Below are 144,179 nucleotides of genomic sequence, written 5' to 3' on the forward strand. Positions count from 1 at the left end.
TCCCAACTTTTCTATACCTCTTCTGCTTCTGCTCTTCATGCAGCAAGGATAAGGAGAAGGAAACATCCTGACACACAGCCAGCCAAGTAATGTGATTAATCATATTAACCTTCAAAGTCAAACTGAACTGTTTTTATTCCCCCCTCAGCTTTTTCCCAGATTGCACTATTTCCTTTGAGGTCTGGGTCAGCACAACTCTAGCATCAGCTCTTTCCTAAGTGCACAATCCTCATCAGCTCCCAAGGCATTGAGGCAATTCCTTTAGAAAGCTGGAGAAGGGAGGAGAGCAAATGTCGTCAAGGGGAAGGAAGGGTCCTTTTCACCTGAGTGTCCTGATACTGTGGAACATTCTTCTGTACTGGAAAGATGACTCTTCCTTTCACCATCAAAAAAAAATCCCATTCATCTGAGAGGGGAGCAGGGCTGCCAACCCCCTCAGCACCAGCTGTGAGTGTTCCCAGTCGAGCAGTCTGGGCTGGGAAAATGAGGCACTTTTATGAGTGGGTGCTGTGGCTACCACCAGCTGTAATTGTGAAAAGTGGTGTACTCATTGCTTGTGTCTTGTGGCAAGGAAATGAATCACCTTTCTGTTTCATAACTCTATAGTCTGCAAGACATCATTTTTAAGATGTTCCTAGTCAAATAACCAAAAATTATACAAATCTCCCATCTCAGCTGCAGCCACCTGCAGAGCTGCTTACAGACGTGTGTTCTGTGTCTCCTGTTCTGCATCATCACTCCTTGGGAGCCCCTCCTGACTCCTTCCAGTGGATGGGGATAGCCTTCCTTTGTTTCTTTATTGTCACTCTCTCCTTCCTCCTTGCTTTCTTGTGGAGCAAAGTGCTTCTCAGCTTCATTTTTCCTCCTGCAGTCAACCTCTCTCTCCAGTTCATCCAGTGACACTCACTGAGGTTTCCCTTATCATATCCCTCATGAGGGAGCCCTGAGTTAGGCAAGGGGGACAGAAAACCTCAAGATTCCTGTGTGTAGCTCCCTCTCTCTCCCACTGTACCTTTGCATTTTCATCTGAACTTCCCTAGCCATACCTCTAAATCCTATTTTCTGCTGAGCAGTGTTTCATACAGAAGCACTTCTATAAAATCTTTCTCATGAATAACAGATCCCTTTAAATTATTTATGTAGGTATTCCCAGCAGCTCTTCTCCTGTTGGGGTCAAGATGTCAAACTAAACAGAACATTGACTTGGTGTCTCAGTGTGCTTTTTATACTGCTTCTGTTTGGTTTTGGTTTCCTCACCAGTTTTAGTCTTCACAAAAAACATGGTTATGTTTGGTGCCCAAATACTACTGACAAAGCACAACATAGCTGCTTTTGTTTGTTGCCATTTTCTCTGCTTTATTTATATATCTAAAGAATATCACAACATTTTGATAACCTCCTGGTGATTATCTAGGTAAGAACTTTAGTTGATAATTAGGTGTTGTTCACAGATTATAAATATCCCCTTATAGATTTTCAACTCAAGTAGGTAAAGACACCAAATATATATGTGATTAAATTCAAGCAATTTTGGTTTACCAGTGTGGTAAATAACAACTAGAGGTTTATCAGAGATCAGATACTACCTGCTGAGCTGGCAGCAAAATGAAAGCAATTGCAATTCTGATACTTTTAAGAAGAGCATAGACTTTATCTCAAGTCTTCTTCTTCAGACTTACTGTAATCAAACATGTTTGACTTCTGAACCCCTACCTCACATTTCCTGCAGATCCTTAAAACAGCTCAGTACATATATCCTTCATTGAGCAGTCTTTTCCAAAGATGCTGGAAATACAAGGATGTTTGCAGCACAATGCAAGGTTTATGTTAACAGCACTGAAGAACAATTATTTAATCATGTGATTATTTTTCTTTTCAATATATATTTCAGGTCATTGAAATAAGCAAGTAGATTCACCACCAAAATTTCCTAGTATGAATTATTCTGAAAGATGATTAGAGTTTGAATGAAGGAACTATTTTTCTATTTTGCTGAGATCTGAAATAAATGGCAGCCAAAAAAAAAAAAAAAGCAAAACAAAGCATAAAGCATCCAGGACAATTTGTTTCCATTCATGTCAAAATGACAGAAATTTCTGACTATAGATAAATTACTGCAAACTTTTTTTAATTTTATCATGGAAGGAGGAAACCTGCATACCTTTCCCAGTTCAATTTTACCTAGTGTATCATCCTGGCAAGCTAAAAAAGTATAGAGACATTATTATTTTTAATGGTCTTACTTTCCCCCCAAAATTTCTTTAACATTTTAAAATGTGTTTAGAAAAATAATACTCCTGTTGTATGTGTCTTTTCAAATTCACTAAGTTCATACCCTTTACCAGAGCAAATACACAGAAAGCTTGCATAATATAAATACAGATACAGTAAGAATACTGAGATGGGATTTGGGAGACAGCTCTTCAATGAAGTATCAAACTGTTACCCGAGCAACCTTCCATCAGAAGCCTGGGTTTTTTAATATTCCCAAAGATGTATGATTTTGGGAGGGGATATAGAAAATGAACAAAGTCAGAAAACAGAAAGTATTTTGAGTAATTTTTCATATCGTGTTATTGATATTGTCAGTATCTCATCCCTTTTTATCCTAAGCGGAACAGTTTACCTGCCATGTGGCTCCCTCCTCAGCTGAAGGAGGAAAAGTCATGGCCATGGATGTGCCTGGAACTGTGCTCCACAATCAACTCACTGAATACTCCCATTCTGCCAGGGACACTCAAAGACACAAAAGGCCCAGCGACTTGAAGTTGCACTTGCACAATGAAGTATACACCAAACACACTTAGGAACAGCTCAGACAATATACTGGAAGTTAGTGATTATGATTGGTAATAACTCCTACATTTATTTGTGTAAAAATCTTTTTATTATGATTTTCAATCACTTGTAATCTGACAGGTCATAATTGCTGAGGCTGTATTCTTGTGCTTAAATTGTCTGAAAAGGGTTTATTGATAATTGTGTGAACTCTCTTAACACTTCTGTGATGACTTTCTTGTTTGGAAAAATCCAAGACTCAGAAGTTCCTTAAAGAATAAAGGTCCCTCAAATAATAGTTTTTTCTTGAGGAGTTAAAGAGGTGAAGTGATGGATTTGCATGGTACACTAAACTAAAATGTGTTGACTTAGGGTAAAGTCTAGATCTTTGACAAATGCTTGATGCTGTTCAATGTGAAGCATTTATATTGAATCAGATTCTTTTCTTTGGATGCACCCCTAAATTGGGCAGTGTATCACGGACACTGAAGAAGTGCACTCAGAAAAAAATACTTGTGTAGAAGTTCCTGGGTTTGGGAGAAAAGGGACAAGTCTCATTATCGCAAATTTAGAATTATACTTTAAAACAGTTCAGAACTCCCACTCTTTAGGGCCTTATAACATTGTCCTGGGAAGCACTCAGACTTTGTATGTCTCTGTTGTCAGGAAGACCTGGCTGGAGAGCTGGCTGCAACGTGCAAGGGGTCAGTCTGGCAGCCCAAACCTGCCCAAAGCTCCCTGCAGCCAGTCCTGTCCTTTTCCACACTCAGGCTGCCTGCAGGTTGTTTAAGCCATCATCCTTGATCTCGTCTCATTAGGTGCATGTGCATCACATCAGTCCTATTCTGTCTTTAGGCTTCACCTTATGCTCACACCTACATAGTTTTCTTGCAGTGTCCCCTGCATGTTTGCCAGATGCTGACAGGAGGTGTTTTTTTTCCCAGAGCTCCTTCACTATCCCCCTTGTATCCCTCAGTTAAATTACCTGAAAAACCTCTCAGTCAAGCAGCAGGGGATAAGAAACTCCAAATGATCCATGCAGTGTTTGCTGCCATGGTTATGCACATTGCTGGAGAAGTGATGGTGGAAAAGGGAGAGCTGAATCAGGTGCAAAAGACACAACAGTGGCATACAAATTTTGCAAGCAGATTTTGGTGCAGAAGAAAGTGCAATAAGAATGTCAGGCAATGCCCCTAATTATCTTCCTAGATTAATTATGATGGAAATTTCTATCTATGTAACCTTTAAAAAACAAAAAAAAAGCAAAACCAAAAAACAAATAAAACAACAACCAGAAAAACCACCCCAAAAACAAACACAAAAAAAAACCCAACTGCACTAAAACAGTAGAAACCTAAGTATTCCGAAGCTAAACTATTTATATTACATAAAGTCCATAAAGGACAGAATGCATGAAATGTGTTGGAAATTTTGTGGTACCTACACTGTAACTTAAAAGCCATTAATAAGGTTTAACTAAAGAACAATTCTTTAAAAGCTAGAGAAATGCCTTGAATTCCAGTTTCAGCACCACTAACATAACACCACTATGTGCATTTGGTGAGTCATCACTGCAAGCAGGAACAGCCTCTAAATAGAAATGCAGAGAAATCAGAGGGCTCAATCCAGCATACTGAAAAAATAACTGTTACTAGAGAGCACTAAATAATCAAATAAAAACTAATCTTGTTACATAACAACTGCAGGATCATGTACTTTCATTTCCATAACAAAAAAACCCAAAACAACCAAAACCAGGAGGAAGCTAAGTGCATTAGTGAAACAGAATCTGACAGATGACCCTGAAATTATTTGAACAGTCAGGTGACAACTGCAGCAACCAGTATGCAGAGAGAAAAAAAATGTATTAATATTAGCACTTGCTATTCTCCCTGATTACAAAATACATGGAAATGTAAAAATTCTTCCAACCTACTGACTTACTGCATTTTTGAACATCAGCCTTGATGAATCGAAGAGATCAAAACTGAAGCTTAGAAGGTGAAGTTAGAGATTTAGAACCATTGTCTACATGAAACAAACAAACAAACCCAATTTTCCTTATTGGATGCGTATAATGTTCCAAACTTAGATTATTTGTGTACACAACCTTCATAAAAGCACAATTGCAATATGGATAAATCACTTATAAGGCAACAACCACCAGCTGAACCTACCTTCTCCATAGGAGTGAGTACCTCCAATGATGCTGTTGAAATGAAAGGCAGATTCACTGCACATCCTTACCATTTGCCTGCTGGGAAACCTTTGAGCCTGCTCTGTGAGAATGCTTAATTACATTTGCAAAAACCTTGTCTTGGCTTGTGTGGGCTTGCACAAGGCTCCACCTTGGAAAGCATGACCACTCCTGGCCACATCTGCAGCAGTACTGCATGACCAACACTCAGCTGCCTCAGGGGCTCTTGCTGCCTTATTCTCACTCTGAATCTGTCCACCTTCCATTTCCAACATCTGTATCTTTGTATTATACAAATGGGTGAAGTATTATCAAAATGTCACTCCTCATACGACCGCAGATCAGCTTAACTGCCCATTTTCCTTGAACAGCAAAGGAACAGAAATCTCTTACCCAAGATTTTGTTTGAATTCATGACATAGGTCAAGAGTCCATTCCCTCCAGTCTTTAAGGCTGGACAACTGGGCATTGTCTAAGCAGCTACTTTGACTAATGATTCTGTTGCACCCTAAAGTTTTCATTTAAATGTGTTTGATGTCATATCAAATGATTTTTAGAAGTCAGTATATTACACTGATATTAACATAACAAGTCACATCCTCAAGAATATACCAAATTAGTTAATGCTAATTTGATTGCCATTATAAATTGTTCTTTTTATCTCCATTATTTAAGAGCCATTTATACTGGCCGCTGCATTGTTTTATTGGATATAACTGAAGAATTTATATCTGCCTTAGCATCATATTTATTCTATGAACTTCGGACATAGCAATAACTGGATTTCTTTCAAAGGCATTTTAAAATTAATATTTATGACTGAGAAGGTCCCCTACACAGCTCCCCCAATATTTTAGGCAGAAAGCACAGCTACCTAATTAAAGAATTAGTGAGCAACAAGCATTTAAGGAAGAAAATTAGGACAATAAGCAGGTTTTGATGGATAAACTTGTTTTTTTTTAGAGATGTATTTTCAGGAAAAAACTCCCACTTCCTCCTAAATCATGTATGTTGGTACATCATAATATCATTTTATGAGGAAATCCAGGGGAAAGAAAACGCAGAAAAAACACATGAAACATTTTTCCCCTGAGATATTTCCATAATAATTTTATGGCAAAAAGCTGTATGGGAGTGAGGTGATGTGCTTTGGAGCTGCTCTTTGAAGCTTTCAGCAGCAAGTGGCTTCCTCTCCAGCATGTGTTTTAAATGTTTTGCTGGATTACCGTCCACCTGCACAGAACTGTTCTGACCTTTTTACCCTTCCAATATTTTAAACATTTGACCTGCTTTCCTTCCTGCAGTTTTCCTTCCGAGAATACTCTTGAAATAATTATGTAAATGACATCTTAATGCATTTTCACTGCCACATGCATTTTTCAGCCCCCTTATGATGTTATCTTTGCATGATGCCAGAAAAACCTGAACCAGATGTGCTGAACACAAAATACAACAGCAGGGATTTCCCTCACAGCAATTGTGATATGCAGGTTCTTAGAAACTTCTCATGAAGTAATAGGGCTATTTTTAATGCAAGGATATAACACAGGTAATAGAGTTTGAAATGTACTAAAGATGTTTATACATATTTACTGTGTTGAGTAATGCTGGACTACAAGAAAACACGTCAATGTTGAAATAAAATCAAACACAAAATTTCCTTGTCATTCTAAAATGCCACTACCATTATGGATTTATTTAATATTCATGGGTAGTTGATTTTCTGCATTCATTTATTATATAAGTACAGCATAGAGGTGAATAGCACAAGCTGAGCTGCAGACTGTTGGCATCCCACATAATTGCATATTGACATTCATTAGTCAGTTGACTCTTGAAATTGTGCTAACAGACTAAACACTAGTTCTATATTTGATTGCTGAAGACCTTTGGCTTAGACCTCCTGGGTGAAAGCACAACCAAGTCTTTCAGTCAAAGTGTCTCTTGCTTGTGACAAATTGTTTATGTGTGTTGGACTCTTTCCTGAACAGCATCATCTCTTTGCAATCCCACTCCATAGTCAAAAGTGAGAATGGTTCTGGCTCCATTCTATTGCTCTTCAGCAAAGAAGCTTGTTACTATCAATCTTCTTTATTATTTGACTTGCTTCATATACTGACCAGTGCTGAGGAGCCAGACTGGAACTGAGGCTCTTAACCTATCCTGAAGTTCACAGAGTGAAGCAGGGCTCTGCAGACAGTCCTTTGCCAGGTACCCAAGTCTTTTGCCCAGTAACACTAATGGCAAGTGAACTGCCCCTTCTTCTGTATCAAATCCACAAATTCAATGAGAATATGAATGACAGCTGCAGAGTGACTAAGCTCCTACTAAAGTCACATTATATGGAATATGGCCTGTGATTTGACCTGATGAGTTATAAAGTGAGGCAGTGCTGGTGGCATCTATGCTTCCATGTAGGTCTCCTCAGTCACTCATCATTTGTAAAGAGGTCTTTCTCATGATTGCCTTTAACTTTAGGGGTTTTCAGAAATGGCACAAATACCGCGACTACAAAGAGGACAAAAAGGTGTAAAAATCTGTAAGGGGATTGCCAGCAAAAGTCAGTTTTATTCAATGTATTAAACTCTTAAAGGTATGATGTTAAAGCATTAATTTATAGATTTTTGCAGAGACATTGAGAGCTTCTGCTTAGTGGCTTCAGTGTACATTTTTCTCCTTTCACTTTTTAATTATGTTTATACTGGGTCTGAGCCTTGCCCCATAAAACCTGCCACAGACTTGGATGGTTATTCTATCTTTTGATGAAATGTTGGGGTTGGCCACGAGCTCCCACGCATCTGCCATTTGACCTCCATGAATTATAGCTGGATTAGGCATGCCATGTTTTATTTGTTTAATGGTAGCTGCCTTAGAGAAATCTGCACTCTAGTGCACAGATTTCTTTCGTTGTTCATGACTCAAACTCCGCTGAAACTTCTCAGGATTGCTCTTAGCACGAAGACTAAACTTTAAACAAAACTCACTGAAAGACTCTGCAATGGACAAGCCAGTCTGTAGTAGAGTATCCTCAGACCATAGTTTTCATATCTTCAACAGGATGAAATTTTCTAAGGCTGAAAGAACAATTTTAGCACATCTTAGAAATCTGCCATAACCATATGGATTTGTAACATATACATTTCTAATCTTAGTTCTGGTTATATGACTATAATAGAACCTAAACACATTTCTGAATTGGTGTTGGACATGTCTGATTTAAACTAAGGTAATGTTTATTGGCAATCTTTTCTTATGACAGAAAGACAAAAATCATTGCTGTGAACTATGAGTCAGTGACTAAACAATGCTGAGTTTTGATAGGGATTTGACATGGCTCTGAGAGACTGGCAAAATTTAGATAGATGATGCAGGGGTATAGTCTTGCAGTGCGAATGAAAAGGGAAGAGAAACGTGGGAATATGTCAAATTCTGATTCTTTGAAATGTAATTCCCACTGAATTAAATAGGACCAGAATTACATCCTATTTATGTGTATACTTTTTTTATGGGGGGTGCGGGGTGGGGGCGGGGGAGGAGGGGAGGTTATTAATTCTACAAATCAAGCTTATGGTAGTTGTGCAAATCAAAAGTCAGAATCCTGTGCAACCTCAGTACTGTTTCTTTATACAAACACCTTCTGATACAGTCCCTACTAACACTGCTACACAATATTATTTCCATGGTATCCCTGTCTGGTTCAAATTGAAGAGATTTACAGGCGCAGATTATAGTAATAACTACAAGACTTAAAAAACTATTTGTAGTAGAAACAGGTAGTCAGCTTAGATTCTAATTATAAGGACTGTTGGATAACATATTTTGTGACTCCATGTCACAAAAATGTTTTTCAGTTATCTTCACAAAACACCTCTGAAACCAAATCCACATTCCTACAAGTGTGGCTTGATTTCAAGCCTCAAGGCAACATTTTTAGCTCCTCTCTTCTGTTCCTTTTCTCCAACCCCTGACTTCACAGATAAATAACCTTAGAAGGGAACCTTAAGTAGAAGGTGAAAGTAGGCAAAGAGAAGCCTGTGGAACACAGAGAAGAGCTTGGTCTATGCAGAAAGGAAATTAAGCATTCCTTAAGCCGGTGTGGTTCTCCAAGCTCTTTCCTGTTGCCAGCACTGGGGCATCACCTGTGGCAGCCTCCACAGCCCCCACCTTGTGCTGCCAACAGTCTTGACAATCTTGTGTTCTGCTGGCCCACTTGGGCTGGCAATAACTTTTTGCCTTGTAAGCAAACAAGCTGTGTTTTCCTTCTTTCAAGATTTTCCTTCTTCCATTTGAAATAAATAGCATTTTAATTTTGAATACAAGTGAAACTTAACATAGAAAAATAAATGTGCTAAAGATGAAGAGAGATGCCCACCACTCTATTAACTTTTTTTGCACTTTCCCTGCAGAAGTTGTTTCTGTCAATTTATTTTCATTTCAGCTGAGCAAAATGGGAAGGAAAAAGCAGGTTGACACAGATGGTTGTCAGCCAAGTGATGACTGCAGCTGAGAATGACTGTACAAAAATATACAGCTTGCTAAACTGTGTATTGTTTGGCTTCCATGTGTATCAAATGTCAAAAGAAATACAAATTTGAGATTATATTTAGAACTCTTTTTTAAGACTTGTTAAATTATTGTTGTAAAGTGGAAGAGTGGTCATCTGTAAAGGAATAGAATTGAAGAAAATGGAAAATTGAATTAATCCTGCATCCAAAACATCTGAAAGCAGAACACAGAATAGCCTCTTAAATACAAAGATAAACCCCTAAATAAATGGTCTGGTTTGAGAGTTATTTGGGTCTTTTACAAGTGCTGAGTACCCCCAGTCCTATTGAGGTCACACAGGGAGGGGTATTTGAAAGTCAGATGAAGTTAAAGGTCTGGATGAAGATTTCTGAGCCCTACATTTAGACTTGTGTTTTTAAAGGATCACTTGGATTGCACAACTGACCACATTGTACTTTAATAGACCAAACAAACCTAGGGAGGAGAAAAATTTAAAATAAGCTAAAATAGTCTTCCCTAAAGTTTGTTAGAGTGCTGCCAGCTTCACGGTGGGGGCAGGCTTGGTCCACACAGGAAAGCTGCAGGATTTTAAAAACAATTGATCTTATTTTAACTTAGATCTATCTTGAACCAAGGCTAAGCCTAATGTAGGCACTCTCAAATCGATTGCAATGTTGCCTGTGTCATTAGCTAATTTAAATGTACATGCATTAGCAGATTGCATCAGTTCACCTAGATTGATCTTTAAATTGCCTTGTCTAAAGTTGGGCCTTTTCTAGGGAGCCAAGGCTCTCATTTGGAAGAGAGGGCTGCCAAGGCCACTTACCCTTCTCCTACCTGTCAGCTCTGCAGGGTACTACCCAAATCAGACAGTAAATATCTAAGTTATCAGTACAATCACTGATCAACTAGCACTAATCAACATGCCAACTAATACTCATAAAGCTGTGCAAGAGTTTTCCCAGGAGAAAAGCCATTGAGTTATACACATCACTACTAAAATTCTACTGAGATTAGTTAAATTTTACCAGGCATAACTTTGGACCATAACAGACAGAAATATTGTTAGCATATGTTTTGTAGTCAGAACTTAGGTAACTAAGTCAGTGATGACTTTTGAATATTTGAATTTTTTTTCTGTTCTTGAACTGCTGCCTCTGTGAGCTCCAAAGACTGTCAACCAAGCATAAACTAGTTTTAAATTATGTGCCCTTTCCCTACCAGCTTTCAGAGCAATGTAATCTCACCTTCATTCTAGCAGGGTAAAAATCAGGTACAGAGAATAAGTGTGAGATAATGAATTTCTCTTACTTTCCTTGATCATTAATAAATGAGGTTATTTACCTCATTGACTCCTGGAATTAGTTGTGACACAACACCTTTATACAATCAGTTTGTTCTGAAAACCTGATAATAGGAACCCATCTGCTTAGAGACATAAAGGAGAATTCATTATATGCCCAGTAATTACTTTCAATGCAACATAAAGAGATTGCATGCACAGCTTCTTAGAGTTAAACATGCTGCCAAAGGAACACCTTGATGTGTAGGAAGAAGAGGAGTTCAAAAATGTGAGAGCTAATAACAACATTTAAGGATTTTAGGAGGAAAAAAATTATATTGTGCCTAATTTTCCTTGTCCCTAACTGCAGAAAAACCAAAATCTTTTTGCAGGATTTCAAAAAAGCTGTTCCTGAGTGCCTCCACTAGACAACTTCTTTCTCCATCTACCTATATTATGACAGAAAATGACTTGTATAAAATGTACATTTCCCTATAAAAGAAGAAAGGACAAAATGTCATGTTTGATGCCTAATTCTTGTGGCTTTCCCCAAAGCTGGAAAAGCCTCCAAATGCTGCATCAGGATTTTTTATATGATTGCACATCAAATGTTAAGGCCACATGAGCAACACTATTGTCAGGCTCCAAGCAAGAATTTTCTGTTTCTTTACTAGGAGTACAAGACCAAAGCCTTGAAGGATGAAGTGAAATGAATTGGGTTAAGTGGTGAGAAGCAGGTGACTGGAACTTAATCTGTAGGGAGATGGAAAAAGAGAAAATACCAGTCCTTTGATCTTCCTGACATACTATCCAGATGGTCCTCACTAATTATATTTCCCCTTGTGGTTTTAGTTACCAAATATGTACAAATATTTACAGTGGACAAAAGTACATCTCTGTTTAAGTGTCACTTTTTAATTGTGTTTTATCCATGGAATAGTACAGCAATTTTCTGATCATATTTTCACTTTATGAGCTGAAGTCCTCCCATTTCTTTTCCCACTTGCATTCCATTCCTTTATATCTTTCATTCTAATGAAACATGGCATGCTAAGAGACTGTTATTCTTGGAAATCATGAGGGGTTTTAAACTGCCTAAATATTCCTTTCAGCCAGGAATAAAGTTGCAAAGACAATTAGCATGCTTGAGGTTAAAAATATAGTTAAGTGGTTTGTCAGATCAGGCTTTAAATACAAACTTATGCCAATAAATTTGGCTCTCTGCATCTAAGACTTTCATGCCCAGTAAAAACAAAGCTATTCTGAATACAGTGCTGCAAGGATTTGCTGAAGAATTCTGTAGCAGCTAGATTTTCTGAAAGATAATACCTCCTAAACATTATTAAATATCACTGTCCCAGAGGATTTACCTCTTAAGGACATGTTGAGTATAACTAGTCAGCCTTGACAGAACTCCCAGCCTAATGATATTTTCCCTTATTTTTTAATCATACAATAAAAGTTCTCACACTTGATGCAATTAAATATCCAATGACACTTTAAAAACAATAATGTTAATGATAGAATCTTGACAAAACTACAAGCATAATCCTGTCTTCACTGAGATCAATAGCAAAGCTTCCACTATCTTCCTTGAGGCCAGGATTTTGCTCATATCTAAGGTCATTACCTTCTGCCTGTATAAATTCCTCTTACATTCACAATTTTTATTGTCAAAGGGATGATCAAACACACACTAGGGCTAGTAGAAAGCCAACTCCTGTGTAAATTTGCCATGAGCAAATATATTACTTTTCCCAGTCCTTCTCTAAGGACTGCATATTTTCTACCCATCCTTTCTTGTTCATGACCAGGTCTAGCAGAAGCACACTGACAAATTTCCCTTGAAATTGAGAGAGGAAAAAGCATTCCCAAGACAGTACATCTGTGACAGGGGTGAGATGGAGGAAGGAACACCAATGAAAAGGTTTTACTATCATAGTTTTAGCTTCCACTGGATTTACATCCACACCCTAGCAGGTCTCCTGGGACAGGTGACTACCCTGGTCACAGGGACCCCAGGGACTGTAGGGGTAGTAAGATGCTGGAACAGAGAAGCCATGTATGCCCCATCATTAGAAGTGTTAAGGTCAGCCTGGATGATGCTTTGAGCAACCTGATCCAGTGAAAGTTGAGGTCCACTCCAACCTAAATCATTCTGTGCTCCTCTGCATCTATGACTTTTCAAAGGTTGCAAAATCCAGCAGATCCCTTCTGTGCTGATTCTGTGTGCTGCTCCCATCCCTGTCCCCATCAGACAACTTCTGCCCTTGCTGCCTCCTTCACCTGGTCCACAATTAATCCCCAAGTTTTCCTTGCCTGGAGGAAAAGTGCATGCAGAAGAGGTGCAGATGCCATCGTGCTTTGGGAGAGGAGATGTGTTACAGGCAGCTTGAAAAGTGTGGATCTAGCCTGTGCTGGAAGGCCTGCCTTACCCTGGAGTTTACAAGATTCCTGGATGTTTCCTGAAGTTCAGCTCAATTTTTTGCTTAGCATTAAATGTGATATAAATGATTATTTATAGCTACTAACACTAAACTCAGTAATGTTTTCAAATCCTTTAAAGAAATTCAGAAAGATGTGGTTGAAAACAACTTTGTACATTAATTGCTGCATTTTAATGCTGTTTGTTTTAAAATAAGCCTGTGAGTTTGTACACTCTCTTTTGGTGTAATATGCTCTGCAATTAAATACAATTGAAGAAAAAATATTAATAGATGAATGAGCTTCTAATATTAGCTAATATCAACTGTCTAGTCCGTTAATCAGAGAGAAGGATAGATGGTCACACGGGGATGTTGGAGATCTTGGATATGCAAGCTGTACTGTCATCTAGTATGACTGAGTTTTATCTTACATATTTCAGCATAAAAATTAGCCTTGGTCGTTTCCCTGTGTCAGATAAAAACCTTGAAGTATCACCCCTCTCTCCAGGAGGGCTTTTTTGCTTCTCTGTCACAGACAGTAAATAGGGTCCATCCAAACATTCTTCTACAATACTGCACTCTGAACCACAATAGTTGACAAAATCTAATAGATTGGCAACTGTCCTGCCATTGATCAAGGACGGCTAAAATAAAAATAGAAACCAAGGCAGTACCTAGCAGCTAGATTTGGCCATGTGGATGTTTGAAGGATGTCATAAGTATTAGATGTTTCACTCTCATTAAACCTCTGGTGCAATCTTTCTTCCTCTGTGATGGATATCACTATGAATGAAAGAAGAGGAGAAGGACATCAAATCTGGAAATCATTCTGAGTATTTATTACATGTATGATATTTCCAACTCAGAGAAAATTTCTAGTTCTAAAAAATGCTAATGATGCAGTAGAAGGAAAAATCCTTGGAGGATATTTGCCATTCACTGTCTGGGGAATTTAACCCCACGATTTAGCTAGAAAGAATCAATTATCTAAATCCACCTATGCCATTCTGAATATTTACCTCCTGAAGTTGGTTTACAGAGATAAAAAAACATGTGCAGCTTTTGTCTTTAAAAATAAATAAATAAAGTTTCCAATACCCAAAGGGCAAAATCCAGGCATATTTTAATCATTTAGGAGCAGAGCCAGGTTCATACCAATATGAGTGTGAGTTCCCTGTGCTCTCTTTCAAAGCCTTGCCTGCCAATTTATGAACTAAAAAACAAATCTCAACATAATTTTAAGAAATTAATTTGAGAATAGCATAGCAGTTAAATTTGTAAGAATTTATTCATCTAATTATTCAGGTCAAAAACATGTATATTGCTGTTTTGAAGAAGTATGATTGCAGACTACAATCTGTCTCCCAGAGGCAATAAAGGAAAGCCTTTCTTATATCTGGGTTGGATGAGTTTCTACCCCTTTCAACAAACAAATCAGATCCACTGGGAATACAGATCAGTGGATATGGTGTTTTATTCTAAGCTCATATAAACTTGACAGATAATCACAAGAAAGATGACATTTCAAAACCAAAGTGTCTGCAAATGAAGAAACCGCCCTATGAGGACTTTTTCCATTTCCCCCAAGCAGAGCTTACATTTGGAGAATAAACAGTTTTTCAGCTTGTAAGATGTCATGAAGTCTCCCTTCACAGTTCTGCCGGCCCTTTTGTGTGTTCAATTTTAATGTCTCAAGCAATTTTCCCCATTCAGGACCAGACCATCAAATACTTTTAGATAAGATGATTGTTATCTTCAGCCGTGACAGGAGGCTACAAAGTCATCACAGAATTAGATTTTATTTTATCTCATGTCATTGCATAACCTGACACGTCAACATGAGTTCTTTCAACTTAGTTTATCCTTCACTGGTTTGGAATGGCTATTAGCAGGAAGTCAATATATATTTTCCTATTATTGTCTTTAAACTCCTCAGTTCTGTGGTTCTGGTTCTGCCAGTTTGGAAATCTACAGCCCCTTTTAAATTTTTGATCATTTTCTAAAGCCTTTTTTGATTCTTGACAAAGAATCTGGACTTTTGGGCTTTGGCCCTTAAAATTTCATCAGATATTGGTATTGAAACTGTAATTATCTTTTCATTCCATGGAAAATTTCTCATGTGCAGCTGTACTGCTGCTAATCACCATGTATCAGGATCAATCCGAGAAAATCACCCTTGCATTTTGTTTTGTAGTAATGCAGTTATCAAAGAAGGCAACTTTACATAAGTCCTTACAATTCTCTGTAATCCTTCAAAAACAATTTCCAAATGTATTCACCAGACAAAAATAAGAAATAAAACACTTTGAGCCTGATACTGCCCTGACTATACATAGGCATCTCTCCCTTAGACTCAAGAGTTAGGTCCACTTGCATTGGATTTTCTTGCATATTTTTTCACTACCTAAAAAAAAAGAATATTGATGACAGAACTGATGTCATCATCAGGGCATGAGGTTTAATTTTCAAAGGGATCAATACTTTTTTCATCTCTATATAGACAAACACATGAAGAGTTTTTTCAGGTATATGTTCTGTGTTCAGTAGCACTATAGGAATAAATTTGCTATTACTCAGTTTATAAACCTACCTGCTGATTTTATAAAGTTAAATAAGGGATAATTTTAAACACCAGCAATTTCAAGCCAACCCTGTGAAATATCCAGAGTTTAAAGAACTGTATCATACACCAGTATATTTGATAGCAGTTTTGCTTTTTGTGGGGGATGAAGGGAAGGACAGAAAGGTCGAAGACTAAATCCCAGGGTTGCAGAGGGAGGTCAGTGGGGTCAGAGGGATTTGCTGCTTTCACAAAGGACACTACAATCAGTAATCTGCTGTCATGCTGCATGTACTGCTCTTTAAGCACATTTGACACTGATGCATGGAAAGCAATCTGAGTAGAGACCTAAAAAGGCATTTACTTCAAACATATGAATCGTGCACTGGAGTGATGATGTGAAAATAGATTTAAGACCAAAATAAACACCAAATCAAAAAAGAAGAAAACACTAATTACCACTATAGATGGCAAGCCACTTATACAAATGATGCTAGAGCAAGCTCACTTCAATTATAAAATTAGTATCATTAGTCTCACCACAATTTGAATAAAAAGTTGTAAAATCAAGGAGCTGCAGACATTGTCTGACTAGCATCAGACACTGCCTACCTGAATAAGCATCCACCCATTTCATTTGATTCATTAATCTAAAGATTCTGTCTCCTGCAAGCCACATCAACCCTAACAAAATTAGATATTTGGTTAGCAATGGTCTTTGAATAAGTAAATCAGAAAGGATATGAGAGCTCAGATTTGTAGCTAATCTGCAGAACTAAAAAATACTGTGTGTTTGTGTGGTTGATTTTCAAATGGACAATGTTAGATCAGTCACAAGGGCTCAGGCTTCCCCCAGCCCAGCACTAATTGCAGCCCTGCCATTAGGGTTTTAATTGAATGCCAGTGGTGGGGGAGGAGGAGTCAGTGTCCCAGGAGCACTCAAGCCTGGCTCATTCCTTGAGTCCCCATCCAGATGGATTTGTATCCTAATGCAGTAGCTTACTTCTTACCTCACAGACATAAATACTCACCTGAACTGAATTCATCTACCCAGATGAAGCCCATCATTTAAAAAAACAATCTATCTGGACATAAATGGGTTTATTCTGCATCCTTCTCTTATTTGTACCTCCATGAAGTATGAAATATTTCCACAGACATTTGCCCAGACACCCTGTTGACACATTGCTCTACCATGTGTCACACCAATATCTTGCTGTGCTGACATGACTGTTGTCAGAAGAGTGCCACGTCAAATACAGCTGAGAGACAAAAGTTGATCTGAAGAAATGTAGATTCACATCCTTTGAGAGGGGAGTCTGAGAGCATTTCCCTTTAATTTATAAAATGAAAAAAAAAAGAAAAAAAGAAAAAAAACTTTAAGAATGTACTCAGAATTCTGTGCTTATACATGAAAATATCACATGGGTTTTTTCAATGGAGTATTTATGGGGTTTTTTGTTCCCTTGTGAGAAGAGTAAACATGCCTGAAACCAGCCCAGAGCACAGGCTCAGACTGCTCAAGGTGCCCAAGGGTGAGTGGCTGGGAAAAGACCTGGGGAGCTGCCCCTGGGTGTGATTTCCCACAAGGAGTGTGAAGGATGAAGGCCTGACTCCCCAGGAGTCACTGCTTTTACTGGGGCTGAGGTTTTCTCCCTGATTTCTGCAACCAAAGTTACCTAGGGTTTTTTAAAATCCTTTTTCTAGTTTTTGACTGTAGTAAATCTCTGAACTTTCCAAGTCCTCCAGAGGTATACTCTATATATTCTATATATACTATATATAGTATAGACTAGGTTGCAAGCTTTAAAGACAGCCAAACCTGACCTCTATTTTACATTGGCAGAAGCACAGATGCCTTGTTTTTCAAGTCACTTTCATGGCTTAATGGTCCCAGTCAAAAGTGACACATCTCACTCTTTTGGTCACACAAACAGATTAAAAGAAAAAAAAAAAAGCTGAAAATTGCAGCAAAGATTTGGGAGGGGGAGGGTCACTCTCGATCCTGTTGCCTCTGCAAAGAGGGCATTTGTATTGATTCTGTCCTTAAGAGTAATTGAATTAAAATAATTTCACTCATCTCTATTCCCTCTCTTGTGAGCTCTATCAGATGAGATATTTGACTCTGAGAAATGCATTTTGCCTATTACTCAGCAGGGCTCAAAATGCCTAACAATGCCAGACTTTAGGTGGGTGAAATCTGAAACTGAATGTTTCAAGGGACCATTATTACTAATGGGCTTTTTTATTAGAAATCAAAAAAAAATGGTAGGAATTTAAAGTGCAAGGAAGAGAGGCACTGAAGTTTGTGAGTAATGTTTAAGAATAATATTACAGTTTTATGAGATACTTTTATCAGGTTACAGCTCATCACAGAATAGGCACTGAGAATTTTCAAAAACATCCAAGCATCTCAAAAACAGTGTAGACTTCCAAACTGAAATATGGCTTTAGCAGTCTAATTTAAAGGATCTGCTTAAAATACACTAACCCTCATGATGCACTCTTGCTGTTAAGTGACAGGAGAAAATGTCAGAGGCTGGGAACAGAATCCAGCGAGTCTGAGGCATCCCTTGAAAATATTTATCTGTCAATACCTACACAGCCCTCTGCTAAGGGATCCCATCTCAGGGCACAGCCTCACCCTTGAACACACTGCACAAACACTCATGAGGAACCAGCTCTCCTGCAGGGAGGCTGAGGCTGAGGCTGAGGCTGGCATCTGGACATGCACCATTCACTTTGAGCACCTAAAGAGTTTCAGATACATCGTGTGCCTGTAGTCCCAAATCCCTAAATACATTTTAGAATTTCATAACAAAAGGCAGGGATGCTTCACTGCGGTGCAAAACACAGAGCTGAAAGGCTGTTAGAGCTTCACACTGCTGCCACTCATGGAACTGTTAAGAACTAAATTGTACAGAAACCACTCTAAACCTCCCTAGTACAGATGAGTAAAATAATACTCTCTTCACTACAGCTGCTTGCATATTTCAGCAATACCAAGAAAAACAAGTTCTTTCCTGTCATTTGTGAAAATTTGTTGTGAATCCAGGCAGAAACTCACAGTGCACAGCAGGAGTATGTTTACCGGTACACTGTCATTGTTGCTTGGACAATATATGCAAAAGAAATTTCCAAAGAATTTACAAGCTTTATGTCACCATGCTGCTTATTTTTCTTTGAAAACAGGATGGAAAGCTCTACTGTATTATTACAGCTTCTCCTTCATAGGTGCAGGTATAATTATTGGAACCAAACTCCCATTTTCATGGCCATTCTGTAAATGCACATCTTCTCATCATTGTGAAGATATATGACATATATCAAGTTGTATTTTCTTCTTCCTGAAATTTAACATACCTACAAAAAACATCCCACTGCAAGGATGTGGGGAACTTGTGAAAGTAAATTAATCAGACCAATCCTGGTTGTTTAGAGACCCACGAACCATGATGGTACCTGGAGAAAATCCAGCAAGGGAAGGAATAGTGTGACCTTCTGCAATGTACTCTTAGTTTTAAGAGAAGGAACATTCAACTCATCTCTTAATTGGGAATCTCCAACACATAATCTAGGTATCTTTGGATCTTGATCGCCTGAATAGTCTTATCAACCTTAGAGATCTTAAAATCAGTGTACTTCATTTACCTAATCTTTGACTGGGGATAGTATGAAGTTTTTTGATAGCCTTGAATGTGCACACAGCCAATCTCATTTAAGTTTTCAATCAATCCTTTCAACCTATTCACATTATTCTGCTTACAATATATATCTTTGGAAAGAAATTAGAAACTGTGCCATGCTTAGACATTTTTAGATGTGAAAATAGCAATATGATGTCTAGTTACAGGAACATTATGTGATCACTAGGTGTAACCAAACAATTTCACTACTGAGAAAATATCATATTGATCATAAGGCTTTCTGCACTGGGAAGTGAATCTAACAATTCAGTGTTAAAATTAAAAAAAAAAAAAAAGGAGGAAAATAGCTACTGATTAAATAGTTGAAAATGTAAAAGGAAATACTGATTTGTCACTTCTAACATTTACATATGTTCCTATATAAACACCAACTCTGCTACTAAGTTTATTATCCATAAAAAGTCAGTTTTGTGGCTTGAGGAGATGAAAGCTAAAGTAATCCTGAATATATTTATCCTGCAGATTTTTCAGACATTCAGGTTTGTTTGTTTGCTTTCTCAGGGGGTGTTGCATTCACCTTCAGTAACTTGGGAACTCAGGAGGGAAAATCTGACACAGGCTACAACAATAAATGTTGAAGAGCGATGACATGCATCTGTTGGGCTGCCTGGGATGGCTCTGGACAGGATGATGCCAAGGGTGAAGGATAGCTCTGGCTGTGCTGAGGGACAGGCCACAGGAAGGGCTGCAGCAGATGAGCCACAGAGTCACCCGGGCTGGGGGTCTGCCTCTGCCAGCAGCAGGGAGCAACCAGGAAAATTCTGCTACACACAGCAAGGATGTAGCCCCTCAGCTTGCAGCAGCCAGTGTTTGAGGAACTGTGTTGTGCATGTTAGATTCAACAATTGCTGTAACCTGAAAGTGGTTTTGACCTCTGCAGGTCCCGTGGAAGAGTTGCATGGCATCCTTATGTCTGGTCAGTAAAAAAAAGTGTTTTCTTTAGTTGTCTCAAGAGCCACCATAGTTCTTTGAAAAAGAGTGAATTGTTGCTGCTTTTTAACTCTCTCTTCCTGCCATGTCATATTCCCTTTGCAGTTGCCTTTTCCCAAATCCTTCTTCTAGGACTCTCCCAATTCATGTAGGGACAGAGCCTGGTTTTTGTTTGCTCAACAAATATAATATCTTTTACACATACAGACATTAATTTTTCTTCTGTCATTTCACTGATCAGTATCTGTGCACTTCATTGCATGCTATTATCTTTCTGTTACTCTCTGAATCATCATCACATTTGATGTGTCTTGAGACTGCGATGACACTTTTTTATTAACAGCAAGCTTCATCATCTCACTGTTCATCCCCTCTGTAGAAAATAGGGAAATATGTGGAGAGAACACTCCTTCCATTTACAAGACTGGCTGTTTGATTTCAAGCCAATCTCCTAATATAACTGCTCTCCCACACTGAAATTTTTGGCAGTATAACCAGCAGAGAAATCAAATGTGAAGATCTGTCAGCGTTTTGTTTCTTGTAGCTATTCACTAGACAGCTAGGAGGCTTTTTGCTTCTACAAGGAAGGACTCCAGAAAGCCAAGGTCCTTTGGTTAACCTCTTGCAAGTGTAGAGATCATCTATTTCCAGCCATATTCAGTGAGAACAGAAGATGCTCATCAGTAACCAGAATATTTGATATCACCATTATATTCCCTGAAGTCAGCTGTCAAGTCTAAGCCAGTCATTTAGATGACCTCTTTCATCAGGAGAAGAATGGTTTCTTCAGAAGACAATTCATTTCACCCTTGGATAGACATCATGAATGATCCCATGGAAGGACATTCCTTATCCACCTTCTCTGAAATAAAGGAATCCAGACAATTTGAATAAACTGTAGACAGGTAGTGCAGTGAGTCTCACCATATATGCTTACAGTAGAAGAAATATCACTGGAGACAGATACAACAGCATCACCATAAAGCATAATTTGCAGTAAAAGGAAATTGTGTTAAGCGCAGCAGCTGTAATACAGGTGAGTGCTGCTCTGTGCCCTCATACATCTTCCTCCAGTGCCCTCTGAACTGCTCTCCCCCATCAGTCTTTCTGTCTCTTTTTCCCTGACTGCCTGAACTGCAGCCCACACCACACCCTCCACCACAATCCACACATTGACTGGTGGGTCAATATGAGTTGTCAGGTGACTGGCACAGTGTTTGATCATAAACTGATGTCTTTCTTTGTTAGAATTTGTTCTTTTTCCTCTACTCTACTGTAAAATTTTGTATACAGATAAAAATAGTAGGAACCCCTTGTTCCCTTTTAGATGCACCCAAAGTTATCTAATGGATTTCAGAGTTACAGACACAGTTGCATAAGCCTTATTTCACTGGGAAGTCAAGCAAAAAAAAGTACATCTCAAGTATAATAAACAATATATTTCCAACATTAGCTGTCATGTATTCTCCTTCCATCCTTTTCCTGTAGTGCCCCCTTTTCAGAAAGCCAAGATGGGTGATTGGCTAACAAGCCTGTAGAGAGTCTATGAAATACATCTCCAAACTGAGAAGCAAGGTCAAGTTTGATCTTGAGTTTTTCTGATAGAGACTGAATTATTAAAAGGCTATTGTCTGCTTTAGAGTGACATTCTGTCTGAACATATTGTACTTTGCACAGTTCATGAAGAAAATCAAATGTAATATAACTTAAATAAAAATAGCCTCATCTTTGAAGCTGCTAACTTTGTTCATTTGATAATATTTTATCCATACTCCATTTTACTGCTTTCAATACATAATTAGTCAGTCGATTCCCCAGGCTGTGTTTGTGTACATTTTATGTGGCAGCAGGGAAAATATTTAATATATACTTTAAAAAAAAGAAAAAAAAAAAGCCAATGACAGATCCAGTTGCAGTTAATGTAAACTGCATTTTATAAAAACAATTAGTTTGCAAATAGAAGAGGTCTTAAAGTTGTTTCCTTCTCTTTCCAACTTTTTAAAAGCTCTTCAAAACATAATTAGCCAGCATTATTCTCATAATTGCAAACTATAATATCTTAATAAGTCCTAATTCATACAGGTGCAGTGAAATCACATGTGTTACTTGGAAGATAAGTTGATTTCTCTCTCGGGAATTTTTTTATATACAAGGAGCTTTTTGTTTGTTTTCTTAGAGTGTCTGACATACTATTTTCACATACATTTAAATAGATTTCTCTGAAGGAGAAGTGAACAGGAAGAAAATATTAATCTGTAGAATTTTTCTCCCATGATGTAGTAGATGGGTTTTGTCCCTCATTAAATATTTTAGCATATACTTTATTTTTCACTTTACATTTTAAAGTTCATGCAATTTGGATTTCCTCATCAGAAAAGAAATTATTGCTGCCCTCTGTGTGTGTGTGTGCATAGTCTGTGACTAATTGGGGGGTTTTGTTTCATATTAAAAATCAGAACCAGATTATTTCTTGTTCTGAAATAAGATGTGTGTATGAGCAGTGAAATTCAGAGGTTAGGAGAATGTTTTCCTGAGTCTCAGAATGTCATGTTTGCAGTGCTTCTTGTGTGATTTCCTAAAATTCCCCATGGATAGTGGGATTTCATTTCTCCAATATATATGTGTTGTACTGGCACAGTGCTGTTCTGTCTCTGTGTTAAACACAAGGCAAAACACCCTGTCTGGCTGACCCTACTGCTGCTCCACTGCTGTTGTGCCATCCCAGGGCTTCCACACAGTTTCAGCACTGGCAAAGAGCTTTTGTCACTCCCTACATTGTCACCTGCTCCTGCATCCAGTGTCTGCAAACTGCAGGCAGTATGACTGATGTCTTCTGCAGAGTAAGGATCTCTTTGTCCAGGGAAAAGAAATGAAGGTTCAGAGATTCCTGGGGATATACTGTTGTTGCAAGGGCATTTTTGAAAGCACTCAACACTGGACTAGCTGCTTGACCTCAAAACTACTAATCCGATTTACAGTGCCAGTGCAGAAAAGTTTCAGATGTCCTCTCCAGGAAACTCCAGGATCACAAGGAATTATTAGATCATGTCTATATCACTACCCTCACATGTGAGTCACTGGAACAGGTCACTCGGAGCAGTGGTGGATGCCCCATCCCTGGAAGCATTCAAGGCCAGGTTGGATGAAGCAACCTGGTCTATTAGCAGGTTCCATGCCCATGGCAGGGGTTTTGGAACCTGATGATCTTCAGATCTCTTCCAACACAAACCATTCTATGATCCCATGACTATTACAAGAGACTGACCAGAATTTAGTCCCACAGCAGTAAAGAGAAGCAGACATAGATTCATGCTCCAGACCTGGTGGCATTTCAGGACCTCTACAAACAGAAAGGAAGTAAAACCTTAAAGCAGTGCAAAAGCCAAGGCTGACACAAGACATGTGGGGAGACCAGACACTGCCATGGACCCCCAGCCTCTTGAGAGCTTGGGCCTCCAGGTCTGTAGGTACCAGCACTAGCAGTTTGCAGAGGAGAACTGCTCACCTGAACTCTGTTCATTAGTCACAGTGTTTATTAAAAAAAAAAAAAAAAAAAAAAAAAAAAAAAAAGGTCCTGTTTGTTGTGAATTTCCCTCAGCTTTATTTATTTTTAAGTGCATGCTAGGTATCATTGCATCTGAGGAGTTGCCATTTCTGAGTTTCATGCCTGCTCCCATCTGGCAAAAATATAGACCACAGAGTGTGACTCTGTCCCAGATCAGGTTCCATGTGTGTATTTGAACATTCTCAGTCCTCCACCTGTCACAGCTCCCAGCCTGCCTTGTAATCCTTCCCTTTGAACACAGCCCAGTGACTACCTCAGCCTTTGCACACACATTCACATTAGAATACCTTATCATGAAAACATGCTGGGGAAAGAATGTTAAATTTGATAAAGGGCAGATATAGCTACTATCTGTCTCATAGTTTTGCCTTTTTTGGACACCACTGCTTTCAAGTAATTTTACTAATTGCCTTTAAAAGCATTCCACCTTCACATACATGGCATATTTTACAGTTGCCTTTACAAGAACTAAGCACAGGATTTCCATGCTGTTTTAATCTGCCTTTATGGACACAGAAGCTGGCTGAATGCCATTAGGAAATAAAGAGGTTGCATCATATCAGTAAGTCAGAAATATGAGATATTGTCTGCCTTTCAACTTGAGAACTTTGTGCATGTCTGCAGGGATAAAAGAAAATAGAATTTGAGCTCCAAGTGCCCCATGGGGGTGTTAGCATTCCAGCCCAGAGCTGCCATGCCACCCACGCTCCGCACACTCCCACGATGAAAGGGAGGGCAGTGGGAGCCCGAACCCAGCGTGTCCTGTGGGCTCACAGAATATTGTCACACCAGTCAAACCAGTAACCCTCAGCAAGGCACTGCAGCAGTGCTTTGGGGGATGTGATGTCAAGCAGCACATGAGGCAACACAAAAAAACATTTATCATCTTTATGGGTTCTCAGTGCTCCTAAGAATGACAGCTTGAAATTACTAGTGGAGAGGGCAGGGCACAGAGAGACAGATGAAGGACTGGAAAAAAACTCACAACTTTACTTGTGCTGCTGTGTCTTCAGTGTTGCAGGCACAGCTCTCCCATTGGAAGTTAAAAATGGTTTCTGAGAGCCCCTTTTCTTGCTCCAACCAAGGTGCTGTCTCATTATTAAACCACTCAAGCTTTCTGAAGGATAGTTAGACTTATACTTTTAAAAATCATTTGAAAGCTTTAAGGCAAAAAACTACATGTATTTTTAACAAAATACCCTAAAGTACAAGAGTTTGAAATTATAATTTCAAATTATTTCACTGTTGTCTTCATTTTCCTTTAGCCTTAACGTTGCTGCTAACATCTTCTTATTCATGATACCACTGAGCTAGAACTTCAGTTAAAAAATAGCTTTACCCAGTGGAAATATATTTTCTAAAAATTTCCCTAGACAAGCTTGACATAGTGAAAAACTTCAGGACTTCAGAACTCTGAAAAAGACTTCAACGATTTTTAAGATGTTGTATTTTTAGTAAGAAACCATACCACTTGAACTTTAAAATTCATCAGGAAAAGTTACATTAGTACTAAAAAGTATGGTATATTCCATGAGGAGACACATCATATGTTTAAATGATTGTATGAAATATTTCATTCATTTATTTTTTAGATTTTCTGTTAAAAACACATGAAAAGCTACACAAAACATAGAACACACACTGCACATAAAGTCACATTAAATATTTTTAAATTGTTTCCATTCACCCCAGTAGAAGGCATTTCTTACTTAGCAGCCATTCCAGAGCAAGTCTTCTGCAAATGTACAGCAGAGAAAAGGAGCCCTCTCCAGTCCTGCCCACTCCCACCTTTCTCACCCTTGCCTGGCTCTCACAGGTCTGCAGCCCAGGGGCCTCCACGGAGTCTCCTTGGCACACACGTAACAAACCCCTTGGCTGGTGTCAGGACCCTAAAAGACCAATTGGGAGACCCTCTCCATTTCCTTGGCAGATGGAGTGCTATGCACACTGTGCAGCTGCGAGATCTGAGCAGTATGAGATCTGAGGCCGATCTGCTCAGCAATCTCCACCTAGCCAGAGAACCTCACCGCTGGTTCTTTGATCTCCCCAAAGCACCAGTGTTTCTGCAGCTGCCCTGGCTTTAGTTACAGAGCTCATTTCTTTGTATCTGATTGTTCAGTGAAAGTTTTCACCCACCAAGAGAATTTCTTTTCTGAAATCCTACAAACTATTTTTAGCTACTTTAAGGTCACCCTGGACCAAAACCAGTCTGAAACTGAGCCAGAAAAATGGTTCATATTCCTTTAGGTTCTTTTCCTCTCCACTACTATTCTCACAGCAGGTCTGCTGCAGAGCGACTGGTGGCACTGCTTTGTCAAAAACTGCCCATTAATGGTGTTGGAATTACTTGCTTGCAAATACATGAACTGTAAGTGGTGGGAACTGAATCCTGAGAGCAGCCCAGGTCCTGATACCATCACTGCTCCGATCTGACCTCGGCATCTGCTCTGCAGCATACTGGGTGCAGTGACTGAAAACCAAGCACATAACACTGAGGCTGTTCCTGCAGTTTGGAAGCACTGACCAAGTTACCACAGAGCAGATGTCATCTGTACTCTACCAGCATCAGCAGCTTCAGAAGAAAAGGGTTATGTGGTCCCCAGCCCTTTATTGAAGAGAACATCTTGTTTTCTGTCCACTAACACTCAATGCTGTGGCAGCTGAAGAAATACAGGAAATAGCCATGGGCCAGGTACAGTCATAAAAAGAAAAATCTCCTTCCTATCATCACTAAAAAGAGATCATTAAGACATTTTTAATTTTCTTGGCAAAGGCAAAAGGTTGAGTCCTCTGACATTATATATCATTGGTACTGACCGATTTACAACACCTTAAGAGAAAGTATTTGGCCAGGTCAATAAAATTTATGTCTGTCAAAGATGTAAATTGGGAATTCATGGAGCCAGCACTGCTGTCAGGGAAGGTAGAGAGTGTGGGAAGTACTTGGCTGGCCAGCCTTTGATTTCCACACACAGTGAGCTCTGCCATCAACATGCCCTAATAATAAATAATGGTGTTTGTCGCTACACACAAGTAGAGCCTAAAAGTATAAATTCTGAAGTCATTAGGTGTTATTGTGTTACAGGGCACAGCAGAGTGCATACACTTCTGTATTTATATTTCTGTCTACAGTCAATAAATCAGAATCTGTCATACCTGCATTATCCAAGCCATCTGCTTTACCGCATTAAAAAAAATGAGTAGGTGGGAAAAAACTTATGATAGCTTCTTTTTTTTTCCTGTTCCTGTTGCTAGAGAAACCAATTCTTTAAAGTATTTTCTGATGTCTGAAAAGGAAGCTGTCATGTTCTCTTTCCCCCACAAAAAGCCTGAAATGGTCTGTGTTTTATGATAGTCCAATAGCTGCTAGAAGAAGGGGACAAGAAATCAGAAGCACTCATTTTTTCACCTCTTCAACTGACTTGTTGACTCACCTTGGGCAAATTGTTAGGGGCTCCTGCGAGTATAAGCTATATTAGGGAGTCATAACAAGTGGAGAGCATAACATTGGAAGCAATGATGCCCTTCAGAGGTTGACTGAAGTTGTAAAGCAGAGCATTTGTATGTTTTTAAAGTGCCCATGCTGTCTTCAGCTGCCGAGATGAGTGTTGCTATCTTTAGTGGGGTTGGTTCATCTCTGTTAAAATATTTTGGTCCAAACAAAATCAAAATAATGAGTGTTGAAGAAAAATAAATAAAGAAACAAAAAACAAAACAAAACACCATTTAAAAAAACCCTCAAAACAAACCCACACTTTCTTTTCTTCCTCCCCAGCCTGTGAAAGTGACAGGTAAGATTATTTATTCCCTTTGTCTGTTTTCACACAGACAAATAGAGCTAATAGGTGTACTAATGTTGCAGTGCTAGGAAAATAGTTAGTAACTGCTGGCAAGTCCTTGGAGGTCCATACATAAATGTGAATAATTGCAAAATAATACAATTGATAGTGTTTTCTTTGGAGTTTTTTGTCTATCTCCCCCATTAATTTGCAATGATTTTGTGCAAGATAGCAAGCTGCATTGCTCAGATGACCTGTAAAAGTAGTCACACAAACCCAATCAATATTTCCAGCTACTGACTACTGTAGCTTTTAAAACTTGCTATTCTTAAGTTTCTGCCAGTATTTTTCCCTCTTCCTATAACTGCAAAGACCATTTTAAAAATTATTAATCAAGTCCTGTCTGATCTTGTCATTAATCTGAGGTATGGTTCCCAAAGGATATCAATTTTGTGAAACCCTTTTTTTACTGTCTTCTTTACTCCTTTTAGGTTCATATTAAAAGAAAACAAACAAACAAACCAACAGAATAGACATTAGAAGAAAAAGAACAGTTTCAGACTATCCTTGTACAACAATTTACTCACTTATTTCAGGATCATGTGGAGGAAAGTTTCACACTTAAATTTGTTCTCTGTTTTGGGAGGCAAGATTAGAAACTGCACCACATTAACTTCACAACCTAAATAGGTGTCATATGGAGAACTGATTTTACCTTGTTAGGTCCAAGTGATACTCACTAGCTTTTCACCATGTGAGACTTCAGGATTTTTTGAATTCTAAGAATTCTTCACCAGCTTAACAACTCGTGATTTTCTTCTGGAAGCTGGGTTACATGGGTTTTTTGTTCCCAGGCCAGAGAGATCTTGGCCATATCATATTTTGGCAGAATTTCTAGCTGGACAAAAGTGAAAGATGATTAATTTGATAACCTTGTTATAGTCTTGCTGTACTTATAGCCTGCTATAAAGCACATGCAAGTGAAAGAAAACCGTAACAGAACACAGTGACCAAAGAAAAGAACATAGCAACACACAGTGTTTTAACGTATTTCATTACAGTTCATATTTCCTTTTTAATTTTTTTTTGTTGTTGTTGTTTTGTCTTAGAAAAAATTTTAGGGACTTTGTACTAGATGTGACATTTAGGGATCTGTGAGCATGAAAATGTGAAAGCTGAGGACTGATTTCTACTAACCTGAATGGCTGCAATGCCAGTTTATAGAACTGTCATGTAGCTGAAGTTTCTCTCTTTATGTCCCATAAATGGGTGAAGGTGCAGCAAACTTTATTCCAGGAACTTTATTCCCTGTGCCATTACTTATTTACATTAAAATTAAATGAAACATTTAAGCACATTCAGAATTCCATGTTGTGTTCATATGTGCACATGGGTATGTGAATATGTGTACATACCTCCAGTTTCTAACTGCCCAGACCCGACGTGAGAGAGATGGAAACATGCTGTTTTGCAGAGTTTTTGTTACACTTTAAGAATGAACCTACAGTAATTATACACCTTCTAAGTCATTTGCTATCTGAAAAATATTACGTTTTAATACATAGATTTTTAAATACTTAAAATATTTAACATATACTACCCCACATTTTAAAGTTCAGTCACGTATCCTAAGAACCAAGGCTGACTTCCACAATAAAAATATTATTGCTTTGGGAATTAAGGAGAAAAAATATCCTTGGTTCTCCCTGAATGTGCTTTGTACCACAGTTTAAGATCCTAAGGCCAAGTCTTCTTTCAATTACCCTGACACAACCTTATTAGAGTCTATGAATATGAAATAGCCTAAAGGGCTGCAGAATTTGCCCCTTAATGTATACACAAACCTCATTTATTAAGATTCCTCATTTTCACCAATATTGTCAACACACTAAGTGAAGTCTGTTAAAAAATGTTCCATATTCTCGCTACATAAAATGAAACTTTTTATTTCCAATTTTGCCCTGTTATAGACTGGGGGAAATATATTCAATATTGTTTGAAATTGGTGTTAATCAGAATGAAATTCAGCCTTTGTGGTGTGGATTAGATTTTCACCAAACCTCCCAATAAGAGAAGCACTATACATATTGCTGCACATGCATATAATGCACTTATAAAGTTACACCACCTGTTTGTTTGCAAATCCACTGTTGCTTTCTGAAACACTCCAGCTTGTGACTTCATAAATTAAGTTAAAGTTTTTAATTTCCGTTACATTTTCTAGAACACCTTACATCTGGAGGTGGCTGAGTGGTGGCATTACACTGAGCATCCATGACAGACTTAACCTTTTTTTCCTGTTAACTAGTCCCCAAGACAAGCGATATTTAAAAAAAATCTGTGTTTTTTCACAACTAATCACTGAATAATCCACACAATATTAATTTCAGATGCTGCATTGTGAATTATATTGTGTTCAACTGCCTGCACTGACATTGATTTACTGGTATAAATTTATTGCCACTATTTATTACAAGATTCCCCTGGGATATTTTTTGGTTTAATCCAGTGCTGAGGACCATACTCTTTTCCTAAAGACAGTGAAATCAATGAAAGTGAACATTTTCTTTCCTATGGAGCTGAGAAAATCTTTTCCCCTTTTGTAGAGGAACTGCATGCACGCGTGGCTAGGTGCAGGAATGACGCGTTCTAAATCACTTCCTGGTGCTCAGGAGGGGCAGGCTCAATTGCTCTGCTCACCACAACCTGCTGTGATCATGGGCAAGCCCTTATCCCACCATTCCTCCATTTGTCATCTGCTGGACAGGTTTTATGGCAACCAAAGGTTGTGAAGTGCTTGATAATCTTATAATTGCAGCCTCTCTGAATTCTTAAGATGGAAGGAGAACAAGAGTCCCTGACAGAGAGCTCAAAATTAGAAAGTACAGGAGCAGCACTGTATGGAAAGGCAAGGGCTGCTTCCCACTCCATCATCTGTTGAATACATGTGAATTCCACCGTGAGGAGTGATTTAGGGATACCTCTCCTTTGGCATAAGTGTCCAAAGAAAACAAGATAAATCTGGTGCTACTCACAGCAGTGACTCATTAGGATGGATGCCCCCGAATGCCCATCATCCCAGTAGCCTTTCACCTACAAGGTGGAGACACAGCAAGAGTCTCAAAAAAGCTCACATGTAAAGGAAAAATGAGTGAGTGAGTCATCTCTTCTCTTTTGACTTAGTTCATGAAATTAAACTGGTCTCTATGAAGAATTCTTGGAGCTTTTCTTAACTGCTTTTTGCTTCAAAATCTTCACGTTTTCTATTTGTAGCTAAAAATACATGAGTGTTTTCCACAAGTGGAAGTGGCTTTGCTTTTTAAGACATTTTAACATAGTTTAAATGTGCATTTCTTGTTTCACTCTTGCAAGTTCATCTAGAAAGTTCTTTTTTTACATTAAAGAAACATTGTCATACAAAACATACAAAGGATTTTTTCTGAATCTGGAAAATAATATCCATGTCCTTTAAATCTCTTTGCAAGATCTACTTTCCATTTTTAAAAATACTTAACTATTGAATTCAGAACCAGCTCCATTTTCCATCTTCAGTGAGGGAGAACTCCACAACTTTTCTCACAGAAGCAGCTCTGTCCCATCTTCACCAGCTTTGTTAGGGCAGGTTAGAGTAGAAACCATGGGCACTTCAGCTTAGCACAGACAGCAGGAAGCATCCTGCTGCCCTCCCATTTCTTGCAGTCTCAGTGTTTCCTACTCAGCTCTGGCTTCCCACTCCATGGGATGCTGCAGGTCAGATGTCTCAGGAACTCCACTTTCATCTGATCTCCCTCCTGCTGGGGCCTCGATAGAACATGTATCCCAAACTGTAGTAATTAACACTGAAGAGCAGACCACTGCTGTTTCCTAGGTCCCTAAATGCTGATGCCAATGTCTACATCTGATACCAGGGAAAGAGAAATATCTGCAGCAAGAAGAAGGAAAGGGATCTGCTTCTTGTTCTTTGAATCCAGATTCCTTTTCCTTCACCAATAAAGCAAGCAGTTTGCAAATGTTGAAATCCCTTGCAATCTTCCACTTATTGGAAAACTTTTAGGTGGTAAACCTTTCTTTAGCTACTTTTCCTATTAAATTATGCTAAATAAGCATGTCTATTGAAGTGTGAACAGATTCAGATTCACAGACACACACAATGTGTCAAAGTCTCAACTGATTCTACAGAATAAGCTTAAGCACTTCATTTTGCTCTATACCATGCAAAGCATCCTTTTGGGTATTGAGTTTTAGTGTGACAAGTCCAAGTCTCATAGCACCTCACATCGCTTTGAGCAGTGAGCACACTCAAATAGTTTTTCCAGCAGGAAGAAGCAAAAATGTAGGAAAGGGTATTTTCCTTCATGTCTCAGTCTGAGTTTTAATAGTATTTTTAATGCTAATAATAAAGAATATATTTTGGCACATGGCAGCTGCAGAGCCTGAGTGGCAGTTAATGAAAGATAAGGAGGATTCATTGCATGGAAAAAATTATTATTGAACAACTGAACCAATGCTTGTTACACCTTGGCCTTCCAGTCCTAATGTGAGCCAAATGTGACATCTCAATCCAAAAGGAATGCAGTATTTTACAGATGTCTAAGGAAATAAATTGTCATGTATATCAATTTTCTTGTGGCATTTGCTCTTAATAGCAATTGATCTGAAACCAAATGCATGTTACAGCAATTAAGCTGACAGAAACAATGTAAAATTCTGGTGCTTTCAGAGACTCCCATTCCTCCAGTGTGGGACAAAAAACCCAGAGTAATGCAATAAAGCAAATTCCAGCTTTCCAAATGCTGCATCCTGGACATCTGCAATTTGCTGGACATCACTGGAGATTTAAAGTTTTAACAAATACATGAAGGAATGCTCCATCTCTGTTTTAATGAATACTATCCCACAACTTAAAGTAAGGACAATCTTATTAACATAATTATTGTTTGCAATTGTGAACAGAGGGGAGGAAAGGTGAATTCAGTGGCACACAGCACCATTCTGTGATCAGCTGCTTGTCAGGTGACTTGTACAGTGTGATTTGCTGGGTTTCTGTGTTTTTATGCACTTTTTGACTGGTTTGCTTTACTATGCTATTGCCAATTTTCCCAGCTCAGCTACCTCCAGCTTTGGCCTCAGTTCTGTAAACACTCCATTCTCATGCTTAAATTTCTACATGTGAGGAACTCCTACTGAAGTCACCATAACTATTCAGGTGCATAGTTATACTTGCAGAGAAACAAGTGGAAGCTCAGGGTCTTGGAATGAAATATGGAGTGAATAAATGAAATATGAGTTTGTAAGAGAAGCAGTCGTGCCTACCATGATTGCAGCTGAGCGAGTGCTATTCTGCTCATGTATAATGGATGCTGCACTGTGAAAACACATGGTGCCCTGTCTCTTGCCATCTCACTCAGCCTCTTTTTTTCCCCTGAGAAATTTTAAGATGACATCAGAAAACAAGAAAATATGTCCAATAGCATATCATTGTATCACTTTAATATGGTTTCAAATAGTATCATCATAAGCCAGGGACTATTTAGGCAACTTCTTATATTTTTTTTAAGTCTGTCCTCCAAGATGCTGCCCAGAGCCACTTTGGCATGTCAAGCTGTACACTCAGAACGCCTGCAAACTCCCACATGGTGCACTTTCAGAAGTTAATGCATTTGCCCTATGGACATCACTCATAAAGCAAAGTCGGAAATTATTTTTCCAAAATACAGAAAAAACTCCCGACACTGTCATTTTGAGACCACCATTTAGCAGCAGCTTTAGTGTTTAGCTACCATTCTCTCTTTGAGCTCAGTTATGCAATTTCACCTTTAAAGCAGACATCTGTGAGAAGTGAGTCTTTTGTGGCATTGGACAGGAGAACTGGACCCAGTGACCCCAAATGCAGCTTGAGAAAGGTAACAAATTAACATTTGTCAAAGCCCCAGGGGATCCTTATTGCGTAGTTTTATTAGCTGTGAAAACAGCCAATTGATTTGATCTTCCATGAGAACTAACTTTGCCATTTATATTAGCTTTTCCATTTATATCACCTAGATATGTCAGTGGGATTTTCTGATACTGGGCTGAAAAGGACCAGGATTTCACCTTGCATCTCGTCTGTGGGGAACATCACAATAAGAGAGACTGCCTTCCATTGGAAAAGAGAAGGCTGTCAGTAAAAGATCTGTTCAAATAGTCACATGTAAAGCTTTCTTGCAAGCGTATTTGGAAATTTGCTTCTTATTAAAATAATAAAAAGGTTTTAAATGTTGGAAAATGCAAAGGTCATAAAAATTACTAGAATATATTCATAATTCTTTCCCTTCCTAGTCAACTGCAAAACAATAAAAATGTTTTCATTGTTCTGAAATTACATATGTGTTTTTCAGTACTTTCTAATGGTATTCACTTTCCACTGCTGGCTTCTGAAATACTAGGTCAAACCTATTAACTTCTGTGAGGTTTGTGTGGCTTAGAGATGGTTTTAGGGAATGCAAAATCAGTGCCTCAGATTGACAGTATTTTTAGAACAGAGCAGATAACTCTACAGTTACATGTAAAGAAGCTGTTCTGAAATAATTTGTCATGGTAAAAAAAGTAAGGCTGGAAAGATTTTATCAAAAAACTAATGCTTCTTAGAGAAGCAAATTATAAGTCAGTCAGTGATGAAAGGAACAAGGAAAATGTCTCTCTAAGGGCTGACACCAGCTTTTTCCCACCGATTTTAAAGAAAAGCTTTCTTCATTTCTATTGTGCTTGAAACTGGCACAACATCGGCTTTTATTTCTAAAGGACTATTTATCTGCTTTCACAATAAATGATAGTTTTATTCCTTTATAGATGTTACACATGTAACACTTTCATTTTCATAAATTACAATAAAATCCCAAGAGAAAAGCTTTGCTAGGCAAGTGTTATACTGAAAGTTTGAGTATGCACACATGCAAGTATGTGTGCATGCACTTAGGGTTTTTTGTCACACAAGACACACTATCTAATATTACACCAATTTTTCTATAGCTTAAGTAAGACAAAATTATATAGTAAGGTTATATGAAAAAGTAATTACTCCTGAAATTTATTTCCCTTGAGACAAAAAAAAAAAAAAAAAAAAAAAAAAAAAAAAAGATAGGAAATAGTTACTTAACAGAATTTTTCTATCCCAACTATAGAATCTTGTTTCCATGCTGGATTCCATCAAAATTAATTCATTATGGCACAAGCATAAGGGTCCCACAGAAATTCAGATGTAAGATCAGTGTTGTAATTCTCTCTTCAGCTCTTTAGGATAACTAAATGATTATCAATTCCACTTGTACTCAGTGTTATGGTGCTTTTTCACAAGGAAAATTACTTATTATACAAAAACTGATAGTTTGGTATTGTTGAGAAGGTTTTTATTTATTTAGGTGCAAGTATCACGTATTAGCTGTATTAAAACTGGTCACAATGTATTACAAAGGACAAAATACAAGCCAGAATGGAAAGGCCATGCACTAGCTGGCATTTTACTCCATACTCATGGGGGGGTGACTTGATTCACATTTGATTAGGTCTCTAGAGATTCAATATTCCCCAATTTGTCATCTACTAAGTGTTCTATTTGTCACCACAGAGAATAAAATCAACCTTTCTTCCCCTGTCGTAATTACTGCTGGATATACTCATGAACAACAGCATGGTAAGAAGGCAAGCAGCAATGGCAGCAGTAGTGGGGAAGGTCAATTTTATTTACCAAGTTTCCTATATAGATGATTTTTGTGGGTGTTGTTATCATCCCAAGTCAGCAGTTCCACCTTTCTCAAGACTAAGCTAGGCTTTATTTACAACTTCAGTCATTCAAAAATAGACAGAAGCACAAGCTGTTAAACAAGCTTCTCACAAAATAGGGTTGCTTTCACAAAACCTTCCGTTGATCACCCACCTTTCCAGACATTCCACATCAGAATCACACTCCAACCTCATAAAAAGCAACACAACGCTTTCTCCAAAAGGGGTGTGCACTGAGGCCCAGCAGTGAGCACAGTCCATGCTCCCATTTAAATACTGAGAACTCATTGCTCTTGTGACCTTCATGAGCACAGGTGACTGCAGCTACGCCCCAGAGCTGAGCAGTGCAGCCATCACTCCTAAACCTGCACACATCTGCTGGCAAGCACAAAGGGATTCTCTCCTCTCGACAGGACCTCATACCCAGAGACACTGGGAAGAGTTGTGTTGGTAAATATGATCCTACTGAACGGACACAGAGTATTTTTCAAAGAATTGAAATTATTTGATTTATACATCTACTCTAAAACATTACATATTAAATTTATTTTAACACTTTGCCTAAGTCAATGGCTCCTTCAAAAAAGGATAGCTAAGACAAATTCCTTTTCACCTGGATCTTTTCAACATTTTTTCTCTCATAGGATAATGGATATGCACTTGGTAATTCAAAGCCTGCTGGAGCTGCTACTGCTCTTGCAAAGGTGTGAGAAAAGCATGAAAGAAACCCTCCTTAAAAGCCACTGCATGTTCCCTAATAATACATCCACCTGGCTGTTGCTTGTCTTCCCAATGCTGGGAAGAGGCAGACTCTGTCACCCACACTCACACCAGACCCTGAGGAGTACTGCCAGACTGTGCAGAGAGTTTGCAGGCCTGCAGCCCATCCAGAGAGAGCAGCCACTTCAGCTTCAACTTTTTCATCCCTTTACTTAAGGTCAAATTTTTAAAAGTTGAGCTATCTGTGCATCAAGTAGCTTTGCTCTCATAATACCAAATTCATAAAAGACCAAATACTAAAAGAGCAAACAGCACAATTCCTCAGCATGATATAAGGCTTTTTTCCCCCAAGACAATTTGTGAAATATATTTTAGGGAAGGTAATGTGGGGGAAAAGAAATTTTATGTTGCTGTGGCAACTCAAGCAAAAAAAACAGATTCGTGCTGCAACACCTATGTTCAGCACAGTTTAGTTTTAAAATACCATTGACTTCCTCAGTGAAGGAAAGCAATCAGCCAATTTTACAGATGACTTCTTCTTCCCACCCCATGATGTTAAAAGTTCAAACTAAAACAAAATCTTCTCCAGCACAAATACCGGAGGTTTTCAAAAGAAGTATCAGTGTGCCTCTGACCAATGCACGCTGTCTTGGGTGTATTACACCTTCTTCCAACATTTAGATCTTTAGCTCTTGGTCCAACCAGTAGTCTACAAAAAATCCTAGGAAATCCCACCACTGTTTATACTGGATGCAGTATGATCCTTTTTAGTCCCCATGGCTGAACTTCAGCCCACCAAACATCTCCTCCCATAAGTAAATTGCAACCAAATCAGTATCAAACCCAGAAACAGAGGAAAAGCCAGTTCTTTCTCCTGAGAATTGTGTTGGTAAGGAGACTGCAATACAAACAGCTATAGCTGGAGAAGCATGGAAAGCACTCAGTTAATTACACAAGGGATTAATTAAAATAAAGGCTTCAAGGGGAAGAGATGGTGTTCCACTGATCAGTACCAAAAAAAAAAATGGGTTTTGATGAGAATGAAAATCTGAAACTAAAAGTGGAAAAGGCAGATGCAAGGAGGACCAGGGTGCAAGCATGAGGATGAATATGGGAAGTCAGAAATTGAATTTTCAAATTGATTAAAAGAGAGCTGTATGGACCATATTACAGATAGCCTAGACAATACGCAGACAGGTTTTTAAATTTGATGAAAAAATTGAAAAACTACTAAAGAGATTTGGTAATGTGAGAGATAAAAAGGGCAGGAAATACAGAGATCCTTGTCAGCAGCTCCTTCATAGATTGAAAAGAAGATAACTAGAAAGCAAATAGGGTGTATGGAAAGAACCACAGTAATTCAAGGAGAGGTAGTGAAGATGAAGACTTGCATGCTTTGATAATTTCTTGTTTATAGCACCAGGCTCTGCAGGCATGCTTGGTATCTGGCCTGGAGACTCATCCTCCAGGCACTAAGAATAACAGCTGCAGAGAGGTATGAGCAGGAGATGCAGCACTCCAGCCCTCAAAACTGGGAGCTCCTCTGGCCAAATCAAGCTCGCTTGGCAAAGCCCTGGACATGTTTTGGTACATTTAAAACATTTAGAAGCATAATTTCATATTTAACAGATGCTGTAAAAGATAGACACTCACCTACTGTAAAATACGTGGAGTCCTAAAACTGAGAATCACAAAAACAAAAATCAGGCATGCACAGTCTGTGGCTTGGAACAAATGTGTCATGGAGAGAAATTCATTCTTTCACTTTCCAAGACCGCCTCAGAGTTCAACTTTTTGCTTTGCTTTTTTCATTTCTGGGAACTGAGAATGTTGTTCAGTGTAAAGAGCAGGGAGCAGGCAGGCCTTTTTCTGCACTGACGCTTGAACATGCCATTCCTGAAGCTCAGACTGCTTTCCAGAGAGGAATTCTCACAGCTCTCTGACCCTTGCTTTCTCCTCTAATGCCACACATTTCATGGTATTTGGCTTTTTCTCCTGTCTTTTAAAAGACAGGAATACTTGCTTGGAATACTCCATTACATGTAGCTTTATTTCTAAACTGATATTCATTCCAAGTTACTTACCTGAGCAAAAAATTCGCATTTATTACAGGGAAACCCCTTTTCTCATGGAAATTCATTTTCTTTCCTGGCCAGAATGGGTACTGGCAAATAATGTGGCCTTTTCTGATGAAAATCATCTGGTTTTCACTGAACAATAAGCCATTTCCAGTCAGCATAGTTATTGTTTGAATTTCTTCTACTGTTTTGATGATGTTGTTGGTTGCACTTAATTATATCCCTGTGGAAACAAAGAGATAACATCCTCCTTTCTCAATATCTCTCTCACACACACATGCTAGGAACCAGCTTCCTAATTACCAAGTAAGGCTACTGCTAATGACAACATAATCAAAATGTAGGAATTCATATTTCAAATGCATGAAAAAACACCATCTGCATGCATCTTTTAAGTGAGACATTAAAAACCTGACTCCGTCTGTTCTGTGGACATTAAAAATGTGTAAAAATGAGGATTTTCCCTGGTGTCTTTGGCGAAAATCTCTCTTTTACCCGCAACTGCTCAGTCTGTTCAGCTCAAATTATTCATATTACTACTTCTAATTTTTCTTTCTTTAATTTCATGTGATTACATCTCCTGACATTCCCTCTCAGCACTTAACCCTTTCCAACACAGATTACTATGAAACTCATTTAGTTAAGATTGAGTTAAGCTTGGTGTATTCCATTATACTTGTTTCAGTTTTTTTTCTGTTTTTCTTCTTTGTCTTCCAATCACATTCCAATAATGTATTTTTGGTAACAAGATGCTCAGAGCTTAATGAAATAGTTTCTGTCTTGTTACACACGGAGAGAGACTCACTTCTCCCTCACATCTTGAGATAGCCTAAAGGTATTTCTCATCGCTTTTATAGCCACATCACATAATCTATAAATGAGAGGTAAAGTGAGGCCTCATTTGCTGTTCCGTGTCACCTCTAGATCTCTCTGTTACTTCCAAGGCAGCATTTTGGGCTTTCCCTTCATCTGAATTTTACTACCTGAACATCTCCCTCTTTGTCTATGTAGTAATATTTTAAGTTAAATACTTGATTTTTTTTTCTCGATATTTCCCCCTCAAGCCTTTATTTTTAGCAGTGTTCTCTGGTTGTATTTTAGCTTCTTTTCCTCTCACTAATATTTCTATTTATCACAAAATGGTATAATCTGCAAATTACATTAATAAATTTATAAGACTGGTCCTAATTGCCTGTGCATCTGCCCTTATTCCCTGCTGATTATTTGTGCTATTGCCTAATGCTTTAGTAAGCATTCAGCCCATATGAACACATCTCAGTGAAGATGACTTTGAGGCAGACACTTTTCTGTATACTCAGAATCTGCTTTTATATGCACTGAATTCAGCTGAAATGTTTCACACTGATCATTTCCAAGTCAAAAGAAACAGCACATCTTCCAGATGATCACATTTGGGCTGTTTGCCTTGGTAGTAAAGCTCTGAGCAGAGCAATCAACAGGAAGAGGCAGATCACAGACTCACAGAATTATAGAATGGCCTGGGTTGGAAGGGACCATAAAGATCATCCAGTTCCTATCCCCCTGCCATGGAGAGGGGCATCTTCCACCAGAGGAAAGACTTGTACAGGACTGAAAAAGCATTTGGCTGAGCAGCATCTCTGACATGAGCGTTCCAGGCTGCTCTGGAAATGTAAGGGATTCAATGAGAGTATATTTTATTAACAGAAATGCCTAAAGGAATAACACTCCAGCTACCTAAACTCTGACAGCCCTTTTCAATGTTTCTCTTTGAATGGACTACGTTTGTCTCCTAGAATTTTTTCCAGCCCCTCTAGACTACAAATTGATTTGAAGAATCACTAACAATTTCACACAACACACTCCTAAGAAAATTCTGTACCCAGTCGTGAGCACTTCATAATGAAGAGGAAAAACAAACTGGGATTTATTTATTATTTTTGCTTATATACAAAAACTATCATTTTGTGCTGTACTCTGCCTTCTCAGCAGCATACCAATGACTTCTGTAATTGAATCACAACCCAGCAAATCATTCATAAATATATCCAAGAAAAGACAGATAGTCTGAAATTAGGTAATTAATATGACACTTATTAATAAATACATTTTTTTCATATTAGCAATTCATTATTCTCACAGCAACAAGTTTTGTCCCCCTGTAAATTAGGACATTGTTTAATTGTTTGGAATTGTCAGTGGGAAATTAGCAATACTGAGCTGCTAAGGAACTTCCTGCAGGCTGTAATTCCAGTCACAAAAGAGGAGAGTTGAAAACAGCAAGGAAAAAACAACTACTTCTGTACAAGGACTCACTGAGCCAGGAGGCACAAAATCATTTCCAGAAGAAGACATAGTTTTCTATACTTTTTGACACTTTGGCATCAGCAGGAATCCCTCCTACATCCTTCAGGGAAAAATTGCTGGACTCAGTATGTGGAGATACTTAATGGCAAAAATAATACCTCCCTGAACTTCAAAGTATCAATTCTGGCAGGGATTAAATGGCAATACTGGTCAATAAGTGCTGCTGCTGGGAGTTTGTAACATTTTTTACATCCACTAACTGGGATGCAATTTTGCCGGGCACAATCTATTTGGAGGTAGCTTGTGCTTGTGAACAGGTATTAGTGTCATGACCCACAAGCCCAGCTCCCCCCAGTGTGTGGCAGCATGTTCTGGCTCATCTGGGATCTGCAACTTCAACTTGTGTCTCAGATTCACACCACAGAGAAAAGAGCAGAGACCAACAGACTTGCCAGCCCTACCAAAACACTGATTTGGGATGAACACCCAGCCCACAGGGATCCATTACTTTCAGATGCAGTTCTGGGTGGTTCTGGGTGATCTATTTTCATTGAAAGATAAGGCACAGAGAGCAAAAGGGAATGTCATTATGTCTGTTTAGTTAAAGGACAGATCTTCTAGACAAACATGTCAAAATGTCACCCAGAAGGGGTGGTGGGAAATAAGAAAAAAACTGAACTTCTTCAGTTGTAATCCTAACCCTGTATCTAAATATTACTTAAGGCCAATATGGAACCCAGGGTCATTTGAAAAACTTATGTCAAACCAAAATTTATGATCTGTATAGATATTCACAGTAAGCTTGGGAAAAACTTGTGGTAAAATTTATTTCACTCATCAAAAGATGCCACTTCAGAACTAGAAATGATATTGTATTGAGAAGCAGTTGTGAGAAACCAATGAGAGCTGCTTTCCCACAGGTTTGTGTCAGGTAGCTGAGGACAAGCCTCAGCTGTAGCATCTCCTGAAGCAGTGGCATTCAGAAACCACTCAGCAGAGACCAGCTTCTCTGGTGCCTTCTAAAAGCTCATGCTGCAGCTTTTCTCTGAAACCCAAAAACAGGTGCTCCTTACTCTATCCAGCCACATATCTTCCAGCAATTCCTAATGTCTTCAGCCTTACATCTCCTGTTGCTACATGGAACCCACAGACCCAGTCATGTCAAAGCAGCTACAGACAATTGCTTCAACCACGTTACCAGAAGCACTCACCACAGGCATTCCACTGTGGTTTTTCTTAGCTAAGTGACAGGTAGCATAGTGGGGTTTTTGAAAGGCCTGAAAGATGTTTTCAGCATTTCTTTCCTTTCCCCAACCACAGAAGAAAAGGGGAGTTGGTGGGAGAAAATGGAATCATGCTTGCTTCCATTCTTTAAATATTTTTTTTCTCCCATCCCACCAGCATTGGCACATATCTAAAGTAATATGTTTCTGTATATCCGTACATTGTGAGTCTGATTTTCTGTAGAAAAGAAATGTAGCTAATTTGCAGATTTTAGATTTAGATTTTTAATTACTAAGGCTTCCACATCAGGCCTCATTCATAGCCATGCTATACAGCAACGATTGCTGCATCAGCAGTGGCCTCAGTCCCAGCCATGGGGGATTTCCAGCTAACAGAGGACGAAAAAGTTACTTCTCAAACAACCCTATGAAAGCTATGTGCCAAAAGCATGTGCCATAAATGAGGGATGCTTTTGACTCCTCTGCCTCCAAGTCATATTCTACAAGTCTGGTTTTGTTGGTTTTTAAGTTAATCCACTGCTGATCACCTACCAAAAGAAAATATTTCTCACTCTTTCTGTAAATTCAAGCTGTAGACTTGAGCCATAGGTTTGTGTCAGCACCATCATTCATCCTCTAAGCTGCAGCAACTCAGATCTAGCTGAGAACCAAGACTTAACCCATTCCTCTGCCAAAAACTTGGATCAGATCTGATCCATTATATACATCTTGTAATCACATAATTGCTCTTGCTCAAACAAGAGAGGGCCTGGGAATGCACAGATGAAGGCAGGAGTGAGGGGAATTACTCCACTCAGCAATGCCACAGTAAGCTGGCTGAATTCACGTCTTAATCACTCCTCACTGGAATGCAATCCTGTTAAACCAACAATAAAACTCTTATTTGTGTTGATTTTCCTTAAGATGAGAGCTAATTGACATTCAGAACAATAGATATGATTATGCTGAATTCTAATTTCGCCCCAATTTTTGCCTAACTCTGTTGTGATAAGGCATGAAATGATGACACAGACACTGCTGCTCTCGAGGGGAACAAAAAAGAAGAACTTTATTTTCTGACTCCAACATTTATAGTTTTCCAAAGGTGACAGTGGATTGGAGGGTGACAGTGCCACCTCTCCAATGCCACTGGACAGACCAAGGGTCCATCAGTTCTCTCCCACTCCATGAAAGAATGCAAAACATAGGTTATTTACAGAACTGTGTGTGAGAAAGTTTGTTGAAAGAATGTAAACATCAGAAGGCTTAACAAAGTCTTACAAAATCAGGGCGACATCACTCTAGTATAGCATTACCAATCTCTCAGCTCCTGTGATTGGACTTCTGCTGTACACAGAGCAGAGTAATCCTTGGAAAATATCTGATTCCAAAGGAGTGAAATAAGAAGAGCAGTTAATAGATTTTCTTACTAGCACACTTTTGAAGCGATTAGCAGGAGTTTCCATTTTCCTTTGTCGCTTGTCTATAGAAGAAAAAAAAAAAAGAAAAGAGCATAAGAAAAAGTATCTGAAGGCTACAGTTTTCCAAGCTGGATTTACAGGCTAAAATAAAACTGAGATATCTTGGTGGTATTCAGTGACTTTCAGTTGGTTCAAAATGAGGAGATCTACTCCACACAAAAAGGTATGCTCTCATTTTGGGTTGCATCAATCAACTTGATTAATTCAGGCTAAAGCAGAAAGGTAATTTGGGAGTTAAGCTGCAATAGCAACTGACAGGGAGCCTGAGGGTGAAGTCACACTGTCCAAATTAAAATTCACATTGCAAGAATAGCACTGCTATTCTAACCCGTGCTTGGTACACACCTCTTCTCCTGAATTTTGGAGGAAAATGGAGATATATTTAATGTAGACAACCCTTTGTCCTAGACAGAATCATATTAAAGACTTCATAACTTTTGCTATAGTATGCACTTGCTTATATATATATAGATACACTATATATATACTATATATATACACTAATATATACTATATATTTGCTTATATGATTTTCCATTGGAAAGTCTTTTTTTCACATCAATCCAGTATGTACTACGTTGACCTATTGGAATAAAGAGATTGAACTGCAACATAACATGCTCATTTTAAAGTTTTATTGTTTAAGCAGTTGGGGGAGGAGGCTTGGAGGGCAGGGGGAAGTGATTACAGTGAGCACATATATGCTTTCTTTTCATACCTGTGCCTAGCAGGCTAGGAAGCTGCAGCATCACTCTGGAGTGCCAGGGCAGCACGAGGTGCAGTCAGGCACCCTCCTGCTTCAGCTGAGTGTCCTGGTGGGCTCTGCATCTTCTATCAGGAAGCCACGTTCCCATCTGGTTAAAACAGCTTCCTACAGTCATCAGTAGCTTTTCATCAGCGGGCTGAGAACCCTGTAACACCTACCAGCAGATCAGAATACCCAAATACATTTGTTACAATATTTCCACTTCAGTATGTCACTAATAGCACATGTGGGATTTTCACTGCCCTTGAAAGAGGACCAAAGCTTGTGGATACATCCCACAAAATGACAAGGTTGGAAGCGACCTTCAAGATCATTGAGTCCAACCCATGCCCCAACACCTCAACTCCAGTCATTTCTTAAACACATCCAGGGATGGTGACTCCACCACCTCCCCAGGCAGACAATTCCAGTACTTTATCACTCTTCCTATAAAAAACTTTTTCCTACTATCCAACCTATATTTCCCTTGGCACAGGTTGAGACTGTGTCCTCTGGTTCTGTCAGTTGCTGCCTGGAGAAAGAGCCCAAACCACTGGAACCACCTTTCAGGAAGTTGTAGAGAGTGATAAGGTCACCTCTGAGTCTCCTTTTCTCCAGGCTAAACAACCCCAGCTCCCTCAGTTGTTCCTCAGAGGGCTTGTGTTCCAAGCCCCTCTCCAGCCTCGTTGCCTCCTCTGGACACACTCAAGCATCTCAAGGTCCTTCCCAAACTGAGGGTCCAGAGCTGGACACAGCTCTCACGTGTGGCCTAACCAGTGCCAATTACAAGGAAAGAATTACCTCCCTGCTCCTGCTGGCCACACTATTCCTGATCCAGGCCAGGATGCCGTTGGCCTTCTTGGCCACCAGGGCACACTTCTTGCTCCTGTTCAGCCGACTGTCACCTTTCTACCTGGGCACTGTCCAGCCACACCATCCCCAGCCTACAACACTGTAGGGGGTTATTGTGGCCAAAATGCAGGACTTGGCCCTTGGACTTACTAAACTTCATCTTGTAGGACTCTGCCCATCTATCCAACTGTTCCAAGTCTCTCTGCAGAGCCCTTCTCCCTTCCAACAGATCAACACAAGCTCCTAGCTTAATGTCCTCTCAAATTTACCAATGAAAAACTTAATACCCTCATCCATGTCATGAATAAAAATATTAAACACAACTGGCCCCAGCACAGATCCCTGAGGGACACCACTGGTACCTGGCCCCAGCTGGATGCAGCACCGTTCACCACCACTCTCTGGGCCCGGCCATCCAGCCAGTTCTGAACCCAGCACAGAGTGCTCCTGTCCAAGCCATGGGCTGCCAGCTTTTCCAGGAGTGTGCTGTGGGAGATAGGCCTTGCTGAAGTCCAAATAGACAACATCCACAGCCTTCCCTGCATCCACCAGGCAGATCACCTGGTCAGAAAAGGAGACCAAGTTGGTCAAACATGACCTACTCCTCCTAAACCCATGCTGGCTGGGTTTGATACCCTGGCCATCCTGTAAGTGCTGTGTGATGGCACTCAGTATAAACTGCTCCATTACCTTACTGGTTACTGAGGTCAGGCTAACTGGCCTATAATTTCCAGGATCCTCCTTCCTCTCCTTTCTGAGAGTGGGTGTCACTTCCAGTCATCTGAAATCTCACCAGTGAGCCAGGACTGTTGGTAAATGACGGAGAGCAGCTTCACAAGCTCATCTGCCAGCTCCCTCATCACCCTGGGATGGATCCCACATGGTCCTATGGATTTATGAACATCCAGCAGCTCAGCACCTGACACCATCTATCCACCCAGGAGGACAGTTATCCTGAGGACAAGCCATCTTCCCACTAAAGACTGAGGCAAAGAAGGCATTAAGCACTTCCACCTTCTCCTCATCTGCAGTTACTAAGTTCCCTCCCACATCCAGTAGAGAACAAAGGTTGGTCTTACCCTTCCTTCTGCCACTAATATATTTGCAAAAACATTTTTTATTATTCTTTACAAAAGTTGCCAAATTAAGCTCAAGCAGAGCTTTGGCCTCCCTAATATTTTTCCTACATGCCCTAGAAGCCCCCTTAAATACTTCATGAGAGACCACACCCTTCTTCCAAAGAAAATGCATCCTCTTTTTATTCCTAAATTCCTTCAAAACCTCGTTGCCCATCCAGGCTCGACATTTGCCTCCTTTATTCATCTTTCAGCACACAGGGGTAGTCTGTTCCTGTGCCCTCAAGATCTCTGTTTTGAAGCACACCCACCTTTCCTGGACTCCTTTGTTTTTAAGGGCTGCTTCCCAAGGAATTCTCTGAATAAGTCTCCTACATAGGCCAAAGTCTGCCCTCTGGAAGTCCAATATAAAAGTCTTATTGATATTCCTCCTCATTTCATCAAATACTGAGAACTCCATAATTTCATGATCACTATGCCCCAAGCGGCCTCCAACAACCACATCTCCCACCAGCCCATCTCTATTTGCAAGCAACAGGTCTAAAATAGTCCCTCCCCCGGCAGGTTCACTCACCAGCTGTGACAAAAAGTTGTCCTCCACATACTCTAAGAACTTCCTGGACTGCCTCTTTTTTGCTGTATTAAGTTCCCAGCAGATGTCTGATCACTGACAGACAAGGCTGAACAAGAACAAGAGCTGGTAGTCTTGAAACAGTCTCCAGTTGCTTACAGAATAAGCTATCCACCTCTTTTCCTGGTTAGGTGGGTGATAACAGACTCCCAGCAGTATGTCAGCCTTGTTGGCATTCCCCGTAATTCTTATCCACAGGCATTCAGCTTCATCATCATTAGTTTCAATATCCATGGCACCAAAAACCTCCCCAGTATAAAGGGCCACCCCTCCACCTCTTCTCCCTTTCCTGTCTCTCCTGAAGAGCTTGTAGCCATCCAGTGCATCACTCCAGCCATGTGAGTCATCCCACCACATTTCCATGATGGCAATTACATCACAGCTTTGCTGCTGTACCATGGCTTCCAGCTCTTCTTGTTTGTTGCCCATGCTGTGTGCATTAGCATACATGCACCTCAGCTGAGCTGCTGATTTCACCCCTAACTCAGGCTTACCGCCCTTGGGCTGCCTTCCAGACAGCCCAGCTGCATCCCCTTCCCCCTTCAAACCTAGTTTAGAGTCCTCTCAATGAGTTCTGCAAGTTCATGAACCAAAATCCTTCTGCCCACTCCCACTGTGTATGAGAAGATACCAAATCCAGTGAATATCTCATATTTTGAAGATTTATTGCCAGCAAGGTGGCTAAAAGAATACTCTTAAATCGATGTTCATTATGTGCTGCTGATCTGTTTTGTCAAGAACTGGGAGAAACAGGCAAACATTTTATCAGTTTGTGACAATCAGAAGCTTAACAGCTGTTCCCTGAAAGAAGCAGGTAGAAATGTGGATCTTTATATGCAAATGTATGGTTCATAAAACTGCAAGAAATGAAGATAAAAATAATTTTTTGCTAAAATAATGTTAACTTCAAATTTTCCAAGAACTGTTCAAAAACATCTCACAAAAAAAAAGGGTTTTCATGCGTAAATATGGACATATAATGCTTAGACTAAGAGATACTGTCAAATAATTATCTTCAGAGATTAGATGCCTTTGATGTCATTCCTGTAGCAGGCATCTACATTTGGTCAGATTAATCACTCTGTTGACCATGTTAACCAGATTTCCCCTAACAGAGTCAAATAATTAGCTCAGATGTAGATATCAACATGATTAAAATTTGCAATATGGACATTCTTTGTTTTTTTATTTTCAAGATTGAACTGCCAAAGAATTTTATTTTTATCTTTTAGGGCTTTTTTCCTACTGCTCCACTACTCCAAAAAAGAGGACTAACTAACACACGCTCTCACTGTTGCATTCCTAGTTCAGCTTTATATTCATCTGCCCACTCAGGACAGTGAATGGGAAAGATTACACAGCAATTCCTAATGTCAAGTTCAAATTCCCCTTCGGTCCAAAAGAAACTCCTATTAATGCTTTTAGAAGGACGACAATGAGAACATGAAATGCAAACCATACCGTTCAAAGACAGCACCATTACAAATTATATCCTTCTCTGGATTTCTTTTGTCCTACAAAACAGACTATTTACAATCCATCTGCAATGCCTATTTTCACTATTGCAACTAAAATCTACATTCAAGGTAAGGAGATGCTCCTACATTTTAAGACATAAAGTCAATAACAACAGAAGAAAGAATGGAAAAGAAACCAATCTATGTAAATAAGTAGGAATACTGTAATGGCAGATAGCTAGAAAATTAAAATTCAGAATTTGGATCTACAAACTGTTAGTGCAGTACCTAGCACCCAGGAGCAATTACCATGAGGCTTTTAACTTTTGGCCCTACTGCAATGCAAACATCAAATAATGATGGCTCAAAGCATGAAATTTTGTGTGTTGATTCTGACAGAGCTCATGGAGAACTCCAGGATACAGGAATGGTCCATGCACACTGGTCATCCTTTACACTCACCAGTTTGGTTCTTTGGATGAGTCTATTAAACAACATGTGATGCACCATTGAGTCCTCAGTAATTTAACATCTCTGCTCAGCAAGGTTGCTCACAGAGGCTGATGCACTTCATATATTTTAAAGACAGATTAAGTATTTTCTTTTTATTTTTGATGGGGGATTTGATCAAACCACAGTGCTCCCTGTTCACTTTTAAATTTTGTTCTTGCTTCAAATGCTTCTCTGCAGTATTGCCCCAGTGTATTCCAGCCATTCCCATATCCAGGAAGAAATTATCCTGGATGATATTTTACTTTCCTGAGTAGTTTTACTGGCTGGGTCATTTGTTTCTCTTAACGCATTTTTATACAGTTTGACAGCTGCATGATCAAGAAATACACATGATAAATGGAAGTCACCCCATCAGAAACCAAGCCCTTTAATCCACTAGACAAATGGTTAAATTTAAATCAAAAGAAGCGGGTCTGGGATAATTTCAAATCCACCTGAAAGCTGAAAAGAAAATTGCTTGGACTGAAATTTAGCTCCCCGAATTTGGCTAAACAAAACAAAACAAAACAAAACAAAACAAAAAAAAAAAGTACTTTTTTATTCATTATAGAGTTAGAATTTACTTGACTTATTTTCTTATTTTCTTTTTGATTTACAGTGTCTGAAATGGAATGGCTGTACATTATGAAAATAATTTCTGGAGCAATAGCTTTATAGCTTTCAAACCTTGCCAGTGTCATAAACAGTGACATTTGTAAGCTGCTGAAGGAAAACCTCAAGAACAGAAACCTCTGAATTTCTCAGACTAGTCTTATTCAGACAGATCTGAAGCCAGAGCCAAATTCAGAATTACACCCTCAGTAAATTCAGGCCACTGTTTCTCAATAGCTACTGCCTACTTAATTAGGACTTTCAAATGAGGATGAAGCCAGAAATGAGTCTCCATTAAATAGCTCAGACTAGTAATGTGTTTAAAGTTAAGAACTTAAGTGTGGTGTATATCTGCTTTATCCTTATTACCAGTAGCTTGAAAATAAGCCAATTATCATTTTAAATAACTTACAATCTTATCCACCTCTTGTCAGCTTCTAAGATGCAAAAAGAAGGAAAGAAAGCAGGGTTTGGGAACAGAGAGCAATAGAGTGACTGTTCCCTTTGATTCAGAAAAGAAAGCTGTAAGAGGCATTTTTCATCTAAAAGAGATTAAGCAGAAGGAACTTTCACCTAAGCATAGCCAAAGGTTTGGGTGAGGGCTTTGCCATCTATTGCTGCCAGCAAAAGCCACAGAAGCAACTTTTCTCTGAAATTGAAAAAGAAACATACAAGAGAGAGAAAATGCCCTGTATCTGTCTTCACATATGCACAAAGAGAAAATGCCCTGTATCTGTCTTCACATATGCACAAACCCTCTCCATTTCATGGCTGAGTATGGCTGCTTTCCAGAACTGTCTTTTATCATTGCTTTAGAGAAACTATAAACCATAAAGCTATGTGAATTCCAACCATGTCCACTGAATAGCTCTCATGAATAGCTACTCATCTTACAGTGAATATTTCTTTAAAAACTTGAATCTGATCAATCTTCTTTCCTTGTCAACTTCACTTTCTCTCACCCTCCCCACAGGTACATTTCTGAACACCACATCTTACCCAGCTGAGGGTTTGTCTCACTTCTGTAAACACCAAGTCTGTCTGGAACAGTCTGTTGGGAGGCCTCCTGCTTCAAAACCACCACCACTTATCACCTGGACATGAGAAAACAAAGCACTGATTTAACTGTTTCTGTTCATCTCCTGCACTACACACAATCTCCAGCTGGTAGGAGGGGGATGAAGAGAGGGAAGAAATGCTGAAGTACTGCTTAGGCTACAAAACATGTGGCAGCACGCCTGCCATACACCTCATGTACAGAGAGGAACCGGGTTTGTTTTGGGAAGAAAAATTTAGGAGAAACCAAACCACTGTACACATACCAACCTATAAATTCAGGCAAAGAATTTTTCACAGTTCCAGGAACACAGGTAAATAAATGCAGCTGTACAGTAAAGTCATATTCACACCAGGAAGAAAAAAGTTTGGAAAACCAAAATATGTAATTCTATCTTTAATTCTATCTTTACAGTATAGTACCTGCTCTATTCCTACAATTTATAAAAAGGCAGAAATGTGTTTCTTTTATTCACCAAGGGACTGCAGTGGCTTTGCTTTTGTAAAAAGGAAGGGCAATGGCTGCTTTTGTTTTACCTATATTCAGATTACTATGTGTGTGAGTTTTTACACCATATTGGTGTAAAACTCACACACATAATAAACTCACCTCCAACCCCTGCCCAGCTCTTTTCAGTCCACAAAGCTTGGGAGAATATTCTAAAATAACCATCTCAAATGAAACTTCCAGGCCTCTGTGTATGCTCTAACATTCCATCCTGAAAAACAAGAAATATATTTTAAAAAGAAAAAAAGGATATAAAACCCCTAAACCCAGAGGTTTCATGTAACACTGTTGCTTTCTTTCTTGGAAAAAAATCTGATTCCTTAAGCTCCCTGACTGCACCAAGCGGGCCCACTGCATCTGTTAAACTCATTGACTGTGACTACCGCCTTTATATGAAGCAAAATTTCAGTTTTATGAACTTTAGTTTGTGTGAAACCCAGCAATAATGTCATCAGAGCCCTGTGGGTATGGCAGGGAGGGCTGACAACAACATGCTGTAGAGTTTGTGGTACCAGTTCAAACAGGGCTTCAGGCTTCTTCTGGAACATTGCTGAGTCTCAGCATGATCCAAAATACTTGAGCTGCCAACCACTGGTAAATTTATTAACTGTCAGGCAAAAGAAAAAACCACAGAGAAGTTAGCCATTTATTTTATTATACTTATAGATGTCCATTATGATGTCAAAACATAGTAGTAGGGAAAAAAATATCTTCCCTTCTCTCTTGAGAGATATTTCCAGATTACTACAATGGCTTGACTGCTCTTATTTGATAATTTTCATAGTGTACATGTGGGAGCCACACACTATATCATATATGAAAACACAGCACAGATTTATGGATTTTTGCATTGGAGGTCTGCTTCAAAAACTTCCCTTGGTCTGCACACAAAAATACAGGGAAAATAAATAAATGCTTTTTTACTACCTCAAGCTCAAAAGATAACTAGATAATGCATAATTACAGTACCCTACCAGGAAAAATTATGCTCCTCTGAGAGCTAGATTTTAATTATGCTTCAGCCAATGACTGTTTCCAGCACTGACCTCAAGTGGAGAAGGCACATGACTTGCAGACTGCATTACCCACACCAAGTTTAAGATGGGACCTGGAGTGTAGTTAAAGTTCTACCCTCTATTTTTCCAATTAATTCACAATTGTGAATACTAACCTGAGGGTACATTAGATAACTTTGTTCTAAATGGCACTTGCGTTTTTTCACAATTTGCATTAATGAAATTCCAGCAATGAAAGTGATTATCACCTTAAAACTTTTGTGGAGAGAATACACTGCTTGGCACATCAAATTTTAATCTCTAATTATAGGTCTCAATAAAGAGCCAAATGCTGCTGTAGCAACACATCACTAAATGCAGTCTCCTTTTTGAAAGGTGTAAATATAAAAAACAGATCTTTGCCACAGCTGTACACATTGATTGTAAGTGACCAGTGCATTGGGTTTTTGTTTTGTTCTCTAAATCTGTTCACCCAGAGGGCCCAATTCTCCAGTGACTGACACCACTACAACTTAACCAACTTCAAGAGCTCAGGTCCCCTTATTCACATGTGAGAGCACAACCCGAACAACGGAGGGGGTTGGGCTTTCCACACAGAAGAAGCTATCTCTCCCTCATCATCCAGCAGATCTCTTTCTACCACACTCCAGAAAAGCTTGATCTGCTTCTGATGTACATTTTCGTCTAGGTCAGAAAGCTGTCTGGTTCACCAAGCTCAGTGAGGTCAGTCAGTCAAAGCCATTGCTTTTCTGCATGCTGTAAGCAGGAAATCAGAACATTCAGCTTTAAAAAACATATTCAAGGAAGTATAAACTTCATAGATGAGCAAATTCACACTCCTCCTTTCACTGTTTTTAGATGAGGCAAACCTGAGGCAAATTTTAGGCTCACAGAGTTATTTCCCAGAATAACTTCAGTTAAAAAATTCTAACAAGTCTTACATTCAGGAAGACAGTAGAAAATGCCTCCTATCTTGGGACCAGCCAAAAAAATTATCTACAAGGCTAATTTTCTTCACGGTTAAGCTACACAGGACCAAATTTTCTGAAGATTTCTCTTTTCTTCTTGGCATTGTAAGAACTGAATTTTCTGGAGTGTATTGGTTTTTATTCCTTTATGAGTTATCCTTCTTGCTGCTGAACTTTCCAGACATCACATTTAAAAATGCCTTTCAGAACCTCCCACGTAGCCCTGGGCCTTTTGTCCATTTTCTTGCTTTTGCTTTTCCTCTCCTTGTTCAGTGTTCCATGTAGTTTCACATTTGTGCAAATAAAGAAGTTACCTGTGAGGAAAACAGGCAGTGCATTGGGTTTGTGTGGCAGTGCACTGGGTTTGTGTGGCCACATCTTGGTAGCAGTGTGGCTACAGGGGCGGCTTCCATGAGAAGCTGCCAGGAGGTTCTCCCATGTCCAGCAGAGCCAATGGCAGCTGGCTCCAAGACTGATGTGTCAGTGGCCAAGGCTGGACCAGTCAGGAATGATGGTAACACCTCTGTGATAACACACTTAAGAAAGCAAGAAGAGTTATTGCACAGAGGAAGTTGCACTCACAGAAGAGAGGAGGGAGACCGTGAGAGGGACAGCTCTGCAGACACCAAGGTCAGTGGGGAAGTAGGGGCAGGAGGTGCTCCAGACACCAGAGCAAAGATTCCCCTGCTGCCTGTGGTGAAGGCCGTGGGGAGGCAGCTGTGCCCCTGCAGTCTGTGGAGGACCACAGGGAGGCAGAGATCCACCTGCAGCCCATGGAAGAGACCCATGCTGGAGCAAGATGCCTAAGAGGTGGCTGTGAGCCTGGGGGAAGCCTTTTCTGGAGCAGTGTCCTGGCAGGACCCACAGAGCCATAAAGAGAGGATCCCACACAGGAGCAGATTTCCTGGTTACCCTTGTGACCCTTTGGGAGACCCACACTGGAGCAGTCGGCTCTTGGAGGACTGCACCCCTTGGAAAAGACCCATGTTGGAGCAGATGGTGAAGAACTGCAGCCCATGGGAAGGGCCCATGTTGGAGAAGGTCATGGAGAACTGTCTTCCATGGAAGGAACTACAGCAGCAGGGGAAGGATTCTTCTCCCTGAGCAGTGGCATAAACAATTTGAGAAACTGACCATAACCTCCATTCCCCATCTCCCTGCACTGCTGAGGAGAGGAGGTAGAGCTGGGAAGGAGGGAGAGGTGTAGGGAAGATGTCTTTATGATTTGTTTTACTTCTCATTATCCCACTTTGACTTTGTTAGCTATAAATTAAATTAATAGTCCCAGGTTGAGTCTGTTTTGACTGTGATGGTATTTGGTGAGTGATGTCTCCCTGTCCTTATCTCATGAGCCTTTAATTGTATTTTTTCTCCTCTGTCCAGTTGTGGAGGGGGGTGATAGATAGGTGGGCACTGAGCATCCAGCCAGGGTGAACCCTCCTCAGACAGGAATAGCTGTACAAATCATGCAAGTTATTCACAGAACCTGGATGAAAATTTTGTCCCATGACTCTCTTGATTCAACTACAGTCTCCTGAAACTGAAAATCAAATAACAAATGGGTGCTGACTGATGATCCCTTTCCTACAGTATGATCTTGGGCAATACATGGTTCTCAGATGCAAAGAATATTATACATATATTTTATTGATTAATATTTTTTAAATCACAGATGCCTAAATACTGACTCTTGAATTTTAAGATATTTAGACATACTTTTCAAGCTTGTACTTAGAAGAAGTTTTACTCTGTTTTGACATGAACAACTAGAATTACAGCAACTGTAAAATCTCTGTAAAATGCTTACTTGTCTGTTTTCTTTATAACAGTTACATTCTGTATTCTGCATTGTAAAATATAAAGCAAGGGAAATATATTTCTTAACCAGACTAATGCATGTATTTTCAGCTCTCAGCCTTCAGACATTGAGCTCTTGACTTGGGCCATACAGACATAAAAAAGTACTAAATCTGTGCCTAGAAATTGTATATGTCTCTTCCCTTGCTTAAATTAATATTCTAAGATGCTTTTTCAGGCAAACTTCTGCATTTTATATATGTTATTATGCCACTGGATTTGGTATGCTTCACACAGGATCACTTAGGTTCACTGCAAGTTTTGCCTGTAGTTAAGGTAATGCTGTAGTAGCAGAGATCATGAAAGATGTGAGTAGTAAGAGCAGAACATGGATTTTTTCACCTAACACAAGAGAAAAGAGAAAGAAACAGCACTAGGGTCTCTGCACCAGAGTATGGTCTGAAATGTTCAGCTTTGAAAACAAAATACGATTTGGTTTCCATACTCATCTGCTTTTGGTCAGTTAGGGATATCTCCTGAGATTGTTCCTCAGAAGTCTATTCATTTCCAAGAAATTACAACAGAGAGAATAAATGCTCTGAAATGTACTAAGTCAATATACACAAGTGAAACTGGCTCCAACGTCATTAACTAACAGATTCTGTTGCAGGACTCTGCAAACTCATTTCTTGGGAAGCAACTATTATGTCCTACAACAGCTATGCATTGATTGTAAAAATGGGACTGAAACTGATGCCTAACAAGGGAAACCTCAAAACTTAACCAGGACCTGTACAAAGAAGCATGCCACTGCAGAGAAAAATAATCAGCCATTTCTAAACTTGGCATAACTCAATTCATTTGTCTTGCTTTGGCCTTATACTTTCCCATTCCCACTCACTGCAGCTAGCTCGAGCATTTTTCTTGTCAGATAAGAGAAATAATATTAAATGCATTTCAAAGCTTTCAGAAGACTTACTGGTGTGAAGTATCAATCTGAAAGTTTGGACAAAAAGCCAATGTCTCGAGCAAGAAAGGCTCGGTTACCCTAAGCAGAGATTGTCAAACAGTCTCTATGCCATGTAGATACCAGATTCCCTGCCATTACTGTGGTAAAGGATGAAAGTTAAATAATTTAGAATTGAAAAGTTCAATATCCTATTATCAAACTCCTTAGACAGCCAACACACTATGACACAAGGCTATCCTAAATTCAGTAGCAAATAACTTGCTGCCTTTGTCTGAAAAAAAATAAAAGTAAGGAACATAACAGATTATTTCTATTTAAAAGAGCAAAATCAGCTGATTAAGTCTCAAATATGACTGGCTCAATTGTTTTGTGTTAAGAACCTGAAAATCTTTAATTCCCTTTTAAGGTAAACCCCATTTGAATACACATAGCAGTTAAACTGCCTAACAAGATTTATGATCAAAGCAAATGTGAAGTAATTGCTACTGGTTTGTGCAGCAAAGTGCCTCATACAAATAAAGGCAACAATATAAATAGAATCTAATTTCGTGCAAAGTGTAAGGAAACAGACCTTATGGAGGGGAGGGAATAAAAAAATGTATACATTCCTGTTATTAGATCACAGTTATTTTTAAACTTTCACCGTGAAGTGACAGCACCAGTAGAAATGAGCTTTCCTGAACAACTGTGTGCTACTCATAAATGTGATCTGTGTAATCAGGATTTCAGAATCTCTTGGACATATACACAGACCAATAAATGAGTAGAGGACCTAGGGAGGGGTGAGGTTGGGTGCCAGACATGAATAACTAAAAACAACAGGGAAGTTCACCTCTGGAAGTTAATGTCTAAATTAAAATAAGTCACCTAACTCACCTTAAGTGGCATCACCATTTCTACAAGTTTCTGCTATTGTGATGAAAATGTCTATCTGTTCAAGAAGAAGGAATGGCAGGAATTGAATCACGTTATAGTCATGGCCCTTACATGTCTAGAATAACAGCTTCAACATGATTGCCATTTTAGTTTTCTGAAATGCTCTAAACAATGCAAATAATTTCGCAATAATGAGAGCAAAATTAGCTTTCCAAAGGTTCATGGTATTTAATGGATCACTGTATTATATCTTGAGAGATTCACAACACAGCATCCTCTTTTCTACATTGGAGACAAGGATTTGATGGTTGGACTGTGCAACGGATGAGCAATTGGTTGTATGGCTGCAGCCAGAAGGCAGTGGTCAATGGCAAAATACCCAGATGCAGAGCAGTGACAAGTGTTATCCCTCAGGGGTCCATGCTGGGACCAGCACTGGTTAATACCTTCATTGATGACACAGCAGGACAGAGCACACCCTCAGAAGGTTTGCAGGTGACACCAAGCTGAATGGTGCCACTGACATGTCTGAGGGTTGAGATGCCACCCAGAGGGACCTGGACAGGTAGGCCCATGAGAACCACATGAGGTTCAACAAGGCCAAGTGCAAGTGCTGCACTTTTGAAGATTTCAATAAATTTATTGGGGAGGTCACAAATATTTTGCAAGGAAACACAAATGAAAGAAATCACAGTCTGTAAAACTTTGAAAAATTATCTGTACTTCAGGCATCACCTGGATTTAAAGACCAAAGTGTTATAATCTTCATTATGTACATCACAGCATTCACATCTACCAGACCTGAGACACAAAATAGGCTAAAGTTCTTTCCTTGACCAAAATTCTTGCTCTCCAACAAATTCCATATAAAGAATGCTAATTATGAACGTTACTCCATCTACAGGATGAGGGTGAAATTGTGATTCATCGTCACTCACCACTGAACATTCATAGCTTCGCTACTAAGATGGTTCCTCATTACTGACTATGTACTTTTTGGTTCTCTATGATATTCTGTGCAGGAGGAATGATGACCACTGAAATGCTGAGAGTCCCTGAAACACTCAACATGGACAACAAGAATCATAGCAGATTTCTAAACCCAAAGAGAACAGCCATGTTAGCTTTGCTGCAGAGAAAAGTTCACACTTCCTGGCAACTGATCCCATTCTACACACATTCACTGAAATTTATTACTAAATTTCACAGCATTAACTCACCATAAAAAAAGTCTGTCTTTAGGACTTAATTCCATCTATGCATTTTCTAACCTGTGACAGCTGGGAATAATTCCAAACCACACACTTCAATCTCTGAGAAACTTCTGGACACCAACTCCCTCCTCTCCAACCTGCCATACCATTCCTGAACGAGCTTGTAGCATAACTAAACAAAGGCCAGCTACAACCTCATCTAACTGATGCTCAAATTCTAAACTTGGAACAGTCTGAAATCATGCCAGAACACAGAATGGAGCCTTCTTAGCAGCACAGATGATCCCCTATCCACAGAGGGAACACAGAAGATGGTTTCTCATCTGGGGCATATCTGCAGCATTTGACTGTGAGTTACATGGTCTTATGGAGATTATGAGGCATTTGCTAAAAGAGATGACAGGAGCAAAAGGTAATTTGCTAAAATGTTTTGAGTCTTTCTGGACTGTATCCATCAAAACCTGATGGGAAAACCTCACTTTCATCTGACACCTATTACTTTGGTGTACCATATGATGGGTTTTCTTTACTAGCTATTATATGGGCTATTCAAATGGTAATAATGTAAATACCCATAATCTATAATGGCACACAGAGATATTGTTCACACATACAACAGTGCTCTTTTGCAAAGGGTAAGGTGAAGTGCTTCAAGGGCAAAGGATGTAGCTGAAGATGAGCCTCAGCACAAAAAAAATAGGTAGTGAACAAAAAATAGATGGACATTTTTAAGATTTTTTTGGTTCTTCTTAGCCAGTCAGTGAACAAATAGAAGTGGTATTTATCTGTCCTAAATAATGCACAGGAGAGAATGACAGATGTCATTTAAAGATGAGAGTGTCATTCTAAATTCCCTTTACTTATCAATAGTGAGAGGTTCTTGCCTCCTGAGAGCAATTTATTTCATCTACAGGTCAGATAAATCATTCTGTGTGTATCTCTCTTCATAGATTACACAAAAAGAACTTCATTATTAGCTTTGGCTGTGATTTACAATTCAGTAACTTGGGATTTCTCACTAATACTGAAGAGTGTGGTGATGCCATGCTCAAACAAGAGTGTTGTATCAAGTTGTAAAAAAAACTGTGGATCTTTCTAGTGGTTGAGACAATTGCAGTAACTCAGCAACACACAACATATCCCAGCACAGAGCCCCAGTGCCTGTGGAAATCCATCTAAAACAAAGTGCTGGAACATGTCTTCAACCACTTAAAGCACTATAAACATATAAAACTTTATTCCTCTGTCTATTTTACCTACCCAGAATATTTGGAATCACAGCTATCTTTATAGTTGTTATTGTAAGGATTCTCTAGGTTGCAGGTGAAAAGAAAAAAAAAAGGAAGAGAAAAAAAAAAAAAACACAAAAAGCAATGACCACACCTAAAGCCTAAAGTTTCAGGATAATTATTTAATATTTGCTCCTTTGCCATAGAAGAATTATCTGTAGCAGAGGCACACAATTCCAGATCTGTGCCACTAGTTAGGTTTACAGCAGAACTGACAGTTTCATGTTCCTCTGGCAGTGACTGTACTGCTCACCATTCTCTTGGTCACTGGCAAGAAGTAATCCCTTGCTCCCAGTGAGAAATTCTGCCTCTGTAAACGTGGAAGCAATCCTTGTGTTTCTACTCTGTGGCTCTCACAAAAATTACTAAGCAGACCTCTGTGAAAGCCAGCAAGCCTCAGAAAGTAACCAATTATTTGTAAGAGTGAATTTAGTAGTTGTGCTCTGCAAGGAAGGCAAAGACCATTTCAGAACCTTATCTGTAGTTGTGGATTTCTAAGAAATTATGCACATTCACACCTCCCAGTGCCTTGCAAGCACAAGGCACGTTTCTTTGACTTTGCCCTCACTAACAGTAATACATAACATACGTGTTTAAAAAAAAACAGAGACCTTACAAGTTACTTCTCTGCCCCACCCAAGGAGCAAATGAGTGCATGACAGATGTGAGTCTTGTTCTTAAAATGCTACTGGGATTCACTCACATACTATAGTAATGAGTATGGTAGTAGTCATACTCAGAAAAATAAAGCAACACCAATTTCAATGCATGTTTTCCACAGAAAAGAGCTTTCTACTTCTTGTTTCTCATGCCTTCATGGGAGATGAACAGTTAATAAAGTTATCGTGTTTAAGCAGCAGCAAGTGAAGTAGAAAGAGTGAGGTTCTTATAGAGAGGCCAAGACCTGCCTCATCCTTATGGCTTTCTCTAAAGATAAATGAGCCACAAAGGTAAATAAATAATTCCTTGTATTTCAAGGAGCCACAGATCTATACCTACTCCCCACATGTCCTTCCCTAACATATAATAATGAATTTTGGGTGAAATTATACAAAGAGAAAACTACTAGGTTTTTCGTATCTTCCACTTTTGAACCACAAGAAAGAGTCCAGATTTAGAGAGCAGGAAAAAAAAATGTATAAGGTTAAGCTGAGGAACAGCACATAGAAACTTGGAGAAAGACTATTTACAAGGGATGTAGTGACAGGACAAGGGAAATGGCTTCAAACTGAAAGAGAGTAGGTTTAGATTAGGTATTAGGAAGAAATTCTTCACTGTGAGGCATTGGAACAGGTTTCTCAGAGAAGCTGTGCATGCCCCATCTCTGGCAGTGTTCAAGGCCAGGCTGGATGGAGCTCTGAATAACCTGGTCCAGTGGAAGGAGTCCCTGTCCACAACTGGTGGGGTGGAAATAGATTATCTTTAAGGTTCCTTTCAATCAAAACCATTCTGTTCTTCTATGATGAAATTATGCCATTTACAGGCTACAGTACTCCATGCTAGGGAAAAATAAGTAACAGAAATAAAGTTTTAAGGCTTCTAGGCATTAATTTGAGAAAAGTAACACTAAACTCTCCAGTTCTGGAAGGAAAAAGACACCACTGATAATGTTCTGAAGAGGGACTGGGACCAGATAATCTCCAGAAATTGCTTCCAGCCTGAGTGATTCCACAATTTTACGTAACAAACTATAAGACAGTCCTAACTAAAGTGAAGGTTATGTTTTTGGTGCAAGGGACCTCTGGAAAACCCCACATAAAACTGTAATTTCATTGTTGTCAAGCTACCTTTTTTTTTTTTTTTTTTATGATAACTTACATTTCCCCAAATTTTTAACAGCCTGGATATTTATTTGAGTTGTCATGTAACTGCACACCTCTCTACAGTGTGCACATGTGGTTTTTTGATGGCATTTTCCTGTAATTTCATTGTTGTCATGCTACCTTTTTTTTTTTTTTAATGATAACTTACATTTCCCAAAATTTTTAACAGCCTGGATATTTATTTGAGTTGTCATGTAACTGCACACCTCTCTACAGTGTGCACATGTGGTTTTTTGATGGCATTTTTTGTGTAATTTTTAGAAGCGTCTCCTGATTTTAGGGTTTTGTGCTTTTCCTCTCCACTCAATACTAGTGTAAAAATGTGCTAGCAAAGTGTTACTTTTAACATTGCCATAATGGAACTTTTTTTATTTTATCACTAAGCTACTATGTTGAGGAAAGGTGCTAAAGTCCTGTGAAAAATGTATGCAATAGCTTAAGAAAAAATCTGACATCCAAACTTGTAGTGACAGCTTCTGAAGTATAGATAAGAGTTCACGTTATCTTTGCCTCAAGGGCTCAGAAATATTTATCTTTGGACCTGCTAGCCTTAATGTTAAAATTTGGACAAAGAAACTGGAATGGTCTATTATCGCTCTGACTTAGATCACTGCATTTTCTCAGCTTTCTGCTCCAAACAACATTCTATCCACTCCTTGAAAGGTATTCAGCATACCTATCTCACATGCACATAATCCTCCCCTGGACCAGTGTAAAAGCATTATCAGTAACAACAGATTTCCCTATTCAAAGGACTGATTTAACGTATAGTTAATTTCAGATTTTTGCCTTCTCATCCTAGCTAGTCTCTAGTAATGAAATTGTTTCCAAATAAAGCAGGTTGCAGACATTATTTTAAAAAGTAGTTATCTAATTTTTCTAAGACTTAATGTGAGTAAACTCAAATTCCATATGGTGATTATTTTTCAGACACAAAGGTTATTGATCTGCAGCAACGCAAGCCTCTGGAACAGTGTGTGCTCATGGCTGCACTGCAGAATGACAAACCAGTCATCTACAGTCTAGGCTTCTCTGTCTTGAATCCTAAGCAGCACCAAATCTGCACATTTTTTATGTAACCAGCACTTGCCACAAAAATCATCTGTAAAGCAGCACTACTCCTGTTGTGCAGAATTTTTATGCTGGTGTGTCTCAGCTAACAGACCTGTTAGAGAATCCAGCAATAAATAAACATGGTAATAAGCTGAGATCTTTGTAAATGTTTCTGAACCAGCACACTGAGAGCTGTCTCTATGAAGTCTGTCATCTTATACACATCACTCCAGACTGATCAAAGAAAAAACATTTTGGCCTGTAAATTTTAAAGTACTGCAAAATGTTTAAAACTGAGATAATGTTTAGCACTTTGCAAAGAGTGTTACACAAGATGGTAATGCTTTGAGTCCTTTCACATTGCAACGTACAGAACTTTTCTTTAATGTGAACTTGACACCAGCCATAATTTAGGTGTTTCCTTCTATTTCATACAACCAGCAGAGTGGTTATGAATCTGGAAGAGGGTTGATTTGAAAAGATTCCATTTGTTTTCCAAGATTCACATCCCTCTGACATGAAGCCTCTGGTTATTTTCTGTCTGTGATTTCTGGAAAGTACATTCACTGTTATGTTTTCCCATTTCTTTGACATAGTCTTTACATTCACTTGGCTTTTAATTTCTTTGAAGTAGACTGGTGGGAGGTTTTATTCTCTAATACATGAAGGTTCTTGGGTGTCCCTCAGGTATTTCCAGATTTGCTTTAATCAACTGTTACGGAATACACAGCTTTTTATCTGGAAACAATACAATTATTTTTTCAGACAGCATTTTATCTCCTTTTTGATCCTAGGAGTAAGAAGGTTTTTTTCTACTATGTAGGTAGAGGTCTCCATGATTGTGCCTATCTTGAGAATTTCAGAGGGCCTGACACAGCAGAGGGAGAAGTTAATGAAAAGCACTGAGATACCATGCTGTGAGACAGACACAGTCTCTCTGTTCCACACCAACCCAGTACCTGGGCATTTATGTATGAACACATATCTACATATATGCAAGCACATGCATGTATGTGTGAATATATGCACATTAGCATGTAGTCTGCTTCCATGTTCTGGGGAAAACTTTAGTACAGGCAGAGCCAATTGTGAGGCACTAATCTTCCAGCAATTAGCTACACAAGTGCATGTCTTAAGGCTGATGCGTGAGCACATTTGCATTGAGACTTCTGGCATTTAGCTGTCTCCCTCCCAAGCCACTGATGAATAGAGATCCTGGGACAATTCTTTTTTGATCTGAAGAACAGAGACAGCCTTCATGTCACCCATCACCAGTGGCATCTGCTGATCACTCAGAAGCACAATAACAGAAGGGAGACTTGCAACCAAACATTCTGTGCAATTGCCATCCTCATCCACATCATTGCAAGCAAATCTGTGCTTTCGTCTCTATTTAATTCCTCTTCGCTCTCATGTAAATTTATTCCAGAAGCAGCTCCAATGTATTTTCCACCAAATGACACTGTAAGACTGCCAGATTTCCTCCTGCTGTCACAGTGCCTAATATAGATCTCTAGTCCTACCATTAATGTCTAAGAGAGCTCTAGAGAAGGAGGCCAGCATTAGAAGAGAGCCATTCATTTATGATTACAATTATGGCTCTACCAGGATTTCCTAAAAACATCTGGTTTGGGAGTGGGCAACACAATAGGAAATCTAAACAAGTACATGAGCTGTTTCTAGATCCTTTTCTGAGCTGAAATTGTGTATTTTGTATCAAATATTTCACTATGGATAAGGAGTATATAATGTAGCTTAGAATGTAATAAAGACGTGCCAAATTTTCTACAGTTGGATTCTGCATAAAATTGTTGGACCACACTTGCTTGCACAAATAGCACAGGGAGGAGCAGCACAAGGTAATAGCATGTGCCATGGCTGGCTGTTTTCTGCTGGCCATTTGATGCAGAGTCATTTGCCCTACAGCATAGGATTGGGCTCTGCTATTAGTTTGAAATGCTCATATGTCTTAGGACACCAGAAGAGAGCATTTCAGTCAATAATGCAGCCTCAGACCTATGTGCCCCTGGAAACAGCCCCACTTCAGCAACTGGCTTAGCTGAACTTTCTGAAAGGAGGACAACACAAGTGGTTCCAGTATACAAATGTGACCAAGCAGAGGGAGTATTTTATATAAATATGTAACTGTTGTTCTGCATACATCACTCTGCTCTGTACTTTTCACTGAAATGGTGCAAGGTGGGGCTTTTTCCCATATATCTGAGGCCAAGCCCATAATATATGTTGTATAGCCACTAACTAGGCCTTTTCTGCTATTACAAGGCATATTAAATCTTTGTCAGACATTTACTTAATAAGGGGCAACTGTTACAGGTAACAGGGGTTAACTCTGGTAGGAATGGCCACTGTAATTTTTACCAGAATTTGAATATGCACTTTTGTCACCACCAGCCTTAATATTTAACTACAATGGTTGGACAGATGGGACTTTTGACTCTAAATCATGTCTTTGCACAGGCCATTTGAAAACAAATGAAAAAGTGTTTGAACTTCTCTTCAAATATATCTATTAGAAGACACAACTCAACTGAAAATTTTAAAAGAGAATTGCTTATTTTGTCTCCATTTGCATTTTCATCCTATCACATTTGCACCATACATACAATAACACAAGAACTATACACTTTCCCAAAAAGGATGAATTATTTCCCAAAATATATTTAATTATTTAAACACACAGTAGTTCCTCTTTCTATTGAATTCATCCACTGCCTCACAGAAACTTAGGCGCACAAATTCAGCAAATGAGTCGCCTTCAATGCCTGTCTCCTTTTTCCCTGGAGTTTGATGGATGAACTCCAGTATTGATGACTCAACTCTGCTGCACCAGCACTTCCTGCTGAGGGCATGATGGTATCACAGAAAACGACCTTGTCTTTCTCCTGTCACATACATTGTTCGCACTGTTACTTTCCATCCTATCACAGCAAGTCAACATAACATCACCTCAGCATTTACTTATCAGACAACCTGTCAACAGTTTAAAGGAAACATTTCTGTCTGCCAATCCACTATCTGAACCAAATTGTGGTAGGCTGGTGGTGGATCATGCATATCTACAGAAGCAAGTAATTGAAATGATCCATGGGTCAATACCCAGACATGGGAAATTCGAAATTGCAGTGGCTTGTGCAGCACATGTTTTATAGATTAGCCTTTTTTTTCACCTTTGCATGATAAGATTATCATCAAGATGCAGCAGCAATGTCGACATAGTTAAGGATATCCCTGGAGATTTTTATTTGTGATTGAAAGTAGCTTTTGAAGTTTATTAATATTTCAAGTGGAAGATAGAAAGACCACATTTTGAAGATAATACAATGTCAGTGCTAATGTTAAGACCCATTCTTGTCTAGTACGACACCACTAAGTCAGACAGTCTGTGAAACGCTGTGTGCGGGAGAAATGTGAAGAAAACCCTCTCATAAAACCCTAAGTACAGAGTGAACAAAAAATGGGAACTGCAAGTTTAGATGGGTGAATGCAACAGCTGAACTCCAGTCAAGATTACTCCCTCTTCCTAAGTACAGAAATTCTTCTGCTTCTGCAGTTACAAGAAATAACAAAAGAACTCTTTACCTCTATTCATTTTGTTTATAACTCCACTGGGGAGCAACAGCTCTGTAAATAATATCCATACATGAAGAAAAGCTTCTGTCTGTTTTTTTCCTGACTACATTGTCTTATTTAAGACAAGGAGCCAAGAGGGGTTCAGTTGTCTATGTTCTGCGTATTTCCAAGTATGTACATTCATTTGTTTTATACTTTCAGAGAATTCCAGAAAAGCTTACATTTTGGCCATAAGCCTGCAAGTAAATTCTGGCATTTTTTCTGTCCAAACTGCTGTCGCTGAAATTCTTGCAGGCATGAACCTAATTTTAAATTAAGTCTTCTGGGATTTTAGTCAAGATCGAGATGACTTTTTAGTCATTCAACAGTTCACCCAGTTTCTCAGGTGGATTTGCAGCCCAAGAGATATCCCACAGAACACATCTAATAGCATTTGTCCAGCTTACTGGGAAAGGACCACTGGAGAAAGAAAATCATTAGACAAGTATCCCAGGCACTAAGCCATAGCTTGGTTCTCTGTCTGAGACTTATAAATTACACAAAGCCAACTGAGAAAGTCCCTCTTGTTTGCAATTCATTTACACACACACACATGCCCAGTATGCCATTGGGAAATGAATGACAATCCCTTCTACAGCATTCTGTACTTCTCCCCCACTTTCACTGATGATCCTCCTCTGCTCCCAAGGAAAAGAATACCAAAGAAAACGCTCAATTCACTGTTCTCATGACAACCACTCTGCCTCTCCTTCCCCTTTTTCACAGACCAGACATGAACCTGGAGGCATACACATTGATCTCATTGTATAGAGGGGGATATGCTGCTCACAAAGCTGTGCCCACAATCACAGTAAACTACGTGATGTAAAGGAAACAACATGAAAGTATCTCTGTTTCTTCCAGTCACTAGGGTTAGCAAAGAGTGGCTTGGGGACAGCTAAAAAGAATGAATATAATCAAAAGTTTGCATGGAAAGCATGTTTTCAACCATATGGAGCTACAGTCTCTGTAGACCTCTCCTGCTACACCCACACATTTCAATTTCTAAATTGTTCTACTCCATTTCTAAACCAACTCTTGCTTCTTGCTTGTAGGAGCATGCCAAGAGCATTTCCCCACAGGACACTCACAGTCAGGTACAACCCATTCTGTACCAAAAAACTCCAGTCTCTCTAAGCTACTCTTGAATTTGTTGCAATTTCTGTGATTTGGCTGTCATACCATCAATTACTCCTCACTCTGTATCTTCCTAAATAGAGCTTTTGAGGAGTTTACCTAACTCTATTGCAGTGACCTGAGCCATCTCCCCTATTTTCCAGACATGGTTTAAAATCTGATCTTTCTAAACTGACAATTTAATCTAAGAAACTTACACATTTTAAATATGTGAATTGTTCAATCATATATGTTATTAATTAACTTCTTTTTAAAATAACTTATTCCAGAGAAAACTCTGGCAAGATCTCATTCTAAGCATTGATCAGTATTTGCAATAGGACTTTGATGACTCTGCAGAGTAAGGCTTTTCCAGCCTGTCTCTCCAAGACCAAATTTCATGAAATCACATACAAAAAATTTCAAGCTGGAATTATCAATAGTCTTCCTGAAGACATGAACCAAACAGACCTATCACAGAATGAAACCAGATTCAACAGACAGGCTCAGAATAGGAAAAGGCAAGTCTACATGATAACAACTGTATCTTGTCAAAATAGTAATCTTCACCTTTCCTTGGTTCCCTGTCTCATTCATAACACTCTAATACTGACAATAAATGGGGCTGGCCAGAAGCTTCCTCCAACACCTTCCCAGTCTTGTTCTGATCTCTCTGCCTCTTCTTTCTCTCACTGTGCATGACAGGCTACCTGGGTATCTTTATCTGATCTCAAAAGTTCATAAATTGTCTGCAAGGGCAACCAACAGAATAATACCGAAAGGCTTCATTGTTCTTATCAGGGCTGAAGGGCAGCTTTTTTTTTTTTTCTGATTCATTCAGTTTTAGTGTCTGCCTAAGCCTGGATCTCGCACTGAATGGATCATTAATCCACCTAATGCTGCACAGGGGATCTGTTTTTTTCCCAGCTGTCTTTAGCTATGCCCATTTCTCCACTGTGTTCTTATAAATAAATGAACCGCACTGAGCAAGAAAAGAACTGGCACTACAAGCCCTGTATCAACATATTGAGATGAGAATAGATTCAAAGATGAAGGTATCTAAAAGTATGGACAAGTACAACAGAATTTTTTTTATGTTAAACCCAAAACAATTAAAAACTCTAAGGACAATATGGCAGAAGAAGACCTAACTGGGTGTACCATAGGGCAATGTGCTAATTATAGTACTGATTTACATGAACTCCTTATTATAAATTGTGTTTGCTTTGTAAGAATGACAGATATAGACCCACATACAGGCACACATTAAGGTCTCCTAAAGCCTGAAAATCAACAGTTAAAAAATTATAATAAATACATGGAGAGAAGTTAGCCCACATACATACATAATGTATTTGCTATACTCTGAGGGAAAAACCTTCCCAAATCAGTTTTGAAAGCCAAGTCTAAACAATATGAAAGCCTCCAGCAAAGGGGCATTCATCCAAAATCAATCAAATCAAAACACACATAGTTTTAAAAAGTAAGTTAAGAATTTGGCTATCCCAAGATTACCTTATTGTGTGGTTCTTAAAGAAAATTCATTATTTAATACATCTAAAGAATGCTTAGGATTTCATTGCTTCCCGGTCTCCCCACACATTTCCTTGTTACAAGGTAAATTCCTTCTCAAAACAGAATCTCCACAGTATAAAGCAACCTCACAATTCAATTTCCAAATGAGTCAGTTCAGACAGAAACAATCTAAGTTAAAAACAAACAATCCAACACAGGAAAAAAAAAAAGGTGTTAGGACTCAAAACTCTCCTGCTGCTGAAAAAGGTTTTTTTCCAAAGCAATAAACAGTCTCAGCTCAAAGAAACCATTAATTCATAGAGCTATTTAATGGTCTCCAGTGTCATAAGATTAATCAGTCTCTCTGCACATTTATTCCAAAGCCAGTTCTCCAAGTTTGAATATCTTCCAAAAACAGCTCCTCATTGAACTGTACTTGCAATAAACATTTCCCCTTCCAGGGTGCACTTCCAACAGATTACTAGGAAATAATCACTGATGTCATTCGAGCAGTTTTGCCACATTGGAAACCAAATGGATCTTGTACAAACGTGTCAATTCATGTGTGAAGCCCCAGGTAATTCAGAAGCAGTGTAATGATCCTTCATAGCATGTGAGGTAAACTGCTGTAGCTCCAATTCCTGCATAGAACAGGCATGGCCACACTGCTGCCAGGCCAGAAAAGCCTTTACCTGTTTGGCAGGTAAGAGCTGCTCCCCATGCAGATTAAAACAAGCTCACGAGTCAGAAAATATGTCATGTCTCCTAAGACTTTTTAACTGTTCCCTGATCCTGGAAATACCTCCACGTGAATATAAAAAAAGGCAAGTATTTTAAGCTTTCTTTTTGTTTCATATAGGAAGCATTTCTATGTTGCAGCAGAATTCCACCCCAGCCATATTCTGAGGCATAAGAGTTTTGCACACCTTGTAAGATTTAAGTAAGCTAAAATTGCTGTCTATTACAGTTAACAACAATATACCTTTTCTAATATACATAAGAGAGGTACGCCAAAAAAAAGGAGCTTCAACAGTTAAAGTCTAAGCAGCCCAGCTAGCCAGCTGGCAAATTGTTAATGATTCTGCCCATTTGTAAACACCTTTATGCTTTATGAGGTGATGCAAAATGGTAGGCAGTATGTGCTTGTCAGGAGGAATCATATCAGATTAAATTAATTCATTTCCTTAAGACAAAAAATAGATTTGTGCTCTCTTCCTCTTCTCACAGTAATTCATTTCCACTCACTTAGTAGCATGATGGAAATCAAATGAATACTTAGGTGAATCTGCAGAGGAAATAGAAAGCAATGAGACTACATTCTCCATTAAATCTGCAGTAGGACTCAGGCTTATGGGGGTGAATTGTTGTGAAGGGCTGGAAAAAATTTAATGGGTCAGAGTGGACAGATTCCTCTTTGCTAATCACATAGCACATTGTTATTTGCTTACAGACACACAAAGGCTTTTCCTCTGACAGCATGTGCAGGGTCCACAGCTCCACACAGCTGGGATAATCCCAGGAAACACACTGCAAGCACAAGCTCTTGCCTTCTGCACTGCACAGAATTATCCAGCTCTGCCACAGCAAGGAACATGGACTGCTTGCCTCAGAAGGAAGCTCTTTCAAACCAGATGATTCTCTGTGTCTAAAAATACCTCAAACTGTCTTCAAAACACTTCAAGGAATTCCATCATGGTATTTCTTGTAATAACATTATAATTTCATGTAAACTTCTTTTCTCTTGAGTCATTTGGAATATTTGTATACCAGAAGAACATTCAGTGAGCAATACTCCAGTGAGCAAATAATTGCAAATCTTGAACTCGAATACTCACAATTAATGGTTTGCAAAGAAAATAAATGTTATTATCCTTGCTAGGCTATAAGTATCCTTCAGGAATGCTTTAATACTGTGAAGTTTTCAGTCGCAGGAAAATGAAAATGGGCCTATTTTCCTAAACTGTTCCCTTTAAGTGCAAGTAGGCTCATCATGGAATAAATAGTCCTTAGGTCTGGATTTCAAAGTCCAGGTCCACATCTCAATTTTAAATTTCTGTTTCCAAAACCTAAATTTTTGGGTGATGTTTAAATAAAGTATAGGGTTCAATTTTTTTCTCAACTGACAGTTATTCAAGTAAGAAAGAATGCTTTATAAAACTGCATTTCTGTTGAGCTATATTGTAAGCAGCTCTAAACTATCTTGAATACATATCTGGCTGACTTGTGTTGTTAAATCTCTATTTGTTGTTACCAATCTCTGACATACTGCCACTTCCTGAGGGAAAGTCCAAAACTGCACAGACAGGAGTAAACAAGAAGAAATGTACTGTCAGACAATGCAGGACAGCTGAATATAGGAGATGAAAAAGGAAATTGAATTTTTATATTCTCAAAACATGAAACCCCCATCAGCACTCAGAGGATACATTCACCTGATAGGAAAACCTGTTCCCAAGTCAGCATATAGGAACGACAATGCAGGTGTACCCTTCATCAGCCTGCAGCAAAATACAGCAACATAATTGGGAAAGAAAACTCGTCAAAACTACAGCCAACTACTACTATGAACAGACTGTGCATTTTCATGTTCAATATAACATTTTCAAAAACGTCTAACAATTTTCAAGCTACCACACTGTAACTAAAATGTAACAACTGAGAAAATTATAATACCCAAATTTTCTTTGAAATTTTAAAGTAGGTTTTATTCGCTTGCATTGAAGATAGTGTTGATAAGTCTTCCTGAACACTCTTTAATTCCAGTTACATTTTTTTCACTATCCAGAAAATGTGCATTCACATCTTCATGCGTATTTGAAATTAAATGAAAGCTGCACATTATTCACATTGCAATAAATCTTCCAGCCAGTGCAACTGACAGAGGTATGAGCACAAATGCATAGGATTGCCACTTCCTCTAAAATTCTTGGAAAACAGCAGCACAGCTAAGAAAATGAGGCCATTGGTTAAATGGCACAGAAAACCTCATTTAAGGGTTTGCACACGTGTGACATGAAACGAGCCAAGACAGAACTGCAGATTCATGCAGACTGGGAGTCACCTGGTCCAAGTCCCTGCTCCAAGCAGAGCCAGTTACAACAGCTGATCCAATCCCCTGTCCACCCTTCACTGGACTCACTCCAGTATATCAGTGTTCATTGTACTGGTACAGCCAAAAAGGGACAGTGCTCTCCAAGGGTGGTTTCAAAAATGTTGAATGGAGGGAAAAAATCACTTGACCTTCTGGCTAAGTTCCTGCAGCCCACAGTGAGGCTGCTCACCTTCTTTCACAAAGTAAACTTGTCCAGTTCCAATGAACTTGAAACCACCAGGACCATCAAGTCATCCTTTGCAAAGCTGCTCTCAGCCAAACAGTCCCCAGCCAGTACTAGCGCATGAGACAGCTCCATTCCAGACACAGGATTTTCCACTTGGCTTTGTGGGACTTCATTCAGGTCCTATCAGACCAGCCTGACAGGATGTCTCTGAATAGCAACTCCCACTCTCCAGTGTACCAGTTTTAGGAAGTTTTTTCACTCCATACTAAGAAGAAAAGGAGCCTTACAATTTTTAGTACAGAAAGCAGAATAATACAACAAAATAATGAAAAGTGAAGAAACGTAAGTTTTCATATAAGTACTACAGCCATCAAGCTATCAGCTATTCCAGCTGGCTTTGTTATGATCAGCTATCCATCGTAGAAAAAAAAAGAAAAACCAACATCTTCAAAAAGACCAATATATTTCCAGGAAACCATGGATTTCTGCCAAGTGCATTACTGGACAAAACATCATTCACAACTGATGATACTTTATTCTTCAGTGATTGTTTAAATGCAAAGTTCTGGAAGCCACAATATCCTGAAAATACCTCTTCTTGTGTATGCTACAGCTGTAGAATTCTGTGTGCCACAGGGTCCCAGTCTTTATGGTGAAGGAGTTAAACCTGACATATCAGATCTGTCTCTAATGTTACATAGCCTCCCTTAACACAGCCTCTGTTCTGTAAAACTGAATGGGTCTGAGGTCAAAATTCCTATGGAAGTCTTCTCAATTTTTAAAGTACTTGTTTTCTCCCCAGTAAACACAGAAAGTGTTTGCAGCACAATTTATATGCTTTTTTAATTAACAAAACACAAAACCCTTTGTTTATGCCAACCTCATCCAAAGTTGCTTTCTGTGACATGACTTGATACACTGGCAGATTCTTTGGAATATCATTTCTTCTTCTATTTTTCCTTTACTGTGTTAGTAGGTTTCCTTTATTATTTCAGTAGGTTTTCTCATATATTTATTTTTTTCCCCATTTTCAATAGAGCACATTACTAATATTTTTGTACTTGCTGTTTTTCCTTTGGACTCAATGGATAGTATTTTTATTAATCTTTGCAGGTAATTTTATTGTATCTTTTTGGCTTAAAAATAAAAAGAGACAGAGAGAAGTCTCTCATCTCTTTTTTAGCTGGCATGGCCAAGAAACTGAAGTCTTCCAGACTGCCAGTAGCACTAACATCATAAAAGTATTTCATATTCATTAATAATTCATCATATTCTGCCTTAAGAGAGTTCAAAAATTCACTAAGTCACAGTTCAGTAAGCTTGTTCCCAAAGCTTCTGGGAAGATTAAAATGCTTATCATAATTATATGAATATAATGTGCAAAAAGGCTGCATGAAGTTGCACAGAATGTTAAATGTGCTAACCTCTTTACACCAAGACATTAACATCTGTATGTTCATACATCGACATATTGCCTTGTGTCAAGTGATGCAGAGTTTGTAAAGTCTCAGACTTCAGCCAGGTCTTGCAGCAGGTTCTTGTGGATCTTCTATAAATACCACTCTAAAAAATTCTGTTTCTGGAATCAGACCAAGTAGCCCATTACAGAGCAGGAGTGATGACAATCTATCTGCATTTCATATACATTTTCCTAACATTTGAACAATTTGCTTTGACCTATTTTTCTGTATTTCTAACAGAGGGGTATGCTGCTGCTCACACTCTCTTCAGGCAGGGGAGGGAGCATTTTGGAATTGCCACTGCTGACGCAGACCATGCTACAAATCCCAAGGTTTGCAATTGCATGAGTTTTATCACAACAAAACCCATCGTCTTTGAGCCTCCATGCACGCCTTCCCTTCCTCTTCCAGGCTGTCTGGGGCTTTCTCCAGCAGCAGGGCTGCAGACAGAGCTGGCTCTGTAGCAGGGATGACCTCATCCCACACTACACAGCTGCAGAGGCAAGCTGTGTGCCCCCCATTCCAAACAACAGCTTTCTGGGGAATTTATTTATTCACACATGAACAGTAAATCAGCATTCAGCATTTCTAAGTTGCAGAGAGGTTTTGCTTTGTGGGAAATGCCTAAGTGTGAGGTTTATATTTCACTGTTAGGAATGAGATATAAAAAATGCATAATCCATGTAACAAAGAGATGTCAGAAACAGCATAGAGAATCCTGGAATATAAACAGCTCTGCCTGCAGAGTCAGATACTCCACACAGCAGATCATGCATTAGACCTACGCATTACAGTTAAAGGGCCAAACTTCAGTTCATATAAATAAATGATTTAGCTAAAATGACTAAATAAGCTATTATATATTAAAAGCCTTCTGAGACATGCTATTTTCTCTCTCTGCCGCCCTAAGCCTATCACTAGATCAGCTACAGGACACAACCACATCATCCCACCTGCCTGTTTTGAATCACGTCCCTGGGTGCAACACCAGCCTCCCAGTGCTCACCCCATCCTGCCTAGGGTCCAGGACCCCCACCCATCCCCATGGCCACCAGCCCCTGTCCCAGCTCCCCATGGTGGGTGATGGCAAGGCCAGGCAGCCAGGGCCTGTCCCAGCCCAGCCAGCATCAGGGCAGTTGGGGTACCAGAGCAGCTCCAGCCCCAGCATCAGGCACCTCTCTGGGGACAGGGGCATGCCAAGCCCAGGCTGGAATAGGTGGGCTAAAATTTTTCCTAGGATTAAAGGCAGCCACATATTCCAGAGGATATGTGGTCCTCCAGAGCTGATTGTGGGGACATGTGGCGTGCCTGCAATGGGAGCTCCCGCAGGCCCTGGTCCTCTGGGCTGATGTGCCAGCTTCAGCATGCCTGGGCAGCACAGGCAGTCTCAAATCATCCTTCTTCTGAAGAAACCTCTGAACAGAGCAGGAATGATGCAACTATTTCTTGATTTTCTGCGTAGGAGACATGTCTGAGAGGAAACAGCTGTTGTAACCTGGCTTTTGTAGATACAAAAAGACAATTTTCCGATTCAGGGAACAGTCCTATGTCAAAATTGCAGCACACAAGACTGAACAAACTACAGTTGTCTCCCCATCTGGGAGGGACAGTCCATCCTCCTGCTGCATGTTAGCCCTTACACAGTGTTTTATCAACCCCTCTTCTACATTTGTATTGAAATTTATTCTTGCTGGAGTGTGAGATTTGGGATCTAGACTGCCACTTCAAGTCTCTGCTAGTGATGAAATTACAGAGAGATGAAAATAAGCACTTTCCTACAGTTCTTCCCAACACTGCTTTCCAGTGAGCGGATTCTGGGCCTTTCACATCGTGAAGCTGTGATGAATCACCTTTTGTGGAGTTTAATGCACGTACAAAGAACCCCTTTCCTGCATTTTTTTCATTATCATAAACTGCTTTTGATTGCACAATGGCTCTCTTGTGTGGCACAGCCATGCAGGGAAGCTGCAGCAGACCTGTGCTTGCTTTGATGAACCACTGAGCTGCAATTGTTACACCTGCTGTGTGGAAATGGGGAGCAGGGCTAAGGTACCTCCAACCCCTGACGTCGCCCCTCACCTCTAACAGCTCTGCACAAGCCCCACATTGGGGGATGGAAAGAGAAAGAAAACAGTCCCTGAACTATGAAATAAGTTTCAGATGCTTCAAACACTGACTGGAAAGAGACCTCTGATATTCTGGAGGCATCATCCCAGCATTACTGACTTTATGAAATGTGGGGAAGTTTGCCAAGAAACAGCAGAGTTCACAGTAGGCAGTAGCCTTGAGAAGGCAGAATAAGACCTAAACTGATGAAAACGAGTTATACCAACAGAGTTTTCTCCAACTCTGTCACTTGATATAGAGAAAGGGTACAGGTGTCTCAGTGTGATGGAGGTAAGACAGATGACTGGCAATCATAAAAGTTTTGAAAATCAATGTTTGAGAAGTGTGGGATAGCTGTAGAAATGGCACAGTGCAAAGGGAAAGAGCTGTGAAATAGAGTAGTCAGACACAGATCTACAAATATGATGGATATTTTTAGTTGATGGCAAATCCACTGTGGGAGGAGAAGGGAACGAGGACAGAAAAAGCAGTTGTCACTGAACTGAAAATCGTCTCACTGTTGCACACATCATTTCAATTTTGACTTGGTTTTTTTTTGTTTTGTTTTTATTACTGAAAGCAGAGTTCTAGGCAAGAAATACATTTGAAATAAAAATCTGGGAGTTTCATTTTGAAAGTTGAGGCAAAGTATTCAGATTATGTTGGCATGTGTTGGATTTTCTTCAACATGAAATTCAACAAAGTCTCACAAGTACATAGACTATTTTCATGCCACTGAATCTGCATCTTTCCATGGAAAATGTTTCAGCTTTAAATATTTATCCAACATCATCAGTAAGAGAGATTTTTGTCATGACAGGAATTACAGCAGAAAGTGTTTGGTATTCTTAACGTCCACCCTTCACAACACATTTTGCATAATACAGATTTTCTTCTGCTATATACCACTACAGTACCATGTGTCTTCACCACAATATAATGAATTTCAAAATAAAGATTACTTGCTGGATCTAACACAGCATAATATTATTTTTTTACCACTCTAGATAAATCAATAGAGAGGACCTAAAATATTGTGTAGAAAGCATTTGAAAATTAAAGGTTAGATTCCCTCCAGAGATGCATGCAACTCTATCTGCATCCCAATAGCAACACTGCATTTTTAAACAAAGGCAAATATTAACTCATTTTATTTGAACCACATACTTCCTAACTCTGCAGACTGGTGCAGCAATCACAAAATATGCTTGTCTATTTGACAATATATAAAGTAGCAATGTGAATACAGATAAATTTCAATGAAACTGTAATGGATTTTTACAGCGTGACCTGCTCTAAATAAAGACACTCTTAGAGGAGAGTAGAAAACCAGGGATACAATGCAGCCAGAGCAGCCCAATGAGAGGCCTTTGATCTCATTCCTGGAAAAGACAGTGGGCAAGAAAAAACTGTAACCCTCAACTACGAAAAAATAACATCCCAAAGTGCCCTGGGATTACTGGATGCCTAGGAAGGTGTTAACATGAAAAAATCATGGCCTGTCCTTTGACATGCTTAAACAGGGTCCTGTAAGTGGGAGCAAAGCTCATGGGCTGCCTTGGACCTACAGTAAGACCCTGTCACAGGCAAATGACTGCAAAACGTGTCTGTCTAGCACAGCCTTCCACAGACACCCAACAAAATTCCAGATTCATCCCTGCTCACTGGAGTGTGTCCTATAGAGCAGCCAGAAGCACCTCACCACACATGTATAGGTGTTCCAGCCCTTGCTGCCAATCCAGGTGAAAGCAGGTAGACAGAACAGAGGCAGAACAGAGCGAAACCTGCCCACGATGAGGAATCTCCTCCAGCTCCAGCGGTGCGTGTGCATGCGCGCACAGGCACAGCCTTGGTTCCTCCAGCCTTCACCCTTCCCTCGAAGAAAGGTCCAAAAGTCAGTCTCATGGGCCTGCTCAGGCCTGACTCTCCTGATTTCAAAAAGGTCCACAGCATGTTGAGGAAGGGTCTTTCCAAAAGACTTCCTTATGAATTTAATGAACAATCATCTCAGTCTCCACAAACCCCCAACCTAAAGGGGAGGAAGGAATAATCAGTCTGGCAGGTGGATACACTTCTGTACACAAAGGCACCCACATAAGTACACATGCAAATATTCATGAGGGGATTTTTGGAAGTCTTTCCAAGGAAGTTTTTCCTCCAGCAAAAATGGAGCAAAAGACATACATAAATAGGGAATTTTAACTCTTATTCTCAATAATATTTTTCTAGAAGCTTGCATTTAATAAGCAGGGTGCAAATATTGAACCACTGACATTAAACAGTGCCTATGCCTATGCTTGTTCATAAAAGTTTTAAAAGCCAAAAAGCCTTTATAAACCTACATCAGCAACCCCACCACCACTAGCGACAAAACATCAATGCTGGCAAAAAAAATGAATCCTCTTCAGAAGACAAGCAAAAACAAACAAACAAAAATCTCCCACAGACATAATCCAGATCTTCATCACCACTTGTTAATGATTTTAACATGCTGCTATATGGATGGTGATTGCCCAACATCCCACTCTCTTTGTTGAGCACAGTGATTCAGACAACATTGCAAAATTCATTGACCACTATTGACCACCACTGTCTTTTCTGCTAATTGCCAGCTGCCACCCAGCTTGCAGGACAAAGTGCAGCCCCTGGAGGAGTCCTGCTGGCTCACCTCTAAGCACTTCTAGGACCTAAAGCGAAGCTGACCTGTGCTAAATGTGACAGAGGCTCCTGCCACCAAGCCACCACCATTTGGATCAACTTCCAAATCTGTGGGCATGATGATCAAAAAGAGGCAATGGGTTGGTGAGTGCTCACCTGCTCCTGACAGCACAAGACCAGCAAAATGTGTTGCTCTACTTCCACCTCTGCTCACTTATGTCTCCCGTTTTTGGATTTATCCTGACATCTGTCAGTGGAACCCCATTTAACCAATCTTGTGCCTGTGGATGCTTTGCAGAAAACAAGGCAACTTCTCTTCCCTCAAAACCAGCCTTGCATCATGCTGAGTGCTGGATGACTGCAGGAAAATTAATTCCCCTTCTGTCAACTTCATCTCATGAGCACTAAGCATAAAGAAGAAAAAACACAGTGTCATTCAAAATGCTGCCTCTTTACAAGCGTAACAGATCCTCTGTGGAGAAAAATTACCAAACTGGTTGATTTGTTCAGAGGGCCATTATGCATACAGAAATGTAAAAAAAAGTGTGTGTGTACTATTTTCTGCATTCTTTTCTCAAAGCTGCTGATCATTTGTGTGTGTGTAAATAAAGTTTTCACATTCATAATCAACTGCCTCCTTTTTCTTCCCTCCTCTCCTGCCTTATTCTTTTCATATTGCTTCAATCATTTGTTAGTAGTAGTAGTCACACAATAAGATTTGCCTGAGAAATTTCAGGAGAATCAAATTTTTTAAAAAATTATTTTCTTCACATTTTCATGAAAGTGTAACATTTCAGGCTCTTTTCCCCCTAAACACAAATGACTAAACACAAATTCACCCTTCCGAAAAATATACATTCAAAATTTTGAGGCAAAGGAAATTGGAATGTTTTCCCCAACTATATGAAAATGATAGTAATACTGCAAAGATTAGACTGTAAAACCCCCAAAAGATAAAGAAGAGTGACAAAACACTTCCTTTGTATCTCCAAAAGATCTGGGTAATGAACAATTGAAATACAGAAAATATCCAGAGTCAATCATTTTAAAACATTCATAGCTGTTAAAATATCACATGCCTTTTTCTTTTATTTTTCCCTCAGGAAAGATGGTTTAAGAATTAAGAGTCCCCAGCTCACTCAGTTCTCAGCTGGTAGAGTTTGCTACAGGAACAGCTTGACTCTGCTCCTTCCCCTGTCATCTGTTCACCTATCATCTTTATTGTATCCACTAATGTCACAGAAACTAACTCAGACAATCTTTTACTGGTCTTGATTTAGGTCAGGGAGGAAGAAGGGTATACTTCTGTTTACATAAAAAGCAGCTTTTTTACTTCTGGTGAAGAAAAACAGAAACAGGAAAGAGGAAAGGAAAATCGTAAGGGGGAGGGGAAAGTGAAGAAAAATTGGAAGGGACAGAATATGGAGAGTTCCTTTTTTTTTTCTTTTTTGATTTAGCAATACTTCAGATTGGCTTTAAGACTGATGGAAGGCAGAGCTATCTTATAAAATAGAAGTCTTTCCATCAAGCTTTACCAACGTCTTTCAAACTCTAAATCATACTGCAGCCCTCATAACTCATAGTAATTTATGCTCATAAGGTCATAAGGCATTTTTCAGGATATTTAACTTTAACCTGACTTGAGACTGACAGACTGCAAGTACATAATTGTTCTTTAGATACCCATCAAAGCTGATGTCAAACCAAAGATTTTTTTTTATACTAACTTGATTTGTTTTCACAGGCCGCTTAATAAATTTTGAATTAAATTGTGGCATGCAATACATTAAGCATCTATAGACCTAGAAAAATCTCAACGATAAACCTTTTAAGTAAAATCATGCACTGGTTAAGAGTAATTCAGTTTGATTTTCACTAAAACAATGAATAAGATGGCATTTTTAAAGCAAAAGAAAAAAGTGACATATTTTCTCCCCAGTCACGCAAACCTATTTAGACTCAGCAATCCCAAATTCATGAGGAATTCTAGAAACTGTGGTTTGGGTAAAAATAGTGTTAAATTTTCTGAAACATGATTGGATTACACACTGTTTGTAAAACAAAAGAATCCAGATGTCAGTGACCTGGACAACTCATTACTAACACTGCACACAAATTAAGTACATTTTCTGAAGCCTTCCTGATAGAATAGTGTGCTTGTGTTTATTGCTAGAAGAATCTGTAATCGTTTTCTGCTAGGCATTTTCCTCCATGCACTTTCCAAACAGTTTCATAGCACAAAAAATCAAAACTAAACCTTTCCCTTGTAATGGTTTCACAACTACTGCAAGATTTATACATTACCTTAACCTAGAGTGCAGCAGATGGATTGCTAGCAGGAAACCATGAAATTGTCAGGGAGACAGTAAGAAAAAGAAAAAAGGAAAAAATTTCAAAAGCTCTATATACAGCCTTTGAACTTCCATACTACTCATCTGTCATCCTTGTGAATGCTTATTCTCCTGGAAAAGTATATTCTTATCCTAGCAGGAAAGTATAAGGGCTCACAGGGCTTCCTTCCCAAACTATGAATAATGGACCTGCAGCAATGCATTGACTCTGATGTGCTTTAATTCTTATTATAGTGCATTAACGTTAACTGAGGTACATCATTATGACCAGAGTAAAAGGCAAGCAAAGTAATATTTCTGTATTTTGTTTTTTATTTCCTATTTTTCCATCTTTAGATATGCAGGAAAATGTCTACATTGTGCCATGACATAAGAATTTAGCACATTTCCCACAGTATATCCAAGGATTTCTGACAAACTTTTGAAACCCAGACTTACTCTTTTTATATGATTTAGCTAAATCATTCCATTGATGGTACTCATTCTTTGGAAAAAAAAAACCATACTGGCTAATTTTTTTTAAAAACCCTTCCTGTCTATACTACTACAAAATAGTATCAAGTTATTACTCGTACCAAACATCAACAGGGTATGGAGAATACCATTCATTATGAAAAAAGTCCAGACATATAGGGAGGCCATATAAGGGAACAGTAACTGAGAGATGAATCATTAAAAAAAAAAAAAGAAAAATGAGAGAGTTGACAAGAATTTACAGAAAGCACAGGCTACTTTTTAGAAACATATTCACAGGTGGAGACAAATTATTTGTGATTGCTAGACATGTAAGAGGAATTTTTTTAAGAGAATGAATGGTTTGCATGTTTTATACTGATGGCAAAATATTTTAGTGCGTAGTAAAACTATGCACTGCTTCTAACCATTCTGAAGGCCTGGTATTCCCATCAGCAATACTAGAGGCTTCTACACATTATAAACAGCTTCTTCTCTCCTGCCATTAAGCATTTGGATGCTTTGCAGGTATAAAAACATATGGCACCTGTGACAGCAGCTACAATTGGGCAATTAGGGCAGAATCTCCTCCAGGGCTCCTCACCCTCCCTGACCACACTCAGGAAGGAAGCTGAGGAACAGCAGAAGCCCAGGAGACAGCCAGAGGAAAAGTCGGAGGCACACAGACACCATGACTGTGTCGAGCAGAAGCAGAACAAGTTGCAGAAAGTAAAGGATGATGAGCACTGGCAGAGCCTCCTGACAGCGACAGGAGCGGCAGGAGAAAGCCGCAAGTGGGCACGGTGCTTTATGAAACACACAAATGACAAAAGCTCTGCTCCAAAAGGAGCTCGATCTCCTCATTCCTTTCCAACCAGCCAAGCCCAACTCCTGGAGCCAGATCAGACACCACGCCACATCTCACTGCACCACCTCAGTGCGCCGTTTTCCAAGAGGTAATCTATTTGCCAACTTCTATTTTTGTCAGACCAACCTGTTCCCTGGAGCATAATGAAAACTCCTTGCCAGATCAATTTGTTTCTGAAGTTTCCTGGTTGCCAGCTCCACTCTGAGCTATTTCATTTTGTCTGCATGTCAGAACCATTAGTCTGGCGACTGCTTAAATCTTTTCTTATTGTCACAGGTTTAGGGGGAGGTACTGGATACTCAAAACAAAGCAAAATGTCTGCAGAGACAGCGCTCCAAGTGATGTGGCAGCATTAAGAAGTACTAGCAGTGGGCGCTGCCACGACCCAGAGGGGGAGGTGACGGGTTTGGGGCATTTCTCTGCAGCAGTGCAGGTGGCACAGTGCCGAAGGAAGTGGGAAGGAGCTTTCAGCAGGGGCTGGAGCAAGCAAGCAGCTCTCGTAGTGGGCCCTGGGAGACATGGCCGGGACATACCAGCTCCTGGCTGAAACCTGGCGTTGTAATTAGCTGAGTAATCCTACACCAATCTTGGCCTTGAGTGGATTTTTTTTTTTTTTGACCCACTGTGATACTTTGTTCGTCAGGAAGTGAGTGGCAAAGGCCAGTGTCCAAGAAGAGATGAGTCAGGTTATGCAGACAGACAAAGGCATCAGATTTGCAGCTCTGCAAGAGGAGTGTGAGGCTGTCAGCATGTTCAAGAGAGGCACAGGGGGTTTTATGAAAGGCAGTGCTGAGTCATGAATGACAGCGAGGAGACAAAGGGAGATGGAAGGTGAAACAGAGTATACACAGAGAGAATTACCAGGAAAAAGCCTGCATTTCATATTATCCTTTCCATTCTTTAGGGCTTCACAGGAAATTATGTGCCTTGGTTTTTCCAAACAGCTTGCTGCAGAAGCTGTGTGTGCTCTGCTCTTGGTTCATTCTGCATGCTTTGCTGTGAACTAGGCCAGTGCTGATTAGATAGACAGCTCATAACCCTATTCAAGATTTTTCCCCTTAGGAAGGGAAAAAAAAAAAAAAAAAAAAAAAAAAAAAAAAAAAAAAAAAAAAAGCTGATGTAATTCCCCAGGGCTCCTTCTTTGGCTTTGAAATTGCATAGCTACACAGTCTCCCAGAGTAATTGTCTTGAACAACATCCCAGCCCCCATCTACACTGAGGGACCTCCTGGCTGCATTTCCTTGCCTGTGTTTTCTGCTTTATGTAAGGAATGAAAGAGGAAGAGTGAAATCAGAAGAATGAAAAAGGTGATGAAATTTTCAGTTCAGACACAGAAGGTACATTCAGTACTGGATGTCAGAGGGAAATCTGAGAAAGAGGCTTCTGCGTTCCAGACTCTGACTTCCCTACGGATGGGGTGACACTGAAGTGGGAGGCAGCGAACACAGACAGGCTGCTGATCCTCTGCAGCAGAGGCCTTTCCAAACGGCATCAGCCATGCAGACTCCGCTCAGATCTCTGCCTCCCTTTCCAGCACACCACGGCATCGGTTAATTGATTCTGAAAACCTGCTCCTCGATCACACCCACAGGTCTCATAAATGTGCTACGGTGAAAATCATCTTGGCTTGAAGGCTGAAGGATCACATATATATCCGAGCTCTTGTTTGAACCCCCCAAAATACAAGACCAGAGAAACAACAAAAAATCCGCTTTCAAATAAGAAGGAAAAAACCAGACACGCTGAAGGTCTGTTTAAAAGAAGTAAATGCTGCATTCCCCACAATCTGTAACCACTCATTTTAAAAATCAACATCCGAGGAATCAAAGGAGATTCTCGGATTTGGAAGGCCAGTCATATTTGAATGTAAATAAGTGTTTATGTACTTGTGGAAGGAAATAATTTTACAGTATTTTGCAAACCAGCTTGCTGCCTCCGTGTCTCTTTTTCCCACCTGAAAAGTAGGTCAAGAGTCCTTATGGCTTTGAAAAGCTAAAATGAAGAATTCTTGTTGAAAACAAGCAGGGTTTGTGTTATAAACACAAATAAATACTAGTTTTATCTTTTGTATGTAAGACTTAAGGATACAGTTAGAAGTCAGGCATCACTGCATATAATCTGGCATTCATGCTAAGAGCCCACTGCACCCCAATTTTTCTATACTCTGCTTCATTATCCACACAAGTGAATGAGTTGCAATATACTGCCTGCAGCAACATAAAATCAGCACCCGTCTCATGAAGAACAATGGCAAAAAGGGAAAGATGTTTAAAGATGTTTAAAACCAAAGAGTTATTTGGGTAAAGGAAGACGGCAAGGTGGCCAAAGGATCAGATAATTCAGCATATCCCACCGTAACTACCAAGAACATTACAGAATAAATGGGATATTAAACTATTTATGGATGCTCGCATCATCACAACAAAACCCAAAGGAAAAAGAGTAATTACATTTCTTGCCGTCTCTTGGAATAAATATCCACCAAGGTCACTATGGATTTTATGGTCCCAAACCCAGCAAATATAAGAGAACTTGTATTTCCCCATGACAAAAACATTTCTCAATTAAAAGGAGCAGGAGTTGACATAGTTTTAAAAGTGACTGGGAAGGTTTCTGTTTTCTGTTGTCAGGGAATTTCCAGCACCCAATGTGAAGCACTTGCCTCCTGTGGAGTAGCAGGCAAGCTCTCTACAGACCTAAACATGCTGCACTTAGGCCAGTATATGCTCACATACACATGCATACAAACACAGTTTCATCTGTAACCATGACTGCTGCAGTTGCGTATTTTTCTTTTTAGTTTTCCTGACAGCCTACTGAGAGCACTTTATTTTACTGAAACAGAAGAGAACGCCTGAGACCATGTGGTTCTGGCTGCCTCACTCCATTCCATTACACAGTAACTGTTCAGAAAAAAAATCCTGGGCAAAAGATGAAGCTTATTGATATTCTAGCTTAAATAAACATGACTGCATATGCATTAGTGAGGCAAACTGAATAATAAAATCCCAAACAACGCAGGATGGAATAACTGCATTTTGTTTAGCTATACAATGAATTTTCAACAGCCATTTTAAAAAATGTTATTTTATGACTTTGGTTGAAATTATAAGCATTGCTGGTGTTTGTAATGTGTCCAGTAATTCTGGTGGATCCTTGTCAAATTGCAGCAGGCTTTCCACTTGGATTCTCTCCATCATTAGGTCTTATTTTCCTGTCAATTTGCCCATTTTGTCATGAGTTTCTTTCAGACAACAGACTGGGAAACATACCTTCAGCAGCAAAGAAATCAAACAATCTATAAAAATAAAAATATGTTTTAATAATTATTTCCAGAAAGAGGGTTTATCAAAGTGTATAATATGAATGCTACATTCATAGTAGTCATTTCAAGTCTCTCAAGCATACACAAAACCTTTGCTTTTCCTTATTTTCTTCCAAAACAAAGTGGATACACTTGGATTCTATTTAGGACTCTTGAAAACAGCCAAAAAAATGCTAAGTGGTCAAACTCAGCTGTGTTGAGAGCTGGGGTTTAAGCTCCATAGCAAGTTTAAATTAGTGAGAAAAGGTGTAGATGTTAACATTTTTCCACTGGTGCCAGTCTAACACTCAAAGCTGATTCCAAAAGCTTTTAAATCATACTGGAAACTTCTCAAAGACAGAACTGATCTTATGTTTATTATGGACACTACTGCAGATTTAAGTAAACATCAGCTTACACCAAGCCTGAACTCTACTGTCCCCTTTACTTGCTTCTGCTGAAATCCTGCTCTTATCATTCCAGGATCCAAGTCACTTCTTGCATTAATCAGTACAATTTTCTGAGATTACTGGAATGGCATTAGATTAAGTCAGCAGAGAAACTGGCTCTCTGCATGTATCCTAATTTTACACCCCCAAGAAATACCACATCACTCACATCAATCTGGCTTTCACACTTGGAATGAGTTTCACAGCATTCTCTTGCAGCGCAGCTTCATGCCATCACTGACTTGGCTGTTTAATCTGCCCCAGGATCCCCAGAGAGACCTCCTGGAGCCTGTTCATTTGACACAGCATTTGACAGACTGGGGCCTTTTCTTCTTACTTTTCTTTTTTGCAGTTTGGTGGACATTCAGAAACAACATCAAGAAAGAAGAGAGGTGATGTATTGGTATAATTTTTACCAACGCTGCAGAGAAGGCTGCAGCTGCATCACTCCCAGGAGGTTCTGTGATGCTGGGCAGCTCAGTACACTGCTTCTTCTGCCCCCTCCTTCTGGGCTGACATGGAAGATCATGGCACAGACAAGCTGGAGAGGGATTCACAGATTTTGGTACCACTGAGCGTAACCAGCACAGGAAGGGCAGGTGTTGGTTTGCTGTTCCACAGCTCTATGTCAGGAGTCACCTCAGAGGGCAGTGAGCTACAATCCTTGCCATGACCTAGTGAGGGAAGGATGGAAACTCAACTTGTCCAAATGCTTTTACACCCCCACTGCCTAAAATCCCCAAAATTACGAAGGCAGAACTTTCCTGTAAGGGATCTTTTGGTGGTGCAAAACTGCAGTCCCTGCACACTAGTTGCCATCTAGCATTTGTGGGTTAAGACCTTCTACACCTTTCCTTCCATCCAATGTAGATGCTTAGTTTCTGAGGAGCAGAAAAAGCTGCAAGATACAGAAACACCCAATTCTTTAGTTTGTGTTTGAACCAAATTCCCAACGTGACAAGAGGACAGAGTCTTAAGCTGCACCAGGGGAAGCTTAAGTTAGACATTAAGAATTTCTTCACAAGAGGGGTAACTGGGTGACTGGGAATGGGCTGTCCAGGGAGGAAATGGAGTTACCATCCCTAGAGTGTTTGAGGAAAAACTGGATGTGGCACTTAGTGCCATGATCTGGTCGACAAGCTGGTGTTCTGTCACAGGAGTCCATGATCTCACAGGTCTTTTCCAATCTAGTGGATTGTGTGGTTTACAAGGCTACAGTAAATCCTTTAAAGCCTGGAGAAGCACCTGGGCCGTGAGGAGCCTCTGGGCCCAAACAGCCCCTTTGGTCCCGACAGGCCCAAAGCCTGCGGGGTTTTACAGCAGTAAAGGTTTTCTCCTTTACTGCTGTAAAACCAGCCCGGCGGTGCGGGGGTCGCCGGGACACGGGGTTCTGGCCAGCAGTCCCTGGATTGCTGTTGGTGAGGTCCTCACCCCGGCCGAAGGAGCAGCAGGGGACCGGTCCCGCCGGGCTGAGCGGGCCCCGGGCCCTCACCGGGGCCGTGGCAGCGGCCGCCCCTCCCCGCGGTCACGTGTCCCGGCCGGGGAACCCGCGCTTTGTGGCGGGGTCAGCTCGGGCCCCGCGCCGCTACCGCCAGCCCTGGAAGAGAGGGGCACTGCGGCCTGGGCCGCTCCCTCACCGCCGGGAAGGTGCGGACGAGGCCCCGCGTCCGCCCGTGGGCAGGCACGGGGGCTCGGCCTCACCCCTGCGAGGGCTTGGGGGACGGGTGTCACGGCTGCTCAGCAAAACGCCTTGGGGCGGGCAGGGACAGCCGCCCCCCGCCCCTGAGGGCATTGCCCCCTTCGCCTTTCTTCTCCTCTGCCTCCTCTGCAGCCCTTCCAGAACTAAAACTGAGGGGGCTTCAAAGTGTAAGTAGAGCGCAGGTAATTGTGTGGCTTCTTTAGGGGAAGGCAGATAAGATGAATTCCCCTGGCAGAGGCTTCTGCCTGTCCATCTTCCCAGAGAGCAGCACCAGTCAAATGGGATCTCTTGAGGCAGTGCTAAGACTTGATCCATGGAACCAGCGGGAAAAAAACCGCTGTTATATCAATATATAAAGTGCCCTAATCCCCAGTGCTTTCTTTCCCTGCAAGAAAACTTTCTTCGATTTTTCTCTCCTTTCCAGGCTTAATGATCAATTAAATAAATACCAGCTTCAAGTCACCTTTCCTACACCTCCTTTCCCCTGCCGGCCCCAGCCCTCCGTTTGTGGCTGCCAGGGCGAAACCCTTCCCTTGGAACCTCGGTGTGCTCAGGGGCCGGGCAGGGAGAGGCGGAGGGGGCGAGAGCCGGGTTCTTGTCCTTTGACCTCTGCTGGGATAAGAAAAGCAGGTTAAAAGGTCAAGGAAAACAATTGCAAGGCTCCTATTGCTTGAATAGCATGCCAAATAAACTTATCCTGGGGATTTGGAATGATCCTTTTATGGGAATTTCTACCTCCCTCGGGATTGTGCAGGCTGATTTTATGGGGCATGCTCAATTATTTTGGGGGAGGGGCTGGCAGCGCTGGAGCTCTGCAGCACCCTTGTTTAAGGACGAAGAAGTACAAGGGAGGAGGAGGGCACTGCTGCCTGGTTTAACTCTTCTTGAGCTCCCCTGAAATTTGTCAGCCGATACACTGACTTCTTCCTTTCTGAATTATTTCTAATCTATAACATCAGCATATAAAAGCAAGGAGAAAATACAGGCCTGCTGCGCTTTGTACATAAACTGCACTACTGTGACTCCATTTACTAATGAAGTTACTGCTGTATATGAGAGAAGACCTTTCCCTAAGTCTGAATAAAAGAACACTTTGTTATCAATAGCTGCCTGGTAGTCGTGGGGCTAGAACCTTGTTTGAATGGCTTTCTATAGGTAAATTTGGTTGGTTGTGTACTGGTCAAATTTTAGCTGAGTTAACTGACAAGTTAACCTTCCTTTGAGAAATCATTTTATTGGAATAAACTCTTTCACATGCCTAGAAATTCTTCAGAGCTTTTAAAATAAAAATAAAGAAAAAATGCATTTAAGAAAAGTTAAAATATTTTCCATGTTTAATTTTTTAGAATTTTCTGACAAAGGACATTTTTCAAAAAGCTGCAGTTTCTGAGGGCAGAAAATCGGGTTTTCTTCCAATCAGTTTTTCAGTTTTTCATCTGAATCTTTATTATTTTTTTCATGTTGGTAAGAAATTGTGGGCAAAACCTTGAGGAAACCACTCGTCATTGCGAGGCATTTGCAAGAGACACCAGGAGCTATTGATGTCCAACAACAGGGGGAGTGCTGGTGAAAGGGAAACCCCAGAGCCCGGCTGTCTCCTTACTGTGCCATTGCCTTTGCACTTGGGTCAGGGCCTGATCTACCAGTTGTACTGGTTAGTGGTGGGAAAAGCCCAGCCCATCTGGGCAAGGCTTTGTGTAGGCACAGTTATAGCCCCAAGTCAAAGTAGGCAAGTATTCACCAGTCTGGCACATGGAATGTGCCTCTCACATCCTACCACCAGGGATTTCCTGCATTTGCATGTGTAAGGAGTCATACTGGGGTTGTGGGCAATTCTGAAGGGCTGGTAACCCCAACAAAGGAAGTCCTTTTGATGTAGAGAATTGCTTGGAAGTCTTGGATGAGAAAATAACTGGAAAATATTATATATTAAGAAAAACTGTGCTTAGTTAATCAAGAGGTTTATTAAATCAATGATCTTTTTGGGTAACAGGGAGAATGAAGCAGAAAGTATTTCACTGTATTGAGTGCTGAAGACACCTCTATAGGTGCAGTATAGAGACAGTGCATAGAGATTCCGTAAATAGGTACATTGGTATTTTTTAGTGAATTTCCCTCTTAAGAAGATAGTTGTTTGCTTGCAAGTGTAGGTACACAGTTTGTGGTAATTGAGAGTGGGACTGCTTCGAAGCCTCATCCCTGATGAGCTGCAGCTGTGAAAAGCAGGTGAACAATATTGAAAGCAATGAGACATGGAGTGCAGAGGTGCACTGACAAGCCACCAAAGGGACACACAGGTGCAATGCTTTAACATTAAGGGTATAAAAGGTGGGCTAAAGAACAAGAGGAGCAGATGCTTGAAGTCTTCTGAAGTGATGCTGCTCTGTATGGGCAGGTGCTTGAAGCCTTCTGAAATTGTATGGTGATGCTCTGTGTATCACAGCTGTCTCAACTGGTGTGCCATGTAAGTACTGTAAGATCCTGAAGTATGAGTGGACAGCATTCCACACTTCAGGAAACTACTTTCCTGAAGTGTGGCTCTGCAAATTGCTGGTTCTCTGATTTTAGTTCTTAATGTGTCTGTGTTATAAAATGTTGCTGCACTCGTGTAAAAACCTGCTTTTTTTGTAAAACTTCCACAATAGTCAGGGGAGTGTGCTAAGCTCAGGGTTGTGCTCGTGACTTTTGAGGGCCTGTGATTAGCCATCACAAGGTAACTAGGAAAGATTAGGCCAGGGTAGGTCCTGGGAGGTCCAAGTGAGCCATTTCACTTTGTCTCTAGCCTGGTCCATCATCACTGTTTCTGTATAAAAGCCCATGCACTGCAGGTCTCTGGGGAAGCTGCACACTGCTGACCACAGCAGCAGTGGTGGGGCTGTGGGCTACCCCTGAATCCCTGCAGAGACGTGAAACTCCCTGGGAGTATTCCAGTGGCTGGGAGAAAAACTGGTGCTTGTGGGCAGGTGTGGACCCCACCTGGTTAGCAGGGTTCTGAGGGAGTTTCTATGGGGAGGTAGTCATCAAGCCTCATTGCTGGCCCTATTTGCAATCTAGGATGTACATGCAGGCAGGCTGTTGTTTCATCATTCTTGTCCCTGAGGGTAAATAGAGGCTCTGTGTCCTCCTAAAAGAGAAAATAATGCAATATTTTTAACAGAAAACTCAGTTATCTCTTTTTGAGGAGCAATAAAATTATTGCCCTTTTGTGAGAAATTGAAAAACAGAGTAGGTTTGCCCAGCACAGCTACCACAATCGTGTGTCATTGCTGTTCACCCAGGGCTGGTAGAAAAATAGTCCCATCTCCTTGCTGTTGCTATGGGAACTTTTTTGGAGTTTTCACAACTCTTCTTTCAAGGCAGTTGGAACAATGAGGAATATTGAGCAAAGAGTATCAACCATCATCCAAAGCACTTTAACAAATACTGAGTTTTATTTAAAACTGCACCACCATCGGCTCTTGCCAACTCTTGCCTAATTACTGCTGTACAAATACAGTGGCTTTCCAAGAACTCTGCTGCAGCTCCCCACAGCTCTGTTGCTCATCCATTTGGGTCACCTACCAAGTCACACTTTGCCTTGTGGTAAAGCAAATTCTGTATTCATTTCCTTGTGATGGTGTGATTAATTTATTTATTCAAGCAGCTCTCTGAAACATTAGAGTAGAAGGGCATATGGTGTGGCCTACTTGCACAAGTCAGAGTCAATTTGTTATTTTCAGCACTGGTAACTTAATACATTTGATGCTTCTCAGTCGATTCACTTTTGTGTCCAGCTCTGATCTTTAATGCATTAACCTTAAGAAACCTGGATTTTAAGCATATGCATATGTTCTGAAACACTACAATCGATTTCTTGATGTAGCTATCACTTTACCATAATTTATACTGTGTGGGCCACATTTTCAACAGGAAACAATTTCCAGGAACCTGTTGCAGCACAAAAGTCATGATGTCCCTGTGGACAAAAGTTATTAACTTCCAAATATTAATCAGTCACACATTAAAGTCAGGGCATTTCTTAACTTTCACTCAAGGGAAAATTGAAAATTTTTTAAATTATTTTTCCAGGGTCTACCCTGTATGATAGGTCTATGACAATTTTTTTTATATAACTGTTTCTTAAGGTTAGAATTACTAATTACCTCTAATTTTATGCAACATCCTGAACATGCCTAGTGCCATCACAGTAGTGACCTGTTGCACTGAAATAGAATTAATTTTCTCTAACAGAATTTGGGCATAGAAAAAAGGAAGGGATTTTATTTAATTTTAACCTCTCCTTAAGGGTGCTTTCTTTTACTAGAAAATGGTGGGAAAAGAACTAAATCATGATACAAATCGTAAAAGGAAACAATAAGAGAAGTATTGATATCGTGGTGCTGCTAACCAGTTTTAGGTGTGCAGGTGAGAAAAAGTTATTGTAATCAAAATGTGTGTGATTCTTCTTAAAAAAATTAGTAAAAATGGAAAACTCTGTATTGAACCATTTCTGTGAGTTTGAGCTTAATATTATGTGTGTGCATTTATGTTGGTGAGTACCTGAGAAAACCGAGCTGCTGGGCTACACTCTCTAGGCTCATGTAAAGGGCTGCTGTGGAGATTAGAAAATTACATCTTTTGGCTTTAATTTGCATAGGTGTGCACTCTGTGCACTATTCCTCGTCTTTCTGCCATTCTTAAATTTAGGCAGGGAGTGAAAAATGAGAGACTCTTCCCCTCCCATTGGTTAAGAGGAATAAAGCCCTTAACCCTCACCACATCTGTCTGCTCTGGAGCTGGGAGCTGAATGCCTGCCTGCAGCATGGTGACATAATCTGGTTTGGAGAGAGAATAAAGCTGAAGTTCACGAGGGGATCATCTACAGCTGAATGAACCAGGAGATGTGTGGTAAGGCTGGGTGGCGTTTGGCTTCGGAGAGCTCCTGAGGGGATTTCTACAGCTGAATGAACCAAGAGCTGTTGCAATGTGGAGATGTGTGGTAAGGCTGGGTGGCGTTTGGCTTCGGAGAGCTCCCACAGTGTGGGAAATAGTCTGTCTATGGCCACCATGATTCAAGGTGTTCACGTGGCTCTCCTGCCACCCCGTGCAGCTGATGCATGTTTCAAACAAACCTTTCTGATGTACCGTGACATAAACAAGGATTTCGTTCAGTGCTCCTGCTTCTCGTGAGTCCTCATCTCTGGCACCCCTGGTTCTTTTCCCACACTGAGGGATGTGCTGGGTGATAACTGCACACTCTTAATTACGCTTGTGGATGGAGGGAGGAAAACAGCCTGGTTGCTTTTGGTTTGGGATGGGAAGGTCAAAATCCTAACAGTTCCCATTCCCACCAAAAATAAAAAGCTGTATGCTTGTAACCATAGCCACAGCTCTACAAGCATGGCTCCCTCGACAGCCCACCTTGCCTCCCTTCTGCTGGGACCCCTGATGTCTCAAGTAAGTGGGCAGCAGCTGGCTTTGCCTAAGGAAGCACCTCATGGCTCAGGAGAGGAGAGAAAGCAGGGACTGCCTGGCACCCGAGGGGATGAGGTCAGCTCAGAGCTAGCTTAGGGGTGCCAAGCAAAGAGAGAATGAGACTTGATTCACAGTTTCAGCTCAGCTGCATGCATTTTGTGTTGTCAGAGGTGAATAAGTGTTCAGTCAAGAGTCTCAGCCTGATGGGCTCTGCTCACAGGGTTTTGCTGAAACCAAGTTAAATGTGTCTGCTGAGGGGCAGGGAGGGAATGACCTGTGAAGCCGAGTTCTAAAAAAAGCCCGCTCTTGTATCAGAGCAATTGCTGCTGCAAGGTCACACAGCAAAGGAACATTTTCCATCCTGTAGTTTTCATTGTAGAGATGATGTGGATGTTTTCCAGGATCAAGGATCAGGAGAGGTAAGGGTGATTTCAGGGTGCTGTTTTCAGAAGCATGGCTTCAGCTAATCCCACCAGCAAAAGTCCCATCCACTGCAGCAGAAATAAATTCAACCAGTGCCAAGTGCCTTTGTAAATCCCACTTAAGATGGCATTAATTTCTATCAGTGTAGATAATAGCTGCCTGCATACTGATTTTTTTTTTTTTGGTTGCAAAATCCTCCTTTGGTCTCTGCCTACTGCTTTTTTTTTACCAGCAGTCAGTGCTCCCCACCTTGTCTAATCCTGTTCTAATTTTCATAGCAACGAATTGAATTTATACAAGCTCAGTGTATTTTTCAGAGTTCATCTATATTTATTGTCACTAGATTTTTTTCATTTCTGTTTAAAAAAATGTTTTGAAATGTATTCAAAATTCAATTGGAAAACATCTTGGGAAGTGTAGGCATACTCTCAGAATGACATTTTAAAATGCAGTAACTTATAAAAATATTCCTGCAAATTCCATGAAAATGAAAAGCCACAAATTTTTTCATTAATTTTTCACTAACCACATTGTGGTATCCAGTTCTTGAGCACGTTACATCCCTGCAGGGCATTATTTTTCATAATGTAACTCTGTTTCCAGCAGTAGTGGACAACAATTTCAAAATTCTCATTTTTTCCAAGGTGAAGAAACTTCTTGCTTTGAGGCTCTGGAGCTCCAGAATAGCTCAGATTACTTGTATTTCTTTTTCCACTCACTGTTAGTTCTTTGAGTCAGCAAAACAAGAAATGTCAAGGGATTGCTGAGGTATGCTCCAGGTATAATAAATGGGTAGAGACATATTGTCATCTGTTCTGTGTATTAGGAAATCTCTGCTGGAGTCAGGATACTGCTAAAACTGAAGGACATTTCAGGTGTTCTCCAGATAAGAGAGGTCAGAGAGGAAACTATCTCAAGGGCAGAGTGATACGTTCTAAAAGTAAAATACACAGAGGAACATCTTCCCTCGACTGCCAGACTATGCTTTAGCTGGACTTGAGTTTGCAAAGAGCACTTTTTTATGATGATCTAAATGCACAAGAGATCGCTAGGCAAATCAGCTTTTCCAGATGTATCTGTGCTTTGGAGTTGCAGGGCACTGTAGATCTCACAGAAGAGAGTTTAGTTTTTGGTTTTGGCTCAGATTCCCTCATACAGTTATCTCAAAATTAATGTGAAGTCTGTCTACCAGAGGCAAACAAAGCAGACTTACATAGGACTGAGATCATAATTTGGCTTGTAGTCTCCTATTTAGATTAGTCTGAGGTTTGCTTTAAATCAGAAGAATTGAGGAATTATTAAAGAGAACAAAAACATAATCAACAATAACCATAATAAAAATTACTATGTTGTTAGGAATATTTTCAGGAAACAGAAGAGTTTACAGCACTCAGCCCTGGAGTTTAATGAAGTTATATATCTGCATGTGAATAAGATTTTATTTTTAAAAAAAATAGTATCCAATCTGCACTGTCTGTAGTCATCAGGGCTATAGATCAGCTGTCCATTGTCTGTACCTAATACCATTTCTTAAACAGCTTTGTATTTGAGGAAAAAGCCATACCTCAGCTGGGCAGGTCTCTAAAGATTTGAAATATTAGTGGTTATTAAGAATTCATAAAAACAGAAGTTAGTTTTCATTTTCTCATTTACAAGTAAATATTTACTTAAAATTTGCTGGCTGCTTCAAGTGCAGCTGAAGATCCAGTTTCATTGAAATCCCTCCATTTTTGTTGCATGAATTTGGTAATGTAATGGTGTTTGCTCTGGTCAGCAAGCACTGCAAAAGATTTCTTCTCGTTCTCAGATTTTCTTTTGGTACCATAATATTGAATACTGACAGTTTTGAAGTTGCTACAGGAAAATTACTCTAATTGTCTTTCCCCTCCTGTTCTGTTTAGAAGCCTACAGGAACAGAAGGCAACTCATGGTAGCCAGTCCTGCACTACAGAAAAGCTGTTCTCTATTCCCATAGCCATCCCACTGGGTCGTCATCCTCAGTGAGTGAAGGTAAAGTGTCTACAGGTTAGTTAAGATGCTTCCCTGCGTTCACAGAAGACAGATTCAGGAGCTTCCTCTGCCACTCGTTGCCTGTGAGACCTGTAAAGGATTTAACCTCAGCTTCCAGACCTCCTTAGGCATCTACATTTCATTTATTTCAGGGCATGTGTTAAAACAGAAGTGCAGAAATTCCTTTCCAAAGGGACTTTTAGACACCAACGTGCAGGCTGTGAATGCTAATGCTACCCTGGCGCCTAACTCAGGCCTATACAGAGAGGCTTAAATTTAAGGAGAGGCAGAAAGGACTTCAGTATGTCCTGATGGGCACCTACCATGTGGTTTGAGTGACTCCTACTCCCAGGCCCTAAGCCATTCAGAAAGACTGTGAAATTCTCACTTTTTATTTATGTTCTGAGTCACCTAAGAATCGTCATAACCAAATCTCTTTGAGAACTGAGTTGAAGCATCTCTAGGTTGCATCTAAACTCTAGAGCAGATTCATGCCATATGATATGACCTGAAATCATGCCTTGCAAAGTTTCCAGACCCATGGATTTGTTGGAGTATCCGTGACTATCTCCCCAGCTAAGCATTCAGAGTTCCTTCCAGCTGGGGAAAGGGAGAGTAATGTGTGTTCAAGTGTCACAGCAATATGTTTTGGGAAGCATCTGAATGGGGAGCTGAGAAACTATTCTAGGTTCTTAGTTATACATCCTATTTTTATCTTCTGTGGCTGAAATAAAGAAAATACAATTTTGAATGTATTCAAACAGAAATTTATCTTACTTATTACATGAGTGTCATTCCCGTGAATACTGCAAAGAATTCACGTGCTGTGAAGTTGGCATCTATGACTTAGTCTTGAGTGCCATATCAACCTTTGACAGCTTAAATGTGAAGCATAAGACCTCTTGTCCTGCTTTTCTTCTACCTGCCTAATCTAAGCTAAAGCTGTCGCAGGACCCTGGAGACAACTGTATGCAAAGGAAAGACCTATAAATCCAGTTCTTTCTTTCAGACCTTTTATCTGTTTATTTGGGAATTAGTTTAGCTAATAAGTTAATTTTTTCTATACTTTCCAAGCGTAACATTCAGCACAAGAGCAGGATAGCCTTCCTCACATCAGTGGAAGTATGTCTTTGTTCAAAATTATAGCTTTTGATTCAGATTAACTGTCAAGATATTTGTCAACTCAAGAGTCTGCATCCCAGTTTAGGTCCATGGGATCCCAAGAACCAGTCAGTCTGCAAATATACAGCTAAACTGAACAGCAGATACTTTCTGTTGTGTACCTGCGGTCCCATATCACACCATCTGCAACAGCTGTTGGAGCATGCATAGAAGGAGAGAACAAGGAAGCAGAATGGGGTGGTGAGCATGCTGGTCCCTTCCAGTGTGCACACAGGATGCAGCTACAGGATGCTCACATGCCTGAGCAGTCAGGATGTTTTTATGAGTTCCGCAGTTCAGTTACAGCCTAAGTGTCTCGACACAGGAGGGTTTCTTGCTGAGGTCTTCAGACTGATGTTCACAGTCCTCTCCTGTATGTGAATGTATCCTATCAAAGGCCAGGAAAACCTGAGAAGGGACGTAAACGAGGAAAACAAGAATCATACATCACTAGAAGTGCTTATTGCCTCGTCTTACCTTTGGTGGCCCTCTTGTCTTCTCTTTCCATTCTTGTAAGAGGGAGTTGCTCTCTGCCATTGTCACTGTCCTGCTGTGTGAGTATCTAGCACATATGTGTCTGCCTCTGCATGATAATACTGTTCTGAATCTTCCTGGACATCTCCAGCAAAAGTGTGGGATTTAGATTTCCTAGCACATGCAATAGAGAAATATAACTGAAGTGATGAAATTGACTCACCTACGGCAATTTAGCTCAAAATGAAAATTTCAAATATGCTTATAGAAAAGTCTGTCACTTGAAGACCTAGTAAGCTAAAAGCTTACTTGATTTTTTGAAAAGATCTGTATTTGCAGTGCTTTTCAGCAAACAGCTCAGATCATCCGATTTTCTTTACTTCACCTCAACAAAACACCACAGGTCAATTACAACATTTCTTTAGGAAGGAAGGGCAGTCATGCCACAGAATATCTTCCTTAATTACATGGTTTCTGAGCTGCAACACTATGGCTTATAGTTCAGTGGTTGCATAAACTCCCCAGTGGGAAATCTTAACAATATTTAATTAGCCAGGTCCTGCTGTGTGGTACTCCAAACACCCTGTTTACCCAATTACGACAAAGGTTGTGCGATCTTAGAGTTAGTAAAGAGTCTCTATATAATTGCAGCTGGAAACTGGAAATGTAGAAGATCTCCCTTTGCAACTTTTATTTGTGCCACGTCTAAATAACACAAAGCAGATAGAGAATAAGAGAGTAAGGAATCCTTTACAAAACATAAGGTTTAAACATCTGCATGATGCACAGGAGGCTCAGCTAGCAGTAAGATTCTGGTTCATGGCATGTTCTCTTGTAATAAAATAAGACGGGACATTTGAGATGACAGTTTAGGTCTCCAGGAATAAGCCTTTAGAAAGGGATCTTCAAAAACAATACACTCTGTACCAAAATGCACATGAGAACTACTCTATGTTGAATGTACTGGAAGCACATGGTGCTAGGAGAGAGAAAGGAAGGAATACACTTGGTGTTCATGTGACTCTTCTCAGCTTGTTCCAATAAAATGTTTTTGTCCAAAATTGAATGAGAACAATACTCAAATGGCATGATGCAGCTTTTGCAAAAACTTATTTCAGTGACGAAATAATTGCTTCATCCACAAGATAGTCTTCAAAAAGTCTCTCACCCTGGGGATCTTCCCATCCAGAAGGGAGACTGCAGAATGTTGCATTGCCTTGAAGAGCACTGCAAAGTGCAGACCTGCTCTTCTGGCTCTGGTAGACTCTACTGCAGTCTAGTTCCCTTTTGCCAAGGGACGGTTTTGTTTTCAGCCTCCATCTTAATATTATTATTCCAATAGTGGGCTCCTGATAGCATCACAAAAATCTAACAGTAACCTTCTCTAACGGTTGTTTTAAAGTATATTTCAGAGTTTAACTCCATAATAAAGTACAGTCTTCATTTTCATACATTGCTTCTAAAATGATCTGAATGTGGAAAATCTGGGTCCATTTGATTTTCCAATGAAAAATCAAATTTAAAAAGTCAAAGTGTAAAATTTCACTTTTCATTAAAAACCTATTTCAAATCAACTCTCATTCTAACACACACACTAGAAATCAAAAGTGTGGACTTTTCTTTAGGTTACAGTGAATTGTGCTGCATCAACATTTATGTGGAAGAAAATCTTAAAGGAAAATCCTTGTCCTTTCAGTAAAATGCAAGAGATTTTATGCCTTCAAATTTAATAGGGAAATAGGTAGAAAGTTTTCAAAACAATGTTACAAGCAAAGAATATTTCACAAACTGTATACTTTACCTTTTACTTATTCATGCCAGAAGTTATCTGTGATTTTAGTCTTTACTTCCCAAGAGTTTTCTTAATGTAGATATCTGTGGTTAGTTGTGTTTCATCCCAGAAGTCACTCTTTTCCAGTGATGCAGAGCAGATAGCATTGTCTGTGTATGTGGGTGGGAATTGTAGTCATCGTTGTCTGGTCACGCTAGTTGAAGTCATTTGTAGGAGGTGGCAAGACAGCTAAAACTTAGGTGTTGCCATGGCCATAAGCAACACACATATATTGCTCCAGTCCTTCCTGTGTTGTAATTTCCTTTCATCACAATGTTTTGTCTCTAGAATCACTTTTACATTAAGCTAGAAGCACTCTGGAAACATTGAAGAGGTTGGGAGTAACAGCTGAGGCAAGGAGGGGACTCATTGTCACCAGCATTTGTAGTCTGCAAAAATTGTTTAGCTGGTATTTACCATTTTCATAAGAGAAACTTAAAACTGTCCCTACTAGGTGGGTGTAACACTAGTGATGTGTATAAGGATTGATGACTAAACTAGGAGGATGCACTAATCCCTAATTTCCATCAAGTAGCCTGAAGTGAAGAAGAGCTAACCAGATTATAAAATCTTGATCCTTTTAAGAATTCAAATGTAGGTACTTTTTAAAGATTTAATTATGCTTTGCATTCTGTAATTGCATATCTAGCACTTACCTGTATAATAGATAATGAAAACTATGTGAAAAAGATGATTGAAAATTAGTCATTAATCTGTAGGGGTGAAATGATCAGCAAATCTCAAATAGTAGGAGGCAAACCAAAATCATGCTGGCAGTAACTTTTACAACCTCACACCAAATCTATCCAAAGAACTTGTAGGAAATCTATTACAGCCTTTTGGGGTTAAATTCAAGATGTGCTGTTAAGCACTGGTTTCCCTTTAAGACATCTAAGGCTGGTAATTAGGGAAAGCCAGCAGCGATAAACTCCAGGCTCAGCTGCTGTGTAAAGCACCTGGACACACATGGCCACATCCATACTAATAACTTTAACTGTGCCAGGGAAGGATTCCAGGCACTGGAGCTCAAATCTTTTCTTCTTGACATAATCAGCAATCTTCAGCTTCTTCTGGGTTTGGATCCACCATCACCATCCCGAACATTTCCCTAGCTTAGTTCAGGACTTTGCACAAACCACAGACTGTCTCCACTTGACAGTGTTGATGTGGATGCCTTACTTGGAGGCTAAAAGAGCTTAATGATGTGGACTTGGGTATGGCTGTAGTGTCAAAGGAGGAGTCAGGGAATGTTTAACTTCCTTTACAGGACACACCCCAGGTACAGATACAGGAAATTCAGCTGGAAGTGTCCCATCAGTTTCTGTTTCAAGGCATGCGTAAATTTGCACCCAAGTCCTGGCAATGTTTAGAAACTGGTAAATTGATCTGGTGAAGAAATGCATGTCCCAGCCCTAGATCAAATATTTTTCTAGGAAGGGAAGACATTTGAGTCTTTATGCCCTGTAATGCATGTAGCATGTTCTGAAAATTCTGGCCATCTCAAAGAGCTGACTGTTAGTTGAAGGCATATCAGGCCTCAAACTATCTGGATTCTTATCACAGCATAAAGGCTGGAAGTGAAAAGTAAGATTTGAATATGTTTTCAATTAGATTTCTCTTTCCAAACTCAAAATTTATATTAATTGATACTTGAAAATTATTTTTGCTTTGTTAGTATCTTGATATGTATAGTCAAGATAAAGAAAAGGTGTTTCACAGACAGCTCAGAGCATACAGAGCATTTATATTCTTTTATTAAAAGTGGTCTTTTGTCTGCATTTTGGCTTCTGAGGCCACATTTAGTTACAAAAATAAATTGTTTTCCTTTCAAAAATGTTGAGTGCTCTTGAATCCTATGCAGTCATGTTCCCACATATTAAAAATGCTGGGCTGGAAGAATTTCTAAGCACTGCTTAGTAGACAAAAGCCTAAAGGTTTTGTTTACAGACTCTTTCACAAAAGAATAATCAAACTCTGTAGAGAGCTGCTACTCCACTTACTCGCTAGCCTTATTTTGACATCCGTTGCTGTTCTGCACTACTTTGTAAAGGGAGGGTTCATGTGGAAGCCAAAAAAAGTGAAATCATATTTACTGTCAAAAAAACCCTTGTGTTTTAATCTTTCATCTGCTACTAGCAAGCAATCAAAGATGGCAGTGGTAGCAGCCCTTGTAGTTAACCCAGTGCATGTTCATTAAACGGCAGGGGGTACCCAGAGTGTTTATTTCAGTAAAAACAATTAAGCATATATACATTTATTTTTCAGTGTTAATGATTCCCTGTTGACAGAGCTGAAAGGCGAGTGCTTCTTGAGTCTCCAAAAGTGATTATTAAAGAGAAATGACTGTCAGTCTTCTAATTTGGGTGAATGCCAAGTAGACCAAAGGTGACAAAAAGGGGAAAAAGAAAAGAAAGAATATTCAAGGCTCATTATCAACATGCTCTTTTTTATTTCTTTACTTTGTCACAAATGAGCTTCACAGCTTTCACTTCATTATCAAACTGCTGGCCATAATACAGTCACATTTTCAATTGCATCATGATGTGGTTCCATGTATGCCTGAGACAATTTCTGCTTCTTAATTTCTTTCTTGGAATCATTCATCATTTTCTTTATAAAATATTACCTCTCCTACTGCTGCTTGTCAAACTTGTCCCCCATCTGTGGAGAATTTTGCTTGCGCTCAAGTGAGCCATTTCATATGGGGGGGGGGGGGAATTTTTAAGCTCTTTAAGCTCTCTAAAGCTGTAGAGGGAAAAAAAAAAAAAAAACCCTGTCATGGTGCCAGCAAAACAACAGCCATGGTTGTTAGGACCCAGGCTATGAATTGGGTATACAAAAGACAAGAAGAAAGAGGTCATGCTCTCAGCATTGTTCTATAAAGCAAAAATATGGGATGAATAAATTCAGGGCCCTAAAAAGGTGTGGTGTTCCTAGTAGGTTGGCTCATCCTGTTATTGAGAGTTAGCTAATGTTCATACTCCGCGTCTTTCATATTGCTGCAGACCAAGTTCTGCTGGCTCATCATGATTGTTATCTCTACTGGAAAGCAAGCAAACCTCTCATCTGTGTGAGATCTGATGTGACATTCTGCGTTTTAGTCAATTCCAGCTGGCTGATCCAAAAAAACAAGCAATGTTTCATAGGTACCACAGCTATTTCTTTCTTCAATCCCCTGAAGCAGTAGCTGTGGGGCTGTACTTACTCTGAGGTAAGGAGTTGCAAATTCATATTCTATTATATATAGATTTTTTATCACCTCTTTCACCATCTTTGTAGTAATCCAGCTGCATTAGGTGATGTGACTGACTCCTTCTTTTATCTGTTTGACAGTCTCCCATTTTTGATACATCTCTGACTGCATTGTATGTATATCTCTGGACTTCATAATCTGTTTTAGAGCCTAAATTACACACTCCAGCCATACAAACCCATTCCTCTCTGTCTTATTAATTTGTAACTTAAAGACAAGTTAATGAAAGTTTTCATGTGATCATTTTAGGCAGAAATGGGAAGGCAATGCAGAGTAAAAATCCTCTGCTAGCATAAATTCCAACTGTAGTCTGTTTATTTCAGTAGAATTATGGCTGAGAATCAGCTTCCTGGTAGATCATGTTCATTTAGCCTTTCAGGCAGGTGTGTTAGACATATATCTTCCATGATCACCCTATCATATAGTGACTATACTATAACCTTTATCAGAAGCCAAAATGGGCTCAGAAATGTACCCTCCATTGACTCCTGTCCAACAGAAAAGAGTGTAAATTTGAAGACAAATGAACATAAGGAGCTAGCCTGAGAAGGAACAAATCAAAAGGGAGCATTTATTTAGTTTGGTTACATGCAGTCATTGGGTAAAAACAAAGGATTTAGGGTTAAAATAAGTTAATAAGATCTTTAATGGTGGATGAAAACTTTGGACTGACACGTAACATGGACTGCTTTGTAAATTACAAAGGTAGCTTATTTAACTTGTACAGTATAAACTATTTTATGATATAAAATTTCATAACTTCTGCATTAAATTACTTCTTTGGTTCATTGAAATTATTCCAGTTGCCATTGCCACACACTCACTCTCTTGGTGGTAGTGTTGGCAAATCAGTTCAAGGGATATGTTTTGGTCACAGCAGTAAATGTGATGTCCCATGGAAACAGAGACTACCCTCTCATTCAAAATACACAATTTCATAAAATAGTTCTAAGCTGGTCATTTGTCTGTTATCTGAGTCACCAAGAGCTGAAAAGGTTCAGTTTGATGTTGTTTGGACCAGGACAGACACACAGAGCTGTTACACAGCCATTCCTCACCAAAGATCAGCAATAAATTATTCTGCCTCTGCGGCCTCCTGAAGAGCAAGGAGGCCCCTGCAAGGTTGCTGCAGCAATCTGTTGGAGCAGTGCAAACAGGTAAGCCAGGTGTCTGGGGATGTTTCTTCATCACCATTTCCTGGCTTTCCCCTCCTTACCTGGTATGCCTCCTCCTAAGCAAAAGCTGTGTTGCCATATGGTTTTGTTTTGCTGAAAAGGAATCCGTCAAACCTACCCACGTTAAGATAACAATTTCCTCCCTGCCAGTCATCACCTCAAGGCTGGCACCACGGAGATGTGGAAAGCCATCGCCCAGTTGGTGAAAACAGCCTCACTGCGTGCAAATCCCCAGATGAGCTGCAATTGAGCCTAAAAAGATGAAGGTTGTTCTGTGACTTGGCTGAGAAAAGAACCTGCTACTGCTTGGAACATGTTAATAAGGAGTTTAGTGTCCTAATATGGTTGTAATTCTTTCCAGTCTTTTCAGTCTGGAAATTGGAATCTGAGCTTTTCGAATGCATTAATTCCTTAAATGCTTGCATTATAGAATAAATATCCACACACCTACACATTGGGCCAGATTCCAATGCCACGATGACATTATTTCATAGTCAATCTATTTACGTCAGTAGTGACTTCAGAGTTTTATCAGCTTTGTAATAGCTCTGAATTTTGTAAGTGCTTTTTAATTTTTTTTTATTTAAAAAAATCTTTCTGATGGCAGATAGTGATAGGACAAGGGGGAACAGATTAAAACTGAAAAGGGAGAGATTTCAATTATGTATCAGGAAAGAATTCTTTTCTCAGAGGCTGGTGAGTACTGGAGGAGTTTGACAGTGGATGCCCCATCCCTGGAAGCGTTCAAGTCTGGGCTGGATTAGGGGTTGAGAAAGTGGTGTAGTGGAAGATGTCTCTGCCCATGTCAGGGAGGCTGGAAGTACATCTTAAAGTTCTCTTCCAAACCAAACCATTCTGGTTCTACAACAAGATCAGAAATGTATAGTTACAGTAAAAATGGAATAGAACTGATCTAAATAAAATGTAAAACCTATTTTATTAAACTCTGAAATATTCTGGCTACAATAGAAACAATGATACTTGCATTCAAAAAGCAAAAACAAACAGTACTGACCCTTGCTTTTCCTTTTCATTTTTGGGTTAACATTCTACATGCAGTGAAAAACCCCAGGAGTACTTACTTCAAAGTAGTACCTTGAAAAGCAGTAGTTACAGATTAACAGATTCCATTCCCTTTGTATTTTATTGACTGTGCTGCTTTTTACTGTAGTTTACAATTGAATGAACTAAATTTAGTGAGTAATGCACTAGTAAAAAAAATAATTATTAACGAAAAGTGGCCTTCAGCTGAAGCTGGAATTCTTTGTACTAGTGAAACAAGATATGTTAAATGCTGTAGATGAGGTAGGCTTACTTTTTACTATTATTGTTATTTGCTTAGGGCTGAAATAAAATGTAATATAGTCTAAAGATAATGGGAAGTTTCCTCTTTTTTATTGTTACTATTGGATGTTTGATTTCCAATTTAGTATGAGAGACATTACTCATACATCATGATTGAGCCTGTTGCTTAATTAATTTTGTCTTCTGTACTTCACGTTTTCCTGAGCTGCCCTGCTCCGCTATCCAGAGCGGGTTCAGATGATACAGCTTTGGGCCAGTCTGCACTACGGCAAGATAGTACCATATTTTGGCCATTCATATATTCTTTCCTGGGACCCTGCTGTAGGCTGCTGTCACTGGATACAGTGAAGTTTCTGTCTGATCTTGTCTGCCTATTCCTACCTTCTCTTGAATCCTCTGTTTTTAAACAAGAGAGACTGCCTGGCAATCCACCTATGAGTGAGCACTGCAATGCCTCCGTAAGGAGATAGTGCTCTTCTGAGATCCTTATTCCTTCTGCTCACAAAGGGTAAATTGCTTTTGTAGGGAAGACTCTTCAGTTAGTCCAGGTTTGCCTAAGAATTTGTTCACAAGTTGTGAGAACTACGTGCAGCTCAAAACACTAATAAAAGGAGTCTCTGATACCAAAAAATTAGGACTCTTGAATTTTTGCAGTATTTCACAGCGCCCTCAAAGAGTCGCAAATAAACTTTCAGAACAATAGTTTACACTGAGTGTAAAATTTTGTCTTCTAGCTCTATTCTTCCTCTTTTATGGAAAGTAATGCTTTCTCACATTGCACAGACCCTGCAAGTAGGATTGATTTTAGTCATAGAATCATAGAATGGATTGGGTTGGAAGGGACTTAGAGATCCTCCAGATCCAATGCCGCTGCCATGGACAGGGACACCTTCCACCAGACCAAGCTACTCAAAGCCCCATCCAACCTGGCCTTCATATTGTTAATGAGATAATTTCTTAGCTCTTAACTGATCCAAGATATTTGTTTTATTAGATCTGTCTCCAGAAGATGCTTGTGCTTTTCTTGTCTAAGACAAAATTTTCCTCCAGTCCTTAAAGCACCTTGCTCTACTTTTTAGCTGCTCTACTTCTTAGACAGTTTGATTTACTAAGTCTCAAGCTTTCCTACTTTTTTTTTCCTCTTGCCTTATTTTTTACCTCTTGCTTTATTCTTTTTTATTGTATTAGTAAAAGCACAGAGCCAAACCTGACCTGAAGATTAAACAGAGAAACTTCCAAACATGTTGAATCTGACTGTGGGAAGTCTCCTGTGCAGCGCTATACTGCAGCAAGGAAATTCTTCAAAGTGTGTTCAGTTTTCACTCTCCTCTAGTGCTGAGTGTTAAACATTTCTTTTTTCTCTTTTATTTTTTTTTTCCTTTCCCTGTGCTGTGTCATTAGTACTGGCTCTGTTTGATCCATGAGGAGAGCAAATTTCCTGCTTCTGCCTACAATACACTTGAGAACCTTTTCACTAGAGCCAGTAAGAATGCTCTTGCAGTAAGGAGGAGAAAGAGGAGCCAGAATAAGAATGTGATTTGTTTCTTCTCAGCACTTTGATATATAAAGTGCAGTAAGCCAAAGCTGCATACCAAGAGGTGTCACAGCAGATTGCTCTCACTGTGTTTCCCCAGAGGTCACAGCTCAGAGTGAGAGCTGTGCAGAGCCAAATGCTAAAATTCTGCTGCTGCCTTGTGTGAGTTGGTCTCACAAGTTGGTCTCTCTGAAGCTAGTCCATCTGTGGTGGTGATGTAAAGGATAGTTTGTATTTTTTCTCTGTTGAGACCTATTGTCGATTTCTGCAAAAAAAAAGAGGGGACATGGGCAGTGCAGATGGTGTCTTTGATTTCAGGATGTAAGTCTGTAATTCTTCAGTATTTTGGGGGCTCCTATGAAGTGTGTCTATATCTGAACATTCAAAGACTGTAGCTGACTTCTACTGCATGGTGTTCCCTCAGCCCAGTTTCATGATTCCTGTGTGTTTGCAGAGAGTGGAAGTAAGTCATCTTCTAGCTTGAACCACTGCATTGTGGATGGAAGGTGTAGGCCTACCTCCTTTCACTTTAGGCATCTACACTTGAGCTAGGCATGGTGGCCTTCCTTTAAAGTCATATAGGCAGGTCTTGGCTGATGTTGATATCTACAGTAGGATGAGATGAGTTATACTGTAGAAATGACAATATTTCTCACTAACCATAAAGGGACTCTGTACAGCAGCCCAGTCAGAAATACATTGCACTTGGTCACATAAACCTCACCTGCAGTGTCCTGCTCTATACTTCATAATGTTCACAAAGAAACAATTTATAATTTATAGTTGAACAAAGATTTTTGGTTTTGAGGACTCATGACATCAGGAAGCAAGGAGTTTAAGTCCTGGCAGTTCTGCTTCTGCCACCAAAACATAGTCTGAGCTGTCTAAACTCCCCTCTGTAGCTCTGCACTGGGCAGCACCAGCATCTCTTTCATTGCAGGACATGCACACAGGTAAATGCACCACTTCATGTGTTAGCATTTCTGCAAAAACACTAGTAGAACTTTATTTCAGTTAAATTTGCTTGGAAAGTTTCACCTAACACAACTTCTCCTTTCTCAAGAATGAAATATGAAGAAATTTCTTTATTTTTTTGTATTGAATATGTTTTGACCTCAGTTTCATTGAAAACTGTTGCACTCCTATGCTGTGAAGTGAGTTTAAAAACTCATGGAAGTAGGTACCTGTGACATCTCTGTTTGTTTCAATAAAAATGCTGATCTAGCTTGGCTCCATGAAAATTCCAAAACCTTCACTGTAGAATATGTGTGTTACAGAGGAGTGTAGCATAAGCACCTTCCCAGAAACTAATTTTTTTTTTAGCTGTCAACAGCTAATACCACTACTGTGATGCTTGAAGTTGAAACTAAGAGTAAGAGTTGTCTGTTGTGCTTATCAGACCTCTCTGCTTCCGGCAAATGACTCAGTGGAGGGAGGTGGTGACTTGATTGAATGCAGAGGGAGAGAGACACGGAGCTAAGAACAAAGAAAAAGAATGATGAGGGGCAATAAGAAAAAAAAACTCTGAAGTGGCATCCGGAACAGATATAGGCAGATAACAAGATGAGAGTTAATAGAAGGGTTGGTTGTTGGATGCACAAGCCAGATCAAAATGGGGGGGTGCGGAAAGTGGAAAATGAAAGTAGTATATAGTGGACTAAGGCTTAAGGCAGAAAAGAAAGCAGGAGTGGCAGGTCCTAAGGAGAAAAGAGAGGGAAGCATCTCAGATTTCTAGAGCCATAGAACTCAGCATGTGCTGGCCACCAAGAATTTAGGCACAACCCTAACATTTTTCTAAGGGATGATTCAGGTTCTTAATAAGATCTCATCAGTTAATGCCATTTGCTTAAACTTCGTTATCTTGGGCTAACATTGCAATCTCTAGTTTTTTGTGGATAAGTAGTTCACATATAAATGTCTCAGATTTCATTTTCCTGGAGTGTTATTTGATGTAGGAGAATGCAGCCACCAAAACCCTCATCAGCACACAGAACAAGAGCAAACAGGTTTTGTGTGCATTTAAAAGAAGAGAAGTGAGACAAATTCACATATATTAGATGGAAAAGAGGTATAGAAACCTGTGAATGGAAACTGAGATTACACTGGAATTGTGAAACCATAGGTTATTTTATATATTAAGAAGAAATGGAGAAGCTACAAAAGTTTTATCTTGCATTCTCTTTGTAAAGTTCCAGTGCTGCCCTTCACAAGTCTCACTTGAATATATTATTCAAGTGAAAGTAAATTCAGCTTTACTTTACCAGACTATGATGTCTTTGAAAACTGTCTCAGTCCTTCCATACGAAGAGTACATCACCAACAGAGCCAAACTCTTAATAATACATTGCATGACCCCAGACAAAGCACCTATCTTTGATCAAAAAAAAAAAAAGTATAACGGCACTCACTAGCTGAGCTCTACTCAAAAATAGAATATAGCATTTTCTTTCTTCTTGTGCAGTTTTGTGTGATCCTGAATGTTTTCTTGTTCCAATATAGCTTCTTCCCTCTGTTTCCTGGAGTAAAATCTGAAACAAAAAAAAAATAGCAACCTGTCTTTTACCTTTCTCCAGCATTCAAACAAAAACGCTACAAAGCTCTCCCCTCTCTCAGATGAAAGCTTAGCTTATATTTCCATTTCCTTCTCCCACCCAAGATACCCTTCTTGCCTTCTTCCTTTACACACCTTGCAGCTGAGCTCCAGATGCATCAGTTCAGTAACCTATTTTTTCCTAACCTAAAGGCTTGCTATGAGAAATGGATTATGTTTCCTAACTGAACATCACTTTAGTATTGTCTGGAGAGTTCACTATGACTAGAACTGCTATAGAACTGCTCTGATTTTACAGAAAGCTCCTTGTAGGGAAAGAGTGTATCCATGGCTTGTGCTCCACCATCAGGAGTGCAGCCTGCGGACTGTCCTAAGGGGCTTGAACTGTGCAAGGTGTATTCTGCAGAAGGGCAGAATACATGACATGTCTGGAATCTTGGCAAGGTCTAAAGAAACTGTTTAGAGTCTGGATACAGAATGGTCTTTCCTAATTTAAGAGTAGTCACATGATTGCATGCCCTAGTTAGTAGGGTTGATGTTGAGCAGTCCACGGTAGTATCTCAGTAGTGTTTTGAAATGTGTTGCTAGAGAGATGCCAGGAGTATAATTTAGTAGGTCATTCTTCCACTTAAGTTACTATCCATCTTCAGTTCAGTTCTTGTGTGGGTTGACGTGCAGAGAATATTAAGTGTGTCCAGATTTTGGAGTTTAGGATATCAGGCTTAAAATTAGTACCTATCCTCTTTTCAAGTGCCCAGTGTGGAAATGACCCCAGCAGCACGTAAGGTCACAGCAGAACTAAAGATCAGGCTGGGGTGGGACGTGGCCCTCGGTGCCCCATGGAGGGGTGGGATGCCTTGGGGTGCTCACAAGTGGAGCTGAGACACGGCCTCTAAGTGGAGCTGGGGCTTGGGGGTGTCACCTCTTGACCACCCAGCCTGCCAGGGCCACCATCTGACATGTCTGTGATGGCACTAGGGTGTCCAGGCCACCTGGACGTCCCAGAGCCTGCAGTGTTGGCCCATGGAAAGTGCCCAGGAAGTTGAACACAGGAAGAGCTATATACCCTGGCATCTGCAAGGGAGACACCCATAAGAGTGTATTTGGAAGGCAGGTTGGAGAGGGGGAAAATTATTTTTATTTTAATAATGTATAGTATTGGTTTTCCTTTGTTCACTGCTCCTCCTCAACTGTTTGAGCTTTCTACTTTCTAAGGGGAATTTACCGCATGAACGTGTATTTTAGTCACGTTTTAGTCAACCTCTTTCTCAGGTTGCCAATGCGGAGGAGATAAACATCACAAGTTGTCAATGTTATTCATGGGGCAACTCTGAAGTAAAATTTCACATCTATCACCGGTATTTGTAAATGGGATCAATGCATGTTCAGTAGGGAAAATGAAAGCATGCCCACTTTGGTCTGAACGAGTCCACCTTCAGGAGTAAAACATTTGTCAGGTAAAGGAGTAGTATGCAAATCAACTGAACTTTTAAAATAAGTTTAAAGGGGCTGAGGAGGTTGATGTAGGAAGCCTCTGTCCATCAGCAGGACTTAGAGGTGACCTTTTAGCAGATGAGGAAAACCAATGTATAGCCAGATGGACACGTATTTGTGCTTTAAACTCTTGAAGCTTACAGCTTTGCCTGCTTTCCTTGCAAGTTTACCCTATATCTTAATAATCACAGAGGTGACAAAAGCTCTGCTTAATACCACCTTTGACTGATATATATTAAGGGAAGTATATTCAATCACAGTTCTCCTCTGGTCTACTGCATGTCTCTATTTATTACTGAGCTGTTTCCAAGCTAATAAGTCTTATAAACTAAATTTGATTTTTTTTTTTAACTAACCTATGAATCTTAAGATTCAATCAGAAGCTTTTGAAGCTTTGCAGCATATAACAGGAGCTGATCTCTTGTTCTTTATTCTTCAACCTGCAGGTCAAGCAATTATTACTTTATGTCTCTTACTCTAATTTTGTGCCAGTCTATTTTAGCTTGCCAACTGTCATGTTGGTGGATTGAGCTTTTCCATAGTTCTACATAATATATTTCCAGCTCAAAGAGTAAAGCATTTTAAAATTAAAATGCATTCTTTTCTAAGAAAACTGTTAATATAAAATCAGTATTTAATTAAGTTGTAGTCCTGTCTGATGCTGGTTTCTACTAGTCCAGCTAGACCTGAAATAAAAGACAACTTTCTGTTGGTGTTAAATCTGAGATACAGAAATTAAATCCATTTTCTCCATAAACACGTTCCTGAACTTTTTTTCAAGAGCAGAATAAATAATTATCTTTTCATTATTAAATTATGTGATGGCTGTAAACATGGTCACTTGCATGAAGATGGGTGATTAATATGACTGGCAGTCAAAGAAATAGATTCTCCTGCTCAAGCTGCATGGACTTTAAATAGGGGAAGGACTGGATTACCAGGGGTAAATTATGTTTATTGGTTTGTAATCTGCTTTTGTTGCCTGATTTTTGGACAACATCTGGGTAAGAAAATGTTGAGAAGTAACTGGTGACAGTTGAATAACCTGCTCTTTTTATGTTATGGCTCCCACCTTTTACAGAGCAGGTGCTTTGTGGTGCTGGGTAGATGCTGTGGACTGAAACAGAGTAGGGGGCTGTGTCTATGTGTCAAGTGCCTGACAGGCAACCTTTCTGTTTTGCACCTTCCATCCTTCTTTTGTGTGTGGGTGTGTGGGCACATGCATCTGTCCTCACCTACATATACATACATGTATGTAAAACATATGTAGATAGAGCCCCAATGTGTGTAGGGCTCTGAAAGCAGCATTTCAAATAGCCAGAACAGAAGACAGAGATGTTTTACTTAAAAAACAGTATTATTTAGAAAAGTAACCTCACATCATGAGAGCCTCTGCTATGCAAAGTGAAGAGGAAAGATTAGCAAAAACTAACTGGTGACAAAATAAAGATGATCTAATCACTAGGTGGGAATAGAAGGCAACATGGCATTACTTTTCATTACTAGTTTGCTCTCATTTATACTGATCTGTAAATTACACAATGCCTGAAGCTATGCCAGGACTCAGTAAACAATTTCTGCAAAGAGTATACAAAACATAAAGACATTGCATAACCAATAGGATTTGCACCGAAGGAATGGTGCAGTAAAAATAATAACAGCAAGACTCAAGCATGGCTTAAGATTTTTGCTTGAAGCAAAATCTCTTCAGGATAGTGCATGAAATAAAACATTGAAGGGACAAACAGCTGTGAAAGAGGAAGCAGGGTAAAGAGTAAGGGATGAAGACAAGTGTCCACAGCATAGAAATGGAGATAATGAATAGACAGACAACTGGAATTACATGAAAATGCATTCAGCAAATTGTGGTGAAATCCAAACTGACAAAGAGAAAGATTTGTAAACAACCTAGCAGCAAAGACAGAATGGTGCTGGGATGGGCCATGGGGCAGAGGACCTTTTTCACAGTGTGGCTTTGTTATTTCCCCATGAGTTACTACACTGAATTAAAGCACTCCCTGGCTTTAGCTAGACAATTTGACTAAGCCAATTCATGAAGCTTCATTTATTTTTAAGTTAAAAACATGGTGGCTATGGTGTACAAGGTATGTCGTATAGAACTGAACAAAAGGCAGGAATGAAGTGCTAAAATTAAGCAATAAGTGAGAAAGAATTTTAACCGGTGAAATAAGCAGTGTATGGTCTAAATGGAAGTATAGGGAAGATAACTTAAAAAAGAAGCAATGAGTTCACTGGTGAGATTTTTATGAGTACTGTAATGTATGCAGTGAGACAAAGAAAATAGGAGAAATAAAAATACATTAATCCAGAAAGAAATCTGAGCATCACAACTGATCAGATTTGACCAAACTGCTGAAGACACAAAACTTAGCTTTTAAACATAAGGGCTGACTCTTCCAAACACACATAAGTAGATGGAAAGGGGGAGGGAGAAATAACCTTGCCTTGTAAAGGGAATTCTTTGAGTCTCCATGGTAGAAGCTGTATATTGCTCAGACTGTTTTAAAGTATATTAGCCAGATGCATATGGAATTTCACACTCTTTACATCATCCCTGCTAAATAAAAGGATAAGAAGGCAGACAGATCTCCGTAACAAAAGACTTCCCATCCTAATGAGGCCACTGTATTTGCCCAGAGCTAGTTATCCTGTATTCACTAGCCTGTTGGACACAAAGATGCTCACTAATAGGTACAGCCAAAGCACATGGTACTTGATCTACTCCCAGCCACCTGATTATACCCCATGGACAATTTCAGCCCAGGTGCAAATTAGAACTTCCAAAAAACAATAGAGTCCCAGAAGACCAGGTGGGCTTTATGTGTTTAGAAGGGAAAAAAAGCTGTTAAAATAACACATCTGTGTTTCTGAAGTAGAAGACAATGAGGAAAGCCTTAATCTGTCTTTCAAAGACAATCAGGATCAAGCCATGGTAAAAGATCTAAGCAACTCCAGATATTCGTGTGCAGAAAGTAAACAGAGAAAAATTATACTTATCTGATAATTTGCAGGAAATTAAGCTCAAGAAACTGATGAGGTGTTTCTGGTTTTAGGCAAATTTTACTTCCACTTGAATTACTGGGAACATTTTATTGACTGAAGGGGGATTTAGAATATTAAAAACCAACAGTTAGATCATGAAGACATAAAATTCAGAAGTGCAACTTTTCAAACATAACATGAAATGTTAATTCTGGGAATACAAGAGAATTTCTCTGACTTGGGTTTCAAAAAGCTGTTGGAAAACCAATTCCAAAGTTCTATTTATCCAAATACTTTATTTTCTATTTTTTCTGTAGTTTTCAGTTTTCTTAGAACTGAAGTAAAAGTCTTTTGCTAGAGCTTCCAGGACTGCTCTTAGCTCTTTGCATCTGTCAGATGTGAGCTGTGCTTTCTAAAACCACATAGCAAGTTTTTCTGGCCTTTTTTTTGGCATGCAAGCTCTTTTCAGTACAAGCTCAACAGAAACATGAGCTAGATGCTGTTACCAATACTGTAGTGCAAAACCATCAGCTCAAGTAAGAGCAAGTCCTCTGTAAGAGAAGATAAAATTTGAATAAATTTAAAGCACATTTGAAAATAATGCAGCCTTGGATTTTGCCATTGCACCACTTTTTGGGGGTAAGCAAGGACATTCTCTACTTATTTCTTTTACCTAATCTTCTCTGAGTACTGGATAACTGATAGCTACATCTTATTATAAAGTCCTTGAAAAAAGGTGAACGCTGAGTATTGTTAGAGGAAACAAGTAGCTGTTGTATTTAGTTTTGGCAGAAACACAAATGCATTTTTAATATCGTTTTGTTTCATCTAAATCCATTAAGAGAGCTTTTCCTTTTTTGCCTACATAAAGTGCAGTCTGCATTTTGTGTTATGATAACACAAATTCTACAGAAACTTTACAGTTAGTGTATTTTAGCATTGCTGCAAAATCCTACAGGAGCTGATGATTCTCTTGCTTTGTGGTGATGGCTGGCTAAGCAACTCAAAACAGAATGGCTCTTAAATCTAAAAATTAAACCTTAAATCAACATAAAACAAAGTTGTGCCTTAAGATAAAATGTAAATAAAATAAAACTCCAAGCCTTTAACATTTTCCCTTTTTTTTTCGTTGATTTTGTGGTGTAGCAAGGGGCTGCCACCTGGCACAAGCGGGCTGCAGAAGTTACCATTCTCACTTCGTACTCCAGGTGCACTGACTGCAGAAAGCTCCCTTTGTTCCTTCCTCAAATGTGAATAAACAGTAACAGCTTTTATAGCCCTGACACAGAGTGTGAGCCATAACAAGAGAAAACATGAAATGCCAGTGTACTCTGAGGCAAAATGTTGCCTTCCTTGCAAGGAGATATATATCTTAAAAATATTCACACAATTTTAAAACTAAGCACAGAGTTTTAAACAAAATCAAAACACCTGTAAAGTTCAAACACACTAGATAGAAGAAAAGAAGTATACAGATTGGGAAAGAAGTAACACAAGATGAGATTAAAAAATAAAACAATCCTCTTGTTAAAAAAAATTTGTACAGATACACTTCCTGCACTTCCTGCACCCTTTAGGATGTTTAGCTTCTCAATTCATATAGTCACCAGCTCCTACCTCGTAGTCTAAGCCAATTATGCACATTAAACATGCAAGGCCAAATCCCATGCTCTGCCTGCTGGCACTGCTCTCCTGGCTCCGGTGGCACCGGGCCAGTGACAACATTTGAAGATCCAGCTGAGAGGCAGAGTCCAAATGCATCAGCTTGAGGTTGGCAGCCACACAGCTTCTCTTCCTTGCAGAGGCAGTGCCGAGGAACAGCACCTGGTTCTGAGAAGGAGGGTGGAAATCAGAGATGGGGAAGTAGCAGCCTCAGATTTCTTGTACTCTCTCCATAACCACAAGGTTTTGGGTGTGTACTGTTTTTGTGAGCACTGGATGATGCTAAGTATGTATGTGTGGTATGCTGAGGTCTGTTCATCTCTTACCAAATCATTTCCCCACACCTGCCAACCTGCTCTAAAGGAGAGACCAAATGATACAACACTTTTTGTCCACTTTTCCCGATCATTATGAAGTTTTAATAAATTGCATTATAATGTTGAATACTGTAAAAAGGCAAATATTTTTAAAAAGCATCAAAAGCCAAAGACTTCACAACTGAACTTTCCTTTCAGGCAGTGCCGCAGGTGTGCATATTCATTGAGAATGGCAATAGAACTTCTGATGCAAAGTAGAATGGGAATGTCACAGGCCTCTTTAAAAACAACTGAGGTCAGTAGGAATGTCAAATAGACTGAAGGTATCCATGTGACTGACAAAGCTAAGGACCAGCCAGGACTGTTGGTTCTCCTCCTTCACCAGGAGCCATAAACACTGCAGGTTTCACAGTCACAATCAGAGCTCAGGAATCTCAAGAGTTCCAGAAATGGTTCATCACAAACTTTGTCATGAACTCATCCAGAACTGGAGGCTAGAAACATCATCCAGAACCATGGCAGGTTTTTTTGAGTATGGTTCTAATGAACAGGTTTTTTAGCACCAGCTGACACCCATCGAGTCCTTCCTAGAAAGTTCAGAGTCTTATATATATCTATATATCTATACCTATATATATATATATGTATACATATATATGTATACCTATATGTATGTATGTATGTATACATATACTCCTGTGTGTATATATATATATACACATCTCTGTTGGCTTTCCGTAACAGTGAACCCTGATGTGAGTCTAACACAGTACTAGTCATGTACTTGCCCAGAGAATAAGGCAACCACATCAAGAATTCCTTTCCTATAAACTTCAGCTTTTTAAAGTGGCACATGTATGTTTCTGACTTCTCTTTCTGAGCCTCAAAGTTTTTGCATCCTTCCCTTCCCTTCCCTTCCCTAATTCCTTATACTGTCCTGAATATCACTTTTCAGTTAAAGAATCAACTAGAGCAGATTATATTTCATTATTGAGATTTTTAAAAGAAACATTTACTGCTTTTTTATTTTTAGATTTTGCTTTTCATTTGAAGTGTAATTGCTAGTAGATTTCTTCAATCTTGTTTTTATAAGAAGGCAAAAAACAAGGAGCAATGCAGAGCTCCTACACTGAGAGAAGGGAGGGTAAGTGAGAGGGAGAAATTATGAAGAAAGGAAAATTAGGAAAAGAGTGAATTTAGTCTCCAGAGCTTGAAACTGACAAATAGTTTGTTGCAATTTTAATTTCAGCCTAATCTGATTCAAATTATATGCTTTTTCATTACGTGACTGGTTTGCAATCAAGTATTTGTCTCTGTACCCCTATGTTTTGTATACATGCTGAAGATGAAGTTTTATTCCATCATTGGATTAAGAGATGTGGGAAGGAAGGGTGAAGATGCTTACAGTCAGCGTGTTTTGATGACTCATTTTACACTGAAAAGCTGCCAGATATGCATCATTTCCACTCACTGAGAAATGCTGTTTCAGTCAACTGAAACAGTTTTTGATCTAGGGTGGGGGGTCTTCAACCTGCAAGCAAATGGAGACCAGATGGTAATTATCCTCATGTTGATGCCAAAGTCAAAAATGCTGCTGTTTTTAAAAACAGCAGCACCAAAAGAAGAGAGGCTGTGCAGTTAGAATCTATTTACATCTGGAATATAATGAAAGAGACAGCAAAGGCCACAAAGTAGATGGGATGAAACAAGAAAAATTGACATGAACCTTCTATAAGTGTTCAAAACCTAAGTCAAATGTGCTTCAGCACCTGAATGTCAGTACTGTCTGAGGAACAGACATAATAAAAAGAGCTTTTCAAAGGTAACTTGGGTAGCTGGGAAACTGCAGAGCCTTCTGTTTTGGAAGGAACACATGAGTTTTACATAACCTCATTCTTTCCCCTATATTAGAGAGGAAGATTAGATAGCTGTCAGAGATCTGATTACAAAGAATTTCTGAGGTATTTTTATCACACTACTGTTCAAAGAGGTAGAATTGCTAGTGGTTTTATAATGGAAATATTTGCTATTTACAGGCTTTAATTCAATTGCTTAATTGCTGATTCAGAATGCAAAGGACTGGAATTTGAGCCAAGAGTCGTTTTTCCCAAAGAAAATATTTATTAAAAGTAAAGGCAAACTTCAGCCATATCATGCAAGCTCTAAATTGAAGCAGAGGTGGTAGGAAGAAATCTCAACTATTTTCTACCTCTTCAGGAATGTCCATTAAATCAGACTTCAAGTTCCTTTGGAAAACACACTTTCTCTTCATCATTCAGAAAGGGCCAAGGAAAAGACTTAGGGTGTTGCCCAAGGTACATACATGCTTAGTGAAATTCAGAAAGAAATCTAAATGGCTGCTTTGCCTAACTTCTTTTGATGTGGTGCCTTGCCTGTAAAAAAAAATACCCAAATACACAGATAATTCCAGCATGTGATTGCACTAATACTCTGACAGTCATCAGCTAACAAAAAACCTCATACAAATCAGGTTCTCAATGCCATATAATAATTTCTAAGGCACAAATATCATTGTCTAAAAAAAGTCTCCTCTGTTCAGATTCCTAGTTTGACAGCTTACATCTGCCTCTACATATTAGAGATAACAGGAGGAAAAAATAGATGTATGGAAATCAGACACGTTGTAGAGTTAAAGCTATCCTATTTCACAGGGCTACCTCGCAGATGATCCTTTCTTGGCTCACATCTTGTATGACACATATCCAGCCATAAAGGACTTGAGTTTGAGTTCCTGGCATCCTCAGCTGGCATTGAGCTGAAGAATACAGGTGATTCCAAATAGGTCATTCACTGTTTCTCTTCTTTGGAGAGCTTGATTTGCAAAGACTTCTGGAAGGTTTGTCTTCAGTCATGGGGAGCAGAGGCAGTGTGTTCACTTAGATTGAAGAAGTGTTTAACACACCAATACAAAGTGTTCTGATAATATATTAAGGACTACCCTGGACACCTTTGCTATAATAGATTCTATGGAAGAACAAATTGACATTTGAAGAGCCTAGTGGGTCATCTAACCCATCCATGGAATATGCAAAATTAATAACTGTGAGCCCTTGGATATCATCCTGAAAATAAGCTTAGGAACAATAAATTATTTATAGTCCATTTGTAGTCACAAGTCCTTCATTCTTACAGATACATTTGGAACTGGAGCAGAATTTAATAGAGCATGAAGCACAATAAGAACAGTGGCAAAAAGCTCCTCCTCAGTGTTATCTTTGGACACAATTGTCTGTACCTAGCTCTGCATAACTCAGCCAATTCTGCCACTTGCACATTCAGGCATGAAGTTCAAATTCTCGGTAGACCATTATAAACTCTCACTCAAGCTGGTGTAAATCCAGACTAGCTCCTATGATGTCAGTGAGTAAAGTTACTCTGAATTTACTGCTGTGTAACTGGGAGTGGATACTGATCTCATTGACTTTATTTTTTCTGTAAATAACTACGCCAAATCCTTATGGCCTCACATAGGAAGAACTCCTGTTTGTCACCAGCACAAATTCTAAATGAGCAAACGGTGCTGGGCTGTCCTTTAATCTCTTCTTAGTTTCATAGCTTAGCCATGCACTCCTGACAACTCCCTGTATTGGCTGGTCACTTCTTTTGGAGACTGTGGCAACAATGGCTGAGGATGTAAACATTATTCAAGTAATTTTCTTGCTGTGTTTACACCAAAACAACAGGGGTGCTTGATAGATCAGTGCCTGCTATGTCACCATTCCACACCTCCCCTAAAGAGCTGAGAAATTTTCTGTTTGATATCAGATCTGTCCTTACCTCAAGAGAAAAATCACCCTTTTTTAGCAACTTAAAACTCAATTTGTCCAACAGAGCTTATCTGCAGCAAGCTGACAGAATGTTGAGCTCTAGCAAGCAACCTGGCTCCTGTCATCAGTAATGTGTCCCCTAGCTGCATCCCTCTAAAGCCTTTTTCTCTGGGAAGCAAGCTCTAAATTGCAGTACATCTGAAATTAAATAATAGAGTCTTTGGGCTTATACTCCGAAGTGCTATTACAAGTGTAGGTACTGCAAAATATTTGTTTGATATATTGAAATAATGCTTTTCATGAGAGTTTATGTTGATTTTTTCCACTTCATTGCAATATCAGAAGGATCTCTTTTCATTAGTTTTATAACAATAGCTATATTACACCACGTTTTTATTAGCTATAAAATTGGCATAAAATTAAAGATGTTTACAGTTTCAACACACAGAAAATGGAAATGAAATCTTGAAATTAGCACAAAGAAATGTAATGAAATCTAGCTAGTTACTGTTCGTAAAACATGTAGGTTTGCAACAAGAAAGTAGCACAGGAAAGCAGTGAATCATGAAGGTGAAGCATAGCTAGATATAATGCATGCAGCATTATAATTATCTGAAAAACAGTCAAACCAAGGACACTAACAATTTGCCACAATAGTTTGTCTTTCAGAAGCACTGAAAGCAGAATTTAACTTAAATAAAGAAAAATAAATCTTCCTAAAGATGGGCCTGCAACTCTGGTCAGATTCTCACAGCATGCTTAAATTAATCATCTGGCCATAACCCAAACCACTGTGACTGGAGATTTACGGAAACATGGCATAGTTGTGCTTTTTCCTTGCCTAAACTGTGATAATCTGGTGTTGAAAAAATGCCTCACTGTGTCTTAAAGTCCATTGCTATAATGATTGATGATTGCAAAATTGTTGATTGCAACATCTCAAATGTTTTATGTTTAGTTTTAAATGTCTCTGAACTAAAGGGCAAAAGAAAGTTTTCTGTGATCTCATGCAATCATGCCTTAGATCTGTGACAAGATGTCCCCAGCCTGTGACACAAAGGAGCTTGCACAGTGCTGGACAGGACAGCCTGGAGAGGCAATCCCACGTGTCAGGGAGCATCTGGGCTCTCAGAAGCACCAGGCCTTTGTCAATGGCACCGGAACATCTGAGGCTATGCTGTTCCTGTACAAACATCTGTGATTGTATTAGGATCAAGTGGTGCTCACAGGGTTCTGCACAGGGGTTGATTGCAGCATGGCTGTGCTTTTCCAGCTGTGCCTGGGCGGGTAGATCCCAATTCCGAGGGAGAAAAGCGGCTGCAGTCAGAGCTGCCTGCAAAGACCCCAAAGCATCGCGGTTTGTCACAAGGACAAATGCACCCTCTGGAATCCCTCTGATGATGATTAAGCATTGCTTAATCCAAAAGAAACTATTCCTAAGTTTAAAGAAACTTTTGCCTTTTTTTCTTTGCTTTTGATGCTTCAGATGGAGATGATTTTGTTCAACTATCTGCATCAATTATGCAGTGAGACAGAAGGAAAATAAGCCTAGAAGGGACTTGCTGAATTATCTCTTTGTCTTCCTGCGAAGGAAGACCCTTTCCCACACATTACATAGAGGATTGCTCTGCTAGTTTAGATTGTTTGGAAGGTTAGGCCCAGGCTGGTATCAACAGCAGATGACAGCAGCTATCCCAAAAACCCCCGTTTCCTTTACAAACTCCTCACTTCTGGAAGAAGATTTAAGATTTGGAATTTAACTAGAATGTTACTTATCCCATCTAAGTGACTTATGTGAAGTCAGAGGTGCTGCATTTACAATTGTATCTTCAAAACAATTGTATTTTGAAAAGCAGAGATAAGCTGATGCTTGTCTGAAAGTTCTGGATGTTTTCTGCTATTTTACTTAGGAGTCCAATATGTTTTTATAAAATCTGGGTGACAGAAAAGACAGAGCTGGCTTTTTAATACCAACACTGAAAGAATACACTGCAGGATTATGATCTAAATTTATTTCTTGACATCCATTTTATTTAGGGAATGATATATATCTAGCCCACTCAGCACCTGCTGTCTTCAGACACACCAGCCATTTATGTCACTTATTTAGGGTTCCCCCTTAGGGTCTGGAGAGCAGTTCTTCCATTTTAGAATCCTCTTCTGCCATCATTCAGTTTTTATCAGTTTCTCACCCCGAAGTCCTACCACAGCCAATTGTGCTGGACAGGTCAAGAAATAAGGAGCAGGCTGCTTTCTGTGCCAGTGAGGCATCCCAGGGAGTTCTAGCTCTGCAATTCAGGCTCTGGAAATGCATCATTCTTTTCATTTAATCACGTTGCTGCTTGTTTGATGAAGTGTTCAAAATTCAGTGGCACCAGCAAACCAACAGGCTTTACTATATTATATTCTTTGTGAAGGTGTTCATGAACTTGCACACAAAGCCTTTGGAAGTCAAGTTCAAAACAAAACAAGGACCATATCCCTTTTCTTTATGGAATTTTAGGGGGAAAGTCCTCCCATTTTAAATGGAAAAGCATTTTACCAAAAATATTTTCATTAACAAAGCAGTAACCATTCCTAGGAACTACAGCAATTTAATAAGAACAGCTTTTTGCAAAGGACCTGGGTGACACTCATTAAGAGGTGGCTCCATTCATTAAGAGCCACAGGATCTGAGAATGTTTCCTGCTCCTTTGCCATGATGCTGCCAGCTCCCAACTCTACCATCTACAACCAGAGCCACTGGTTTGGGTGATAAACTCTTCCTGTGGGCTTGTGCTGCAGACGTGCAGCTTCGGGGTGAGTGTGCGGTGCCTCAGCTCCTGCTTCTGCTCTAGAGGGGCGTTAGTGAGTGGTAAATGCTGGGGTCAGGGGACAACAGCAGCACACACACACACACTCAGGACACAGATTGCTATCCTGAAATGTGCTAATAACACAAAGCGGTGCTGTTGTGACTACAGGTAACTTAAGAACATAATTTTGGATTTTTCACGGAGTTGCAAATAGTGGTAATTGCTTTCAAATGGTTCCTAACAGAGATATGTCTCTGAAAATGGTATCTTAATGACTATTACTCTACTTGTAGGAAAAAAATGGGCTGTGATCTGCATCCGAGAAGTGCTAGGGCAGATCTGCCATCAACTCCCTGTGACTGTTGTGCTCAGCGGGCATGTACAGCTGCTGATCCTCAACCAGCTCAGAGTTCTTCTAGCATATTTTTAGATGAGCAGGATGCATAACTTTAAAAATAAAACATTTGCCAGACCACACATCATTTCATTTTTGCAGCCCTTATTTTTAATAAACTATTACTTCTTCCACAATACTGTAATATTTTCCACAACACCACTTTTCCAAAGCATTGTCCAAGCCTCCTCTGGGCTCTGCAGCAGCCAGTACTGAAATTCTCACATGATTTATTTTCCCAGGCACCTTTAGTTCTCTTGTGGATATTAAAAGAGCAAAAGTTTTAAATACAACCATACATAAAATAAAGTATTTTTGACAATTACAGGAAAGTCCTATTTGTATTTCTTACACGTGATTCATCATCTTTATGATGATATGAATTATGAAGACAATATAATTGTCTGTATTCTCTCACACAAGAATATGTCTGATTTGCCTTTGATTTCCTACTGAATCCATTCTGCAGTGGGTTTTCAAATAGTAATGATACAAAAATCTGAATTTGATTTGGTTTCTGGGAAGGTCTTCCCATCAAAGATTGAGCACATTATGCGGCTCTTTTTCTTCTACTCTGTGGGTAGAAGGATATACAAAGCAAAAATGAAAATACAGACTGTAGCCATGATATTATGAAAAATCCTTTGCTGGGATTTTTCCTCTCCTGAGAAGCTGAGGAGCCTCAGGAGAGAAATGTAAACAATTACTATCTGCTGCTGTGGAATGCAGCACGTGCAGCTGGGATTGGTCCATGTGGATTGTTTTCCATTGATGACCAATCACAGCCACCTGTGCCAAGGCTGTGAGCAGTCACAGGATTTTTGTTATTCTGTTCTGTTCTATTCTTGTTGAGCCTTCTGATCTCTCTGTTCTTTAGTATAGTTTTAATGTAGTATTTTAATATAATATTTAAAATAATCAATCAGCCTTCTGAAATGGAGTCAAGCCTCGTGTCTTCACACACGGAGAGTCAGCGACAACAGGTTATGAAAGTACTATGATGGGTCAGCTATTTGAACTGTAAACTTTAATTTTATATATTTTTTAATCTGTATTTATATGCCAGAAAACCTAGTTCTTGTTTTCAATAAAGCATTAAAAATAACTTTAACATTTAAAACTTTAAAGGAGTGTCAAGTATGGCAATTAAAAGTAAAATTTTTATATGTTTAATGTCCAGAATTAGACTTTTTTATTATTTTTCTCCCTTAAATCCTAATTTCCAGAGTTTATAAAAACCTGTATGCACCATTTATTCCAGGTATGTACAAAATTTTTGAACACTGCATAAGGAAGCTCCACATAAGTTTGGAGGAAGCTGACAATGTTTTGTCACCAAGGTCTGGATTATTTTATTTGGGAATGTCATGTAAAGTCCTAATTATGTAAGATTAACTTCTGCTTGTGGAGGTTCTGAGTAACAAAAAAAAAAGCACTTCAGTGACTGTCTTTGGGTTTGGTGGCTGAGGATGTATACAATTTAGTAATACTCACAGATGCATAAAAATGTTGGTCACAAGGAACCTCTGGATATTGAGTCCTCCTCCCTGCCACTCAGAGCTAGCCATGACTGTGTTTGATGAAGACAATACAGCACTTCCTCCTAGAAAAGACAAGAACATCTGAAGTTTTGGCCAGCGTGCTTCTCCCTGTCGTGGGCTGAGATCAGCTTCTCTGTGTGAGTTCAACATGGCACCACAAACCAGGACAGGAGATGATTCCACCAGACTGGACTCTGAGACTGACTGCAGTGCTCAGGCTCCATATGTTTGTCAGTTTTATTTCAAATAAATATTTGTCCATTTTTAAGGCCAAGAGATCATCCTGTAGAAAGATCAGACTCTCAGCATAGATTCTTACTGTAAGCTCATAATCTGGGGCAAGACAGATATTTTAGAGAACACTCCAAGTTCTGAAGACTCAACTGTACAGGAGTTAATTCACCTCATTATACATACAGTGCCTCCAAGTTTTATTCTAAATTCTTCTGGCTTTTGCTCTTCAACACTGCATTTTGCTAAGAATGTGTTTGCTGGAGAAATCCACCATAAGATTTTCATGTTTAAGCCCTAACAGTACCAGATAGCAAGATTGCATTTTATGTGCCTTATCTTATGGTCTCAGTCCTATTTAAAGTAGAGATCTGTCTGATTGTGGTTTGTTAGAAAAATGTCCCTCTATCAGATATGTTATCACATAGATCCCCTGCAATCATATGAGCACCCACATGTGCATGTGCACAGTCACAAACACAGAAGTATTTGATTTCTTGGAATAATTTATGACTTTTGAGGACAGGTTTTTATCATATTGCAATGTCAAATTTTATATTTTATCACTCATTGAAATATAGACACAAACCACAATAACGGAACAACCAGCAATCACACAGGAGCACTTTTTAAAAAAATTCTGTTACCTTTTCTGGCCCAATGCACAATTATAGATCAGTTTTCATGGTGCTGACTCAAGTAATTTTCATCTTAGAAGTCAGGTTAATATCCAAATAATTTAAACTAGTATTTTGCTGAAGGAAGAATCAACCAACTTGTCTAGCTCTCACGAAAGGAGCCCAGTGGAGATGTTAATTTCAATACCAGGAATTTTAGGTCTATGTGTATCTTACACCTCCCATCAGGAGCTGTTATAATATGGACACAGGGGAGCTGGGTAACAAATGGGAATGTAATCCACAAGCTGCATCACCAGCAAAGCCTATTTTCTATGTCATTGCTGCTAAATCTACTTCCTTCAACACTTTCTTGCTAGTATCAAAAATTGTATGGCCAGCAGGACCAGGACAGTAATTGTCCCCCTGTACTCAGCACTGGTGAGGCCCAAATTTGAGTCCTGTGCCCAGTTCTGGGCCTCTCACTACAAAAAGGCCTTGAGGTGCTGGAGAGTGTCCAGAGAAGGGCAATGGAGCTGGTGAAGGGTCTGACACAAGTCCTGTGAGGAGCAGCTGAGGGAGCTGAGTTGTTTAGCCTGCAGAAAAGGAGTGACCTTGACTCTACAACCACCCAAAAGGAGGTTAGAGCAAGATGGGGGTCGGCCTCTTCTCCCAGGCAATCAGTGACAGGATGAGAGGAAATGGCCACGTACTGCTCCAGGGGAGATTCAGGCTGGACATGAGGAGGAATTTTTTCACTGAAAGGCTGGTTAAACATTGGAACAGGCTGCCCAGGGAGCTGTGGAATCACCATCTCTGGAGGTGTTTAAGAAATGACTGAATGTGGCACTGAGTGCAGTGGCCTGGTGATTGGTCAAATGTTGGATTCCATAACCTTGGAGGTCTTTTCCCGCCTTAACAATACTGTGACTTTATGATTCTATTAAATGATGTCTTCCAGACATGAATGAAATATCACATTGGCTTCATGCCTTTTATTTAGATGTATGCAGATGCTAAGGAATAAGTTGGATAGTATAAGATACATCTTAACAACATAATAACAGGTATCTCCCTTATTGGCTCAACATTTTGTAATGATTGCTCTGCTAAAAGGGAAGGTGGCTTTCCAGCTGGGTCATACTTTATAAAGAATTCTTGAACACTTCTACAAAAGTTATATTACAAAGGTCAATCCATCCTCAATATATTTCTAAGGAGGGTTTTTTTAGGAATTTTAACCTAAGTTAAAGTCTAACTCCTAGCTTTATTTTAAAAGGAGGAAAAAAAGACTCCTACCAGTGTGGAAAATTTCATCTTCAGTAGTGAATATAGTGTTTATGATGCTCTCTGTATTTCCTTAAAATGTAAAAGACAAACAGCTCTAACAGGATGGTAAAAAACTAGAGGACATAATCAGCCTGGCATTCTGAAGCAAACAGTTGATGGATTGAGCTGAGGTGTGAAATATGTTCTAACAGAAAGAAAGCCAAAAGATTTCCAAACAGTTCTTGTGGTTAGATATTCCTGTAAATGAGTGTTTTAGTTTGGGTGAGTAATGGATTTGTAATAAGATATTATTGTAGGCTGCATTATGTTTAGTTTTAGGCTTTTTTATGGCATAAAAAATAATGCTTTGGTGTGTGATCCTTTGCATTAGCTGCTTGGCCTGATCATTAGCATAAAATCAGCAAGTGGATAAAGACCACGGAGGTTTAAATTATGCAGAGATAGTCCTTAGCTTGTTCTTAGCTAAGTTCTTAGTTTAGTCTTATTTGCATCTTCTCTTTTTTTAATCAGCACATGCGGATTTTCTTCCATAAATTAAAATGAAATCTGAAATTGTGTCTGGACATAAATTTCTCATCATTTCTTGAGAAGTAAAACCATGATGGCAGAATGGGGCATCCAGTAGAAAGATGATACCAGGAGTTAATAATCTTAATTACATTTTATTCTGATGTTTCATTTCTCAAACTGCACTTCCCAGTGATTAGATTTTATTATGCCTTTATGGAAAGGTCAAAAGCTCACAGCCTCAAATAGCTGCTCAGTGTTTAAATCTCTATCCATGGTAATCTTCTCTTCTAAATTTGTAACTAATTCCTTGCATGTAATGGAACTTGCCTTGTAGTTTTTACTCCATTTTATTGTATTTTTATCTTTTTCCCAAAATTCCAATTTCCTTCTGAAATGTAACTTTTTCACTTGGACATAATGTTTTACTCTCAGCATACTCTCATTATAGGTGCAGCCACTTCTCTGCCATGGTTCTTATCTCCAAGATGTTTGCAAATGCCTGTGGAAGATTTGCTTTCTTGTCTTTGTAGCTCCTCTGAGCATTCACCTCGAGGCAATTACCACAGATTACTAAATATGCCTCTGTGTGACTGCTTGCCAAGATAGTCTCCCATTCTCAAAGGAGAACTTGCAATTTTGTTCCATGTGTATTATTTTAAATTTAGTTTTATTAAAATACATTGTGCTCGTCATGACAACCTAATTAAGCCATTCAGCTCAGAGCACAGGCAACTTTTCTACCTTATTCACTATGGTCAGTTTCTCTGCCATCTGCACACGTGATTAACACAGATGCAATGTCAGTGTCTAGATTGATCTTTCATCAGATGGAACCACTCTGTAGTGAGCAGACTAAAATAGGCCAGCCTTTTTTTGTATGTTCCTAATTATAACAACTGCATTTTGTATCTGAGGGACCCAGGCTTCAATCCTTTACATACTAATTCCAGGTAGTGCAAGCCTTTTAAATAAATCATGATGTAGTTCTAAGTTAATATTGCAATTTCAGATAAAACCCAGCCTTTTGGGAAATGAACTTTCCTATAACTGTTTTGTAGGTGGGAACAAATGGGGATTGATATCACCTTATCCAGCTTCCTCCTTCACTTCCTACTATAAAGGTCCAAGAGGAGTATCCTGGCTCAATAGTGGGTCAGGTGTTTGCCATATTCATTTCTTCATGCTGAAGAATGTGTCCTGTCTGAAGTGACCAACCTCAGAATTGAGGAATTCCTCAGTTGTTCTGGTCTGGCAGTGTTCAAAAACACATATATAGTTCCAATCATTTACTAGAATTTAGTTTTGCATCCTAATTAGATATTGCTTTAAAATGTGGCAAGAAGTATCAGATGTGTACATGTGTTGTATTATATTATTTCAGCAGTGAAAACTGATAAATACTGCAGCTGCAGGCCTGATCATGCTAGGTGTTAAAAAAAGAAAACAGAAGGTGTAGTCTTCGTCTAAAGGGATGTATATAGCCCCAAAACACAATATCTGTCCTTTTGTTCCACTTATGCTTTCTAGTACTCTCAGCTATTCATAATATTTCTCATTAGTAATCTTGCACTTTAATGCATCAGGGTAATTACATGTGAAACTGTCCAACAAAATGCAAGACATCAACTTCACTGAAGACAAAGGATTTGGTATTCTGTAGTGCAAAACATGCTCTGGCCAATTCTGAAAGCCTCTGAGGTGCATTGTTTCCAATGTCTACTCAGGACTTCCAGCATATCTGAAGAAGTCCTTGAATCCTGCCAGGTGGAGCTCAATAAATAGCTAGCAGTATATTAATTAAAGCACCCTGAGAGTGAGAAAGTCTTGGCACAACATGAACAAACAAGAGCCAAGTACTCACCTAAGGTAAATGGCTACGTTCCCGTCAAGTACAATTATGCCAATTTCTACCATTTCAAGATTTATCTATAAGTGCTCCTACACCCATATAGATGCAGAGCTGTATCCAACCTGAGCAGTGCAGTCAGACACAGACATCCAAGGCAGTTTGCAGCAGCAGCAGCAGCAGAGAGCAGCCCCCTGCAGCAGCTGCTGTCTCCAGCTCTGGGAGGGAATCCGCAGGACACACCACCGTGGCAGTCAGGCACAGACCTCTACTGCTTTCAGGTACATCACTGTGATTACCAAGTTTTCAGGCAGACTTGGGAAACAGAGAAATAGAGTTTAAAAGGCTACTTGTATTATTTTTTTTCTAAATAATGTTAGGTGAACAGAGTTATGCTGTCAATTAAAACAGTCAGAAGGTCTGTCAGCCTTACAGAAGCTGAAGTATCTGAGTGCCGCCTTCTTCTTGGCCCAGTACAGGCATAAATACTTAATATTCATGAGAAAGATCATGATAAAAATATTTGGCTTGAAGTCTTGAATGTTAGTAGCTTCTCCTAAAGTCCTTACTTCCTTAAATGCAGTCAAACCTAAGAGATTAATTGGGAAAAAATGCAGTGGAACAGGTAGGGTTATCTTAAAGCAACATCAGAGCAGGAAAATTAGAGATTAATGCTAGCTGTTTCCTTTGACTTGGAGAACAAATTAGGTGACCTGAGCTACTAGAACATTTGTCAAAGCTAACTGTCAAGTGATCTTTTTAACTACACACCTGTCCTGTTAAATACAGTAATCTTTCATGTTGTGGGTAATATGGCTCAGCAACACAGCTAACAAAGGGGCATTGACATGTTAAAATTGTGCTGCTCTCTGGCTCTTTTAATGTATTTTTACATTGGCTGCTCTGGCAGTAGAGGTGGTGTGGGTATGGACCTCAGCATCAGCAGAGTCTGCTCCAAGGGCTAATGAGGCTGTGGGGAATCCAGGCTTTGGGCTGATGTTCTGGAAGCAAATGCAGCACAGTGGTACATATAAGGTAATGTCAGGGCTTTGGTGGGTTGGGAAGCTGTGATCCATGAGTAGTCTGCCCTCCATTCCCCTTGCTGAACCGAGCTTCTCCTCCAGCGTGGGCTGTAACAGCCCTGCTGCCTGTGGCTCTTTGCTAACCCCACACTGTTTGTGTTTAGTTAGCTGTGAAAAGGGACCAAGAGAATAGTTTCTCCTTTGCAAGGTGTTAATGTCAGTCTCCCACACACATCCACTTCGAGGCAAAACTAAATTTCCTTTTAAAGGCTCCTCAACTTAAAGGCGAACAATGTGAATCACTGTTTCACCCAGAGTAGGTGTAATCTCTTTTCACTTGACTTACATGACAGCAACCAAACTCAGGTATCACTAATATCTTCTTGCTCTTCTTTCTATTCAAGTTTAAAAGTTTTATGAAGGCTTTGCTATAAGTTTGAAGCAAGAAGCTGATCTATGAAAGCATTTTGTTAGTTTCCCTTCAGCTGCTACAGCTAACAAAACCTGAATATCGATGGAGTTGTTCAAGCAAAACACGTGTCTTTCAAAAACATGTCTTGGTCTGGGGAGATAGTTTAAATCTGCTGGAAAGAGAATTATTGCTGTGGTACAAAAAAAAAACTCCAGCAGCAAGGTTTGTGATTTTTATTTCAAAGGCATGTCCTTTCAGGTACAGACTGAGTTCTACTAGCCATTAAGGTTTAATGATAAAATTAATACACCCTAAAAGTTTAATAAATCCTATATATGAATACATCTGTGTTCAAGGTTTATTAGAGGCTGTCAGTATAAACATTAAGGGCTGTTAAAAAATTAATGTTATTATGTTTCAGTAGACATTTAAAAAGGGAAAAACACTCATAGAGACAGACAAGGGTAAGAGTTGAATAGGTCAAGATTTCAACTACTGTAAGTACCATTGCTCTATGTACTATAGGGGAGAGATAGCAACACACACTTGTTGAAAATCTGGCCTTATATTAAAATTACAGAATCCATTAAATGGGTACATCATTAGGTTGGACGTCTGGAAGAATTCCTTTACTGAAAGGGTTGTTAAACATTGAAACAGACTGCCCAGAGAGGCGGCCGAATCCCCCTCCCTTGAAGTGCTCCAGAAACAGCTGCATGTGGGAGTTAGAGCTGTAGTTTAGTTGACAAGGTGGAGATCAGTCAAAGGTTGGACTCAATGATCTTGGAGGTCTTTTCCAACCTAAATGATTCTGTGATTCTGTGATCATCAGACTCAAGAGGGAGTGGTATACAGGGTGAGGCAAGTGACGGACCTTTTTTGTTCCCTCCACTTCCAATCTACCTTAGATCTCACCACTCTGAACAAGAATTATTTTGTTTTTCCTACAACGAAAGAGATTTTTTTTTTCTTCCCTTCCCCCCACCCTGGTAAAAACCTCAAGTAAACAAATCTATCTTGGTTTTATCCTAAAATGCTTGAATGAAGTCACCTCTTGCTATAAAGTTCAATGCTAGCCTTGAGGTACAGGAAGGTAAAAATTCTATTTGACACTATATTTTAGAGCAGGACAATAATGCATCCTGGTTCCCTTGCTTTCAAACAGACATACTTTTGGTAGTAGAGACATACCACAGTCTGAAAGCAAATCCCACAGCAAATGGACCTTTTGTTATGGCTTGTGAGAATGTATAGCACTTCCTAATTTGAGGAAGAAAATAATAAAAACATGGATGAATGCCCATCCAATTCTATGTTTGTTTGAAAAATCTAGATGTTTTAAAAAACCAAAAATCTAGTGTTTTAAAAGACAAGCTCTTAATTGGCATGTTTCTCAATAATTTAAGAGGAAGGTTAAATGCATGATAAAATGTATAAGAGGATGGGATTTTCTTCTGTTTTTTTTTTTACCTTTAAGCTACCAGGAAAGCTAATTTTCTTATAACTTTGCTTGAGGAGCCATTGGAGACCTCACATGTTAACTTTGAACCTTTTCTACCCTGAAGAAAGACAGAGAGATAAATTTTCTCCTGAGTATTTTTCAGTAATCAAGTTAAAAGTCAAAATCAAACAGTGCGAGACTCACCTTCCCTCTCATTACTGAGGATTTATTTGCATAGATTTTTCTGCTGCCATAATTTCCTCCTCTTCTTTGTCCAGAAATCTGGAAACTCTGAGGAGTCACCTGGGAAAGAGTGATAAGAGATGAATTGTCACTATGACACAAATGTACAGATCCAGAGGTAAATATGTCATCTGATATTTACGCTTAAAGACAAGGAAAAAGAACATAAACCAAACTTTCACCTCCTCCTTTCATAATGCATTATTAGTAACAGTACCTTTCTTCTGTAGGGTTCTCACATGTGCCCTTCATTATTCTGAAAGAGTAGCACAAGATTAGCTTGATTTATCATTGACACTGCTCTCTGGCCTTAAAAAATGTTGTCTTTTAATCCACCCCACTGCAAAAAAATGCTGAATAAACTTCTAAAAGGTGGATGAAATAGTTGCCATAGCCTGAAGGCAGCAACAATGTAAATGCTAACAAGTTATTCTGGTTTTACATGTCTGTTCACCTTTATACAGATTCTACCACCTCTGCGTCTCATACTGCATGTGTTAATGCTTGGGAAGTTCTTTTGGGTCCTATAAACAATCCCATAATACTCTTGAATGAAAACTGAAATAGTTTCCTCTAATTCTCTGATGCCTATTTAATAAGCATATTCTTGCTCTGCACATTTATGGAGTGCCCAGCTTTGCCACCCATACACATTCTCCCATTTTATGACCTTATTCTTTTTCTTAATTCAGCACAATAGCGTGGATTGTGACAATTGCTTATTCAGTTTTAGAGAAAGTAAAAACACAATATCCTTCTCTAAGACCAGCCCACATCTTGAATCCATATGTTTGAGTGTGTAAGAAAACTGGATCTGATGCCCCCACCATGAACAAATTAAGGAAGAATGGTGATAGGAAGAGCAAGGAGCAATCCAGTGTATAACTGTACCCTTTAGAGTGGCTTAATCAATGCAAAATTCAGAGAAAAGATGCTCTGTTTCGTTGTGACCTGATGGGGAGTACATTACCCTCTTGTCCAGTTCAAGTCAGAATACTCTTATTTAGGGCTGACAAATAAATTTACAATCCAGGCCATTTAGTTCACAACCTGTTGGAGTAAGAAACCTCCCAGAAGTAAGAAAAGCTTTCTGTGAGCTGAAGTACATTTTCACCAAAGCCTCTGGATCTCGACTGGTTGTTACTGAAGTAAAAGCCACAACATCTGCTGCTGTCAGCACCCTGAGGTTTCACCCAGAAGTGAGAAGCCCAGTACCAGCTGCTTGCCACAGCCAAACCCCTTTGTGCCCAACACCCAGGCACCCTGAGGGCTTCCCCCAGAGCCACCCAGCTCCAGGCAGGTCCTGCTGTCCAGAGCAGCTGTGGCAGTGCTACCAAAATATTTTCCTTTTTTTTTTTCCAGAGGCTAATCAAGTAACAAGCAGATGACAAATTATTCTGGTGCAAAAGGTTGCAGAGAACAGCAACATCAGGGTCTTCCTGTTAGTCATGGTAGCTGCCTGAAAGCCACCAGCGGATCTGAGCTGTTGCAGCTTGCACACAGGTGAGGACAGGCTGGAAAAGGGACGCTTAGAAGTTTAATCAAATGACATATTTATCCAGGCAGCTGTGGCCATGCTGGACCCAAAATCTCCACAGAAACCACTTGTTAATGATCTAACACTAGATTTTAGCATGGGAAGGGACAGATTGCAATTAGAAACGTTGAACCTGTTCTTGATCTCTCTCTGCAAAGCAAGAGAGCAGTTCTAGGGCTGCAATGGCTGGAGAGGGAGGAGCTGGCACTGGAAGATGTGGCTGGTCCCAACCAAGGCTTCATAGGCTCAGGAATGAAAAATAACAAGGGAAAGAACAGGTTTCATGTTAACACAGTAACTGGAATTTGAGCCTGAAAATTTTCAGTGGTTATTTTTCTTTCTATTTTTACAAAATTTATAATGCAAATATAACTGTGTTTTTGTATGCTGTGCCTTTCAGCTCTATTTATAATTTGACCACCATTTTCAATCCTGGCTGATTAATATTAGTCCATTAAAATCATGCTCAGATTTCTAAAGAAACATTCTCCTTTTTTATTGTTATTGGAAATGGTGAACTCTTGCCTTGCCCTATGGCATGTGTAGGATGACTTTGCCTTTCGGCAGACTCTTAAGGCAAAGTAAAACACTTTCTCATCACATAAGAATCTCAGAAATTAGGCTCTTGAGGATATCCTGTTGGAATAGAGCTGCTGCTCTTGTCCTGTCTCAATGCTCCAGCAGAGTCAGCCTGTGAACTCATGGACTCCCAGCAGTTTGGGTGGAAAGGGGATCTCTGTCCCAGCCCTTGTGCAGAATGGGGCCCAGAGCAAAGCTGGGACAATGCTTCCTCCTCCTCCTCCTCCTCCTCCTCCTCTCCATCCGGTGTTTGCAGGGAGCCATAGGGTCTCCCCTTCTCTGGACTGAACCAGTGCTGTGCCCCTATCCTCTTCTCAAGCAGGGTGGACTCCAGCCCCTGGGATGCACCTGTGGACCTGCTCCCATCCCATCCACTCTCTCCTGTCCATCTGGCTTCTGCTGCAGGGGCTTCTTCCAGCCCTGAGACAGCAGCTGCCTGCCAGCACACTGACCATCACTCCATTCCTATCCACTTCATCCCACAGCAGCTCAATCTCCTTGACTGTTCCACATGCAGGGAGATCAGAAGTGTCACTAAAATCCAAATCATCTTTGCTGAGGACTAAAAGATCCCATCCACATAAGTGAGCTGAGTCTATGCTTCTATAAATTGTTCCCAGATGTTTGCGCATGCCATCCGCTTCCACAGTGACTGCCTACGGACCCACACCACACACACACCCTGCTTTCATCTGAGTGATTCACCATCAGAATGTCCTGACCAACACCATGTTCTAACAATGGTCAGAAAAACATCATTGTATGCATTTGTCACTTTCTCTGTAAGATAATACCCTCACCTTAGTTAAGCTGGATGAGAAGGATGAATGAATTATTAATCTGGGCAATGTTCAGAGCTGGGGGAGGGGAGAAGCACCAACATTTATAAATTATCTTATGAATACAATATAAATTATTCAGCAGCTATACATCCTTCTCACAAAGGAAATCAAATATTTTTTGGCTGTAGTAGGCTTGCAGACTCCTAAACAGAGAAAGAAAGATAAATCTTAAAACATAAATGAAAACAAAAAATGAAGGTAACCCTGATTTTAAAGACCTCATTGGCAAAGTATACCTATGTCACATTTACCTGTGACTTTGTCCACCATTTTAGGGGGGAAAAAGTGCTTATTTTCTTAAGATAAACACTTGTGAAGCTCTAGTTTTACTTGGGTAAGTTCATTTCATTATATTTGTTTATTGCCTTTGTGTGTGTGTGTGTGTGTTTTGTAATGAAATCTCATACATTCTGTAATAGGCCACCTTTCATTAATTAGAACAAAACCCCTTTAAGATTAAAATTGTATTCCTGCCTGTGGTAATTTTACCATGAGTTTAACAAAGCCACAACTCAACCCTAAAATTTCAGAAATTGGGGGAATGACTATACACAGGATTTTGAGCCCATTGGACTTACTATTTTCCTTTTTGAGCTCACACTCTTTCACAGCTGTAAAGGCTTGTGGTTTAAAACAGAAAGGCAGCTTGTATGAGTTAGGCAAGTGAGGTCTTTCTGACCAAATTGCAGATCTTTCTTTCTTTCTATCTTACTTTCTTTCTTTCTTGCTTTCTTTCTTTCTTGCTTTCTTTCTTTCTTGCTTTCTTTCTTTCTTGCTTTCTTTCTTTCTTGCTTTCTTTCTTTCTTGCTTTCTTTCTTTCTTGCTTTCTTTCTTTCTTGCTTTCTTTCTTTCTTGCTTTCTTTCTTTCTTGCTTTCTTTCTTTCTTGCTTTCTTTCTTTCTTGCTTTCTTTCTTTCTTGCTTTCTTTCTTTCTTTTTCTCTCTTTCTTTCTCTCTTTTCTTTTCTTTTCTTTGTTTCTTTCTTTCCCCTAGGGGGGGGAAAAAAATCCCCCAAACATTTCTTTCTACTTTATTTGTTTCTGCAGTAGCTCCCACTCATTGGTGTACTTCTGCAAAGAAATTGTTCTGCCAAATGCAAGTAAAGTGTACTGAAAGTACTTAACTGATCTGTTGATGGATGATGTAAATACTCTCTTTAAAGGGGTACTAATTGTAGAGATAATTATAAGCATTTTAAGGGACTCTTTTTTCATTGACAGCATCGCTCAATATTAGCAACCCATTTAATGAGCAATAGAATCCTGCAAAGGAAATGCTTACATTCACTGCAAAATAAAAAAGTGCAAAAATCAGTTTACTGGGTGGAAAAGCAAATTAGGTACCACCTACAAGATGCCCTTTTCTCTCTCATTCATTCTTTCATACTCTGGGACCATCTCCAGGCAAAACATCAAGCCTGAAACCTGTCCACACCTTCATAATAAAGATCTGAAATTTGCTTTGCATATTCTTCTGCAGAAAGAAAACAAGGGCAAGCCCCTTGGCTGCTGTAAATTGAAATAGCTCCATTGGCTGCAGCAGTGCTCTGCTGCACTGCACTTCTTTACTGGACATGCTTCCTATGATCTGAAGCATTTCTGGTGCAAGGAAAAGGGAAGGGAGAGCCTGGGACACCATTTCTCTTGGCTGTCTCTGAGAAGTAGTTTTCCACCTTAGGAAAAATACATTGCTTTAATTACATTCATTAAGAACATGATATTTTAAACTATTTTATACTGTCATAAATTCTTGTACCTTGCCCAAACTCAGTTTATTTTATCCCTTGTTTAAGGGAAGGCATACTGCTGCAGCTACATCAGGAAAGTTTTATTTAAAATGACAATAAGAAACCTAAACCTGTAACCATTTTAGTTCCCCATTCTAGTTATTCTAGGCAAGAACTTGTTCACCTTTGCTTGGACATACCTTTGAGGGATGAGTAGAATAACACTTTATCTGAGAGGGGCATTGTGTTGCTGCATGAGTTCAGGCCCTCGATGGCTGGTCACAAACACCTCCATGGCTGACCTCATGCTAACCTGCAGAGCAGGGGTTTAGTTTCAGAAGCACAGAACCATTAGAATTAAAAGGTGGGAAAAGACCTTCAAGGTCATAGAATCCAACCTTTGACTGACCACCACTTTGTCAACCAGACCATGGCACTGAGTACCATGTCCTGTCATTTCTTGAATACCTCCACAGATGGTGACTCCACCACTTCCCTGGGTAGCCCATTCCAATGATTAACAACTGTTTCTCTGAATAAATTCTTCCTGATGTCCAGTCTGAAAATCCCCTGGCACTGCTTAAGGCCATTTCCTTTTGTCCTGTTGCTGGTTGCCTTTATTTCAGAAATAAGAAGGGAAAATTCCTTCTCTACAATTTTGTCACTACGTCTTCCAAGAAAAAAACAGAAACCTCAAGATAAAACTCATTTGCTGCTCTCAAAAAGAAGGAAAAGCATCAAGAAATCATTGTTACTCTGTTCCTAGGTTTGGGTAGGTCAGGGACTGAACACAGATTAATCCCAAGCTTTGAGTTCTGGTTACTTCTGCGAAGTAAAGAGTACATGGCCACAACTGGATGGGTGTTAATGAGGATCCTAGTACAGCACTAAGCAAAGACATCTTGCAGTGCATCTGGAACAACACAGCTGTTCTCTTTGAACTGACAGGATGCAGCAAAGGACTGCTGGCACCTTGGTCCTGATGAATTCAGTGGGGTCTTTGTGAGGGTAAAGGCTAACGTGTGAGGTCCGAGGCATGTGGCTTTAAATGAAGCATGTTTGTATATCGTGTCTGTGTGTTTCTCCTGTAAATACATACACATAAAAACACACTTAAGTTGTGAGCCCTCACACGCTACTGGAAAATAAGTAATTTCAAGGGTTTGTTTTGGCTGATAAATCTGATGATTGCTTTGTTGGTTTACAGCAATTTGTAGACTTAGTAATAGAATATAGAAGATATAGAATAGAAGATAACACCAAAGTTAACAATCACCCCACCAGAAAGATTCAGGTAATTGGTGCCTTTGCAAGCCATCAGGAGGCTTCCATGGAAGCTCATCCTTATAGAACACAAGCTGATTAGCTTCTCTTGGCACTGGGGAAATGGAAGAGGTAAAAAGTAATTATATTATTTTCAGTAACCACACTCCAGTTGCAAATGCTTACATGGCTCTGGCTTGCAGATAAATCTTTCTAGCTGGACTACTCATTACTCTTACAAAAGTAAACATAAACACTGATGAGTGCAAACATAGACTGTTACGGAAATTCTGTGGTATCTGAAAATCTTGCAGCTGCTCCCAAGTAAGTCCAAGTTCATCTGGAGGGACTAGAATTTGTAGAACTGAGAGTCCAAAAGACTAAAAAAAAAAAAAAACCTAGCCAGTGTTTTCTCTGTCTGGAAAGTACAGAACTATCAGCTTGAAAATTACAGGCTCTCATCTAATCTTGAAGCTGATTCTGTGAACACTTAGTGCTGAAATTAGACACCATTTTAGGTGGTATCTTTTTAACCACATGGGATCCCTGTGTTGAAAAAATTCTTTGCATATTGGTTTCAGTATTTTTGCCTCGGGGTAATTTCAGTATCTTGCCCTTTATGTTCTAGTAGGGGAGCAAGGGAACAAATGTACAATATGCCATGGTAAATATGTAAAGGCACTTCTTCTACTCTTACCACAGAGGGATTGATCTAAATTCATTAACATACAGACATGGAAAACTTGATTGAAAAACTAATTGAAAAAGAAATTGCAAATAGCATTACACTAGAAGTCTTGTAAAAGTCTTGGTTTTCCACATAACCTTTCTTTCAAAAGCATTTAATTTTTGATAATGTATAAATGTTTATATTCAATTATTTTTTTTTTAAAAAAGAAGAAACGTAGTAAATTTAATAACTATAAATGCAAGTGTACTTTCAGTTCCACTTTTTTTTTATATTTATGAAAATTTTGGGCTCACCTTGCATATCTCAGTTATGTTTTCTCTAGTCTTTCATGGCTGACAGAGTTAGAGATTTATTTTTGATAAGTTAGATAGCATTAGATGATTAGCAGCCTTAATTAAAAAAAATCATAAAACCCACACGAAAACAAAAAAAGGTTAAACTAAACTTAAACCTTAAGCTTAGGGCTGACATGCTAATTCCATTCTAAGGGTAGATAAAGGAATATTTTGCAATGAGGAGTTTTATTTAAATTATTTAAAATATTTGAAGTTGACTCAGTTTTTCATCCTTCATTGCAAAGTTTTAATTTAATGAAAATGAAACATTTAGAGACTTGAAAATAAAAGAACAAAAGATCCTAGTACAGAAAATACTAAACAATGTAATCAGTTATTTTCTTTTAATATTTCCCCTCTTAATCAAGAAAAAAGAAAGGAAAAAAGCCAACAGCCTACATAGAGCAAATTACACAGAAAAATCATAAGCAACTGCAGCCTGTGAAATATTGCCAGTCACAAATTTACCATGACACAATGTAGAGGAAGCTATAGTCTGAAGCCCAAGCTGTCAAATCTGAATTTGGAGTCTCAAAATGCGTAGTTAAACTTAGTGACATTAGGAAAATATCCAAGGGAGATGGCCAAGAGGCACCCAGGAACTGCCTCATTCCTATTTCCCCCCCTAACTTGTGTTTCTAATACAAACATCAAAGGAACTGCTGAAATCAGTGAGGAAAAACCCAGCACTGTAGAATTCAATGAAAAGGAGGATCTGTGGTGGGAGAAAGGGGAGAAGGAAGGCAGGAAGGCAGGAAGGCAGGAAGGCAGGAAGGAAGGAAGGAAGGAAGGAAGGAAGGAAGGAAGGAAGGAAGGAAGGAAGGAAGGATACTTGATTTGAGAGTAAGGAGAGTTGGCCTGGTGAAGAATGAAAGAATAGTTTTTTGTTGTAATGAAGGCTTGTACTGATTTATTGAACCTGTTTCTCCCTCACTGCTTAGTCTTTCAAATAATTTTCTGTGTTACTAGGAACTGCAACAGTAAAAAAACCAGTAGTTATAAGGTATTGAAAATTAAGGGTCTTATTTTGTTCCCAAGGAAGTAGTGGCAAATCCACTTTTGGTTTCAAGAGGAAGAAGACAGAAACTAAAAATTGATTTTATACGTGAATGTCTTAGTTTCAATACTCAGTTTTTAAACATAGTTGGCCAAAGCATGGAATTAAGAAGTATATTTTCAAAAATTAAATATTAATTTTTATTTCATTTTGCATATCATAATACTGTTTTTAAACACCTCCTAGTACTTTATTTTTAATTTAATAATTAAAAAAATGAACAAACTCTCCTCTCCCTCTAGTTCATTTTCATTTGTGCCCATGTAGAGCACTGGCCTGATGAAGAGAGGCTCTGAAGTGTACCAGGTCAACTACAGCCATATAGAAATTAGGACTGAAAGGCAGGCCTGATTCATTGCCTGTGTAATAGTTTGGCTTACTGCTAGAGAAAGGGGTTTGGTGATTAACCTTGGTTTCTTCTCTTTCTTAAGGCTCTAGGAAAAACTTTTGGAATATGGAAAAAACCCATAAGCCAAAATCTTCAGAGAAAGTGTTTATTTTATATAAAACTATTCCTGTTTGAAATAGAAACAGAGTCCTCTTCACACACACCTGCAGAAGTAACACAGGTGCAAACTGGGGAGGCAAAGTAAAACTTCTTTGTTGTCAGGGTATTAACGACATGCTTCATGAAAATTTGTGTCAAATAACCAATATGTAAATATTTATCCACTCACACTTTGGCTTTTCAGAGGTCTGCGCTTGAGGGTCTGCTAGAAAGCACCATTGTGATGGTTTGCTCTAAGCATATCATGTCATAACGTGGGCATTAGGACTTCTTGCTGCCTTTTGAGGCTCAGTAGTCGTGCTTGCTTTAAGATTCCAGTCAAAGGACATCCCCACCAGCTGCTTCACTGGTTGATTTCCTTAAAAACCTGCTACTTGCCTGTAACTTCGAGCTGTAGATCTGCCTATGTTTGTGGGATGGACTGAGAAGTTCCCTGATAGCTCTTTTCCCTCATGGTCCTTCTTCCAGAGGGTTGAGTTACTTCACTGATAAGTTAAATGGATCACTTCTTTAAAAACAAGACAATCCTTTTGTCTTTATCAGACTCTTCTCTATAGTTCCTCCATCATCCTTCTTGAAGGGCAGATAATTGAATGGGACTACTTCAGCAGACATCACACCACCAGTGCCAAGCAGAGATTGTCCAGCCTCTGCTCTCCTTCCTGACACATCCATTTCTGTGTACCCTATATTACAGCAGCTCTTTGGGCCACGGCACCACACAAGGTTAATTTTCTTCCAGCATTACCATCACATATGTGAGTTTCTTCAGAATCCTTTTTCTCTCTATTCATTGTTCCCAAAAAGGGCAGCTTGCATCTAGAAATGATACAGCATACCTTGCGTGTTTCAGTAGCCATAGAGATTGTGTAAAGAAAAACTATTTTAGAATTCTTGAACCAAAAATTTTGCATTTGGCAAGGGAAGCAATCCATATGTCTTACATTTTGCAACAGTGAATCATGCTTTAAATCCTGAGTAATCCTAGTGAATTAAGTGAAACCTTTTAAAGTGTAAAGTATTATAAAATGCAATGTCAATATAAACAGGGAACTGTCGCAGGCTGCATCTACACCACTCTCAGTCTAAACCAGGAGTGCACTTCTGAAACTGATCTCCCGACTCTCTCCCCATGCTGAGCTTGGGGACGCAGACCAGAGCAGTTTCTGAGCATGAGAACTGCTTTCCCTTTGGGAGAAACCAACGCAACCAGTGCACCTGGAGAGCATGTCCAAGGTGCTCCTGTCAGGCAGCCTGCAGGACCAGCCTGTGCCTGGACAGCCCCAGGAGGCACCCAGATGCCAATGCTGGTGCAATGCAGACACTTGGTGCTTACATCCCTGTTTCATCCTGTCCACTGCTCACAGACAGGTCTGTGCCTTGTTTGTTTGCTCCTCTGCATGTACACTCGTCATGAGAGGGATTGGGCTCTCCCTCTCCCCTGGGGCTTGTCCTAATAAAGTCCCCCCTGGGGACCAAAGACCAGTATTAACAAGAATTCTTCAGGAAGATTAGGCCTTCCCAAGGGTAGACTCCTGGTTCCCACCTCACTTTAGCCACTTGGAGAAGTGTGTGAGCAGAGCTGCTCCTGCTGCTGGCCTCAGAGGGTCAGATAATCCTCACAGGACCAGGGGAGACGTCTGACAGCACTTTCACAACACTCATACACCCCCAGAAACCCTGAGCAGCTAGGGGTGATGATGCATAGTTAGCACCTCTCACATCCATAGCACAGCCTCCTGCTGAGTCTGGCTTCTCTGCAGAACTGATCCTGTTCACTCTCTAGGTGTTTCACTCTCTTGCAGCCAGCTCCTAGGTAGAGGAGCTTTCCCTTCTAAAATCTTTCATGGCAGGAAAAAAAGGTTTGAAATTATAAACTGTCCCAGACATTCATTCAGCACAGCTGGGGCCATGCAACACTGCATGGATGAGGAAAGACAAGAAAAGAGATCATCACCCCTCTCTTCTTTCTATTCCAGACTGGCAGGAGGCCAAACTGGCTCTAAGAGTAAATTAGAGCAACATAAAAAATCTCTGTTCCATCTGAGGATCCTAAGGGACCCATACTGCTAGCTCAGCCCTTCGTGTCAGCCCACTAAATAGATCAGAGGAGTGTAGGCTACATACATCAAAGTTTCTGATTTATTTTACCTTAAGTAATAACAAGTACGTGTTCAACATACTAAATATCTTCCATATAGTAGATAGGAGTGTTGCTGTAACTTATGTAGATTTTTGAAGGAATCACCAAATCTGTTCTTCTTATCTTATAGAAAGAAGCAAAAACATTTGGTGTGATGCCTACCTAACAGACAGTGCTCCTGAGCAGCAGATGTGCACTGGCTGTATAATGGCATAGGGAAGGAGCTATGAATAGTGCATCCCTCTTTGCAACCTCTGCAACAGAGTAACAGCACCAAAATTCTTTTCAGAGGTTATTAGATTGGATTGAATTCCTGTTAAAGCCTGAGGAATCTAAATGTTCACAACTCAGGGTGGATTAAAAATGATCACTAGAAAGTGCAGGTATTACAGGTCACATGAATCAATCTACAGAGAGAAATATGATAGAAAAAGGATCAGACAATGCTTCCTTTGCAAAGTCAAAAAAGTTTTGACAGTTTTACCTTCCAGAAACTTTGAAACAAAGTTTCAAAGTCTTCCACTTTACTTTTTTATTTCTGATAATATCATTTTACACAAGAGGTCTACTTTCACAAGTGGTCATGATTTTTCAGTCCAATCCAAATATATCAATAAAGTAAAAAGTGAAGAAAAAAAAACCAAACAGTGATGGTCTCAATTCCTGAAAATATCTTAGTCAATCAGAATTTCCTTCTAAAATTGAAACTCTTGGTATTAACAAGTGGCTAAACGAGAAACCATTTCTTGGTGCTGCGAAGCAGTTGCTCACATGAGTGACTCCATCAGAACATTTACCTGAAGAATATCAAATATTGTAAAGATGCTCACAAAATAGAAGTCAAAGCTTGCTGCTACAGAAGTGCTAATAGTGATAATAAGGTGCTAAAAGTCTTTACTTTCCTTCCACCGATAGTGTGACAGGACACCTCATAATAGGAAAGCTTGGGTTTAACATATTTGTAAGTGTGACAGAGCAAGGGCCTACCATGTCACATTTCCATGTATAGAATATCTTCCTCCTGCAATGTGAGAATGGCATAGTGCCCCTCTGTCTCAGTAGTGTGGGGATATCTATTCAAGTTCAGTTTTCACTACTGTACCTAAAGTTTGCATAGGAATTTGTCTTAAAAACTTAAAATTAGCAGATACTTTTTTTTTCAGTCCATAACAGAAGTAAATAATTAATCTGCATTTCAGGAGGTTTTTTTTTTGTTTTCTTTCTTTCTTTTTTTTTTTTTTTGCAAGAAGAGTGGAACTGAAGTAATGTAACAGAAGAAGCAATTATTTATTTTGTAATTATTCACCTTTTCAAGAGAACTTACTTTTATTTACAAAATGGAATACATGGGATGAGGGGAAAACATAGAAACAGTTACCAATGCAATACAAGATGATGAAGCACTAGAAAAATAACAATGGGTTTCATCTCGTAAAATACAAAATATTTTGCCTTATGATCCCATTATCTCCCCAGTAGGCCAACCCTGCTGGCCCTTGACTTTGATTGTTTCAGGTTAGGGTTTCCATTTTAACGAGGGTAAGAAACCCAAGCTCTGCCTCCCTTCACTTGGAGCTGCAGGGCTGTGGCACTGCTGCTGATCACCATCACAGCGTCACGCGTTAGGAAACTGAAAAAACAAGGCTTTTTAAAAAATGGTGATTTCTTTACACATGGTCACTTGGGGGTCTTCCCTTACACAAGGGCCAAAATTATTGCAATGGTCGGAGTAGTGATTCACTGTTTTATCCTTTACTCTACCGTCACTTTATAGTTGGGGAATTTTTTTTTTTCGTTTTACCTGGAAAAAACCCAAGTCTTTATCATGGGTCTGTGCACCTCCTCTTAGCCAAGCACAGCCTGAAGGAAGTGCCTTCCTTGATAACCTTCATTTGAAGCTCTCGGCGAGGATTACGTCGATATTTATCCCCATTCCCCGGGCTGGCTGCCAATCCAGGGCTCCGGGCTGCCCACAGCAGCGGCCCGGGAAGCGAGGGGCAGGCGGTGCGGCCTCCCGGCCTGTCTGCTCCCTGCAGGAATGCCTGAAGCCCCGCCACACACAGGCAGCGGCGGCTGTGCCCAGCAGAAAAAGAGGAAAAGGCATTTCCTTGTATCCCTATGACGTTGCAAATTTAATTCCCTCGCCATCACAACGCTTTCGGTTGCCCACCAAGCTTTCCTTGCCTACCTCCATCTCCCTGGCCGCTCAGCAGAGCGTGTGGCCAGGCCTGGCCAGGCCGGGACCAGCTGTCCGAGGGCCCGGCCGGGACACGGCGGTGTCTCGGCCGGAGGTTGCTACACTGCGGTAGGTCCGTGGGCAGGCAGCGCAGGATGAGCGTGTGCTGCGCCTCCGCACAGGGCCGGGAAGGCTGCCAGCACAGACCTGCAGCGCTGCCCTCGCCCCAGCCTGCGGCTCCGGGCATGCCGGCCTCCCGCTGCCCTCACCACGCAGCCCTCCTGGCCGTGCCGAGCCACCTCCTTGGTGTGGGGACGAGGACATGGCACAGCTCCCCGGAGCGCACGAGGAGCGAGTCTCAGCTTCCTTGCTGGGCGACCGCGCCTTGGAAGCTCTGCAAGTCTTGACTAAGGACCATTTCTGATGAGTTTACCTCATTGTAAGCCCACAGCGCTTCAAAAGCAAGCAAGCAAACAAAAAAGCACAGGAGCTAAAAATTTTGGCCCATCTCGCTATGAATCTGGAGGGTGTTTTTTGTTTGTTTACATTGCCGAGTAATAAAAACGTAATGTAGGTTTTGCATTTGGAGAAAATAAGGCGAATGGGAGCTTACTTGGAAAGGGAGACACGTGTCTGCCTGTCTGTCTGAGCGCAGATGGCCTTGCACTGCAGTCTCGAGGCTCTGAATATGAAAATGAATCACATCAGCCCACAACATTTCCCAGTGTTTCGAGAGTTCTGCTTTCAACACAGATATGAATGTATATAGCAATGATCTTTATTGTCCTGACTTGAGTGATGTCATATTTTTCCATCAGGATACTGGGTGACAGCACATTTGTAGGCTTTGGGCTAAATGTATAACGAGCATGAAATTCCCTTGAATGTCAAAATAAGACCAAAAGAGAAAAAAAGAGTGGAAAGGTCATATGGAAAAAACCTCCAATAA

This window comes from Onychostruthus taczanowskii, unplaced genomic scaffold (assembly GCF_017590055.1).
Source record: "Onychostruthus taczanowskii isolate IOZ18803 unplaced genomic scaffold, ASM1759005v1 scaffold52, whole genome shotgun sequence".
Classification (NCBI taxonomy): domain Eukaryota; kingdom Metazoa; phylum Chordata; class Aves; order Passeriformes; family Passeridae; genus Onychostruthus; species Onychostruthus taczanowskii.